The sequence below is a fragment of the Cherax quadricarinatus genome, chromosome 1, assembly GCF_038502225.1.
Source record: "Cherax quadricarinatus isolate ZL_2023a chromosome 1, ASM3850222v1, whole genome shotgun sequence".
NCBI lineage: Eukaryota > Metazoa > Arthropoda > Malacostraca > Decapoda > Parastacidae > Cherax > Cherax quadricarinatus.
In genome coordinates, this window is record NC_091292.1 from 10,395,380 (window position 1) to 10,533,478 (window position 138,099).

Below are 138,099 nucleotides of genomic sequence, written 5' to 3' on the forward strand. Positions count from 1 at the left end.
ACCCAAGGGTAACAGGAGTAATGAAAAAGCCAGGATGAGCCCATGGTTTACCCAAAGGTGCAGGGAGGCAAAAACCAAGTGTGCTAGGGAATGGAAGAAATATAGAAGGCAAAGGACCCAGGAGAATAAGGAGAACAGTCGTAGAGCCAGAAACGAATATGCACAGATAAGAAGGGAGGCCCAAAGACAATATGAAAATGACATAGCAGCGAAAGCCAAATCTGACCCGAAACTGTTGTACAGCCACATCAGGAGGAAAACAACAGTCAAGGACCAGGTAATCAGGCTAAGGAAGGAAGGAGGAGAGACAACAGGAAATGACCGTGAAGTATGTGAAGAACTCAACAAGAGATTCAAAGAAGTGTTCACAGAGGAGACAGAAGGGACTCCAGAAAGACGGAGAGGTGGGGCACACCACCAAGTGCTGGACACAGTGCACACAACCGAGGAAGAAGTGAAGAGGCTTCTGGAGTGAGCTAGATACCTCAAAGGCAATGGGGCCAGATAACATCTCCCCATGGGTATTGAGAGAGGGAGCAGAGGCGCTATGTGTACCCCTAACAACAATATTCAATACATCTATCGAAACAGGGAGATTGCCTGAGGCATGGAAGACAGCAAATGTAGTCCCAATCTTTAAAAAAGGAGACAGACATGAAGCATTAAACTACAGACCAGTGTCACTGACATGTATAGTATGCAAAATCATGGAGAAGATTATCAGGAGAAGAGTGGTGGAACACCTAGAAAGGAATGATCTCATCAACAGCAGCCAGCATGGTTTCAGGGACGGGAAATCCTGTGTCACAAACCTACTGGAGTTCTATGACATGGTGACAGCAGTAAGACAAGAGAGAGAGGGGTGGGTGGATTGCATTTTCTTGGACTGCAAGAAGGCGTTTGACACAGTTCCACACAAGAGATTGGTGCAAAAACTGGAGGACCAAGCAGGGATAACAGGGAAGGCACTACAATGGATCAGGGAATACTTGTCAGGAAGACAGCAGCGAGTCATGGTACGTGGCGAGGTGTCAGAGTGGGCACCTGTGACCAGCGGGGTCCCGCAGGGGTCAGTCCTAGGACCAGTGCTGTTTCTGGTATTTGTGAACGACATGACGGAAGGAATAGACTCTGAGGTGTCCCTGTTTGCAGATGACGTGAAGTTGATGAGAAGAATACACTCGATCGAAGACCAGGCAGAACTACAAAGGGATCTGGACAGGCTGCAGACCTGGTCCAGCAATTGGCTCCTGGAGTTCAATCCCACCAAGTGCAAAGTCATGAAGATTGGGGAAGGGCAAAGAAGGCCGCAGACGGAGTACAGTCTAGGGGGTCAGAGACTACAAACCTCACTCAAGGAAAAAGATCTTGGGGTGAGTATAACACCAGGCACATCTCCTGAAGCGCACATCAACCAAATAACTGCTGCAGCATATGGGCGCCTAGCAAACCTCAGAACAGCATTCCGACATCTTAATAAGGAATCGTTCAGGACCCTGTACACCGTATACGTTAGGCCCATATTGGAGTATGCGGCACCAGTTTGGAACCCACACCTAGCCAAGCACGTAAAGAAACTAGAGAAAGTGCAAAGGTTTGCAACAAGACTAGTCCCAGAGCTAAGAGGTATGTCCTACGAGGAGAGGTTAAGGGAAATCAACCTGACGACACTGGAGGACAGGAGAGATAGGGGGGACATGATAACGACATACAAAATACTGAGAGGAATTGACAAGGTGGACAAAGACAGGATGTTCCAGAGATTGGACACAGTAACAAGGGGACACAGTTGGAAGCTGAAGACACAGATGAATCACAGGGATGTTAGGAAGTATTTCTTCAGCCACAGAGTAGTCAGTAAGTGGAATAGTTTGGGAAGCGATGTAGTGGAGGCAGGATCCATACATAGCTTTAAGCAGAGGTATGATAAAGCTCACGGCTCAGGGAGAGTGACCTAGTAGCGATCAGTGAAGAGGCGGGGCCAGGAGCTCGGAATCGACCCCCGCAACCTCAACTAGGTGAGTACAACTAGGTGAGTACACACACACACACACACACACATATACACAAAACACACATGGAAAAGGCACACAAAAAACACACACATGAAACACACATGAAACACACACACATGAAACACACACACATGAAACACACACACATGAAACACACACACATGAAACACACACACATGAAACACACACGAAACACACACACGCGCGCGCGCACATGCACACAGGCCTAGTGTCTAATCGACATGTGCCTAGGGCAAAATGGTAACTAACACACACACACACACACACACAAAGGCGAGGCCAGGAGCTGTGACTCGACCCCTGCAACCACAACTAGGTGAGTACACACACTAAAATAGATAACGTGTAACAGAGGGATATTAAGATTTATTGAATATAAAGGTTTTCCAGAAATCAACTTTGAAAAAAAGATTGTGAAAAAAAAAAATATGGATAAGTTCCTTTCATATAGAGAAAATTAATGGTCCCAAAGAACGTTTTTTTCGGGGTTATGGTTTTAGGGTTTACCCTTGTTGCCCCCTCGATTATGGCTTTAGGGGTTACCCTAGCCCTTGTTTCCCCCACAAAGGTTAATCCTGGTTTTCTCTTGAATATAACCGCTAGGTATCTCCTGGGCACCTCCTGGGCACGTCCTGGGCACGTCCTGGGCACCTCCTGGGTACCTCATCACCTCCTGGGAATAAAATTCTGGCAGCGGGCCTAAATAAAAGTTTTATTGCAAGTGTAGCCTTGGAACTGGCAGGCAAGGTCCATTTAATTTACACTCTCTTGACTTTAATACATTGTTTTGAATACAATGGAGGTGCTTGTGTGTGTGTGTGTGTGTGTGTGCGTGTGTGTGTGTGTGTGTGTGTGTGTGTGTGTGTGTGTGTGTGTGTGTGTGTGTGTGTGTGTGTGTGTGTGTATGTGTGTGTGTGTGCGTGTATGTGTGATATCAACTTTGAATTGAGATGAAGGTCATTATAGTTGTAGGAAAGTGGGTTAATTTCGGTGCTTAATCTAGCTTCTAAACTTCTCACGATGCAGTTGAACAAAAATCTTCTGAAATCCATTCTACCTGATCGTAAAACTGTGTTTGAAATCTGCCTCTGTTACTTTCTCATCCAGGTCATTCTACTTTCGAATTACCCCGAGACTAACGATGTTCGTTATTACATCTTTGTGGCTCATTTACGTCCTTGATTTTCGTTAATGCAGTTGTTTAAGTTTTCTTCCTTAGACCCTTGAAACAGCTATGGAAATAGATTGGCAGGAAATCTGGACTCTCTAGATCCCGAAAATGACTGACCAAGCGTAGGCTCCATGCTGGTGCTGCGTACTCAGATTTCGGAAAACATCACAGATATGCTTTCAGCTTCGAAACACAGTACTTTCACTTCGGGAGGAAAACATCTCTCAAACTCTCTTTCTCTCTCTCTCTCTCTCTCTCTCTGTGGTATGTTATGGCTTCAAGTCGTCATCTTTACGATACGTGTGGTTTGCATAAAGGTTTCTCATCCTCCCGATGAATGAACTAGTTGTGTTGGTTCAGGGATATCTGTCATTGCTACACAGTGTTAAGTCCACAGTAGGGACCATTCTGACTTGTGTAACACTACCATTTATCAGGTCTCCCTCTAGTGTCTCTTGATCATGCGGTGGTCCGGAACCTCTTCCTTCAAGCAAGAATACAATAACTACCTGAATTTTGAAAATATAATACGAAAAAATGTATTGACCGGAACCTCTTCCTTCAAGCAAGAATACAATAACTACCTGAATTTTGAAAATATAATACGAAAAATGTATTATATAAGAAGGTGCATTACGGGCATAAACCTTCACTCATACACATTACATAATTTAGCAAATTTTTACCAGTTATTCTATAAAATTTTATTTTCTTTCACAAGCTAGTCATCAAAATTATCCTTACTCAGAGGCACATAGGGTGGATTATGCTCACTGAGGGGGATACATCAGCTGGATTATGTTGACTCAAGAGCTCCTTAGGTGAATTAAGCTCCTTGAGTGGCCCAACAGATTGATAACGATTACCCCAGGGATTTTAAAGCTTTCTTGTGAAGTTGTTTGGATAGCAATTAAGCAGGTATTGGCCATCTTAATTACGAAGTCTGGGCATTAGGTAAGACACATATGCAACAACTGTTGCATATGTGTCTTACCTAACAACCTGTCGGTATTGTATACCATTTTGATGTTCAAGTCTGGGCATGTTGTCAATAAGAAAGCCGCCCCCTCAGCATCTCACATAATTTTCCTCAGCACTAGAGGCAAAGCTGCATTACTGTTATTACTCTCTCTGGAGGGGACACGGTAAATAAACCATTTTATTCCGGAGAACTTAGGAATGATCGCAAATGTCACTGTCTGTCTGTTAGATCTTCTTTATAGCAGAAAGATGAGTAAGCAATGGGAAAGGAAAATTAAAATTGTAGATGAGGGGAGGGAGAAATAAATGGAGTGAGAGGTGAGTGATAACAAAGAGAGAATTGAGGGAGTTAAAGAAACTTCAAAGAAAATTAAAGACAAGTGAAGGTAGATAAAGGAAGTGTGTAAGTGAAGCTAATTTTAAATGAACGAACAAGATTTAAGAGTAATTGAGAGATCGCTGTAAGGGATCAATTTGAAACACGTGTTTTGGGGTTCAACGTACACATACGTGGGGTTCAACGCAAACATATATGGGTTCCAGCACACACACACACACACACACACACACACACACACACACACACACACACACACACAGAATCAACACATACACATAATGATCAACGTGATAAAATTCTTAAAGTGAACAAGACTTACTAACATTGTTGCAGTCAAACTCTGCGAAATTTGTCCTTTATAAGTTCTAAGTAAATTACATGTACCCATTAGGTGATGTGTTCCCCGATTTGTCACACTGCTGGAACAACCTCTCTCACAAACACGAAAAAAATGGAATTAAATTATAGTTGGTATAATTAAAGGGAGCCTAGGCTATATACGTGGTCCTTTGATTATACCAAAGCAGCTCAATAATTATTTGTATAATCGCCAGCATAATTCTCATTATCCTCTAATTTTTCTCTGTGAATTATCTTTTTAAAATTATGATTGCCTAAACTGTGGTCTGATTGGTTACCTTAGCTGTCATCCGATTGGTTGTAATGGCTGTATCTGAGTGGTCGTCAAGGTCCTGTGTACACGCCTGTTTGTACTTACGAAATTTGTAGATGCAGGGGTCGAGTCTCAGCTCCTGGCCCCACGTAACTTGTCACATTCACTCCCTCCTAGCTTATTGGCCTATGTATTGAGTCTGCCTCCACCCTTTCTTCACGTGTATAAATGTATGCGTGTGTGTGTGTGTGTGTGTGTGTGTGTGTGTGTGTGTGTGTGTGTGTGTGTGTGTGTGTGTGTGAGTGTGTGAGTATCCTGCTGGAGGGTAAGGAGTGCCAAGTCCTTCTTCACGTCCTTATAGAGCACTTTAAGCCTAATTAACCTCCAGTTAATCCCTCTAATTGAGTTCTGAGCGACAAACAGTACACTTATTGATCTCCACAATAAGAATCAATTACTTTAAATTTAGGGGAAAAAAAACGGCAAAGGATGATAAACCGATTTCTGAGGGGAAAACAATTGTTTCACTAATTACTAAATTATGGAGGAGGAAGTATTGATACGTTTGTATGGAATGATCTGCAATATGAGGAATGAGAATAAAAAATATACCATTAATTTAGGTAGAACTGGCATGATGATTCTGATAAACTGTAGATAAGACAAATATACATTGTTCAAGACATATGACTTGATGAAGACATGTCTTGATAAAGACATGTCTTGATAAAGACATGTCTTGATAAAGACTTGTCTTGATAAAGACATATGTTTGGATCAGTGCATACGTGTGTTTTACACACGATAAATTTGTTCACTAAAATTCATTTCGTTTGTTGATTCGCCTAGAGCCAACGCCCAGCTAGTCTGATCTTGCACTCCCAGGGCTTAGACCCGCCTGGGTTCGTCTGGGTATCTCTCTCTCTCTCTCTCTCTCTCTCTCTCTCTCTCTCTCTCTCTCTCTCTCTCTCTCTCTCTGTCTGTCTGTCTGTCTGTCTGTCTGTCTGTCTGTCTGTCTCTCTCTCTCTCTCTCTCTCTCTCTCTCTCTCTCTCTCTCTCTCTCTCTCTCTCTCTCTCTCTCTCCCTCTCTCTCTCTCTCTCTCTCTCAATCCCAAGAAAGAACTAGAAACCCTTGTATCTCCTTCCCTGTAAGGCGTAAACCAGTCGATTGCTCTCAAACTTATTAACCTCTATCATGAATGGCTGTGCCATAGTTTGCTGGTGGGATTTTCCAGTTTGCCTTGCTTGTCAGCGCCATCTCTGTGTTAGAGACAGGCACGTTCAGTGAGTTTCAAGCCTGTCTCAGGGCAGTTTCTCTTTCTTCTCTGCCTGTTTCTTGTGAAGCTAGGAGAGAGAATCTACTTCACCTCTCGTAGAACGTCCCTCTAGTCCTCGTAAATAACGTTGATTAGATCGTCTTTCTAGCATTCACGGATTTTTGCTTCATGCTCTGAAGGTAGGTTTCAGCATTTACCTCATCTTGGCATACCGTAATTTTCTCCCGTTTGTTGCCCTTTTGATATGGCCTTCATCAGCTTGTTACTTGTTAAGCATATAAACTGTTGTTTCTTTATTGTGTGTGTGTCTGGCCGCAGAGCTTGCTTTTCTAGCAGAATTGCCCTTCTTATTTGTGTATATATATATTGAGACGAGCATTGGACATACAGTTTACACATCTAGTGTCGTTGTAAATGACGTGACTTGCATTAAATGGGGGGGGTAGGCAAAGGTTGGAGCAGCATAACAAAATCACATGTATTTGTGTGTGTTTTTTTTGTGTGTGTGCATGTGTGCGTGTGTGTGTGTGTACTCACCTAACTGTGGTTGCAGGGGCCGAGACTCGGCTCCTGGCTCCGCCTCTTCACTGACCGCTACTGGGTCCTCCTCTTTCTGCTCCATGAGCTTTATCATACCTCGTCTTAAAACTATGTATGGTTCTTGCTTCCACTTTATCACTTGCCAGACTATTCCACTTCCTAACAACTCTGTGGCTGAAGAAATGCTTCATAAGGTCCCTTTGGCTTATCTGAGTTTTCAGCCTCCAATTGTGATCCCTTATTTCTGTGTCCCATCTCTGGAACATCCTGTCTCTGTCATCCTTATCTATTCCACGCAGTATTTTGTATGTTATCATGTCTTCCCTGACCCTCCTGTCCTCCAGTGTCGTCAGACCGATTTTCCTTAACCTTTCTTCGTAGGACATTCCCCTTCGCTCTGGAACCAGCCTTTGCACTTTCTTTAATTTCTTAACATGCTTGACCAGGTGTGGGTTCCAAACTGGTGCAGCGTACTCCAGTATGGGCCTGACGTACACAGTGTGTTTGTTTGTGTGTGTGTGTGTGTGTGTGTGTGTGTGTGTGTGTGTGTGTGTGTGTGGGTTTTATGTGTGCTTTATGTATGTATGTGCTTGCGTGTGTATCTGGGCGCATGCGCGCCCCATGAAATCCGTAGGCGAATAAAAAGTCTAAATATCGGCCTATCTTATTTACATAAACCGCTCTTAACTGCACACTCCTTGCTGCAACACTGCCCAAAAAATCCTCTGGCGTTTCCGCGTAGCTGGACCGAGACAGATAATCTATACAGACTCTGTTAAAGGTCACTTCTTTCATTTCCCCGTTTTATCTGGGTTAATCATTAAAAAAGGGGGGGAAATCACATTAAAAATATATTTATATTTGATAGCGTTCTTTTTGAAGACAATTTTTGAAATGACTTCTGTGATGATAACTTCCAGTTCGCTTATAACATTTTTTCAAAAGTTAAAGGGAAACGTTGAAGGGAAGTTATTTTTTTGTATATTATAGGACATTGCTAATGTAAGTGTTATTACTTCTAAGATTGCTTTAGTTTTTCGTAGTAATAATTAGTTTCTATGCATAGTTACTTTTAAATATTTTTTTTTCAGCTATTATGTAATTAAAATGCATTTTGAATGGGTGGAGGTTATAATCATAACCATAATTTTTAAAAGGGTGGAACGGTAAGCCAGCGAAAGGCTTCGGTCAGGTGACCAAAAGCTCCAGTGGCGGGTCAACACGTGAATAAGATTTTTATGACAAATATTACTTTCAAAAATTAACATTTAATATTAAATGTTTAAAAATGCTTTACTTGACACAAAAATTGCTTTTTAATTGGCAATTTTGCAATAATAATTATTACTACTACTGTTACATTTATTTTTTGTCGAGTATATTCTGCAGTCAGTGCCAGAGCATGACACAGCATGTTTACTCCGAGAGGTGTATTTCTCTCAGAGTATATACGCTAAGAGGTTGCAGAATAACCCCCATTTGGATGTAAATCTTTAGCTTAAGATCTTTCGCACTCTGTACGTCATCAGGAGCTGTGAAGTGTTACAATCCTAGCAAATGATAGCGGGAAAATTTCCCCCTACTGTTGCTAGTCTTCCAACATTGCCTAACTCCTGATGACGCACAGAAAGTACGAAAGATCCTGAGGTAAAGATTTCTATCCCCATGTGGCTTATTCTGCGCTGTTAAAATCGCCTGTTTGCGATTATATTGCATGCTAAGTTTATTTTAAACCCTCTATTTAAGGAATTAAAGTTTCTTGTCTAGTGGTGGAAAGGTTACACGCAGCCTCGATGACCCTCGTGTAGTCGATAGACTTTAAGCCCCATTTACCAAGTAATCGCGGTTTAAAAGGAATTTAGAAGACAGAAGAAATGTGAACCAGCATACAAAATTTTGCCAGGAAGAAGGAGGAGTTTTCAGAGCAAAGTCAGACCACTATCTAATGATTATGCCTGATCAGCCAGGTTGTTATGACTCACGAAATCGTAATGACACGATTGCAAACAAACCATACCACGGGCGGGGATAGAACCCGCGATCAGAGAGCCCCAAAACTCAGGTTGTTATGATGGCTGTGGGCCTGTGAGTGATTATTAGCAACAGCCTGGTTGACCAGGAGTGGAAAAACACACGAAATTTCATATTCAATTTAAGAAAAGGTTAAAACGTGAAAAACTCCGTGGAGTGAAGTATATTGTTTTTTTAATTAAGCTAAAATAATCTTTGCAAATATGTAAATTACTAAATGTCAATTTTCAGAGTTTCATAAGTGAAAATTTTAAATAAAATTCACATACGGAACTATTATTTTTTTTATTTTTATTATTATTATTATTATTATTATTATTATTATTATCATAAATAAGCGCTAAGCTCACAAGCGTCATACAGGAGCATAACACAACTGTTAGTTAAAATAATCCTTCATCAAAATAACCCAAGAAATTAATAGGTTATTGATGATAAGTGTAAAAATCAAGAAGAATCCACGTATCTCGTTCTATTCTGCTGAAAAGGACCTCAGATGGAGGTCTTAATATATAGTTTTATCTCATTTCGTGTTTCTGCCATGACGTGAATTTTAACTTTTATGAATTGTAAATATGAATCAGTGTGGCTAATCGTGTGTGGGATTTTTCTGAGGGTGTTGAGCTACATCTCCTGGGCCTCTCAAGGGTATTGAACTACATTTCCTGGGGCTTTCTCTTAAGGGAGTTAGACATATCCTGAGCAACCTGCAAGTGTTGAACTGCAGTGTCTGTGTTCCTTTTAGGGTATAGTGTTACAGCTGCTGGTCCCTTTTCGCAATTTTTCTATTTATGCTTTTCCTTCGTCTCTATTTATTCACTTTGTTCGTTTTCATTCCCGTCTTTCGTCTCGTTCACTGCCAGGCTAAACTTCTGCACTCGTAATTCCATTTACTCAATAAACCTTTCTTTCCTGTCGCTCTCTTCCCCTCCATCACCCCATCTCTTCCTTCTCTCCCTCTATTCCTCTCTTCTTTTGTTGTTCTTTCCCTTACTCTCCCCTCCTTCCATTTCTCACTCCAGCTTTCAATCTGTTTCTCATTCTGTAAATCGTATCTTTTCTGTTATCATCTTACTGCTAGTCTCCTACTTTCTCCCAGTTATGCTTCCTTCCTCTCTCTAGCTTTCATGCTTCCTTTTTCTACTCCCCTCTGTCATTCACTTCCCTCTTTCCCTCCCTTTTCTTCTCCCCACCCTCCATCTGTTATTCCTCGCTCTCCTTCGGTCTTCTACCTCCTTTCCTCTCTATCTCCCTCTCTCCGGCAAGACTCAACTGATTTTCCCAGAAAGTCTCTGCAGATGCTCTTTTTAAGTGCCACTTCCTCCTCTGGGCACGACTCCAAAAAAAAGTCTAAAAAAAGTTTATTTTGAGTATATTTTGAAGAAGTCCATCTTGGAACGACCTAGAAGAATGAAGCGTTTGAGAGAGAAAGAGAGAGAGAGAGAAGAGGTTTCTTATAGGATGGGTGAAGGTGTTGAGTGCCTGATGTGGCCGCAGCGTCTTTTGAGAGCGAACTGAAAGTCAAGTCTTGTAGGGAAACGATCAGAACCTTCAGACCTCGCATACCATCCACGATGCCAAAGAATCTCTTGGTTCTGTTTTGAGATAAAAAAAAAAAGGTAGCTTTTGGATGAGAGTTCAAGCATCAGATATTCCGTAAAATTGTTATTTTTAACATTATTATTATTATGATAGGGAAGCACTAATCACAAAGGGGTCATAGTAACAGGAAGGTAGCTGCAATTCTTTGAGTCAGAGAGCCCTTCACCAGCAACAAGGTGTCCATTTACTTCTGAACGGTGGACCATCTTCGTCACTTGCAGTTGTTTTGATTAGGACAAATATAGCGTCTTTTTGGTGTAGCCTGGATAAGCATTTCTCGTGTAAACACTGATTGCTCCTTCAAGAACAAGAGCGGCTCTATCATGGTTAAGGGCTGACAAATATGTTACTTAAAGATTAATCTCCAATCTGATTTTTTTATGATTTTTTTTACTTAACGAATCTAAGAGTCCTTTTTTATCTCTCAGCTAATTTAAGTAAATTTAGAGAGAGAGAGAGAGAGAGAGAGAGAGAGAGAGAGAGAGAGAGAGAGAGAGAGAGAGAGAGAGAGAGAGATTAGCAGTATAAAGTATCATCTTCCTCCTTCCCTCTCACTTCCTCCTGCTCGGCTGCGCCGCTATAAGAGCCTGGCTAACTTTTTCCTAGCTGGGCGGAGCTGCGGTAGTGCTCCAGCAAAGCTAATTTCGAACAGGCTGCACCGTCTCTATCTCATCTTGCAACTACACGCGCGCGCGCGCGCGCGCACACACACACACACACACACACACACACACACACACACACACACACACACACACACACACACACACACACACACACAAGGTAACAGAAGTAAGACACGAGAGAGAGGGGTGGGTAGATTGCGTTTTCCTAGACTGCAGGAAGGCCTTTGACACAGTTCCCCACAAGAGATTAGTGCAGAAGCTGGAGGATCAGGCGCATGTAAAAGGGAGGGCACTGCAATGGATAAGGGAATACCTGACAGGGAGGCAGCAACGAGTCATGGTACGTGAAGAGGTATCACAGTGGGCGCCTGTTACGAGCGGGGTCCCACAGGGGTCAGTTCTAGGACCAGTGCTATTTTTGATATATGTGAACGACATGATGGAAGGAATAGACTCTGAAGTGTCCCTGTTCGCAGATGACGTGAAGTTGATGAGAATTAAATCGGACGAGGATGAGGCAGGACTGCAAAGAGACCTGGACAGGCTGGACATGTAGTCCAGTAACTGGCTTCTCGAATTCAGTCCAGCCAAATGCAAAGTCATGAAGATTGGGGAGGGGCAAAGAAGACCGCAGACAGAGTATAGGCTAGGTGGACAAAGACTACAGACCTCACTCAGGGAGAAAGACCTTGGGGTGACCATAACACCGAGCACATCACCGGAGGCACACATCAACCAAATAACTGCTGCAGTATACGGGCGCCTGGCAAACCTGAGAATAGCGTTCCGATACCTTAATAAGGAATCGTTCAAGACACTGTACACTGTGTATGTTAGGCCCATACTGGAGTATGCAGCACCAGTCTGGAACCCACACCTGGTCAAGCACGTCAAGAAGCTAGAGAAAGTACAAAGGTTTGCAACAAGGCTAGTCCCAGAGCTCAAGGGAATGTCGTACGAGGAAAGGTTAAGGGAAATCGGACTGACGACACTGGAGGACAGAAGGGTCAGGGGAGACATGATAACGACATACAAGATACTGCGGGGAATAGACAAGGTGGACAGAGATAGGATGTTCCAGAGAGGGGACACAGGGACAAGGGGTCACAACTGGAAGCTGAAGACTCAGACGAGCCACAGGGACGTTAGGAAGTATTTCTTCAGTCATAGAGTTGTCAGGAAGTGGAATAGCCTAGCAAGTGAAGTAGTGGAGGCAGGAACCATACATAGTTTTAAGAAGAGGTATGACAAAGCTCAGGAAGCAGAGAGAGAGGGAGGACCCAGTGGCGATCGGTGAAGAGGCGGGACCAGGAGCTGAGTCTCGACCCCTGCAACCACAATTAGGTGAGTACACACACACATACATACACACACACACACATACACACACACATACACACACACACACATACACACACACATACACACACACATACACACATACACACATTCACACACATTCACACACATTCACACACATACACACACACACACACACACATACACACACACACACACACACATACACACACACACACACACACATACACACACACATACACACATACACACACACACACATACATACAAGCACTTCAGTAACCGAGTTGTTAGGAAGTGGAACAGTCTGGAGAGCAATGTAGTGATTGCATGATCCACACAGCTTTATGAAAAGGTAGAATAAAGCTCGTGGGGTAGAGAGTGAAAGCAGCGACCAGTGAAGAGGTGGGGCCAGGAGCTATGAATCGACCCCCTGCAACCAGAATTCAGTACAGTTAGGTGAGTACACACAAATCCCGTATTTAGCAGGCGAATCTCAAGACTCCCACCTACCCCACCATAATAACACTACTAGATCTCCCCTCCTCTAAAACTATAACCTCTAGCCCTCCCACTGAAACAACATGCACTTCAACCCCCAGCCTCGCCTCTCCTCTTCTTGCAAATGAGCAACAGAGAACAAAAGAAATTAAACCAAATAAAGTAAAATAAAGAAAACTCAGAGTATGGTACGCAAATGTGGAAGGAATATCAAACAAGACTGACGAACTGAAAGAATGTTAAGAAGAGGTAAATCCAAACATCAGAGGCGAAATAAGCTTCAAATATAATAGATGCAGTATTTTTAGCAGGATATCAAGTAATGATGGAAGAAAAACAGGAGAGGGAGAGGAGTTACTCTGCTGATCAGAAATCAGTGGAGTTTTGAGGAACAATCAATGACTACATAGTGGACACAGACAAGACAAAGAAGACTGAGAAGCCTGATCTTACACTGACCTTTCTTATGCAATTATTCCTCTTCGGGAGGGAAACTCCCTGGTTAAAAGTCATGCAGAAGGGAGACGTTCTGGTCAATAGCCCTGCACGAGAGAGAGACTCTGGTTAAGAGTCTTGTGCAGGAGAGAGACTGGTCAAGAGTCGTTGTGCAGGAGGGAGACTCTCTGGTCGAGAATCCTCGTGCAGGAGGAAGACTTTCTGATCAAGAGTCCTCGTGCAGGAGGGAGACTCCCTGGTCGAGAGTCCTCGTGCAGGAGATAGACCTCCTAGTCAAGAGTCCTTGTGCAGGACTCCCTGAAGACAAGAATCCATCGTTGGCGCTGCGTAAATAAAAGGGGAGAACTCTATTAAGTGAAGACCGATGCACCAGGATTCAATTGCTTGAAAGAATTCTTGGGGGAAGAGTATTGGCCAGCCGGCGTCTGTGCTTGCTGCTTTCATTTGTTTTTTTTTTTACTTGTTTGTGTTAGCTGTCTCTTTTTACTGTTTGTGCTTGTTTGCTTCATGGGTTTTGTGTGCTTCTTCGTTCTCTCTTCCTAAAACGTGTCTGTCTATAAAATTGTCATACACTGTATCTGCTGTTTGAAGACTTGCATTGTCTCTAGCAGCTGTTTCTCTCTATCTCTTTCTCTCTCTCTCTCTCTCTCTTTGTACACATGCAGAAGTAACATTAGCAATACCCGTAGTGTGTTAGACATCACTAAATATAACACTGCAGGTTATCGGTTACCTGACTGCCTTCCAGTAAGTATCCGGGACGGTGACACTGAACAATTCATCTTAATACGAAGACTTATATCAGGTGACTTCTCCTGATGACTTTCTAGCATAGTTTCAGTATTGCTCCCTAAGGATCTGAAACTAGGAATTTTATTTTTTCTGTGAGGTTGAAAGACAGTAAAGGATCCAGTATCGTGGTCAGATGTACTGAAACTTTATTTTCTTCCAGTTTTTATTTTCCTCGGGATAGAATTTTGTTTATTACTCCCTCTTTTGTAATCCGTTCGATGTTTTGATTAAAAATTCCTCAGTGTGTAGTCTGTCACTTCCTGGTCATATATATGAATATGCCTTGGCAAAATCCATGTCACAATAAATGTACGAAATTATGAGATAAATGAAATCAATGAAATCTTCGATAAATTGGCGCAGCTGCTACAACCCCTAGGTTACGTTAGGTGAAATTTGTTTCCATATTAAAAATTCATCAGACAGTATATCATACGAAAGTATGAAATTATTGTTTGCACGTTTCTGGAATTTCTGGAAATTAATTTTCTTAGGGTTTTACTTGTAGTAGTTGGAGTGATAGGGATTAGATATTTACTGAATTAACAGGGATCAGCAGGCCTCCTGGCCCTTGCTAGGCAGGTCCAGGTCAACTACTGGCCCAAACCAGTCAGGTCAGAGTCACATCCACTCAGGAGGAGGGAACACTTCAGCAGTCCCACTGGTCCAAGCTAGTCAGGTCCAATAAGGTTATCAAAGTTTATTAGGTAGCATTGAAAATGGGTTGGGCAAATATTTTTATTAGAGGGTTTGAGGTTGAGAAGAACCTGGCTAGTATAGGCCAATAGGCCTGTTGCAGTGTTCCTTCTTTCTTATATTTTTATTTCACGCAAGTCCTGGTTATATCCATTTAGTTTAAGAATGCATAGTTTTATTTATCTTTTCAGTATAAGTGTCTGTTTTTGCAGCAGTGATCTAGAAATTGCGATAGGCTGCATCAACTCGCTCTAAAGTCATGTTAACTTGAGTTGTTACTTTCAGACCTTTCCATAAAACTGGTAATTTGTTTTCTTATCACCCACTCAAGCACTTTTACGTGTAGGTTAGTGAGTCCGGACTGTAGTTTTCGGCCATCTCCGCCGCCTCTTTCGTAAATTTGGGCTGTCGGTAGTTTTTAAGGAATTTGAAAGTTCGTCCAATTTTCAACTCTTTCGCCAAAGTACACTCAGCTCACGTACTGGGCGTATTCTGCATTTAAAAGAAAAGTCATTTTCAGAAATTCGGCCACAACAATTTCTTTGCGTGATTTGCTTTATGTGGGATTTATTGTCAAGTTCGTTGGGAAACTATCTTGAAAAAATATAAACACAGAAACAGTATAATGTGATCCTTTATTGGCAATGTTTCGCCCATCTTCCCTAAATGACCAAACACCTCAACTATCCCTTTAGAATTTCTTTAATAGTACTCTTTATACCGAAGCTCCGTCTTCTTCCATTTATTTATTACTTATTCTCCATATATTTTCAACACTCGTAGGTCTCCACGGTCTCCAGCCTTCTTCCTCACCGCTTCCCCATGACTACATCACGGAAGATACACCCCCCTAACACTGGGTGCATCACACTGACACCACTGGTACAACATACCCATACACTAGGTGCAACACACCCACGCCCTGGGTGCAACACACCCACGCCCTGGGTGCAACACACCCACGCCCTGGGTGCAACACACCCACGCCCTGAGTGCAACACACCCACTCCCTGAGTGCAATACACCTATATCTCGGGGGTAACATTCCCGCATCCTACCAAAAGTTTGACTCCACAATAATCAAAGGACTTTTTCTTCTTTTGTATCTGTTGACAAACTTCTTTCTTTCCACAAATTACTAAAAACTTCTGTAACACTTTTTATCTATTCAATGATTCACTTCATCTTTCGTAGATTGATAAATAATTGGACACGTGTATGCGAAAATAAATTGCTAGTAGGCACAAGACAGACTTCAAAAAAAATATTTGATAGGCTAAAAAACAATCATTCAAACACATAAATGGAAAAGCTTAAATGCGTCCAATTTCAATAGAATAAAAAATAATATAATTCCAATCGACCGAGCCCCAAAAAACATTTGAGAGAACACCAACTATATTCTGTCGAAATAAATATATTACAGCAAATCCGATATGGGCCATTACCTACAGTTTACGAAATATATGTTCCCACAGTCAAACGTTCAGCGCTTTACTGTGTGTGTGTGTGTGTGTGTGTGTGTGTGTGTGTGTGTGTGTGTGTGTGTGTGTGTGTGTGTGTGTTTGTCATTCACTTATTTGTGGTTACAGGGTCGAGTCTCGGCTCCTGGCCGTACTTCTTAACATGCTCCTTGACAGTTTCACTCCTATCCTCGAGGACCTTGTCATACCAGTTCAAAAAAAGCACGAATGAAGCCTGACTCCACTACTAGGTCGTCGAGGTCATTTTACTTCCTGACTCGTCTGTATTTAACTTCCAACTCTTGTACCTGTTTCCCGCTTCTCGAACCGGCTATCCCAGTCCCCCCGAAATCAAGTCTCTTGAGTATTTTGCATATGGTTATCATGTTTTCCCTGGTCCTTCTATCCTTTAAATATCTTCGGGTTCAGTTTCTTAAGCCCCTCCTTATGGATCCTCCCTCTTAGCTTGCAACTAGCCTCGTTGTATATCTTTACACTTCCACCGTGTTGCGAGTCGTGTTAGCTGCTACTCGATGTTTGTGTACATGTATTTCTCTCTTTTCTTTTTCTCTTTCTTTATCTCTCTCTCTCTCTCTCTCTCTCTCTCTCTCTCTCTCGCATCCTTATCCTCGTATACTGCATCACTTCCGCCCAAGCCTCGTAGTTCATCTTTCCGTCCTGGCCAGGAAGAATTAAGGGTGCATAATATTTCAAACACTGGCTCCTGTATTATGCCAGGTAAACTTAGTTGTTTTACATCTTCAAGTTTTGAGGCCAAGAGTTCTTATCCTCCCTAATCCATTTACCGGCCAGTAGCTGTCCTACCTCAGCTCATTTACAGGCTAAGAGGTCTTATCCTGTCTGAGCTCGTTTATAAGCTAAGAGATATAATCTTATATACATTATTTATATGTACAAGCCAGTAGCTGCTATCCTACCTTAACTGAATCATTTACAGGCCGAGAGCTGTTATCCTGTCTCAGCTCATTTAAAAATTCAACCTCATTTACGCTTATCGATAAAAAACTTCCAAAATATTTGAAATATTTACTCTCACGTAACCGTCATTTTTATGCTTTACTCAGTTTACTGGAATCAATACAAAATAGATCTTTATTATAATAATATTCAAGGGGAGCGCAGAGCCCGTAAGGATCATTCAGCATGATGGAAATGTATGGCAATTAGGAAGGAGATGGTAGCTCCAAATTCTTTGGATCGAGATCCCTTCACAGACATCAAGGTGACCCTCTGGAAGCGTTTCCGAGTCTTGAATAGGAAAACATACGACAGAATCTCCTCCAAACTGTATTTACCTTGAGTATATTTACACGGAGAAATATAGGCCTTTGAGATTGTTTACCTTTGCTCACTGAGAGCTCAGTGGAGCAAGCCTGTAACCTTATTACTGCGCCATTGGATCACTGTTGTTATTGACCAATAGTTCACCCCTCTGGCGGCAGTGTTGCCAGAGCGACACAACCAAAACGGATAGGTAATGTGCCTCCCTCTGGCACCGCTTGTCACTGCCCAGGGTGATCAGTCAACACTCATCTATTAATTTAGCCCAGTGCCGGCACATTGAAGGAGTCGCCTGATGCAGTAAATATTGCAGTAGTAGCAGCAGTGGCACCAGCACCACCAGCACCAGCACCACCACATCGTCTACCACCCTCACCATCACAAGCAGCAGCACCAGCAGCAGCAGAAATAGCAGCAGTGACACCAGCACCTCTGCCACCCCTCAACCCAACCACTCCCCACCATCGCCACCAGCACTTGCAGCAGTAGTGCTAGCAACAGCTCCACTAGTAGCACCAGTAACAGCAATAGTAACAGCACTAAAAACATCTGGAGCAGAAGTATAACCAGCAGTAGAAGCAGAGACATAAGCAGCAACAACAAAATTGTTAGAAGCATTAGTGCTAGTAGCAGCGAGACAGAGGTAGCAGCAACACTAGGAGCAGGAATGGCAGCAACACTAGGAGCAGGAATGGCAGCAACACTAGGAGCAGGAATGGCAGCAACACTAGGAGCAGGAATGGCAGCAACACTAGGAGCAGGAATGGCAGCAACACTAGGAGCAGGAATGACAGCAACACTAGGAGCAGGAATGGCAGCAACACAAGGAGCAGGAATGGCAGCAACACTATGAGCAGAAATGGCAGCAACACTATGAGCAGAAATGGCAGCAACACTAGGAGCAGAAATGGCAGCAACACTAGGAGCAGGAATGGCAGCAACACTAGGAGCAGGAATGGCAGCAACACTAGGAGCAGAAATGGCAGCAACACTAGGAGCAGGAATGGCAGCAACACTAGGAGCAGGAATGGCAACAACACTAAGAGCAGAAATGGCAGCAACACTAGGAGCAGAAATGGCAGCAACACTAGGAGCAGAAATGGCAGCAACACTAGGAGCAGGAATGGCAGCAATACTAGGAGCAGGAATGGCAGCAATACTAGGAGCAGGAATGGCAGCAATACTAGGAGCAGGAATGGCAGCAACACTAGCAGCAGAAATGGCAGCAACACTAGCAGCAAAAATGGCAGCAACGCTAGCAGCAAAAATGGCAGCATAACTAGGATCAGAAATGGCAGCAACGGTAGGATCGGAAATAGCAGAAATACTAGCAGCAGAAATGGCAGCATCACTAGGATCGGAAATGGCAGCAACACTAGCCTCAGAAATGGCAGCAACACTAGCCTTAGAAATGGCAGCAACACTAGGAACGGAAATGGCAGCAACACTAGCAGCAGAAATGGCAGCAATACTAGGATCGGAAATGGCAGCAACACTAGCAGCAGAAATGGCAGCAACACTAGGATCGGAAATGGCAGCAACACTAGCAGCAGAAATGGCAGCAACACTAGGATCGGAAATGGCAGCAACACTAGAAGCAGAAATGGCAGCAACACTAGGATCGGAAATGGCAGCAACACTAGGATCGGAAATGGCAGCAACACTAGGATCGGAAATGGCAGCAACACTAGCCTCAGAAATGGCAGCAACACTAGCCTCGGAAATGGCAGCAACACTAGCCTCAGAAATGGCAGCAACACTAGCCTCAGAAATGGCAGCAACACTAGCCTCAGAAATGGCAGCAACACTAGCCTCAGAAATGGCAGCAACACTAGCCTCAGAAATGGCAGCAACACTAGCCTCAGAAATGGCAGCAACACTAGCCTCAGAAATGGCAGCAACACTAGCCTCAGAAATGGCAGCAACACTAGCCTCAGAAATGGCAGCAACACTAGCCTCAGAAATGGCAGCAACACTAGCCTCAGAAATGGCAGCAACACTAGCCTCAGAAATGGCAGCAACACTAGCCTCAGAAATGGCAGCAACACTAGCCTCAGAAATGGCAGCAACACTAGCCTCAGAAATGGCAGCAACACTAGCCTCAGAAATGGCAGCAACACTAGCCTCAGAAATGGCAGCAACACTAGCCTCAGAAATGGCAGCAACACTAGCCTCAGAAATGGCAGCAACACTAGCCGCAGAAATGGCAGCAACACTAGCAGCAGAAATGGCAGCAACACTAGCAGCAGAAATGGCAGCAACACTAGCAGCAGAAATGGCAGCAACACTAAGCAAGAATGGAAGCTACACTAAGCAAGAATGGAAGCTACACTATGAGCAGAAATGGCAGCAAACACTGGGATCAGAAACAGCAACGAGGTGCTGGAAAACCTCATGCACCAACATGTTAAGGACACTACCAGAGTGAGAGGGGAGGATGAACCAGCAAGATTGGACCTTGTGTTCACCCTGGGCAGCTCAGACATTGAGGACATCAAGTATGAGAGTCCCCTAGGAGCTAGCGACCACGTGGTTCTGTGCTTTGAATACATAGTAGAGCTGCAAGTGGAGAGAATAACAGGAGTTGAATGGGAAAAGCCTGACTATAAGAGAGGGGACTACATAGGGTTGAAGAACTTCCTGCGGGAGGTCCAGTGGGACAGAGAACTGGCAGGAAAGCCAGTAAATGAAATGGAATATGTAACAACAAAATGCAAGGAGGCAGTGGAAAGGTTTATTCCCAAGGGCAACAGTAACAACGGGAAGACCAGAACGAGCCCCTGGTTTACCCGACGGTGTAAGGAGGCAAAAACAAAATGCAATAGAGAAAGGAAAAAGTACAGAAGGCAGAGAACACACGAAAATAGGGAGATCAGTTGCAGAGCCAGGAATGAGTACGCACAGGTAAGGAGGGAGGCCCAACGACAGTATGAAAATGACATAGCATCGAGAATCAAGATTGACCCGAAACTTTTGTATAGCCACATCAGGAGGAAGACAACAGTCAGACCAGGTGATCAGATTAAGGACAGAAGGTGGAGAACTCACAAGAAATGATCAGGAGGTATGTGAGGAGCTGAACAGGAGATTTAAGGAAGTTTTTACAGTAGAGACAGGAAGGGCTGTGGGAAGACAGCACAGAAGGGAACATCAAGAGGGAATATACCAACAAGTGTTGGATGACATACGAACAACTGAGGAGGAGGTGAAGAAGCTCTTAAGTGACCTTGACACCTCAAAGGCGATGGGACCGGACATCTCCCCATGGGTCCTTAGAGAAGGAGCAGAGATGCTGTGCGTGCCTCTAACCACAATCTTCAACACATCCCTTGTAACTGGGCAACTACCTGAGAAATGGAAGACAGCTAATGTAGTCCCCATATTTAAGAAAGGAAACAGAAACGAGGCACTAAACTACAGACGTGTGTCTTTGACATGTATTGTGTGCAAAGTCATGGAGAAGATTATCAGGAGAGTCGTCGAACACCTGGAAAAGAACAAGATTATAAATGAAAACCAGCATGGGTTCATGGAAGGCAAATCTTGTATCACAAACCTCCTGGAGTTTTATGACAAGGTAACAGAAGTAAGACACGAGAGAGAGAGGTGGGTAGATTGCGTTTTCCTAGACTGCAGGAAGGCCTTTGACATAGTTCCCCACAAGAGATTAGTGCATAAGCTGGAAGATCAGGCGCATGTAAAAACGAGGGCACTGCAATGGATAAGGGAATACCTGACAGGGAGGCAGCAACGAGTCATGGTACGTGAAGAGGTATCACAGTGGGCGCCTGTTACGAGCGGGATCCCACAGGGGTCAGTTCTAGGACCAGTGCTATTTTTGATATATGTGAACGACATGATGGAAGGAATAGACTCTGAAGTGTCCCTGTTCGCAGATGACGTGAAATTGATGAGAAGAATTAAATCGGACGAGGATGAGGCAGGACTGCAAAGAGACCTGGACAGGCTGGACATGTGGTCCAGTAACTGGCTTCTCAAATTCAATCCAGCCAAATGCAAAGTCATGAAGATTGGGGAGGGGCAAAGAAGACCGCAGACAGAGTATAGGCTAGGTGGACAAAGACTACAGACCTCACTCAGGGAGAAAGACCTTGGGGTGACCATAACACCGAGCACATCACCGGAGGCACACATCAACCAAATAACTGCTGCAGCATACGGGCGCCTGGCAAACCTGAGAATAGCGTTCCGATACCTTAATAAGGAATCGTTCAAGACACTGTACACTGTGTATGTTAGGCCCATACTGGAGTATGAAGCACCAGTCTGGAACCCACACCTGGTCAAGCACGTCAAGAAGTTAGAGAAAGTACAAAGGTTTGCAACAAGGCTAGTCCCAGAGCTCAGGGGAATGTCGTACGAGGAAAGGTTGAGGGAAATTGGACTGACGACACTGGAGGACAGAAGGGTCAGGGGAGACATGATAACGACATACAAGATACTGCGGGGAATAGACAAGGTGGACAGAGATAGGATGTTCCAGAGAGGGGACACAGGGACAAGGGGTCACAACTGGAAGCTGAAGACTCAGACGAGTCACAGGGACGTTAGGAATTATTTCTTCAGTCATAGAGTTGTCAGTAAGTTGAATAGCCTAGCAAGTGAAGTAGTGGAGGCAGGAACCATACATAGTTTTAAGAAGAGGTATGACAAAGCTCAGGAAGCAGAGAGAGAGAGGACCCAGTAGTGATCAGTGAAGAGGCGGGGCCAGGAGCTGAGTATCGACCCCTGCAACCACAATTAGGTGAGTACAATTAGGTGAGTATACACACACACACACACACACACACACACACACACACACACACACACACACACACACACACACACACACATACACACACACACATCCTGGATGCTCACTCATAACATTAAACCAACTGTCATCAAATTAAAAACGAAATATAGACTCATTACAAAAGTTTCTCCCTACAGAGGAATCTGACGACAGTTGTTTACATAAACTCGCATGAAGATTTTCAGTAACATCAGCCAGTGCCAACACGCTATAATTCCTTAGTGACTAATTTCATTAAGCTACAGTGTTAAGGTTTTTTTTCCTGGTAGTCACGATACACCCAGCTAAACTGTGATAATCCTGGGTGATCCCTAATGACGAGCGCTTGACACGAATGTATACGAGGAGGACTGTTTTTAACCTTTCCGGTTATCGGTTGTAAATGGTATGATGATACCGACAAGCTGTGGGTGGGAGGGGGGAAAGACACTGATGTACAGTGTAGGATATTTATTAAAGGAGACGTTTCGCCACTAGTGGCTGAATTATTAGAACTCGTAAAACCACTCTTGGCGAAACTTTTCCTCTAATAAATGCTGTACAAGAGTGCCTTTTTCATTTTTTTTAGTTTTGTATAGACTGTGTGTGTGTGTGTGTGTGTGTGTGTGTGTGTGTGTGTGTGTGTGTGTGTGTGTGTGTGTGTGTGTGTGTGTGTGTGTGTGTGTGTGCTCATTTGTGGTTGCAGGGGTCGAGACAAAGCTCCTGGCCCCGCCTCTTCGCTAATTGCTACTAGGTCCACTCCTTGCTTCAAGAGCTTTATCGTACCTCTTCTTAAAGCTATTATTGTCAGTTTTAGTAATATATTCAAGGGGAAGTGTGTGTGTGTGTGTGTGTGTGTGTGTGTGTGTGTACTCACCTATTTGTACTCACCTATTTGTGGTTGCAGGGGTCGAGTCTTAGCTCCTGGCCCCGCCTCTTCACCGGTTGCTACTGGGCCCTCTCTCTCCCCGCTCCATGAGCTTTATCAAACCTCGTCTTAAAACTGTGTATGGTTCCTGCCTCCACTACATCATTTTCTAGGCTATTCCACTGCCTTACAACTCTGTGACTGAAGAAATACTTCCTAATATCTCTCTGACTCATTTGTGTCTTCAACTTCCAATTGTGGCCTCTTGTTTCTGTGTCCCCTCCTTGGAACATACTGTCTTTGTCCACCTTGTCTATTCCACGCAGTATTTTATATGTCGTTATCATGTCTCCCCTGACCCTCCTGTCCTCCAGTGTCGTCAGGCCGATTTCCCTTAATCTTTCTTCATAGGGCATTCCCCTTAGCTCTGGAACTAACCTTGTGGTAAACCTTTGTACTTTCTCTAGTTTCTTGACGTGCTTTATCAAGTGCGGGTTCCAAACAGGTGCTGCATACTCCAGTATGGGCCTGACATACACGGTGTACAGTGTCTTGAACGATTCCTTACTGAGGTATCGGAATGCTGTTCTCAGGTTTGCCAGGCGCCCATATGCTGCAGCAGTTATCTGATTGACGTGTGCTTCCGGAGACATGCTCAGTGTTATACTCACCCCAAGATCTTTCTCCTTGAGTGAGGTTTGCAGTCTTTGGCCACCTAGCCTATACTCTGTGGTCTTCTGTGCCCTTCCCCTATCTTCATGACTTTGCATTTGGCAGGATTAAATTCGAGAAGCCATTTGCTGGACCAGGTGTCCAGTCTGTCCAGGTCTCTTTGAAGTCCTGCCTGGTCCTCATCAGATTTAATTCTCCTCATTAACTTCACATCATCTGCAAACAGGGACACTTCTGAGTTTAACCCTTCCATCATGTCGTTCACATATACCAAAAATAGCACTGGTCCTAGGACCGACCCCTGTGGGACCCCGCTCGTCACAGGTGCCTACTGTGATACATCATTACGAACCATGACTTGTTGTTGCCTCCCTGTCAGGTATTCTCTGATCCATTGCAGTGCCCTTCCTGTTATATGCGCCTGATGCTCTAGCTTCTGCACTAATCTCTTGTGAGGAACTGTGTCAAAGGCCTTCTTGCAGTCCAAGAAGATGCAATCAACCCACCCCTCTCTCTCGTGTCTTACTTCTGTTATTTTATCATAAAACTCCAGAAGGTTTGTGACACAGGATTTGCCTTCCGTGAATCCGTGCTGGTTGGCATTTATACTATTGTTCCGTTCCAGGTGCTCCACCACTCTCCTTCTGATAATCTTCTCCATAATTTTGCATACTATACACGTCAATGACACAGGTCTATAGTTTAGTGCCTCTTTTCTGTCTCCTTTTTTAAAAATGGGAACTACATTTGCCGTCTTCCATACCTCACGTAGTTGCCTAGTTTCCAGGGACGTGTTGAAGATTGTGGTAAGTGGCACGCACAACATATCTGCTCCCTCTCTAAGGACCCATGGGGAGATGTCCGGTCCCATTGCCTTTGAGGTATCGATGTCCCTTAGCAGTTTCTTCACCTCCTCATCTGTATGTATGTCGTCCAACACTTGTTGGTGTATTCCTTGCTGGTGTCCCCATCTGGTCTGTCCCCCCAGAGTCCTTCCTGTCTCTACTGTAAATACTTCCTTAAATCTCGTGTTAAGCTCCTCACATACCTCTTGATCGTTTCTTGTGAGTTCTCCACCTTTTTTCCTCAGCCTTATCACCTGGTCCTTGACTGTTGTCTTCCTCCTAATGTGGCTATACAGCAGTTTCGGGTCAGATTTGACTATCGATGCTATGTCGTTTTCATACTGTCGCTGGGCCTCCCTCCTTATCTGTGCATACTCGTTTCTGGCTCTTCTACTAATCTCCTTGTTTTCCTGGGTCCTATGCCTCCTGTACCTCTTCCATTCTCTGTTGCACTTAGTTTTTGCCTCCCTACACCTTCGGGTAAACCAAGGACTCGTTTTGGTCTTCCTATTATTTCTGTTTCCCTTGGGAACAAAACTTTCCTCTGCCTCCTTGCACTTTGTTGCCACATATTCCATCATCTCGTTTACTGATTTTCCTACCATTTCTCTGTCCCACTGAACCTCCTGCAGGAAGTTTCTCATACCTGTGTAGTCCCCCCTGTGTGTGTGTGTGTGTGTGTGTGTGTGTGTGTGTGTGTGTGTGTGTGTGTGTGTGTGTGTGTGTCTGTGTGTGTGTGTGTCTGTGTGTGTGTGTGTCACCTAACAATTAAGAAGGGGATCGAGCTTCAACTCCTGGCCCAGCCTCTTAACTATTGGCAGTTAGCATCACTAGTACCTAGCCTTGTGGATTTTATCATTACCTATTCATAAAGCTGTGTATGAAGTATTTCATAGTTTCTCATCCAGATCATTTCGCTCCCTGACGACTATGAAGCTGAAAAAAAAATATTTCTTTACTTCGCTAAGTCTCGTGTACGTCTTAAGTTCCTTTTTTATCTGCTTATTCCCGTTATTTTCTTTTCGAAGTCTGTCCATCTCTACATTATTAAGCCCTCTATGTATAATGTATGTCGTGTTCGTGTCTCCTCTTGCTGAATTCACTCTTATCAACAGTTTCAGTACGTTTAGTCTGATTTATTGTGGACTCCATGGTGATGCTGAGTACATTTTTATGGACCTGATATTTCATATATAATGTTAGGATTGACTCATTGTTGAAACTCATGAATGCTAATTTTATGTTATCAGTTGCATATATGTTGCAAAACCAAATCTGTTGATGCGCGCCTTAGTACTGGACTCACGCGATGGTCATTTTCCTTAAGTGAGAGATGCAACCTTTGTCTTCCAGTAACTTGTACTCTGGCTTCTTTGCTTCTTCATCTTTCATAAACTTGCACCTTTTACTGGGCAGGCCAATATACTTATTGGCCTGCCTGAGAAGGACAATAAGTATTGCAGCCTGCCTGAGGAGGACAGTAGTATAGTGGCCTGCCTGAGAAGGACAATAAGTATTGCAGCCTGCCCGAGGAGGACAATAGTATAGTGGCCTGCCTGAGAAGGACAATAAGTATTGCAGCCTGCCCGAGGAGGACAGTAGTATAGTGGCCTGCCTGAGAAGGACAATAAGTATTGCAGCCTGCCGGAGGAGGACAGTAGTATAGTGGCCTGCCTGAGAAGGACAATAAGTATTGCAGCCTGCCCGAGGCGGACAATAGTATAGTGGCCTGCCTGAGAAGGACAATAAGTATTGCAGCCTGCCCGAGGCGGACAATAGTATAGTGGCCTGCCTGAGAAGGACAATAAGTATTGCAGCCTGCCCGAGGAGGACAATAGTATAGTGGCCTGCCCAAGGAGGACAATAGTATAGTGGCCTGCCCGAGGAGGACAGTGGCCTGCCAGATAAATGGTTAAAGTTGGGACCATTCCTTAGTTCCTCCAGGTTACTTTGTAGCTCATTTCAATATTTTCCTTTCGTTTTTATCTCATTATTTACATATCATATGTGAACAGGAATATAGAAGAAAATGTATCTTATTGCATATGTTTTTGTATATACCAGAAATTCTGATGAGGAATTAGACACGTGTAACATATGGGTATCTTTAAATTGTAGACGATTTGCCATCCAGTGGCTGTATCAATACAAGGACACAATGTGAAGATTGTAGAAGCCTAATTCATCATCTCGTCGGTATTATATACCATTCATATACACCAGAAAGTTTGCCCGCCCCAGTACTGATCCTAGTTAGACCCTGACTGTTATTCATCTTAGTACTGTCTCCCATATCATCAAGTAGCTTCCTTTACATTAAAAATTCTTTAAACCATTCTATTTCCTTTCGTTCCCTCCTGCTTCTCGGCTGTATATTGTTAAATACATTCTTCTAGAACAGAAGAATGTACACCAGCTACTTTTCCCATTCCCTGATTTATATATTCTGCTGTCATTACTAAATTGTTTCTTGTTACCTGCTCTATCCCTTCCTTGTGAAGTATCTGCTACGGTACTTTAGGTAGTATGCCTTCTAAGGGGATTCCCTAATGCTGGTGAAGGTGCTCTTCCCTTGATCCGACGTGTTTGCGTCCTTTTCAACAGGCGTTGCATGACCCCTTCAAGGTTAGCGCTGCCTTATGAATATAATAATTTAGATAGTGTGAATGTCAAGGATACCGGCTAGTAGGTCAATGCAAGCTACATTCCCCTTTACATGAATATTGTGACTACAATAGAAGTTCATCGTTCTAGCAATTACGCTGTTTTCATTGACTTGCAGATTTTTGCAATTGATTCACACATTGCACCTGTTCCTTCAACACTTTGAGGGAGACTGTCAAGTCCCACTGTTTTTGATGTGTCTAATTCACCCAGTAGTCATCTTCCCCTGTTGTGTGGATGTTTTTTAGCCTCCTTTGTTAAATAACATTGCCATGTGCTGTGGCTCCTTCACCCCCTAACATCTTGCGTTACAATATATTTTGGTGCCCAAAACTGGTGAGTGTTAAGTCCAGCTGCCTGCAAGCCATCCATTTGTGTGTATCCGGTATTCTGCATTTATTTCATTATTGTCTGCTACTTTTTGTGACTTATTACAACCCAGGATTCCAAATGGCCTGTTATCCTGGGTGTAAAGGGAGCAAAATAAACACAGCAGAAAACTTGACTTATATTATCCTTCACCAATTTAGAACAGAAGTATGTACACTATATACACTATGTACAGCGATAGGTATTAGTGCACTCCACAGTAAGCAAGGCAGAATAGAAGCCACTAGAGAGCAGACCGTGCTTCAACCAGCTCTAGAATGGGAATGACAAGGGCAGACAGGAGAGTGGTACCCACATAACCTCTGCGATTGCCAAAACCATCATCTTATTGGCTGGAACCTGGGTACTGGTTGAACGACGGGGCCCCATCGTCAACCCTCAATCACCTGGTTCGCTGGTTGGCGGAGATAGCCTGTAAATAAGGGTGTGTACATGCGCCGAGTAAAGGTTACGTACTCTTTGCATGCCACATGACTGAAGCCACGTCATCAAATTCTCTATCCATTATCCAGTCTACTGTTCCAAGTATGCGTTTCTCTGCTTGATCAGCTCTTTCCTCTTGTCCTCTTCACTTCCTTTCCCTCACTACAAACTGTTCTCGCTCTTTTGTTTATTTAGATGTTTTTGTTATATTTCATATACATAGTTTAAGTTCTGAACTTCTTTTTGCTTGTTATTTACAGCTATAATGCATGACAGCCGATTTTATTATTTCCATGAGGAAGCGAAAAACCTGTTGGTGTCATTTACAAGGTATATGACACCAACAGGTGTTGATCCAAGGAAGTAAAAGGTAGGTTCAATTTCTTGAAGCAAGAGCCCTTCACTGATATCAAGACCCCCACAACACTTGAAGGGACTGAGGGAAACAGGTCGTCATCTCGTCCTGGTCGTCGCTAGTGTCTGTCACTTGTTTCACTTACACAATTCTGTTTCCATTGTAAACATTTCTTTTTATGCTCTATGGGTAACTATTTCCTGAGAGTTCAGCAATTTTTTTTTACCAGTCCACCTTGCTCCCTTCCAGATGGATCCACAACTTCTTATGTTTAATGCTCAAGTAAGTTCCAGTTCTCTTCCGTGTAGTACACTTATTAAGGTAAAGTGAGATACAGTCCTACACTAGATCAAGGATGCCCTCTGGCTGCTGATGCTGCCTATCGCCCTCACTCGTCTTCAATGCCTCGCTGATTATGGCAGTATATAGCACGAATTCCAATTACTAATTCAGGAATAAAGCTATGTACCATTTCCGTCCTTCATCATAAGCTTCACTTATTTGACTAGAAGCGCAATAATCAGCGAAGGAATATTTGCTGTTGATGTATACATGTATAATACAAATATGTATTATACATGTGTGTGTGTGTGTGTGTGTGTGTACTCACCTAATTGTGGTTGCAGGGGTCGAGACTCAGCTCCTGGCCCCGCCTCTTCACTGATCGCTACTAGGTCCTCCCTCTCTGCTTCCTGAGCTGTATCATACCTCTTCTTAAAACTATGTATGGTTCCTGCCTCCACTACTTCACTTGCTAGGCTATTCCACTTCCTGACAACTCTATGACTGAAGAAATACTTCCTAACGTCCCTGTGACTCGTCTGAGTCTTCAGCTTCCAGTTGTGACCCCTTGTCCCTGTGTCCCCTCTCTGGAACATCCTATCTCTGTCCACCTTGTCTATTCCCCGCAGTATCTTGTATGTCGTTATCATGTCTCCCCTGACCCTTCTGTCCTCCAGTGTCGTCAATCCAATTTCCCTCAACCTTTCCTCGTACGACATTCCCCTGAGCTCTGGGACTAGCCTTGTTGCAAACCTTTGTACTTTCTCTAACTTCTTGACGTGCTTGACCAGGTGTGGGTTCCAGACTGGTGCTGCATACTCCAGTATGGGCCTAACATACACAGTGTACAGTGTCTTGAACGATTCCGGTATTTCATACCATTTTAATGTTCAAGGTATCGGAACGCTATTCTCAGGTTTGTCCGGCGCCCGTATGCTGCAGCAGTTATTTGGTTGATGTGTGCCTCCGGTGATGTGCTCGGTGTTATGGTCACCCCAAGGTCTTTCTCCCTGAGTGAGGTCTGTAGTCTTTGTCCACCTAGCCTATACTCTGTCTGCGGTCTTCTTTGCCCCTCCCCAATCTTCATGACTTTTCATTTGGCTGGATTGAATTCGAGAAGCCAGTTACTGGACCACATGTCCAGCCTGTCCAGGTCTCTTTGCAGTCCTGCCTCATCCTCATCCGATTTAATTCTTCTCATCAACTTCACATCATCTGCGAACAGGGACACTTCAGAGTCTATTCCTTCCATTATGTCGTTCACATATATCAAAAATAGCACTGGTCCTAGAACTGACCCCTGTGGGACCCCACTCGTCACAGGCGCCCACTGTGATACCTCTTCACATACCATGACTCGTTGCTGCCTCCCTGTCAGGTATTCCCTGATTCATTGCAGTGCCCTCCCTGTTACGTGCGCCTGATCCTCCAGCTTCTGCACTAATCTCTTGTGGGGAACTGTGTCAAAGGCCTTCCTGCAGTCTAGGAAAACGCAATCTACCCACCCCTCTCTCTCGTGTCTTACTTCTGTTACTTTGTCATAAAACTCCAGGAGGTTTGTGATACAAGATTTGCCTTCCATGAACCCATGCTGGTTTTCATTTATAATCTTGTTCCGTTCCAGGTGTTCGACCACTCTCCTCCTGATAATCTTCTCCATGACTTTGCACACAATACATGTCAGAGACACAGGTCTGTAGTTTAGCGCCTCGTTTCTGTTTCCTTTCTTAAATGTGGGGACTACATTAGCTGTCTTCCATTTCTCAGGTAGTTGCCCAGTTTCAAGGGATGTTGAAGATTGTGGTTAGAGGCACGCACAGCATCTCTGCTCCTTCTCTAAGGACCCATGGGGAGATGTCCGGTCCCATCGCCTTTGAGGTGTCAAGGTCACTTAGAAGCTTCTTCACCTCCTCAGTTGTTCGTATGTCATCCAACACTTGTTGGTATATTCCCTCTTGATGTTCCCTTCTGTGCTGTCTACCCACAGCCCTTCCTGTCTCTACTGCTAAAAACTTCCTTAAATCTCCTGTTCAGCCGCATACCTCCTGATCATTTCTTGTGAGTTCTCCACCTTCTGCCCTTAATCTGATCACCTGGTCTTTGACTGTTGTCTTCCTCCTGATGTGGCTATACAGTAGTTTCGGGTCAGTCTTGATTCTCGATGCTATGTCATTTTCATACTGTCGCTGGGCCTCCCTCCTTACCTGTGCATACTCATTCCTGGCTCTGCGACTGATCTCCCTATTTTCGTGTGTTCTCTGCCTTCTGTACTTTTTCCATTCTCTATTGCACTTTGTTTTTGCCTCCTTACACCGTCGGGTAAACCAGGGGCTCGTTCTGGTCTTCCTGTTGTTACTGTTGCCCTTGGGAATAAACCTTTCCACTGCCTCCTTGCATTTTGTTGTTACATATTCCATCATTTCATTTACTGGCTTTCCTGCCAGTTCTCTGTCCCACTGGACCTCCCGCAGGAAGTTCTTCAACCCTATGTAGTCCCCTCTTTTACAGTCAGGCTTTTCCCATTCAACTCCTGTTATTCTCTCCACTTGCAGCTCTACTATGTATTCAAAGCACAGAACCACGTGGTTTCTAGCTCCTAGGGGACTCTCATACTTGATGTCCTCAATGTCTGAGCTGCCCAGGGTGAACACAAGGTCCAATCTTGCTGGTTCATCCTCCCCTCTCACTCTGGTAGTGTCCTTAACATGTTGGTGCATGAGGTTTTCCAGCACCACGTCCAACATCCTGGCTCTCCATGTTTCGGGACCCCCATGTGGCTCCAGGTTTTCCCAGTCAATCTCCCTGTGGTTGAAATTCCCCATAACCAGCAACTTTGCTCTGCTGGAGTGAGCTCTTGCCACCTCAGCAAGTGTGTCAACCATTGCTCTGTTGCTCTCTTCATATTCCTCTCTTGGCCTCCTGCAGTTCTGTGGTGGATTATACATCACTGCGATGACCACTTTGTGTTCCCCAGACTGAAGTGTACCTACTATGTAGTCTCTTTCTCCCGTCTCATATATGCCTTCCATTTTCTCGAATTTCCATCTGTTTTTAACGAGCAGAGCAACCCCACCTCCTCCCCTGCCCCTTCTATCTTTCCTCATGATCTGGTATCCTGGTGGGAAGATTGCATCTGTTATTATCTCCGTGAGTTTTGTTTCTGTAACTGATATCATGTCTGGGGACTTCCCACTGATTCTTTCTTCCCATTCCTCATGTTTATTCGTTAATCCATCTGCATTTGTGTACCAAACCTTCAACTTCTGTTCTAATACTGTAACTGTGGTGCGGGGGGGGGACAGAGGGATCTGTGTGTGATGGTTGGTTTGGATTGTTCAGTTGCCTTGGGGGTGTCGTGGCTGGAGTCCTTCTGCAGGTGTTTCTGGGGGGTGTGCTTGTCCTTCCATTTGATCCTGGGTTATTCTGCTCTCCTTTTTCATTTCCTCCCATTTCTCCTTTCGTTTTTGAACTCTCTTTCATCGTCTTCCTTTCGTCCTGTGTTCTGTCTCGATCGAGGTACACACTCCGGAACTCCTGCTTGCCTCTCAACCGTGCTTTCTCCTGCAGGATCATGGTTTGGGTTGATTCTGCCTTGAAAATTACTTTGAGAGGCCGATTCCTTTTCTTTGTGAACCACCCAATTCTCCGAAAATTTGCCACCTGGGTCATGTCCCCCTCGCCTATCACCTTCATGATATCTTCAGTCGCTTTTTTCTCCTCCTGCTTTCTTTCATCATAAGTTTCCCCTTTAGCTTCGTCTAGCCCATAGACAAACACGGATCTCTCCCTTTCCACCTCCCACTGTGACTCCCATTGCATCCTCTGATGTGTTTTAGTTCCTTCCCGTGGAGTGTTCCTTCAGTCCCTTCCCTAGTTATGGCCCCTATGCTTCTTGGTTTGTCCTTCCTGCTCACCTGTTCCTGGCCCCCACAGGTATCTGGTATGGTCCCTGCATATGTCCTAGTTCCTTCAATGTCTTCCAACCTCTCATTTTGTCCTAGTGTGCTCCCTGTCTTTGTTTTGGCCCCATGTGGGTTTGACATGACCTCTGCATACAGTTTAGTTTCCATGCTTCCTTCAGACCTGTTGTCTGTGTCTGATGTAGCCATTGCTGATGCTACTTCTGTAATATCTTTGTCTCTGTGCTGTTTCAGATGTCTCAGCTCCTCTTCTAATCTCTCTATCTTGATTTCTGTTGCTGTTGCCTGTTGCTTCCACCTTCTGCATTCTGCTGCTAACCTCTCTTCCATCTTCCTTTCCTGCTCATCTAGTCTCCTTCCCCAGTCTTCCTCCCTTTTTTTTGAGCTCTGCCTCCCATTCCCCCCTCCCAGATTCGTCCTTGGAGCCCCTTGTCCTCATCCTGGTTCTAGGTTTCCCCGTTGCTCCGCAGAAGGGGGACGGGTGGTTAGGGGGAGGGGAATACATGGTTAGGAGGAGAGGGGATGGATGGTTGTGGGGGAGGGGGAGAATGGTTATTGGAGGGGTAGAGATAGTTGGGGGAGGAGGTTAGATGGTTTGGGGGAGGGGTAGGTGGCTAGGGTTAGGTGGTTAGGGAAGGGGGAGAGGTGGTTAGGGGATGGGAGAGTACGTGTTTGAGAGAGAGAGGGAATGGATGGTTATGGGGGAGGGGGAGGATGGTTATTGGAGGGAGGGAGGGAGGTAGTTGGGGGGTTAGATGGTTTGGGGAGGGGTTAGGTGGTTTGGGGAAGGGGTAGGTGGCTAAGGTGAGGTGGTTAGAGAAGGAGGAGAGGTGGTTAGGGGAGGGGGAAACGTGTTTGTGTCAAGTGTTTGTGTCAAGTGGTGGAGGGTGTGTGCGCGTGTGTATGTGCGTGTGTATGTGTGTGTGTTTGTGTGTGTGTCTACCCTTGTGTGTGTGTGCTTGTGTGTGAGGGAGGGATGGTTAGGGGGGGGTAAGTGGTGTGGTTGAAAGATCCGTCGTGTAGGCACAAATTTAGTCTCATTTATCTTTCCCAATTATGCTCTCCACTTGTTGCCCTTTCTGGATTTACGTATTAATTGTTGCTGGTTATTATCATTTTCCTTGTTCACATTGAGAGAGGACTTCCTAGCTTCCTAAGTATTCTTACTGCTAATAACTACCGGTAGTAACAGTGCCATACCCCTGTGTGTGTGTGTGTGTGTGTGTGTGTGTGTGTGTGTGTGTGTGTGTGTGTGTGTGTGCTGAATAGGTAAAACTGGTCAATTAGCAAAAACTCATTTAAAATTAAGTCCTTTGTAAAATTTTCTCTTGTACGTTTAAAATTTTTTTTTTCATCTGTGTTAATGTAAAAATTAATAATTTTGTACCAAAAAAAAATTAGAAAACTTACCTAACTTTATTAAAACAAGCGCAATTTAATTTAGCCTAATCCAACTAAATATATTTTAGATAAGTTCACAATAATTTAATAATAAACACAATGAAATATATTGTTTTCGTTAAGTTCAGAATGATTTTTGTGAGATCGAGACCATGCCTAACCCTTCTAGGGCAGGGTAGGTGCCTGAGCCCGAGCCTTTAGCTCATAAGACTGTCATTCCCATTAGCCCCCTTGGGCCGGGAATGGCAGACCAGAGAGGCCTAGCTTGTGGCTAGGCCTGGGGACAGTTGGTCCCAAAGATGAGGTGCTTGTACCTCCTCCCATGGGAGACTTAGGTCTCAGACACTCCCTAAAGAGGGAGCCAAGGCCGGGCCACCACTTGGACAAGGCCCGGGCCGGGAGAATACTGGCTAATCTTTAACTAACTAAATGATTTTTGCGAAATTTTAGCATACACAAATTTTCGCTTGCCTTATTCAGAAAGATGAGCGGTGCTATTTAAGCCAGAATCGCAAGTTTTACCTATTCGGCATGACATATAAAGTGTGTGTGTGCATTATTACAAGAGCCTATTACATTTTAATAGTTCATAGATAATAAAAGGTGACAAGAGCTTGATTCTTCCTTTATTTGCATCACTAATGCTCTCTGTAGTAATGACAGTTGGGTCACAGTTGGCGGCCTCTACAACTCTCCAGTACTACATGAGGGTGGTGCTGCCTTAGTGATTAGGATGGTGAGATGTCATTGCCAGAATAAATAGCGCTGCCTGTCGGAACACTATTTTATTCTTAATTTATAGGAAACAAACGTCGCCTGGCACTCGACTCTGTCGCTTTCCTGTAGTTTGAGGTTTTCAGCCTTTCTCCATCCTGTCGACCCCAGTGTCTAGTTTATTGTCTGGTTTGTATTAATCATGTGGGCGGTAGTGTCTAATTTACCATGACTCCCTCCCTACCTCCCCCCGTATCCTTAATGTATACGGCAGTATGAATGCAGGTGGATATAGGGAAAAAAATGTGTAACTATTCCCGTGTAAATTTAATTCATCAGTTATCATATATGAGATAAAAAAAATTGCCAGTAATTATTAACAGAAGAAGCTATCCCATATGGTTTTAAAATAGAGAATTTCGCCCCAATATTCATTACCGGAGACAAAATTCTCATTGAATTATCGTTCTTTTACCCAGCCATCGGATTTATGGATAATTATGGAAATAATTATTCGGGACAGGATCGTAAAATATTTACGTAATAAGAACATAATTCTGGATAATTAACAAGAATGTCGCAACCAAAACACCCTGGTTAACGAATTTATTAAAAATCTTTAATTACGTATATAAACTTTCTATAAAAACTTCACCTTTATCTCGTGCACCTAAATGCTTTGTAAAAGATTTTAATGTCAAGAATTTAAACACTGTGAAGTGTGTATTCTGTGTATATACAGAATACACACAATGTATGCACATCGAGAGGTGTTTATATGTCACTGTGCACATATTCCCAGAGATGTGTATCTTAACTCTGGAAATTGTCATGACACGATTGGAGACAAACCATGGTACGGGTAGGGAATGAACTCGCGGATAGCGAGTCGTAAAACTGTTCAATCCCCGCGAGTTCAATCCCCACCCGTACCGTGATTTGCAATGTGTATTTCTCAGTGCATATATAAAAAGAGGTGTGCGTTTGTGTACGAGTATGTATATTGATAGGTATGTATATTCGAGTGTATATTCAGAGCTGTGTTTCAGTGCATATACACTGGTGTGTATTACAGTGTATGTATACCCTGCAATACGTGTGTGCTCTCAGCATGTTAGTGTATATGCACTAATATATATCTTTCAATATCTACACATAGGAAGGTATTCATCTCCCAGAGCATGTATACCAAGTGGTGTGTAACGTTATGTTGAAAATATTTCATACCAATTATTAGAAGCAGAATTAGTAATACAGGATTATTTAGGAAAGTCAGTCATTGGGATCCTATTTAGTCTTCTCACCCCAGAATACAAGGCACAAGAGTCGACTAAGACACAAGAACCTCCTTTCAATATCTACACACAGGAAGGTATTCATCTCCCAGAGCATGTATACCAAGTGGTGTGTAACGTTATGTTGAAAATATTTCATACCAATTATTAGAAGCAGAATTAGTAATACAGGATTATTTAGGAAAGTCAGTCATTGGGATCCTATTTAGTCTTCTCACCCCAGAATACAAGGCACAAGAGTCGACTAAGACACAAGAACCTCCTTATACTGCTCGGTGAACCGGAGCCATGGGTGTTATGAACCATGACCAACTTCTCTGGAAGTCCGCTGCTCGAACCGGGTCCTTAAGTTGTAAGCCGGAGACACTGCCACTCGAGCAACTGGAAGTTGATTTGAACTGCAGTTTAAGGGATTGAATTATTTTGGATATCAGTGTGCATCTGAGTTGCAGCTATAACGACCCACGTGTATTCAATAAACTTTGAGTACAACAAAACAGCTAAATTGTGAAACGTGACATAGTAAACAAAAATGATATGGTATCGCAAAAGAAATTCAATCCTTTATCGTGGTGTTGCCTACCACCAGGAAACTCAGGCTGTATACTTGATAAAGCCCAGGCTTAATCATAACCTTATTTTTTAAAGGGGGTGGACCGGTGAGCCAGTGGAAGGCGTTGGTCAGATGAACTAAAGCTCTTGTTGTCCTGTTTCCTAACGAATCTTACCTAACCTAACCAGTCCTAGATGAAACGTCATAACGAAGTTTTCTCTGCAGTGTTTTTCTCACCCAGGAAAGAGCGAGTAGTGCTGGAGGGTGAAGTGTCTGGTCTTATTTTAATAAACAAGTTACCTCTAAGATAAGTCTTTGGAAAGAAGGATGAAGCTAAATTGTTCGCATCGCTATTGGGCCGTGCGGATGGGCTGCGCAGTAGCTCCCACTTCACCTGGTTTCTGCGCAGTTTTCACTGATCAAACATGGCGGATTACACCGGCAGGAGGATTAACACAGTCTGCATTGAGCTGTTAAGGGGTTCTCTGAGCCCTGCTACGATGAACGTACTTCTTCCTGCAATTATTAGGGATCTATATGGCATCCCTAACGAGTAACTGTATGGTGTGGCCCTTAACGGGATGAAAAGAGTATTTGTGAAGTTTCTGAGGGCCAGTTTCTACAGCAGTGTGGTGGAGGAGTACCAGGAACGCCGAATGTGCCTAAACTCGACGATGGATGTGTGCATGCATGACGTGTCTACTTACTACACGTGGGTACGGGTGAGAAATGTACCCTTTGAGGCGACCAAGTTTGGTATAGAGGACGTTTTCAGCAACTACGGAGTCATTCATGAGGCTAGAGGAGGGGTATGGCGGGATGGACCATATGAGGGCCTCCCGGAAGGTTCATACAACATCAAGATGACATTAAAGAAGCCTATACCTTCGTATGTTATGTTAACAGGCAACAGAACTCAGGTATGTGTCTTATGCGGGACAAAGGAGGACGTGTCGTCTTGCAACTCTTATGAACATATAGCGGCGCAATGTGCACGTAGAGTTGCCCCAAGGGGTGCCTGACCCGGTGGAGGAGGCCCAGCAGACGAGTGTGGTGGCGACGGCGAAAACTGGGACCCCTCTATGGAGTGAGGAGGTGGAAAAGGAAGGAGAACAGTTGGGGACGTGTGTCACACTCCCGGTGGAGGATGGAGATCTTCCTCCAAAGCCTGTGGAGGTGGAGGAAGTGGCGGAGTCGACACAGGAGGTGTCCTTGGAGTCTGTGCTCCAGGAATTCTTGGAGGAGGCTTTCGTAGGAGAGGACATGGATGGACGGCCCAGTGGTAGGCAGCGATTGCAAGGGCTGAGTGAGAAGAAGGGAGGAACAGGGAATGGTGGACAAGATACAGTTGTGGTGGCAGAGGTACACAGGGAGGATGTACCTGAGGAAGAGATGGCTTTGGGAGGCAGCTCTAGGAAGCGGCCAGTAGGGTTGACTGAATTAGACGGCGTTTTAACACCTGGGCAAAGACCAGGTAAGAAGGCATGGGCAGAGGCGGTACGAAAATCCCCTACAGGGGGGGGAGCACAGGGAAAATCGGGGGGGGGGGAGGGACAGGGGGGGTAGGGGGTCTTATTAAAAAGAGTAGTAAGGAAAGTGTGAGCAGCTTGAAGGGAAGTGTGAGGAAGCCACAGCGGCACAGCGGTAAGCCGCCTTTCCTTGACCGTTCAGGTGTGTAACACTAAATGCAATGGCCTCAAGACTGAAGTAAAAAGGGTATGGTTGGAGTGGTTCCTCTAAAGGTATGATGTGGATGTTTGTTTCCTACAGGAACATAACCATAAGTCAGGTAGTGAGTTGCGATTGAGAGGGTATAAGTTGTTTGTAAGCATGGCAAAACTTTTAAAGGGAGGAGTGGCTGTTTTAGTAAAGGAGACAAGTCCGTTGCGAGTCATGGGGTGGGAGGAGGGAGGAGGGGGGAGGGGGGAGGGGGGAGGGTTGGTCGAGTGGAGGGGTGGTGGGGGGAGAGCAGGGTATGTTTTGTGGGAGTTTATATGCCCGCGATTGGTAACGTGAGGATAAAAACAGACTTTGTTCGGGACGTATTGTTATACTATCTTAGGGGTTTACCTGCTATTGCGATAATTGGAGGTGATTGGAATTGTGTGATTAGGCAAGGAGACGTAATACCTAGAGGGCGGGGTGTGTGTTGGGTGTCTTACGGGATGCTTTTCGAGACGTCGGGGTCGTAGATTTGGTCGGAAGGGGGAGGGGGTATCAGGTGGAGCACACCTATGTACAGGGGAGTTATGAGGCAAGGTTGGATAGGATTTATGTGAGGCAGGGGATAGGAGTGGAGAGGGTTAGAACAGTAGACGTGGGTTTGTCTGATCACAGGGCAGTGTTGGCTGACCTGCGGGTGGATGGTATTCCGAGAATATATCAGAGTTACTGGAAATTAAATGTGAGGCTTTTACAGGAGGAAGATCAAGGTTGGTCCTTTCAGGCATGGTGGAAAGGGTTTTGGGAGGCTAGGGATGAGGTGGATTTGCTAGATCGGTGGGAGTTGCAGGCAAAGGTGCAGATTGCAGGATTTTTTAAGAAGAGGGGCAGGGAACGGGCACGCTGGAGGTTTGGATTGCAGAATTATTTAGAGGGCCAGTTGAATTATTGTTATGGGGGGGGGGGGTAGGGAAGGTGTGGGAGGAGTTATGGGGGAACTTAGAAGTCGTTTAGTGGAGATGCATAATGAACGTTTTGATGCACTCAGGGTCAGGGCAGGCTTGGAGGACGTACTAAAAGGTGATAAGCCAACAGGGTTTGTACTACGAAAATTCAAGGACAGACAGTTGAGGAATACCGTGGCACATATTGTCGTGGGGGGAGGGGAGGGTTATGGGCAGGGACAGGGTCTATCGGACACAGATTGTATCAGTAGGTATACCGATTCTTGATTTACGGAGAAATGGAAGAGAAGGGGAGGGGTGTTGGGTTAGAAACATTTAGAGATACAGGGGTTCATCAGATTTTGGGGCAGGGGGATAGGGACATGTTGGAGGGAGGCATTAAGGAGGCAGAGGTGGGGGAGGTGGTGAATGGGTTGAGTCAGGGGAAGGCACCGGGAATAGATGGGTTATCTAATGATTTTTACAGAGCACATTGGGAGGATCTGAGGGAGTGCCTAGTGGCGGTTCTGAATTATATGTTGAAACGTGGTAGGATGGCGCAAACGCAGAAAACTGGGGTTATTGTTATGGTGCCAAAGGGGGGGGAGGAGAAGGGGGGGGGAGATTATCGTCCGTTGTCGTTAATGTGTACAGATTACAAAATTTTTGCGAAGGTATTGGGTAACAGGTTAAAGAAGGTAATTGGGAATAGCATACATGAGGGGCAGTATGGGATACCGGGACGGACTATGAAGAATGGGCACAGTGGGATAAGGGATTTTATAGAGAACTGCCAGGGAGGGGGCGTCCTTGGCTTGGATTGGGCTCAGGCCTATGACTGCGTGAAGAGGGACTTTTTGTGGGGCTGTTTGGAGAAATTGGGTTTTGGAGGGGGGGGGGTAGTGAGGTGGGTGTGCACTCTATATGAGGGGGCTGTCATGAGGGTGCAGGTTAATGGAAAGCTGGGGGGGGCGGTGATGATGGAACAGGGATTAAGGCAGGGTTGCCCGCTGTCGCAGTTGCTCTTTGCATGTGTGCAGCATCCTTTCTTTGAGGCTGTGGAGGAGGAATTGCGGGGGGTAGGGGGGGAAGCATGGGGGGAATAGTAGGTTATGTGGATGATACAACTGTTTTAGTTACGTGTGGGGAGGCTTTAAGAAGGGTGGGAGAGGTGATAAGGAGTTTTGGGAATGTTTCAGGAATGGTAGTTAATTTAGCAAAGTCTAGGTTATTGGAGGTAGGAAATTGGGTTGGGGGAGATTGGGGGAGGAGATGGGATGGACGGTTTGTGACAGAATTAGGGTGTGTGGGATATGGTATATGAAGCAGTTGCAGGAATGTAGGAGGATTAACTCAGAAACAGTCACGAGTAGGGTTATAGGAAAGTTAAAAGGTTTGAGGGTTAGTGAAGTGGCGTTACAGCAGAGGGCGTTGGTAATTAACTCGCTGGTGTATAGTAAGGTCTGGGGTGTGGCGGAGGTGTTCCCTTTGAGGGTGCAGGATATACAGGAAATACAGAGGAGGGTGTTGAGGTTTGTGTGGGGGTTTGGGAGGGCCTGGTTGTCCAAGGAGGTGGTCATGACGGAGGTGAAACGTGGGGGACTAGGTTTGTTGGCCTTAGGGCCTAGGGTAATGGCATTATATATTAAGCAGAGGTATCTAAGGGTGGGGGGTGGGGGCGAGGGGTGTTAGGGTGGATAGGGTGATGAGGGATGCTAGAAACTGGTGGTGTGGCAGGGACTTGAGAAAGTGTGAAGATGTAATAAGATTCTTGTTGACAGTGAGGCAGGTTAAAAGTCTGAAGGTAAACACAGTGATGAGTGTGGTGTGGGGAAGGGGCGTATTGCAGGGGGTCGCAGTATACCCCATGTATAACTGGAGGGTCATATGGGGGGAGTTCAGGAAGCTTAAGATACCAGCAAGAGTCAGGGAGATGGTATACTGTTCTCTCATGGGTGTGGTTGCATCTAAGCAAGTGTTGCATAAAATGGGGTTGGTGAGAGAGGCAACATGTTTATTCTGTGGGGAGGAGGAAACTGCCTATCATGTGGTATATTTTTGTTCATCTTTGGGCGTGGTGAGAGTCTGGATGGCGGGAGTTATTAGGTTGTTGGGGGGGGGGAAGTTGGTCTTTTCTTAGATCTTTGTCGATGGATGTTAGTGGGGTAGCAAGTGAAGTGGGGAGGGCTTTGATGTATGTTATGGCAGATTATTTGCATGTTTCTTGGGGAATGAGGCAGATTAAAGGGCAGTTAAGGATAAAAGCGTTAACAGCAAGGTTCTTTAGGACAAGGTGTAGGAATAGATTAATATATGGGGGGAGATGGGAATCAAGTTTTTCGGTAGGTTATCGTAATCTCACTGTAGCACAACTTCTCAGGGAACAGGGGGGGGGCAAGGGACGGGTCTCCTTTAATGTGAGGGGGGGGTGTAAGGTTGTGCTAGTAGTGTGGAAGGTGATGAGAGAGTGAGCTAGTGAGAGCATACATTCGCGAACTGGTTATGTTCCTGGAGGGTTATTTTATATTTGCGTTCAGTACCATGGTTTCATTCAGTAACAACTAGAACGTCATACATTTGCATATTTTGGTTTGGGTATATTTATTACACTCACTGTCAAGGATAGGTGGCTACGCAGCTGTTATGTGTTTTATGTCATGCAGTACTGAACAGGTACAACAATGATACAGCCAGTGATTTATTGTAATTCTTTTTATTAATATGAGATGTGTAAAAAAATTAAAATAAAACGAGGAAACACTGTAGGTCAGGTGCACGTTAGTATGGGATGATGCTTGTATTTTTGTAGTTTCAAACATGCAGCTGCAAGTACTTTCCTTTAAAGCTGTACTCCAATATAGAAGAAGGATTGTACTACTTTACACACATTCATGTAGTGAATTACTATGTCAAGGATGTATACTTTGTGTTCAGACAGGGAGATTAGGATCTTATGGCCAATCATTAACAAGTTAGATCTTAAGTTAGGATTTAGTTAGTTGTAGGGGTGTACCTGTATAGTCTTAATTGAGGGGGTTTCTTGCCCCGTTCTTGAGTGGGGAGAACCAATTTGACATGATAATGTGATAATTCTAGTTTAGGATTATATTAAATATTTACATAATCTAGTTTTAAAGATGAGGTAGCATGTAATGTTTGCTCTTATATTTTACGTGTAAACTCCATGTTATGTAATGTTGTCATGACAGTTGGAATTTCATGGTTGATGCATTATTATTGATATTACATATTGTGTGTGAATATTCTTCCTCTGATTCAGGTGTGTGTGTAGGAAGGTTATGTCCAAATCTGTTTTCATATGTACTTTTATAGTTTTGTGTTTTGTTTTGTTCTTGCAACACCAACTTATGGTAAATTCCCATTACGGTTTAATGAGGTAAGGGTATAAACCCTAATTGTTAGGTTACTTAAGGATTACTTAGAACTGTCCATGTAAATATTTTTGGCTGCATTGGCATTATTAATTATTGTAAAAGAAGGGGTTCTGTAGGAAATGTTGTGGAATGTGTAACTGGTTGTCATGTGGTTATTGGTTATGGGGTTATTTTAAGTACTGGGATGGTGTGATAGAGGTCATTGTTAATATCCAGTATAGTTCTTCTTTTATTAAACTCTTATGCATTCTTGTATTTGTTGTAAGTTATAAATAAAAATATATAGAAACAAAGGTAAGACAAGAATGTAGTCCAAGTATAAGGATACATGTTTGAGTATATTTCATTTATTTATGTACTAATGTTTAAGGCTTTAATTTTTGTTATAATGTTATACGTATTGTTGTATGCTTTTATATGACATTTCATCATGTATGGTTTAGGGAAATACTAGTTGGCTTAGGTGTAAATATCGGATATGTTCTGCAGCATACTTTATAAGGTGTATTATGTTCATGTATTATGTTTTGTATACCTGTTTAATGAAGGATGGATTTTTATATATTTAATATGTTGTTATATGACGTTTAAAAAAAAAAAAAAAAAAATCTTGCCTAACCTAACCAGTCCTAGATGAAACGTCATAACGAAGTTTTCTCTGAAGTGTTTTTCTCACCCAGGAAAGAGCGAGTAGTGCTGGAGGGTGAAGTGTCTGGTCTTACTTTAATAAACAAGTTACCTCTAGGATAAGTCTTTGGAAAGAAGGATGAAGCTGGAATTTAATGATGCATAGTTGTTCTTAGTTGATGTTGCATATACTTAAATTAACGGTACGTTAATTTAAGTATATGCAATTTATTGTTAATGTTGTGTTATTAAGATAAAGGAAGTCACCCTTTGTCCTGATGATAATGACTACGAGTAAATAACATCCAAAATAACTTCCATCTTTTACATAAAGTTACAGGCACTAAGACACACAACTTCTTCCTAGCGTCCTTTACATTGGGCAGAGGAAAGAAAATGAATTAGCTAATATATATTGTTTCATAAAGTATGCCCTTATTTTGGGTCGGATTCAGATATCATTAAGCAAAAAAACCATACCCCCGGCCGGGATTGAACCCGCGGTCATAGAGTCTCAAAACTCCAGCCCGTCGCGCTAGCCACTAGACCAGCCAGCCACAATAAGATTCATCCAACTAGGTATATTTCTACACCATAGGAAAGTTAGCACAGGCACCTCTGTGACCACAAATGCAAGTTTTTACAGACGAATCTCCAGCTAGCGTGGCCGTGGCGAACTCTAGCTCAAGTCCCTTCACTGCCGTCAACATGACTTAAGAAATCGTAATGACACGATTGCAAATAAACCATACCCCCGGCCGGGATTGAACCCGCGGTCATAGAGTCTCAAAACTCCAGCCCGTCGCGCTAGCCACTAGACCAGCCAGCCACAATAAGATTCATCCAACTAGGTATATTTCTACACCATAGGAAAGTTAGCACAGGCACCTCTGTGACCACAAATGCAAGTTTTTACAGACGAATCTCCAGCTAGCGTGGCCGTGGCGAACTCTAGCTCAAGTCCCTTCACTGCCGTCAACATGACTTAAGAAATCGTAATGACACGATTGCAAATAAACCATACCCCCGGCCGGGATTGAACCCGCGGTCATAGTCTCAAAACTCCAGCCCGTCGCGCTAGCCACTAGACCAGCCAGCCACAATAAGATTCATCCAACTAGGTATATTTCTATGACCGCGGGTTCAATCCCGGCCGGGGGTATGGTTTATTTGCAATCGTGTCATTACGATTTCTTAAGTCATGTTGACGGCAGTGAAGGGACTTGAGCTAGAGTTCGCCACGGCCACGCTAGCTGGAGATTCGTCTGTAAAAACTTGCATTTGTGGTCACAGAGGTGCCTGTGCTAACTTTCCTATGGTGTAGAAATATACCTAGTTGGATGAATCTTATTGTGGCTGGCTGGTCTAGTGGCTAGCGCGACGGGCTGGAGTTTTGAGACTCTATGACCGCGGGTTCAATCCCGGCCGGGGGTATGGTTTATTTGCAATCGTGTCATTACGATTTCTTAAGTCATCATTAAGCAAACAATTTGCCATGAACGTAGCGATCCCACTTACATGAACTATGTAGAGCCAGAATTCACGATACGGACAGGATTCGAACCTGTGACAAGCCAGGGTTGTGTGGTACGAGAAGAGCTAAAACTATTTACAATAGTTACAAAATATAAGTAATGGTGAAAGAATAAAAACAATACACATGTCCACGATAGTGAGAGGGCAAATAACTGCCGACACACTGAGAGAAATTAACGCAAATACACTCACTTACGACACCGTTATTGAAAACATATTAGTTCATGGACTTTGATCGCTTCAAATGCGTAGTGACTTCAGACACATAATTCTGTCCCCGGATAATTCAAATACATGAAGTGATTAAGGCTCAAGGGATGAAAAGTTTTCAACACAGGTGTCCTAAGTAAATGGATTGCTGTTCATATCCCTCGTGCCCACGTTGGCTGGTGGGTAGAAAAGAGGAGCTACACGCAAAGTCATAAAAAGAACATGAAAGAATAGATAAAAAAAAAAGAGAAGGAATTTTAAAAATATTTGTTAAGTAAATTAATGACGGGACACACGAGTATAGCTCTGCTCATGTAGCTACAAATAGGTAATTACAAAAAAGTAATTACACACACATACACACGCACACGCATGCACGCACGCGCAAACACACACACACACACACACACACACACACACACACACACACACACACACACACACACACACACACGACCTCCCTGGCACTCCGGTCACTGCAGTATTGACCAACGTTGGCCCCATCATCCCAACCCTCTTCTCTGAATGTTCCCATTAGTGCACTGCAACCCACCTCCTCCCTCCACATTTACTCACCCCCTAACCTATTGCTCTGTCTCTCTCTGTCTCTCTCTCTCTCTCTCCCCTCCACTCCCCCCCTCTTTGGTCTCTTGATCCAATGATCAAACTTGATGTCCTCTCATACGCTGGAAGAGCAGTGCACTTTACCCCGAATAAATAATAATATAATCGTCATGGGGATACTCTATCATTTCCATCACTCATCCTTTCTATACTTCCATTATTCCCTTCCCTTCTCTGTCATACTTTCTACACTAATTGGCGTTTTTCCGAAATCTGTTTCTCCTATGCTCTACTGCCCTTTTACGTTCCCATGTTTACTCGCACCTCGCCCATCAATCCCTGCCACCACCACTGCTCTAGTGGAAGGTGGAGTTTGCAGGAAAAAATGAGGAAAAATCTACTATAAGCCATATGATGATACACTCGATGGAGCTATTGGCCAATCTGACCGATGATTTCCGCTGGCTTACACGTCCACCCATTGAAAAAAATAAGTAAATGCCTCATAAGTTTTCACTTAACTTCAGACTACTCGTCCCTTTCCATCAGCTCCACATATCTTTACGTCAACGTGAATTACATTCTCTGTAACACTAGTCAGTACTACCTCTTCATCATATACCCAAATGAAGTTTCTCCTGTAATTATAGATATACTTTATATCGTAATTTCTATGAATAACGTTTACTTCTAAGAATGCATGAACACACAAGAACGACTTAGTTTGCTGGAAAATGTCCGGTAAAGCTTTACCCCCGTGCTACATAAAGTATTGTAATAATCACCACACTCGTAACTGTAATCACAACATATACCCAAAGAGGTGGTAATTGTTTTTAACGTCGTACAGCTGTATACAATATCCTCATCATGTAACCAGGAAAGTGGCTATAGATTTCAATGATATACAGCTATACTCTAGCAGTATAAGCTGCACAAGAGTAGACATAAGGACAAAGTCTTCATTACCTTGCCTGCACGATTGTAAACATAGGAACAAAGCGTTCACTGGCTGCACCAGAGTAGACATAGGGACAAAGCCTTCACCAGCTGCACGAGAGTAGATATAGGGACAAAGCCTTCACCAGCTGCAAGAGAGTAGACATAGGGACAAAGCCTTCACCAGCTGCACGATAGTAGACATAAGGACAAAGCCTTCATTTTGCATCGTAAACCCAGAACTCTGTTTAGCTTTCGGAGTACAATTTATGTATGAAAACTGACACTAATATGCGTACAGAGAACAGGTTTCTGACACGGAACGAGACAACCCACCAACCAGTATTTATTTATTTTTTTTTTAGAAATTTTTTTAGGGGATGAAAGACACCCCATAGGTATAAGTTCTTATAGACAACGTTTCCCTCTTGACGAACGGTATGAAGAACGATCGAAACGTCAGATTAATTTAAACATTTATGTATAAAAAACTGTGCAATGTGAGTTCAGAGTTCGATCATTTGGCCACTTATGACTAGAATGACATGACACTGTACCCGTATTCGACTGTACCCTCACACGTGTTATAAATGGGCGTGAGGTGGACTTAGCTGGAGCCAGTAGGCTTGCTACAGTGCTCTTTCTTTGTTTTTATAGTTGACCATAGAGCTGGTAATGATGGGAAGAAAGAGGAAAGGAACAGGATAAAATCGTGAACTGCGTTGAGGGTATATAGGAAGAGGTAAAAGAAGATAGGGAGAGATAGGATAGTAGCATAATGTTACGAAGGGAGAGAATGAGGGTATATGATACCCTCCTCCCTCATGATAGGGTGGGAAGTCGAAGGGTGATGCTGTAGATTGCTTCTGTCTCCTGCGGCTGTGCCAACGTGGCAGCGAAGCTGTAATTAATTGTCGGTAGATCAGAACACGTCTCAGCTCTGGGGTGGCTAGCGGTCTAATGAACTGAATAATATCAGTGATCAGTGATATTATTGATTAGTGATATCAGTGATCAGTGACTGGGGACAACAAGCTGACAAGAGGATACAAAAACTATTACAAATTCTTCCTTTATTTTTGACGGCGCTTCACTCGAAACAAGCTTATCAAGTCTGACTAGATAAAGCTCAGTCCTGAGCGAAACGAAGTCTTGCTCTGCTTTACGTGTCTTTAAAAATAAACCTTTATTTACGATAGTCTCTAAAAACTTGCCTTAGCGTAGTCTTTAGAGACTATCGTAAATAAAGGAATAATTGATAATTTTATAGCAGTTACTGTGTACCATATCTTTCTGTATGATTATTGCTGTTACGAATTCGTGTACCCTCTTTGTTTTCTCCTCTACAGTAATTTTCCGTGCATATTCCAGTCCTCCTTTGAGGGCAGTTCCTCGTAAGTCTCCAAACACGTACAAAAACGGACCTGTCAATATTTACACAGTGAGTTATGAAGCAAGGTTGCGTAGTAGAAGACCAAGAGAAAACTTCAATTAGAAATGATGATGGATTTTTCTGTGGTTCAATGCTACTAGGTGTACGTGAATGAAAATGCCAGACATTTAACGCAAGCACAAACGTCCACATGGACACATATAGACACATTGGAAAGTGAATAAGACACATGTACAGCGTTTAGTTTCGCCTGATGTCTTCGTAAGAAATAAGATACCCGGAGTGTTGTCTTATTCACCTGAGAGACACATACGCACTCATCCATATACGTGCACGCATATGCTTGTATGTGTGCTTATGGTGAGAGCGTGAGTTCGGTGGTCGTATGTGCGTGTGAGTACTCAGTTGTAGTTGCAGGGGTCGAGCCACAGCTCGACCTGTGTGTGTGTGTACTCACCTATTTGTACTCACCTATTTGTGGTTGCAGGGATCGAGTCATAGCTCCTGGCCCCGCCTCTTCGCTGATTGCTACTAGGTCCTCTCTCGCACTGCCCCATGAGCTTTATCATACCTCGCCTTAAAACTATGTATGGTTCCCGCCTCCACTACGTCACTTTCTAGGCTGTTCCACGGCCTGACTACTCTATGACTGAAAAAATACTTCCTAACATCCCTTTGATTCATCTGAGTCTTCAACTTCCAATTGTGACCTCTCGTGTCTGTGTCCCATCTCTGGAACATCCCGTCTTTGTCCACCTTGTCTATTCCGTGCAGTATTTTATACGTCGTTATCATGTCTCCCCTGACCCTAATGTCCTTCAGTGTCGTCAGGCCGATTTCCCTCAACCTTTCTTCGTAGGACAATCCCCGTAGCTCTGGGACTAGTCTTGTTGCAAACCTTTGCACTTTCTCTAGTTTCTTGACGTGCTTGACCAGGTGTGGATTCCAAACTGGTGCTGCATACTCCAGTATGGGCCTGACGTAAATGGTATACAGAGTCTTGAACGAATCCTTACTGAGGTATCGGAACGCTATCCGTAGGTTTGCCAGGCGCCCGTATGCTGCAGCAGTTATCTGATTGATGTGCGCCTGAGGAGATATGCTAGGTGTTATACTAACCCCCAGATCTTTTTCCTTGAGTGAGGTTTGCAGTCTTTGGCCATCTAAACTATATTGCGCCTGCGGTCTTCTTTGCCCTTCCCCAATCTTCATGACTTTTCATTTGGCAGGGTTAAACTCAAGGAGCCAGTTGCTGGACCAGGCTTGTAGCCTGTCCAGGTCTCTTTGTAGTCCTGCCTGATCCTCGTCCGATTTGATTCTTCTCATTAACTTCACATCATCTGCAAACAAGGACACTTCTGAGTCTATCCCTTCCGTTATGTCATTAACATATACCAAGAACAGCACAGGTCCTAGGACTGACCCCTGTGGAACCCCGCTTGTCACAGGCGCCCACTCTGACACCTCGTCGCTTACCATGACTCGTTGTTGCCTCCCTGTCAGGTATTCTCTGATCCATTGCAGTGCCTTTCCTGTTATGTGTGCCTGATCCTCTAGCTTTTGCAGTAACCTCTTGTGAGGAACTGTGTCGAAGGCCTTCTTGCAGTCCAAAAAAATGCAGTCGATCCACCCCTCTCTCTCTTGTCTTACTTCTGTCACCTTGTCATAAAACTCCAGTAGGTTTGTGAGACAGGATTTTCCCTCCCTGAAACTGTGCTGGTTGTCAATTATACACTTGTTTCTTTCCAGGTGCTCCACCACTCTCCTCCTGATGATCTTCTCCATGACTTTGCATACTATACACGTTAGTGATACAGGTCTGAAGTTTAGTGCCTCATGTCTGTCTCCCTTTTTAAAAATTGGGACTACATTTGCCATCTTCCATACCTCAGGGAGTTGCCCAGTTTCAATTGATGTGTTGAAGATCTTTGTTAATGGCACACACAGTATCTCTGCTCCCTCTTTAAGGACCCACGGAGAGATGTCTGGTCCCACCGCCTTTGAGGTGTCAAGTTCGCATAGCAGCTTCTTCACCTCCTCCTTGGTTATATGTACCTCATCCAGCACTTGCTGGTGTACCCCCCTGTTCTGATTTCCTGGAGTCCTACTGGTTTCCACTGTAAATACTTCTTTAAATCTCGTGTTGAGCTCCTGACATACCTCTCGGTCGTTTCTTGTGAACTCCCCATCACCCTTCCTCGGTCTGATTACCTGGTCCTTGACTGTTGTTTTCCTCCTGATGTGGCTATACAACAGCTTCGGGTCAGACTTGTGTGTGTGTGTGTGTGTGTGTGTTTGTGTGTGTGTGTGTGTGTGTGTGTGTGTGTCTGTGTGTATAAAAACCCGTGTTTTCCTAGCTGTCTGCACTACACTCCCCCTTCACATTAACCTTGTCTAAAAAAACTGCCTCCATGTCCATTGTGCTGGCGACACCGCCCTCCATCACAGCCGCCCGTCGGAACTCCTCGCGCGAGACTGATCTATCGCCTCATTATATCTCTATTATCTCGTCTACAGCCATTATCTCAAAATAGACACGCTTCCTCGCTCGCCCACGTCGTGTTGGATGCTGAGAGAGAGAGAGAGAGAGAGAGAGAGAGAGAGAGAGAGAGAGAGAGAGAGAGAGAGCGAGAGAGAGAGAGAGAGAGATTACCTATCTTCTAAACAGGAAGCTTATGTCAGGTTAAAAATCCCATGGCCAACACCGGTTGCCACTTTGATTGCTTGGCTCACTGCTGCTTGGCAGCTGGTGCAGCGATCCAGCTGATACCAGAGTCCATCTGTGGACCCACAGAAGGTATACCATATGCGTAAAACACCAAGAACAAGACAAACCAAAGGAGAAACAACGTTTGCAAAATAAAACCTCCTCTTTTCTCCTCCTCCTCTTCCCCGTCTTTCCTTATCTCTGACTCACGAAATCGTAATGACACGATTGCAAACAAACCATACCACGGATGGGGTTAGAACCCGCGGGTTCTACCCCCACCCGTGGTATGGTTTCCTTATCTCTGTTCATATCTGTTTTTTCTGCCTGTCTCGAACATGAATGCAAAAATGTTTGGTAAATGTTTGGTAAAAACAGTAACAAGAGAAGGAAAGTACCTTGGAATAATCATAAACAATGACTTGAAAAGTACCAAACAATGTCTGTCTGGTTTCTCCATTAATACTAGCATTTATGACTACGGACTTCGAGTACAAAACACCATGTATAATAATGGCTCTTTATTATTTAACTGTTTGATCGCATCTTGAATATGCAATCCAGTTTTGTCTTCCAAACTGTATGAAAGACAATGAAATACTGAAGAGGATACAAGTTGTAACCACCAAGCTCGTAACATTCTGAAATAACCAGTATGAATAACTCTCTCACTCTCTCTTTTTCTCTCTTTTTCTATAGTTCTTTCTTTTTCTTTCGCTTTTCTCTCTCTCTCTCTCTCCGCTAGTGCAGAATGTTCGTAGAGAAAAATAACAAATTATAACAGCTTATATTCCCATTTTTATAATTACATTTACTGGAAGCTCTAAATCCGTAAGGATAATTCGGCTTCTGAGTCATGGGAGCAATCAGATTTCATCCGAGAACGAGTTCGGGAACTGCAGTTTTTTGAATCAGCTTTTCTCTGGTATCAAGGAATCCAACTCTGCTTTGAAGGGTTCACTGTTCCCAAACATGAATCGTATAACATTCGTAACGTAAAGAATCCATCAGTACTGGTAAAATTCTTCTCGGTATCTGATATTGGCAATCACTAACAGTCTGACGAGGGATCGAACCTCATTCACGTCTCTCTTGTAGAATGTCTCACACTGGTTTACATTATTATTATTACAATTGTCACATGCAAAGTGGACTCAAAAAGCCAAAATGAGCTCTTCTGAAACTTATATTTGAACAGTAGTGCACCACAGGTGACAGACAAATGATAAAGTTGGCCTGAGGTTGAATGTTCACCATGCAGAGTGTTGCTGTAGACACAGGTGGAGTCATTAACAAGTGCCAAATAAATAGTTATTCACCGTTTGTTGTGTGGGAGCCACCCAAGGCACCTGGGTGTATGAGGGTGCCATGCGAGGCCCTTGCGTGAGTGAGGGGTGCCACCACGGGCATCTGTGTATCTAAGGGTGCCGCACCACAGACACCTAGGTGCGTAAGGGATGTCACCCTAAAGAAAAACGTAATAAAACTAATTTGTCTCGCATGTACACAGTTTTCTTTAAAATTCTTTATTTATAATTTTTATATTTAAATACTATTAAAATATGATCCGTAAAAGAAAGAAAGTGTTTACAAAAAGATTGTAAAAACTTTCGTACAGTTGGTGCTAGACTCGTGAGGGAGTCAACGCTCGCTGCTGTACGTGCCTTGCCTCTCTTACTGAAGAGGAAAGCAGCATAATTAAGTCCTTCAATAATTATTTCCCGAACATTTAGAAAGAGTTAGTGTGACAGTTGCTCTCATCGGAAAGCGTTTTAGTGGCTCTTCTGTGAAATATTGAAGAGGATGTCACCATTAACGCGCTCCCTTTTTGCGACTTTTCACCCGAAGTTGCTTCGTGTGTTCTTGTGCCGCCTCGCCAGATTTATCAAAACTGCCAACAGGGAGCACAATTAAATTCGTTTGACCTTGACGTTCTTCCTAGTCAAAGCAAGATTGGCGAACGGTGGCGAACGTAAACCTGTCAGCCGTTTCCGTTTTTGTCTCTTCAGTAGAAATTAACATAGAGTTTACTAGTGAATATATCTTTGTGTTTACCATGCTGGTGTGGGGTACACAGCTCTCCTGGTTCATGGGCTATAAACACCAGTAGTGGAAGAGGTGTTGCTGCTGCTTGCGCTGGGTCCAGGGTCCCCTGATGGTTCTTTGGACTTGTGCGTTATGAAGGATGGTTACATGGAGAACATTCTTAATTTATTGCTTGATGTAAATAATAATAATAATAATTTATTAATATTATTATTATTCTGTATGACCTTTGTGGGTTAAGCGCTTTGTTTTGGTTATATTATTATTATTGAATAAGACACACGTGATAGCACTTGGGTATTTTTATTGTGGACGTATCACTAACCAGGGACTTTATCAAAGGGTATTGGGTTGATAAAGCCACTTGTTGGAGAAAAGTCTACACAATAAAAATTCCCAAGTGTTTTATTCATCCGCTTCTCTGTTTTGTAGATCATTAATCCATTATTATTATTATTATTATTATTATAAAAAGGATTTGTTATTTAGATAAACGTCAATGTTAAAAATATTTTGCGTGCAAGGTAACTCTGATCCATGTTAATTCAAGTACAGTGTAAAATGTGTGGATGGAATCGTAAAATAAGTATTTTATGCTAATGGAATTACAAGAATGAATAATCTCGTTCATTTGAAATTCATGTTTCTAATGATGATGACGAAGCATTGTATATTGTGTGTGCTAGTATAGGGATTTCTACATTGTAATATGATGACAAGTTCATTTCATTGCCTGAAATTAGCATATGTGAATGTACGTTCGTGTGCGTAAGTATACGTGTGTGTTGATGTGCTGGCGCACCTTTGCATGTGTGCAAATGAGACTTTCGCAAGTGTGTGTGTATGTGTGTGTGTGTGTATGTGTGTGTGTGTGTGTGTGTATGTGTGTGTGTGTATGTGTGTGTGTGTGTTTGCGTGGGTATGTGTGTATTGATATGCAACAGGATGCTTGTGCTGGCCAGCAGTCTTCCAGGAAGGTGCGTCTTCTCTGATATAGAGCGCCGAGGAACGTACCTTGCTCCTCCAACATTGTTTTTGGTAACAATTTTACACCGTGGGCAGCCTGGAGGAGATGGAATTCCCAGTTTCAAAGAGCTCTTAGGAACAACATAAAACGAGTACTTTTATTATTGTTTTCGCCGGTATACACGGCACGAACGGGGAAGAAAACTTTTCTCTTCTTTCAGAGGTGTGGGGCTAGGGTAGGGAAAAAAGGGCAAAATGGTGATTTCAGAAAAGGCAGCTAGTAACAGATGGTGGGAAAGAAATACGGTTGTTAGAGAGGAAAAATATGCTGTCAGGCAGTATATACACAAGTGTTAAGAGCATGAATAAGAAATTGCTCATCTCTGAGTGATTTCCTTCGTTGCTAAAACTCACCTGTGTTTCTGGGTACTGAGCTCCAGCTCTTGAAACCAGCCTCTTACTCACTCACAGACAGGTGTTTATCGACAGTTTTACCAGTATATAGACCTTGCCGCTGTTACGAGACGGAACAACTCCGCATTTAAACGACCCCCTTACAAGTTAAGCGCCACATAAAAACACAACAATCATTAATCGTTTAATGTGGTGTCTCGCCAAGCTCGTATGCATCATTAATTTACAATGTAATTCAAATGTGGAGCTCTTTACTTTTGCTCTCCAGTTGTGTATTCCACTCGCCATTCTCAGAACCTCTTTGGCTCGTTTGGTTATTGCATATTAATATGTATACTGATTCCATAAAACGTTGTGTGTAAGAAAAAAACTGTCAATACCTTCGAGTGTCTTGCATGTTTGATTATGTCTTCTTCGGGTCCTCTTTTCCCGAGGGATGAGAGTAATGCGTTTTTTTTTTCGGTCTGTGCTTGATAACTGAGACTTGTGCAACATTCAGTGCAGAGAAACAGAGGAAGATAAGGAGTTTGAGGTGATCAGTCTCTTATAAACTTGTCTGTTTTCTAAACTATTTATTTAAAATCACTGTGCTTATAACTCAAGGTATTTAGTAAATGATACTATGCTTCAGCGGATAGCCTTTTTTAACTTGGCAACGTTTTGCTCACACAGTAAGGAAAACGTTGTGCCACTGACTCTACCCGGTGAGCATTCATATAATATTCCGGCTCCACATCTTTGTCTCAGGAATTAGCCTGGAGAAACTTTCTGAAGCTTCTTAAGGCTTTTTAAGTGTTTTATGAGTTCCTAAAACCTCCGTGCTCTCTCCTTCCTCTTCCATTTTCCCTGCCCCTCTATCCCTACAAGAGCTCCCTTCGTCTTTCTCCCTTTTCTTCTCCACTTCCACTACTTCCTTCCTGCATCTCATCCACTCCATTCCCCTCTCCTCTCACTAATTTCTAATTTCCTTATATTGCTGTCTCCCCTACCTACCTCGCCCACTTTCTCCTTCATCCTACTTTACTTCATTTTCACTCTCCTTCCTCCTGCTTTAAAAACTTTCTTCCCTCTTGCATCTGTAGCTCTCTTCTCTCTTTCACTGTCATCTTCCCTCATCACCCCCCTCCGTTTCCTCTTTTTCCCCGATTCTCGTACTCCCTTTCCTCCTTCCTTCTTACCTCCCTCCCTTCAACCAGCTAACCCTCCCTCAAATCCTCCTCCTCCTTCCTTCCTATCCTTCAACCAGCTAACCCTCCCTCCACCCTCCTTCCTCCATCCTCCATTCCTCTCCAGCCACAGCTCACTGGCCTGGGAAGCAGTGTGACAACTCCCTCCCACCTTCGAACAAGAAACAATTTGTGGCACGCGGTGTTTACAACGTCATTAAAACAAATTTGCGTAGATGGAAGTTTCTGGTGAGTGTTTGGCCCGGGACAGCCCGGAAATATGTATGCCAAAAATGTTCTCCGGCATCTCATTACAGACTCCATAACAAAAAAATTTTGACGGGACTGTGATAATTTTTTTTAAAAGAAATGTATTTTGTGTGTTAGTTACCATTTGGTCCTAGGCACATGTCGATGAGACACTAGGCCTGTTGTATGTGCATGCATGTGTATGTGTGTGTACATTATTTATATATATATATATATATATATATATATATATATATATATATATGTGGTGTGTGTGTGTGTGTGTGTGTTACCATTTGGTCCTAGGCACATGTCGATGAGACACTAGGCCTGTTGTATGTGCATGCATGTGTATGTGTACTCACCTAGTTGTACTCACCTAGTTGAGGTTGCGGGGGTCGAGTCCGAGCTCCTGGCCCCGCCTCTTCACTGATCGCTACTAGGTCACTCTCCCTGAACCGTGAGCTTTATCATACCTCTGCTTAAAGCTATGTATGGATCCTGTCTCCACTACATCTGTGTGTCTGTGTCTGTGTGTGTAGGATTAAACAAATAGAAACAAAAGTTGCTGAAGACTTTTTTTTTTTTTTTGAGTTCATAACGGAAGCCAGTTAGAGATTTTCACTCTGACAAATTTGAGACAGCAAGTCAGTCTCTGTTTTTTATGTAACGCATCCTTCTCAATCTCCTTGGAAACTAACTAACAATCTTGGAATATATTGGAACCTGGGAGCCGACAAGTGGAACGTGGGAGCCGACAAGTGGAACCTGGGAGCCGACAAGTGGAACCTGGGAGCCGACAAGTGGAACCTGGGAGCCGACAAGTGGAACCTGGGAGCCGACAAGTGGAACCTGGGAGTGGACAAGTGGTACCTGGAAGCCGACAAGTGGAACCTGGAAACCGACAAGTGGAACCTGGAAACCGACAAGTGGAACCTGAAAGCCGACAAGTGGAACCTGGAAGCCGACAAGTGGAACCTGGAAGCCGACAAGTGGAACCTGGAAGCCGACAAGTGGAACCTGGAAGCCGACAAGTGGAACCTGGAAACCGACAAGTGGAACCTGGAAACCGACAAGTGGAACCTGGAAACCGACAAGTGGAACCTGGAAGCCGACAAGTGGAACCTGGAAGCCGACAAGTGGAACCTGGAAACCGACAAGTGGAACCTGGAAACCGACAAGTGGAACCTGGGAGCCGACAAGTGGAACCTGGGAGCCGACAAGTGGAACCTGGGAGCCGACAAGTGGAACCTGGGAGCCGACAAGTGGAACCTGGGAGCCGACAAGTGGAACCTGGGAGCCGACAAGTGGAACCTGGGAGCCGACAAGTGGAACCTGGGAGCCGACAAGTGGAACCTGGGAGCCGACAAGTGGAACCTGGGAGCCGACAAGTGGAACCTGGGAGCCGACAAGTGGAACCTGGAAGCCGACAAGTGGAACCTGGAAGCCGACAAGTGGAACCTGGAAGCCGACAAGTGGAACCTGGAAGCCGACAAGTGGAACCTGAAAACCGACAAGTGGAACCTGGAAGCCGACAAGTGGTACAAAAAAAAAGACACTTAACAAAATGGAGACCATTTATTCTTGGAAATTTTCACCTATAAGAATTGTTATCACTAAATAAACCTCACGTAGGCGAAACGTTTTAATAACGAAAAGTCTGTTTTGGGTCTACCAGTCTGTAATAACTTGGGTTAGAAACTTGTCTCAGTTGGTGTATGCTGTATAATCCTACGGGTTTAGCGTTCCCACATGATTATATAAATCAGCTGGTGTATGTATAAATGAATGTGATGAATGGTTTGAAAAACCGACAAGTTGAAGATTGAGACACTTATGCAGCATATGGGAATCTTTATTCAGGAAACGTTTCGCCACACAGTGGCTTCATCAGTCTGATGAAGCCACTGTGTGGCGAAACGTTTCCTGAATAAAGATTCCCATATGCTGCATAAGTGTCTCAATCTTCATAAATGAATGTAACCATAGTGGAGGAATGAGGAGTTAGGTAAGGTTTGTCAGGAAACAAGACAAATGTTTCCTAACGCACGCGGGTCTTAGTCACATGATGACCCGGAACTGGAGCTTTTACTTATCTCACAGAGGCCTTCCGCTGGCTTACCGGTCCCCCCCCCCTCCCCCCGAGGAGTCTGGAATTGGATTGGTATATGAATATCCACGAAATGGAGTGAACGATACTGATGCTGTTTACCTGGAGAGGGTTTCGGAGGTCAGCGCCCCCGCGGGCCGGTCTGTGACCAAGCCTCGCTGTGGATCAGGGCCTGATCAACCAGGCTGTTGCTGCTGGCGGCAAGCAAACTGACGTACGAACCACAGCCCGGCTGGTCAGGTACTGACTTTAGGTGCCTGTCCAGCGCCTTTTTGAAGACAGCCAGGGGTCTATTGGTAATCCCCTTTATGTATGCTGAGAGGCAGTTGAACAGTCTTGGGCCCCTGACACTTATTGTGTTATCTCTTAGTGTGCTCGTGGCACCCCTGCTTTTCACTGGGGAGATGTTTCTCCCCCTGCCGAGGGGGTGGCTCGTAACGTCGCCAATAAGGAAGTCCACCGAATCTAAACGTCATTTATACCAACAGTGAAAACTGAACTTAGGTTTCTTAAATGCTTGTTGATACGGCACATATGTACATCTGTAACAAACCTGTGATGGTTCTCGCGAATTCTCTGACTCTCGAAGTCCAAGGTAGAGCCAATATTTACTACGGAACCGACGTTTTCGTGTGAGTGTGAAACATGGGCTTTGAGAGTTGCGGCGTCCCTTGATTTCTCAAGGGTTGAGTAGCCGTGACGTTTGATCTGCTAGAAATAAAACAGACGTCCCCAATGACGCTCTGACTTTCTTGGAGCAGTGAATGTTTAGCGTCTGTGGTCGACGTTTGATGTGATTGTAAGGCACACAAAAGTAATTAAAATAAAAACGTGTGCTGTATCGAAAATAATTCCAAGAGACAGATCAGTCATGTTGAAAGGATGGATCAAGATAGGATATTTTAAATAGTGCATAAAGTATGACGTAAGGTGAGATGCAGCGGACATCAAGGAAATATAAGGCGAATGTGAGTGAGGAACTTGTACTTCGAGTAGACACGTGTGTTAGTTATTTCTGAGTGACAATTTTTATAACAGATGTGACACTAATCAATACATTTGTAATTTTAAGAATTTATAAAGCAACACACACACACACACACACACACACACACACACACACACACACACACACACACACACACACACACACACACACACTCATACACTCATACACAAATAAGTCAGAGTATACGTTAGTGCCACGCAGTATTGGCACCGTGCCAACACCTTTTGAGCACAGATATGGACCTTCCTTCAACTATTATCATTATTTTCTTGTCCCTGTGCCTCCATTTTCCTAAAAAAAAATCTTTCTCTCCCTTTCTCATCTTATTATGTTCTCATTTCTCATTCCCACGTTAACTTTTTTCACTGCTTGGCATCAGCCCAGTGTTTTTTTAATACAAGTTAATCGGTTTAGCACTTTTCCATTAAAATATCAATAATGTACAAATCCAGAAAGTTCTGTATGACGGGCAGAAATTATCACCTGTGCAATATAACTTGATTTATAATATTTATGAATATTGTATTTATTATTATTACTGCATATTTGAGGGTACAAGGGATTATTTTGGACTATCTCAGCACACTGTTGGTATAGGGTAGGGGGGGAGAGAGTGTACATGTATGCATGTTCAACTGTTCTTACCCTACGCTAACATACAGATCTCCCTTTCTTCTTAAAACTCGTATCTACAACACCCTCTCTCCTTTCCTGCTCAAGGTCAGTTAAGCAACAAGAGTTTTTGACACTTGCGACCCACAGATGACAGCGTTCTGGCTTCGCACTGAAGGCGACAAAGGCTCCACAGCCCCACATTCTTACCTCCGTGTGGATGTGTGTGGCTCTCTCTCTCTCTCTCTCTCTCTCTCTCTCTCTCTCTCTCTCTCTCTTCACTGCACATCTTAAAAATTTCCTGCAATTTGTCTTTTCTATTGCCTCCTTCAGCTACATTACTCTCTGATCTCCATCTCAGCAGTAGGCGAACATCCGAAAGATATTACCTGCACCCAAGCGAATCCTCCTTTCTCAAGCCATTAACCGAATGTCTCAAAGATAGACTTTACTTTCCACTAGGAGATATCAACTGGCCACACAGAGACATTTCTCTCCCAAAGGCATTAAAAGTCTGGCCGATTATGATGTTCATATATATATGCATATATATATATATATATATATATATATATATATATATATATATATATATATATATATATATTCTATGGGAACATTTATTAATAGACAGAAAACATTTGCAGAAAACACAAACATGTATATGTATATATATGTATATGTATGTATATATTTCAACAAACCGGCCGTATCCCACCGAAGCAGGGTGACCCAAAAAGATAAAGAAAAATTTCTCTTTTTAACTTTAATGTATACATGAGAAGGGGTTACTAGCCCCTTGCTCACGGCATTTTAGTCTCCTCTTACGACATGCATGGCTTACGGAGGAAGAATTCTGCTACACTTCCCCATGGAAATTAAGAGGAAATAAACAAGAACAAGAACTAGTAAGAAAATAGAAGAAAACCCAGAGGACTGTGTATATATATATATGCTTGCACATGTATGTGTAGTGTGACCTAAGTGTAAGTAGAAGTAGCAAGACATAAAGGAAATCTTGCATTTTTATGAGACAGAAAAAAAAAACGCCAGCAATCCTACCATCATGTAAAACATTTACAGGTTTCAGTTTTACACTTACTTGGCAGGACGGTAGTACCTCCCTGGGCGGTTGCTGTCTACCAACCTACTAGGTAGTATTTGTGTATTGTTCCAGTCACGGTATTGTGCCTTTTTAGTTCTTTTTCGTACTAAATCCATTATGCTCAAAAATCATCACTACTCTCTAAGAATTTTAAAAGAAATCTTTCAGGTAATGTGAGGCCTGAGTTAAATGGCTGAGTTTGGATATCGGGGCTTAATATCGTTGTGTAAAGAACGGTGCTGAAGGCTGAATTTAAATCTCAGGGCTAAATATCGTATTTCAAACCTTGGAAAGGATAAAGTTAATGGCTGGTATTAGCAGTTTGAAGTGCAAGGTAAACACGTTAGGAAGGTTAGGGTATTGGGATATTCTGGGGAATAGGAGGCAATTAGGTTTGATCCAAGGAGAGAGAAGGCAGCTATAATTCCATCATAAGCCTTTCATTAGTAACAAGGTTACCCTCTTAGCTCGATTATGATTATTATTGGGAAGCTCTAAACCCGTAAAGGCCAGACACTGCTTGTATCAGCAAAAATTGCTGATACAAAAATCGAAAAGAGTGTAGCATCCTGACCAAATTGTTCGAGTATCCAGAATGATCTGGAGAGGTTGATGCTGTGATGGTATAAGTGGAAGATGAGTCTCATCGTTGATAAGCTCAGAATGCATTTTGATTTCAGCGGTCTCCAACATAACAAAATGTTTGGGAGCAAACTAACCGAAACAAGGGAAGAAAAAGACCTTGGGACAATCATAAGAAATACCAACAATGTCTGGGAGCAGTAAGGTTAACAGAATACTAGGATTCATAATTGCGAACTTCGAGTACAGAACACCAGTTACTGTAACGACCCACTATAAATGACTTGTTAAGACCTCATATTGAATATGCTGTCCAGTTTTGGTCTCCAAATTATGTAGAGACGATACATACTGGAGAAGATACAGAGAAGAGTTACCAAATTCTTTCCATCACTTAGAAACAAACCGAATGAAGAATGACTCAAAAGACCTTTCCCTTAGGAAACGGGAATTATGGACTGAGATTTAATACAGACCGTTAAGATATTGAATGGTTTTGACACACTCAGGCTTGAAGATCTATTGGAAGTGCTGAATTAATTCAAAATTCAAAACAGTGGAATGAAAATAAGAGACGAAAAAAAATACGAACGTATGCAAAGGTTTCAAACAGAATTATAGTACAATGGAATAAACCGCCACTAAATCTATAATCGCGAAGACAATACAATCATTCAAGAACCTACTATACTTTGCGAGTACAGGATTCAAGCAGATACTACGCCATGACAATCCGAAATTAATAGTTTCCTGATATTTGGTTACTAACTGCGTTAGAACAATCCGTTGACAGCTAAGCAACCGAGTTAAAAATATTAATTGTGGTAGAGGTAGGTGGTTGGGTTATAGCAGAAGTGATGGCAAGCAAATGTAGAATCACTGTTGATAAATGGTTTAGAAATCTATCGGTATGCGTGGCAGAAGAGTAACAAGAGAAGTTATGATAGAAACTGTGTTAATTAATTAATAGTTGTAGTCCTTGTCTTCAATCCTCTTTCATTTCTCTTGTAAATTTCATGATTTTTTCTCCAGTAAAGTAAGGTACGTCTTTCCCCCAACCCCCGATTTTCCTGCCGGTAGTGGTTTAGATAATATACGTTAACCCTTAATCTAGACAGAAGATTGTTCTTTTCAGCAGATAATCTGGGTGTGGAGTCCTTAATCTTCTGCTATCTGTCTTTAACATGTACACTCTCACTCTCTCTCTCTCTCTCTCTCTCTCTCTCTCTCTCTCTCTCTCTCTCTCTCTCTCTCTCTCTCTCTCTCTCTCTCTCTCTCTCTCTCTCTCTCTCTCTCTACCAGCCTTGTATTAAAATTTTCAACGCAGCTCAGTTTGCACTTTGTGAAAGGAAAATATTCCAATTATGGATTTTTTCCGTATACTTTACAAGTTCCGTGTAGAGAGAGACTGGTATAGGCAGAGAGAGAGAGAGAGAGAGAGAGAGAGAGAGAGAGAGAGAGAGAGAGAGAGAGAGAGAGAGAGAGAGAGAGAGAGCGAGAGAGACAGAAACACACACACACACACACACACACACACACACACACACACACACACACACACACACACACACACACACACACACACACACACACACATCTATTATACCTCAAGACGGGCAGCGTTTCATAAACGAGCATTCCTCGAATGACATATAAATGACATAATAACTGTAAAAATAAAACCAATTCAAGAAATGAACACTCAAGTCTATAGGTAATCATAAATTTCTTAGTTTCTCCTATATTTTAACTCTGTTAAGACTCGGCTGAAATCCAAAAATCGGTGTTATCTTATACAACGAATTCACGAAAATTTAAACGTTAATCGCTGGACATAAAGACGGTGTCAGAATCAGGAAGAAGGGAAAAAATCGACAGTAATTGTAGAAAGACATTGACAATAAAGAGACGATAAAGAAAACGAACCAATCAAGAGAGTAAGGCAATAAAACTGATGTGAAGATTTGAAATCGACGAAAGGAAATGGAAATCCCTGAGGAAGGTGGCAGAAGAAGGTAACAGGAAGTTTGATCCAAGATGTCTTCAACACCTTGGATCAAAAAATAAAACTTTAATGATATCAATGATCCCCTCTTCAGGGGGAATGAAATAAATAGAATTTTCCTAACGCATTTGACAGTTTAAAAGAAAAATGATGGTGATTATAAATCAGGTGACACTTTCAATATCCCGTGACCCAGGATAAGTGAAAGAAGTGCTCGAAACATCACAACTGAGAGTGCGTAAAGTCTCCTGGTTGCAGATGACAGTGTTCTCCATTATCTCAAAATGGGCAGAGGCGGTTTAGAAAATTTATCGTTTGCAATAGACGGAGGAGAAGGGGTAATATCCGACGTAATATACGAGTGGTGTGAAATTCGAGAAGGGAACGAGGAGAGAGTGAGAGAGAGAGAGAGAGAGAGAGAGAGAGAGAGAGAGAGAGAGAGAGAGAGAGAGAGAGAGAGCTGATGTAGGTAACAGCCCTTAGCTTATAAACAAAGTTAGGAGCCTTACCCTAACCTTGTAAAACTCTATTAAAAAGAGAGAGAAAGATAGAAAGAAAGATAGGTAGATGGAGAAAGAGAGAGAGAGAGAGAGCACCAATTACCCACATGAGATCTCTTGCTCACAGTTCCGGCTGTAACTTAGGGTAAGATAACTTTTAATTATTAATGTACAGGGTAGAAGCTTTCATTATTAATTCTGCAGATCCTTTAAGTGTTAATTAATGTGCACTGAAGGAAACATATAAGACACTTTCTCTAATGTTACTTATCTTCGAGGATGCACTTCCTCCATTACTTTTCCAGTGGTGCTGCTTATGTGTGTGTATATATATATATATATATTTTTTTTTTTTTTTTTTTTATCACACCGGCCGATTCCCACCAAGGCAGGGTGGCCCGAAAAAGAAAAACTTTCACCATCATTCACTCCATCACTGTCTTGCCAGAAGGGTGCTTTACACTACAGTTTTTAAACTGCAACATTAACACCCCTCCTTCAGAGTGCAGGCACTGTACTTCCCATCTCCAGGACTCAAGTCCGGCCTGCCGGTTTCCCTGAATCCCTTCATAAATGTTACTTTGCTCACACTCCAACAGCACGTCAAGTATTAAAAACCATTTGTCTCCATTCACTCCTATCAAACACGCTCACGCATGCCTGCTGGAAGTCCAAGCCCCTCGCACACAAAACCTCCTTTACCCCCTCCCTCCAACCCTTCCTTGGCCGACCCCTACCCCGCCTTCCTTCCACTACAGACTGATACACTCTTGAAGTCATTCTGTTTCGCTCCATTCTCTCTACATGTCCGAACCACCTCAACAACCCTTCCTCAGCCCTCTGGACAACAGTTTTGGTAATCCCGCACCTCCTCCTAACTTCCAAACTACGAATTCTCTGCATTATATTCACACCACACATTGCCCTCAGACATGACATCTCCACTGCCTCCAGCCTTCTCCTCGCTGCAACATTCATCACCCACGCTTCACACCCATATAAGAGCGTTGGTAAAACTATACTCTCATACATTCCCCTCTTTGCCTCCAAGGACAAAGTTCTTTGTCTCCACAGACTCCTAAGTGCACCACTCACTCTTTTTCCCTCATCAATTCTATGATTCACCTCATCTTTCATAGACCCATCCGCTGACACGTCCACTCCCAAATATCTGAATACGTTCACCTCCTCCATACTCTCTCCCTCCAATCTGATATTCAATCTTTCATCACCTAATCTTTTTGTTATCCTCATAACCTTACTCTTTCCTGTATTCACCTTTAATTTTCTTCTTTTGCACACCCTACCAAATTCATCCACCAATCTCTGCAACTTCTCTTCAGAATCTCCCAAGAGCACAGTGTCATCAGCAAAGAGCAGCTGTGACAACTCCCACTTTGTGTGTGATTCTTTATCTTTTAACTCCACGCCTCTTGCCAAGACCCTCGCATTTACTTCTCTTACAACCCCATCTATAAATATATTAAACAACCACGGTGACATCACACATCCTTGTCTAAGGCCTACTTTTACTGGGAAAAATTTTTCCCTCTTTCCTACATACTCTAACTTGAGCCTCACTATCCTCGTAAAAACTCTTCACTGCTTTCAGTAACCTACCTCCTACACCATACACTTGCAACATCTGCCACATTGCCCCCCTATCCACCCTGTCATACGCCTTTTCCAAATCCATAAATGCCACAAAGACCTCTTTAGCCTTATCTAAATACTGTTCACTTATATGTTTCACTGTAAACACCTGGTCCACACACCCCCTACCTTTCCTAAAGCCTCCTTGTTCATCTGCTATCCTATTCTCCGTCTTACTCTTAATTCTTTCAATTATAACTCTACCATACACTTTACCAGGTACACTCAACAGACTTATCCCCCTATAATTTTTGCACTCTCTTTTATCCCCTTTGCCTTTATACAAAGGAACTATGCATGCTCTCTGCCAATCCCTAGGTACCTTACCCTCTTCCATACATTTATTAAATAATTGCACCAACCACTCCAAAACTATATCCCCACCTGCTTTTAACATTTCTATCTTTATCCCATCAATCCCGGCTGCCTTACCCCCTTTCATTTTACCTACTGCCTCACGAACTTCCCCCACACTCACAACTGGCTCTTCCTCACTCCTACAAGATGTTATTCCTCCTTGCCCTATACACGAAATCACAGCTTCCCTATCTTCATCAACATTTAACAATTCCTCAAAATATTCCTTCCATCTTCCCAATACCTCTAACTCTCCATTTAATAACTCTCCTCTCCTATTTTTAACTGACAAATCCATTTGTTCTCTAGGCTTTCTTAACTTGTTAATCTCACTCCAAAACTTTTTCTTATTTTCAACAAAATTTGTTGATAACATCTCACCCACTCTCTCATTTGCTCTCTTTTTACATTGCTTCACCACTCTCTTAACTTCTCTCTTTTTCTCCATATACTCTTCCCTCCTTGCATCATATATATATATATATATATATATATATATATATATATATATATATATATATATATATATACACATGTGCCGAATTGGCAGAACTTGCGATCTTGGCTTAAATAGCAACGCTCATCTTGCCATATAGGACAAGAGAAAATTTGTGTATGCAATAATTTCGCCAAAATCATTCTGAACCTAACAGAAAAAATAAAGTTCACTGTGTTTGTTTAGTATTAAATTATTGTAAACAAATCTAAAATATATTTAGTTGGGTTAGGCTAAAATAAATTGTTCTTGTTATAATAAGGTTAGGTAAGTTTTCTAAGATTCTTTTGGAGCAAAATTAAAAATTTTTACACTAACATTAATGAAAAAAATATATCTTTAAACATATGAGAGAAAATTTTAGAAAGGACTTAATTTTAAATGAGTTCTTGCCAATTGACCAGTTTTACATATTCGGCACGACATATATATATATATATATATATATATATATATATATATATATATATATATATGAAAATAGGTATACACTTGAACACAAAACACACACACACAGGTATGTTAAAGCGCATGGAGCAGGAAGAGTGACCCAGGAGCGACCAGTGAAAAGGCGGGGCCAGGAGCTATGAATCGACCCCTGCAACCACAACTAGTTGAGTACATACACACGACAAATGTAGTCCCAGTGTCACTGGAGGAGAGGAGGGATAGGGGGACATGATAACGACATATAAAATACTGCGAGAAATGGACAAGGTGGACAAAGACAGAAGTTCTAGAGATGAGACACGGCAACAAGGGGTCACTGTTGGAAGTTTAAGATTCAGATAAATCACAGGGATGTTAGGAAGTATTTCTTCAGCCACACAGTTGTCAGGAAGTGGAATAGACTGGGAAGTGATGTAGTGAAGGCAGGATCCATACATAGCTTTAAGAAGAGGTATGATAAAGCTCATTCAGCAGGAAGAGTGACCTAGTAGCTACCAGTGAAAAGGTGGGGCCAGGAGCTGTGACTTGACCCCCTGCAACCACAGCTAGGTGAGTAAGTACAACTAGGTGAGTACACGCGCGCGAGCGAGCGCGCGCGCGCACACACACACACACACACACACACACACACACACACACACACAAAATCCTGACCGATTATGGCAGCCAAATTTATCATGAGATTTTAATGTTTCTAAAGTAAATTTTCTGTCATAACTCGAAAATAAATAAAGCAAAACAATTTTGTTTTTACAGAAAAATGCCGCTCCACATATAACGAATAAAAATATATTTTATTTATAAGAAATATTTATTCCACATGAGGTACATTTCTTCAATATATATACATATATATATATATATATATATATATATATATATATATATATATAAATATATATATATATATATATATATATATATATATATATATATATATATATATATATATGCAATAAGATCACAGTAAACAGGTGATATCTGAATATGCAAAATAACCACTCTGAAAGAATAGAGAAATTCCAAGCGCTTTCGTGACTACTCACATTATCAAGGATAATGTGATAATGTGAGTAGTCACGAAAGCGCTTGGAATTTCTCTATTCTTTCAGAGTGGTTGTTTTGCATATTCACATATCACCTGTTTACTGTGATCTTATTGCATATATAATATATATATATATATATATATATATATATATATATATATATATATATATATATATATATATATATATATATACATATGTATCGTGCCGAATATGTAAAACTGGTCAATTAGCAAGAACTCATTTAAAATTAAGTCCTTTCTGAAATTTTCTCTTATACGTTTAAAGATATATATTTTTCATTAATGTTAAGGTAAAAAATTTTAATTTTGCACCAAAAGGATCGTAGAAAACTTACATAACCTAATTATAACAAGAGCAATTTATTTTAGCCTAACCCAACTAAATATATTTTAAATACGTTTACAATAATTTAGTACTGAATAAACACAATCAAATATATTTTTTTCGTTAGGTTCAGAATGATTTTGGCGAAATTATTGTATATACAAATTTTCACTTGTCCTATATGGCAAGATAAGCGTTGCTATTTAAGCCAAGATCGCAAGTTCTGCCTATTCGGCAACACATATATATATATACACATATATATATATATATATATATATATATATATATATATATATATATAATGTATATATATATATGTGTTGCCGAATAGGCAGAACTTGCGATCTTGGCTTAAATAGCAACGCTTATCTTGCCATATAGGACAAGTGAAAATTTGTATATACAATAATTTCGCCAAAATCATTCTGAACCTAACGAAAAAAATATATTTGATTGTGTTTATTCAGTACTAAATTATTGTAAACGTATTTAAAATATATTTAGTTGGGTTAGGCTAAAATAAATTGCTCTTGTTATAATTAGGTTATGTAAGTTTTCTACGATCCTTTTGGTGCAAAATTAAAATTTTTTACCTTAACATTAATGAAAAATATATATCTTTAAACGTATAAGAGAAAATTTCAGAAAGGACTTAATTTTAAATGAGTTCTTGCTAATTGACCAGTTTTACATATTCGGCACGATACATATGTATATATATATATATATATATATATATATATATATATATATATATATATATATATATATATATATATATTATATATATATATATATATATTATTTTTATCACACTGGCCGATTCCCACCAAGGCAGGGTGGCCCGAAAAAGAAAAACTTTCACCATCATTCACTCCATCACTGTCTTGCCGGAAGGGTGCTTTACACTACAGTTTTTAAACTGCAACATTAACACCCCTCCTTCAGAGCGCAGGCACTGTACTTCCCATCTCCAGGACTCAAGTCCGGCCTGCCGGTTTCCCTGAACCCCTTCATAAATGTTACTTTGCTCACACTCCAACAGCACGTCAAGTATTAAAAACCATTTGTCTCCATTCACTCCTATCAAACACGCTCACGCATGCCTGCTGGAAGTCCAAGCCCCTCGCACACAAAACATCCTTTACCCCTTCCCTCCAACCTTTCCTAGGCCGACCCCTACCCCGCCTTCCTTCCACTACAGACTGATACACTCTTGAAGTCACTTTGTTTCTCTCCATTCTCTCTACATGTCCGAACCACCTCAGCAACCCTTCCTCAGCCCTCTGGACAACCGTTTTGGTAATCCCGCACCTCCTCCTAACTTCCAAACTACGAATTCTCTGCATTATATTCACACCACACATTGCCCTCAGACATGACATCTCCACTGCCTCCAGCCTTCTCCTCTCTGCAACATTCATCACCAATACTTCACACCCATATAAGAGCGTTGGTAAAACTAATCTCTCATACATTCCCCTCTTTGACTCCAAGGACAAAGTTCTTTGTTTCTACAGACTCCTAAGTGCACCACTCACCCTTTTCCCCTCATCAATTCTATGATTCACCTCATCTTTCATAGACCCATCCGCTGACACGTCCACTCCCAAATATCTGAATACATTCACCTCCTCCATACTCTCTCCCTCCAATCTGATATCCAATCTTTCATCACCTAATCTTTTTGTTATCCTCATAACCTTATTCTTTCCTGTATTCACTTTTAATTTTCTTCTTTTGCACACCCTACCAAATTCATCCACCAATCTCAGCAACTTCTCTTCAGAATCTTCCAAGAGCACGGTGTCATCAGCAAAGAGCAACTGTGACAACTCCCACTTTGTGTGATTCTTTATCTTTTAACTCCACGCCTCTTGCCAAGACCCCTCGCATTTACTACTCTTACAACCCCATCTATAAATATATTAAACAACCACGGTGACATCACACATCCTTGTCTAAGGCCTACTTTTACTGGGAAATAATTTCCCTCTTTCCTACATACTCTAACTTGAGCCTCACTATCCTCGTAAAAACTCTTCACTGCTTTCAGTAACCTACCTCCTACACCATACACCTGCAACATCTGCCACATTGCCCCCCTATCCACCCTGTCATACGCCTTTTCCAAATCCATAAATGACACAAAGACCTCTTTAGCCTTATCTAAATACTGTTCAGTATTTAAATTCAGTACATATATATATATATATATATATATATATATATATATATATATATATATATATATATATATATATATACATTATATATATATATATATATAAACACTGATCTCTGGCTGACGGAGACTCAAACCTACGAACCTTGGAACAAGGTACGCAGTGCTATACCATTCTCACCACACTGGACCAATACCTTGACGTCCAGCTTGCGCTAGACTTTGATCCAAGGCAGCCAGCTTTCAGGGAGAAGGGGATGAGATGAAAAGCTGTAAGTCTTCTCCCTGAAAGCTGGCTGCTTTGGATCAAAGTCTAGCGCAAGCTGGACGCCAAGGTATTAGTCCAGTGTGGTGAGAATGGTATAGCACTGCGTACCTTGTTCCAAGGTTCGTAGGTTCGAGTTTCCTTCAGCCAGAGATCAGTGTTTGTGTATATTTAGCCTGCTCTTGCGACTTGTTGAATATATATATATATATATATATATATATATATATATATATATATATATATATATATATATATATATATATATATATATATATATATATATATTTGTATCTTTGTGAATGTTTTGTCATTGTATCTTGTCTTTAAATAAAATATATATTAAATATAGGGGGTGGTAGGAGAAAATTCTCAAACAGCTTCAGGGACAACCTCGAATTTTCCCTTAAGCAAGTTTATTCTTTTCTCTGAGGATAAGGGTCCCTAGGACAGTTCTAGAGGTGGTACCTTCTAATTATATATTATTGAACAACTGACTTGGGACCCACAACCTCAGAGAAGAGAATGAACGTACTTCAGTAAACTGTTTTCCAGGAAGAGTCTAAAGACCCCAGAGTCCACCTGAGTACTAAGGCGTATTTCGTACCTGCTCGTCTGCAGAAGCTGCTAAACTCTGCTCAAGACACAAGTCCGCTCAAACCTTGATTATGAACGGCCGTCTGGGTGGATCTCTTAGTTTATCAGAGCCTTCAACACTGGAGAGATGTGGGTGGCCTTTCTGTTATGTACTAGGGGGAGGGAATGTTATAAAGGTGCCACACTTACCACACAGGATGGGCAGCAAACAGCAACTGAATTCCGGCTGTTCCTTTCTTAAGAACGATCATTCTGCTATCATTCTTTTCTAGAGTGACTTGAATTTGGAACATGCTTCCACAGCATATAAACATTAATGGAAGAAATTCACTTGACCAAGTGAAATCGTTGGCTCACAAATAACTCCAACTTTCTCCTGGTCCCATTTAATATTTCATAGATATAAAGATTCCATAAAGATAATGATAGTGGGTTTAGCGCTTGGTTTTGATAATAATAATAATAATAATAATAATAATAATAACTGGGAAAGTTGATGTCAATAACAACTCTTAGCTTGTAAATAAAGGTCGGAATTCTCAGCCCAACCCTTTAAAAAACTCCTTCTGGATTTAAAAAAAATACTCAGAGACGGAGAGAATTGTGCGTGCATCGTACAACTTTGGAAAAGAAATTTCGTTCATGGGAGAAAATATGAAGTATTTTTCATATATTGGAGATCATTTAGGGACGCTAGTCACATGTTCTCTTCATTTTTGCATTTCTTTTCAAAATAATATATATATATATATATATATATATATATATATATATATATATATATATATATATATATATATATATATATATATATATATATATATATATTTGGGGGTAAACTACTACTGATATTAGTGAACTTAACGAGTGATTTGCAGACTTAAATATTATTTACCATGATAATAATGTTAAATATAAGTCTGCAAATCACTCGTTAAGTTCACTAATATCAGTAGTAGTTTACCCCCCAAAATACGAATTAACAACAATACGCACATACTGAGATTAACATAATTCTTTGTATGCAATAAGATCACAGTAAACAGGTGATTTCAGAATATGCAAAACAACCACTGTGAAAGAATAGTGAAATTCCAAGCGCTTTCGTGACTTCTCACTTTATCAATGAACTATAATACATCAAAGGTCTAGTTGGCTCTAGTTGGGCCAACGGGCCTGCTGCAGTGTTCCTCCTTTCTTATGAGTCAGGTGTCGTCGCGCATCAGGTGTTGCTTTGTTGTGGGATGTGATGGTGAGGTGTGGTCTAGGCCATTTATATGCCTTCCTTTAATGTATTACTTTTGTAGTTCCTTGATAATGTGAGAAGTCACGAAAGCGCTTGGAATTTCACTATTCTTTCACAGTGGTTGTTTGCACATTTCTTTGTATATACACTGAGATATACATACATCATGGTGTACATGCACTGAGATATACCACATGGTGTACATGCACTGAGATATACATACCTGTTGGTGTACATGTACTAAAAGTTGCTCCCTCTTGGATCAAGAGCTATTCACCAGCATCACTATAGGTTACAGAGGTTCACATCTCCGGCCCGCGTCTCAACCCTCATCTAACCGCATTTACCTGGAATTATCGTATCTCTACTTCCAGCTGCGTATTATTTCAGTTAATCTTACGATGCTTTCTTATCTGATTCGCTTTTTTTTCGATGTTGTTGAGTTTCCTCAAGTCTTCGAGTCGTATATATGTATGTGTGCAGTTTACAGTTTCTGGTTCCTCTCTTGCTGAGAAGTTGTGTGTATTTATCTACGTTTTTTTCTGAATATGTCACCACTGACATTAGTACCCCCACTAACACCACAATATCCCCTTAGCCACGTAAGTTTATTCAGGTACAGATACACATAGATAGTTACATAAGGATAACCTAAAGACGTCAGATAAAGTGACTTATTTCCTCTGGGGATCTTGTACACTGCAGCAATAAAAATCCAGACACGAGTTGAAAAACAAGTTTTTATTTTGACAACATATAAACTATTTCATGATTCAGTTAATCTCTATAGTGAGCGAAACGTCTCGATGAAAGCCTCTTCAAGAAGTTGCATCTTTATCTTGGTACTTGCCGGCAAAACGCCATTTCAGCCGCTACCATCATCACCCCCAAGAAAATTACCACCATCTCTGACACCACTATTTGCGCATCATTCCTTGCATTATCAATGCTCACTATCCGCCATTCTCACCCGAGTAAATGAAAGCTTTTAGACACCACACATGCATAAAATCCATGATTTAACTTCCGCTTAAGGCAGATAGGAAACCATCTCGGTGAAATATATAATGTTTTCTCATACATCTTCACTGCCATTAAGATAAAAGATTGATGGGAAATTGATTCATAGTTTGACGTTTTCTAATTTATTACCATTACGTAAGATGCTGCTGATGATTATTATAACAATTATCTTATTATTGTTATAAAAATGTGAATATTATTACTACTGTTGTTTTTATAATTATTATTGGTGGTGGTGATAGTAATAATAGTAGTATAATTATATATTTTTACTGTTCTTATTCCGTTAGTTATTATATTATTTTATTATATGAATAAAAATATTATTATCATTATTATTATTATTATTATTATTATTATTATTAACACTGCCGTTGTTATCGTTAACTGTTACGCAGATAGTAACTGTTATAACAATATTTAACAATTATGATTTGAAAAAGCGATTGTTATAATGGCGTTTGTAGGTGACGAAACGAGCGCAAAAATATGGGAAAAAATTATTCTACATTCTTTTTATAATTACAAATTACAGTAGTGCCGTCTGCAAGAGTAATTACTAATAATTAAAATATAGGAATGCAATCGACTAGCAGTTTCGAGTCGTCAGTTTTAAAAGTGATAATCCAGATCGATCTCGCGTCTCTATTAGCTCTCACGCCCTGTTGAATCCTGGGACATTAAAGAGACGGAATGGGGAATATCCAAGAGATTACTTAATGGACCCGACACATATTTTGGAAGTGTAGGGTTATGGAGGGAAGGAGTGGGATAGGAGTAGAAGGGGGAGGAGGAGAGTAAGGAGAGCTGGAGGGAGGGAGAGAGAGTGAAGAGGATAAGGATGAGTGGAGAAAGAGATGGTGTGAGGTTTACAAAGGAGAAAGAGTTATAAGGAAGGAGAGAGGAAAAGATGGTGGGAGGGAGAGAATAAAGAGGGGGGGGAGCAGTCGTAAGACACTGATGAGATGCACAGTCGGGCACATATGACACACGCACGCACGCACACACACACACACACACACACACACACACACACACACACACACACACACACACACACACACACACACACACACATACACTAACACACACGTCAGAAGAGATTGAAAAACACTTGACTTGGTTCTTAGTCATACGGTGAGCCACTCAATGGAGTTTATGGTCACTTGACAGAGGACTTCCTCTGGCCTACCGACCCATCTCATAAAAAACCCATGTCGTATCATTTGCCATTATGCAAATAATAACCACATGGAGACAGAAACGCAGAAGATTAACTGGTTCGTATATTTCGGCCGCCTTATGGGATCCTCTTCAGCAAAAGAGAATCCCAGAAGGGGGGTCGAAATATACAGATCAATTACCCTTTGTTTATTCATTAACTATTATATTGAATTTCTTCCACACCAATAAATAAAGAGCACTATTACGTGTCTAATGAATAGGTTTATTGCAATACTATTCGATAATATATAATTAGTTGCTTCAAAGGTATCTGAGTGCAATCATCAATGAGCTAATACCTTGCTCATGGATGTAGAAAGTGGAGTCTCAGCTTTTACTGCACATGATTGGAATATCAGCAGGATGTTTACAGTTATATAGATCTAATCATATTCCCTGTTAACCTCTCAGCCCATTTAAGTCATTCGGTGCAAGCAGTAGTGTAGGCTCGACCCTCCCTCCATCCATCCATCCGCTGACAGGATTTAAATTTTTTACCTGTGCCATTTTTTTTACCATGCACCGTTCTATTCTCGCCTAATTACTCAAACTCATGAAGATAAAGAAGCAAGTTGACGAACAACCTTTTCTTGACAACGTTTCGCTCTGTGTAGAGATTTATCAAGTCTCCGGCAGTGCGCAGTTTTTTCTCCTAATCACACTAATATTTTGTAATAAATTGCATTCCATAAAATAGAATGCAAACTAATGAATAATAAATGCCCATAAAGGGATATACACAAGTGGCAGTGTAATTACCATATATCAGTATTAATGAACCAAAACTCGCTAAAAATGCTTGGCGTCTGAAAAAGGAGCTGTGAATTGTAGCCTTCGTGGAAGACAGTAAATTTAGGAAGCAAAATATATTGATACAAGAACATGGCTGAAAGAGAGTGCGAGTGTTAATAAGGTAGTTAACAATACTGTGCACTCTTAACGAGGTAGATGGCAATATTGTGGAGTCTTAACAAGGCAGTTAGCAATACTGTGCCGTCTTAGAAAGGAAGTTAGTACTGTGGCCTCAAAAGTTAACAGAATTGTGCACTCTTCAAGAGGACGTTAACAATATTGTTCAGTTTTAATGAGGGAGTTCTTAGTACTGTTCACTCAGAGAAATAGCAGCAGTGTGTATTCTTAAAGAGTTGGTAACCCATGTCACAGAGTGGCATGGGCTGCCACTGATACCTGACATGCCTCGGAGAATTTCCCCTCCTACCTGTTGCTGTCTTGCAACATTGCATAGCTCCTGAAGACGGACGAGAGTGCGAAAGATCTTGAGCTAAACATTTCTTTCCCCACGTGGCTTGTTCTGCATTGTTAAAATAGCCTGTCTGCAATTTCATCACACACACACACACACACACACACACACACACACACAGTTGACCCTTGAACAGTGCAAAGGTTAGGGGCACCGACGACCCCCCCCCCCTCCCCCTCCACCGCGTAGTCGAAAATCCTCATGTAACTTCTTGACTTCTCGAAAACTTAGCTACTAATTGCCTGCTGTTGACCGGAAGCCTTACAAATAACATAGTCTATTAATACATATTTTGTATATGTATTATATATTGTATTGTTACACTAAAGTAAGCTAGAGAAAAAATGTTATTACGAAAATATTAAGGAAGAGAAAATACTTTTAGGGACTTGAGTCCTGGAGGGATAATGATAAGTTGCAACTTTATAACTGCAGTGTAGGCACACCTCTGGCAAGACAGTGATGGAGTGAATGATGATGCAAGCTTTTCTTCTTTTCTTGGCCACCCTGCCTTGGTGGGAAACGGCTGATGTGTAAATAAAAAAAAATAAAAATTTACATTACTGTATTGTATTTGTCGATACTATAAGTTTACGTCGTTTGTTTACAAGATGAATCGTCTGTCTGTCGGTACCTACATCAGTATTGTCTTACGTGATACAAAATATTGTAGGTGTTATACGCAGTAATGACACTAGACATCAAAAATGATAAAGATAATGAAAAAGATAATCATAAATTCATATTTATGATTTAATATTATATCATTACGTATGCTTACGTAACATATATATATATATATATATATATATATATATATATATATATATATATATATATATATATATATATATATGAGGGAGTCCACCTCTGGTGTAAATCGTGGGACCCATAGCCTCGGAGAAGTGGATAAAAAGGCTTCATGGAAGAATATTTGGATTTCTTCCTGAAGCCGTTTGAATATTCCACTTCCCCTACCACCCCATCTTTTCGTATTTTTTTTTACCAATAGGAATATTTTATTACATAATATGGTACAGAAGAGTTAAGAGATACATTGTTGATATAAAGGTAGCATATACGGTACATGTTACGTGTGTATCACCGATTATAAGGCGAAAATCTCATCCAGCTCCTCAGAGCTGGGGCGTGTGCCCAAAATACAGCATGCATTACCCCTTTGAACAGCCGCAATGAGCCGCTGGAACAGAAAACTAGCTGCCCTGGGATCCCTAATTACCCTGATGAGTCTTTTTCCCAGCTCCTTATGGAACTTAGATGCACTCTTTCCCCATGAGCCAAGGGTCTCTGAGCCTATGGGAACAAACATATAATGATGGGCAAGTTCTCCATATTTTCTAGACTTTTGGGACTCCCTGAAGCTAGCAGCTGCCCCTCCTTCCTCCGTGGTGTATTGGAGATAGGTATCAGCCAAGGTAGATGCACATGTATAGCCCCACACCACCTGCTTCCCGTCTGGCCAGGCTTGAAGTGTGATACCATCTGGACGCTTCTGGCTGCCATCAGATCTGCATAGCTGGGGTGGCTCCCTTATTTCTGGGCATCCGGCTGTTGTGAGGCTCCTCTTGATAATGTTATTAACCTCCTCATGTCTTCAATCTCAATGGGTTTATCATCCTGTCAGGAGGAATGCTCGACGTACTCCATTAAACGGAACCTCTTCAGCTCCTTCAGGCAGAACCTCAATACCTTATATCTAGGTACAACCTCTCCAGCTTCTCTATGTACAAATTATTTAGCCCCTCCATGTAGAACCTCTCCAGATGCATGCTGAACCTCTCCAGTTCCTCTATGTGAACCTCTCTTTTCCATGTTCACCCTCTCCCCTGCTCCTTCATACAGAACCTTAACTTCTTATAATAATAATAATAATAATAATAATAATAATAATAATAATAATCAATGTCTACAAGTACATGTACAAGGTATACAGGCCTAGCTGACATCAGTGACATACTACTATATAGGAAGGCCCTTGTTATGCAGAGCATTTCTGGCAAATTAGGTCAATTTTGTCCCAGGATGCGACCCACACCAGTCGACTAACACCCAGGTACCTATTTTACTGCTAGGTGAACAGGGTTAGCAGGTGTCTTAGGAAAACACATCCTAATGTCTCCACCTGTATCGGGGATCGAACCACGAACCTCTCCAGTTCCCCCTTGCAGAGCTTCTCCACCGCCTCCATGCTGTTTGGCTGAGGCTGGTGTACTGTTCTTATCAGCTCGTAAAATACATTTTCTCCTTGAATGCGGGTCTGAGGATTACAAGACCTGGTCCATAACGTTGATATTGTGCTCTGTCGGCCATTCGGTCATCGACCGGGACTCGTGTGCTTTAAGTCGTTATTGCCAGGAGAACTCCATTTGCAACCATGTCTGCCACTTCTGACAAAGGGTGTCAGTTTTTTAAAATATCCTGTTGTATATTCGAATAGCACCGTCCATCAGTTTTAACAAGGGGACCAAGACCAACGTTTGAACCATAAAAATGATCCCTAAGCTTCACAGCAGGAACAGAATTTTTTTTTTCGTCTTAAGCCTCTATATTTTTTTTGTTCCGGATATACCACCCAGTTCGCCTAACCAAACAGTTCAATTTTGTGATGTAAATGGCTTAGAAAACCGACAAATTGAATAATGGGACATTTATGCAACGTTTGGAAATTTTAGTGATGAAACGTTTCGCCAGCCAGTGGCTTCTTCAGTTCAATACATGGAAGAACGGTGGAAGATGAGGTAATCAGTCCCTTAGCCTGGAGTCGATGTGTTCCGTCCAGCATCCTTGAGAAAAGTACTTTTCTCAAGACTGATGGACTGAACACATCCAGGCTCAGGGACTGATTACCTCACACTCCTCATCTTCCACAGCTCTTCTCTGTATTGGACTGAAGAAGCCACTGGCTGGCGAAACGTTTCCTCAATAAAAATTCTCAAATGTCGCACAAGTGTCTCACCCTTCAGTTAAACTTTCTGTTTATTCGCCCACCTGCTATGTCCAAATCAACTCTGGTCATTCCAGTTTGTTGTGTCGCTGTCAGATGCGTCGCTCCAGCAACCTATCTGATGGATGTTTAATGAGTCTTGCCGCTCTACAGACTATTTATTGCTATTTTTACGTGAAGCGTTGACCCATGTGGGTTATTCAGCGGAAGACGAGGTGGAGGCTTGATCCTCCGTCCGCTTAGCGCATGACACGCTCTCCTAGTTGTTACCGATATTGAGATACTCACAACAGTGATATCTCTTACTCTCGGACTAATACGTTTTAACAGTGTTCAAATACTGAACAGCAATATATCTGATGGATATTGAAATGCGCTTTCTTTTTTCTTTTTGCTGCTAGGACACTGACACCAGCTATACATCTGTCAGTCGTTTTGCCTCCCTGTAAACATTGGCAATATATGTAAAGGTAAGGTCAGCTTTAAGTTTCACGTCATGATAGCTATGAACAAAATTGAAGGTAACTGTATATCCATAAAAGTTATTTTACTACGAAAAAAATGTATGCATTTCTGCCAAACATTTTTCAGCGAAGTGTACTGGTTGTTGTTTGAGCAAAGTTAATTGTTGCTACCGAACCGAAACGTCAATCGGGAAAAGGAATTTAACTGATGGAACATTACAGTTTTCTGTTGATACTTTGCCTGGCTGATTTTCTCTCTCTCTTATTGCAGTATTTTGTTTCGTTTTATTTATTTAGTGTTGTATATGTTTCACTGATGCAAACGCAAGTTAACCCTTTTTTATATATCACAGAGAGACAGACTGGCAGACATATTTGCTTATAGAAGAAAAGGCAAACTGCTATAATGATGTGCAGTTAGACGTGGACTGAAAGAAAACTGAGAAAGAGAAAGACTACGAATTATATTTTGCTTCCTAATGGATAACTTAGGTAACCTCAGAAGGGGGTACCTTACAATAGTTGGCTTATTATTTTTCCTTCCCAAAATTTTCGTTTATAACCTGAGAACATTCATTCAGTGGGATTCAAATTTCCAATGCAGTTGTACTGTAACTAGGGAAAGATTCGTACAATTATTACCATGTTCGGGTAACCCTCTAGTTTTCGATTCTTATGACGAGAGTCTTTGGTAAGATGGGTAAGGAAGAAGGATGGGTAAGGATAGAAATATTGGAAAAGGGTGGGAGGGGGGAGTGAGGTAGGATATAAAAGGTAAGTGACACAACCACTTTGGTGCAATTTAAAAAGTGTATGTGGAATAATAGAAAATTCTTGAAGGGGTATAATACTAACCCATCAGAGTCACATAGATATAACAGATATATAGGTACATGACTCTGAATTGGTAGTATATATACAAGTTACATTTTTTTTTTTTTTTTTTTTTTTTACGATTGCATAACGAATATTTAAACAAGACAAGGCGGTAATCTGGACAGTTCGTAAAGAATTACTTGACACTTTAGCTTCAAGGTGGTGTCCCGCCATAGTAAATGTAGCATATTTATAACAGATATCTCCCTAATTAGGGGCTATAATTTCCTTAGTAGACATAGACGGGTGCTGGTGTTACCCAATCATCTTCATCTGCAGGAAGGTTGCTCAAGATCATTGGTCGATGGTAATCGTCTTTGTGGATGAAGCGACGCAGCCTCTGTGGGAGAGTCATTCTTTGGGTCCTGTGAGGAGGAGTATTAATGATATAGTCAGTGGTATTTTCAACTTGGAGAGGATGTTCTCTATCAGGTATGTAGAGTTCTTGCATTGCATAGAGTTGTCTCTTCTTCAGCGTATCAAGGCGTACATTTAAGGCAGTAATATCCTGTTGTGTGTGTAAATCTGAATTTTGACTGTCTCTCCTCCTGGTACCCGTAATAAAGCGGAGATCTCTATTCTGGACCCGTTGCAACTTTAGCATGTTGGTCTTTGTTGTTAACGACATTGGGACACATGGGTATTCGAGTATTGGTCTTATCATTTTATACAGATGTTTTTTGACATGTGGTGGGGCTTGATTAAATCTAAAGAGGCTGCTAAGACCGGCTTTGGCTATGTTGATCTTTTTATTGACGTGAGATGTTGAGTGGAGCAGCCTGTCTATTTCATATCCCAAGATCTTGTTAGGATTTCTAATGGTTACAGGTGTTCCTCTGATGGAGATACCCCCCTTATCTTCGATGGTTGATGCAAAACATCCTATCGTGCTAACCAGGACTTTGTCAGGATTAGTCGTAATTCTCCATTTCTTTTCCCAATTGGTTGTTCGACGAAGTTCAATATTCATTTTTTCTATGACCCTTTCATATTTGTATTTTCCTGTTACAGGAGTTGACGAGACGACATGGATAAATTTATCTGCAAATTGCCTTATAATTGTATCATTAAACTCTGGCTGAGGAAGATCATTCACATAAATATTGAATAGAATTGGATTAAGACAAGAACCTTGTGGGACACCAGCTGTCGATATAAAAGGCTCTGTTGACTTGCCATGAAAGGTAGGAATGATTTTTCTTTGAGTTAAGAAGTTATATATAAATCTGAGAAATGTCCAGTTATGGTCAGTTAGGTCAATAAGTTTGTATATAAGACCATCATGCCATAAGCTATCAAAAGCTTATGAACATCTCTGGTGGCAATTAGGGCAAGATTGCCCTGATATTTCAGACTCGCTACAGTATCAAAAATAATATTTATTGCATGATGGGTACCTCTATGTGGCCTAAAGCCAAAGTGTTTTTCAGTAAAAAGGTGATTAAACTCCATATAGTAGTTCAGTCTGTTGGAAATGATCTTTTCAAGAACTTTCCCAGTGACTTCAAGTAAGGATATAGGTCTATATTTCCTGGTTGATGGATGTTTTTATTGGGTTTAGCAAGAAAGATCATCCTAGCAGTTTAAAAACCACTGGAAAATGTCCGGAGGCCAAGATGGCATTAAGGATATTAACCAAAGACTGTTTACAATTTCTGGGTAGGAACTTTATTTGCTTCATTGTTATTCCAGAGAGACCAGGGGCTCTATTTCGCATTCTTTCAATAACCTGACTCATCTCTAGTAATGTAATAGGTCTAGTAAGCGGGTGGGTATCTTCAAGAGTTGATGTATCGATGGAAGGTAGTGGTTGTAGATCAGCTAAGTTCTCATCTCTCCATTCATTGACCAACTGATAGTGATTATTATTAAATCGACCACTGTGATTGTGGGAGAGAATTTTCTCCTATACATCACCCATCAAATTAGCCTGGTCCTGCGGATCATCAAGTTTAATCTCAACCTCTTTATCAACTTCATCAGTGAAGGTATGAATTAGGTAGGTAGGAGTCTTGTGTTTTGCACCTAAAAGTTGCCGAATCTTACTCCAAAATTTTTCAGGCTCTCGTTTATAATGATTAGCTTTTAGAACTAGCAGTTTCCATAAGTCACGTTTGTGATGACTAATCATGTTAATTAATTCTTGCCTCAATCTATACAATATAGCTACTGGTGGTTGCCGCGTTTGAAGATGCCTTTGGCATTCTGTTTGATAATTTCTCATACCGTCTCTAATTTCCCTCGTAGGTTTGTTGTTGGTAGATCTTTGTGGAAGCTAATTGGCAAGTTGCATTAGTAGCATCAATTATTCGATTGTGAAGGGACCTGATCGCGTCGTCAATTGCAGTGGAAGGTACATTTTCCAATGACACAATTTCATCTTCACCCAGAAATGCCCTGAAGGGGTCAAATCCTAGGGTGTTGAGGTTGGGTTTAGGAGGTACAGGTATTCTAAATGGAGAAGTTTGTAGTTTTATTATGACAGGGATATGGTCAGATCCTACGTTTCCACCAGGAGATATACGACAGTGAAAGATGTCACAGTCTCTGTTTGTCAGGACTATATCTGGTGTTCCTGGATGAGGACCAATATACGATTTAAAGAATGGGCCTTGAAATGACAAGTTTCCGGCTGTCATGATATTAAATAGTTGTTTTCCTTTCAAGTCGCCCAGTGGATTACCAACTCCACAGTTAAAGAGGGCAGGGTGATGAGCATTACAATCTTCCGCTAAAATTGTTGGAATATTTCTGCTTAATATCCTATGTAGAGGAATTGACTATACATGGTTGTCTCGGGGGGAAATATCCAGTTCCTATTAATAGTTGGCCATGAGACGTCGTCAGTTCGATTGCAAGAATGTTATCTTCATCAACATGAATATTTCTAAATGCATAGCCTAATTTAACTAAGATGGCTACACCACTATAGAGTCCTCTCGATTTCTCCACAGTAGAGTAACCACGTAATTTAATATGTTGATCAACTCTTGCAGCTGTCTCGTTCAAGAGTATAACATCAGGATTGTAATTATATAGTTCAACCTCAAGGAGGTAACGGTTATTGAAGAAATGTTGAACATTAAGTTGGAAAATTGTAATCCCCATTATTTCTTGCACTTCGCACGTGTACTGCAGTCTGAACGTCTGCAAGTAAATTCATGTTTGGTATACACACTATCCCTGCTGGACTCATCAAGGGGAGGAGGGAAATTCTGAGTAGTTGCTTGTGTACTAAGAGTGTCACCATCCTCACTAGAGTTGGTAATATTAACAGAATTATTAGAGTCATTAGAGTCATCATCAGAAAACTGAGGTGTGATAGTCCCAATTTCAGGAAGCAGAGGCTCGTGAGAGTTAATGGGAGACTGTGGAGGCTCCAAGGGAAAATTTGGTAGGCCAGGTGAATTACCCTGGGAAAGTTCCTGTTCAATAGGATCAGCTGCAATAGCGGAAGAGCAAGCACCAATCTCTGGGGCATGGTTAGGGTCAGGTATTGACTCATCGGGCTGAGGGGAGTTGACAACCTGGGTATGCGAGGCGGGTGATCCCTGAGCAAGGGATGAATTAGTCGTATTTGTTCATGTTACGAAGACTAGTCCAATGTCAGTGTTGTTGCCAAATCTTGAGAAAGTCTCCTCTGTATCATATTCCTACACTGGTGAATCCTATTTAGAATACTGGATTGTATGAGGCGTCAATTTGCAAATTATTTTTAAGATTTTATTTTGCTTCTCATTTGAACGACTTCAGTCGTTTATAGCTGATGTAACATAGGGGAGGCCGACACCCGGTACATTTTGGTTGTGTAGGTGCAAATTTTCCTATATATTGATTTAACATAGTTAAAAAAATGACTCGCTGGGCTCCGTGCAATAAATGGAGAATGCCTCATCTAATCGGCTTCAAACTCTTGCACTGGTGATGCTGATCGAAAGGTTCGTATTATTATTCAGAAGCGTAAGTCTATTTTTTCCAATTATTAACATACGTATTGATAAATTGATTTTCATTCAATAGCTGGAGAATGCTCCTTTTTTTGGGTTCAAACCTACCGACTCTCATAGAGAATAGAATACCATCCGTCTCATAAGTTTAGGATGAATTCCTGAGACACTCAGATTCATTATTTACTTGTATGTGAGAAAGAGAGAGAGAGAGAGAGAGAGAGAGAGAGAGAGAGAGAGAGAGAGAGCGAAAGAGACGTAAACATTATCTGTTTACGTCATATTTACGATCACCTTCGCTAATTGGTCCTGACCTCAAGGTCCAAAAAAGTCTTGACCCATATAGTGCAGAAGGTCGAAAATCCATTGTCTTTCAGACAGGGCGAAGGACCTTGATTGCTTGGTGTTAAGACCCTTGGGGGTCGCTAAATGTTTTCGGAACGAAGGCTTCCGAGCGATAGTAATGAGGCAATTCAATCTCTCTGTTTTTCTTCCGACTCTTATCTGGGATTTTACGTTTGCAAGTTTGGAAGGGTGTTTCAGTCCTCTTCATTGTGACTGTACATGTTTTGTGTGTGTGTGTGTGTGTGTGTGCGCGCGCGCGCGCGCGCGTGTGTGTGTGTGTGTGTGTGTGTGTGTGTGTGTGTGTGTGTGTGTGTGTGTGTGTGTGTGTGTGTGTGTGTGTGTGTGTGTGTGTGTGTGCGCGTGTGCGCGTGTATGTGTGTGTGTGTGTATTTCTGTTGCTGTAATTTGTATACCTTCTCCCAGTAATGTGTTCCAACATTAATTATACTATGAGTAAGTAGAGTTAAAATCTTGGAGGATTTTATTTAACACTTCGTCTTGCTCAGTTGATTTCCTTGAGTTTTTAAACTCAAGATATTTTAGTGTCGTTAATGCCGCTTCGTTTTCCTTGTAAGAACTTGTGGACCAACACTCAAGACGAACTCTATTACCTCTGCCTAGGGTAGTACCTCCCAACACCCTCCTCATTCCTCTACCTTCAAGGGAAGGTGATGCCTCGGCTATCGAGAATGATTCTTGAATATTACCTGCTTGCCTCATATTTCCTAGGCACTGTATGACCCCTACGGATGTAGCACTTTCCCTTGAATATTATTGTCTTCGTCACTTGAAAGTACTTGTGTTACAACATATAATATTGAAATTGAAAGCGAAGCTGATTCTTACGGCGTCTGGAAGCAGTAAGAGCAGCCTCTTTTGTTCTTATGGAGCTGCTCTTATTGAATTTGAATTTTGATAAATTATACCTAGTTGTGAAAAGTTTTCTTTCCGGACAGAATATCCATTTCTCTTGTTTGCTATAAAAGAATTTTTCCCGCGTTGCGGTGATATATATTTTAGGACAGAAGTTTATCTTTTGTCACAACATGAGCGTTATGATTAGAACCGTCTATTGTATAGTCTCCAAGTTTGGTAACTTTCTCTACTCAATAAATTCGATTTGATATCTTACTAGCTAGATTTTTCTCTATATATTTCATTCATTCAACCTTAAGCAAAACCTGTACACATCAGAAGGGAACTAGAGCGACCTGATGATGCTTTTGGGCTGAATTCAGCGAAATTCTCCTTCAAGGCTTTCGCAATACCAGCAACGCAAACACATATTCATTTCCAGTAGTAACATTAATCACATTTAGAGAAGCTGGCTGTTAATTCTGGCCTGGCTGATAGATATATGGTGGAATACATTTGCTGGGAACATGACACGCATACCAGTGAAACTCAATGTAGTCATTGAGCGCCGCTGAATATCATTGCTCAGAGGCAAACGTACTTAAATATCTTTTAATAATTTTGCGATAACGTTAAAACAGATGTGAAATTGTTATTGTAGTGATTAATTTACTCATAAGGAAGTACTATACCTGTAAGGGCTAAGTAGTGCCCGGGGAATAAAGGTTAATCAGCTTTAAAAGCAAAGGGAAGACCCAGTTCCCTGGACCAAAAGCTCATCATCGTCAATAAGGCACCTCCGCTCCATGAGAATAAATCAAAGATGACACAGAAAATAAAAACCAGGACCTGGTATCACAGCGTCACTTAACATGGCTGAAGAAACCCTGATTCTTTTTATACTTTTTCCTTTTATCCTTCTATGTTCTTATAATTATGTAATTATTATGTCTTCTCTTTTTCTCTTATCAAACAACCAGAGCATTTTTAGTGTCGTCAGTTAAGTTGTGCGAGCCTTTCATAGTATTTTCTCTTTTTTTACATTTTTCTTCTTTATTTACTTCTTGGGGGATTGAACATGGCACATACTATTACTATAAATTATATATATATATATATATATATATATATATATATATATATATATATATATATATATATATATATATATATATATATATATATATATATATATATATATATATATATATATATATATATATATATATATATATATATATATATATATAATATATATATATATATATATATATATATATATATATATATATATATATATATATATATATATATATATATATATATATATATATATATATATATATATATATATATATATATATATATATATATATATATATATATATATATATATATATATATATATATATATATATATATATATATATATATGTCGTGCCGAATATGTAAAACTTGTCAATTAGCAAGAACTCAGTTAAAATTAAGTCCTTTCTGAAATTTTCTCTTATACGTTTAAAGATATATTTTTTTCATTAATGTTCATGTAAAAAAAATTTAATTTTGCACCAAAAGAATCTTATAAAACTTGCCTAACCTTATTATAACAAGAACAATTTATTTTAACATAACCCAACTAAATATATTTTAAATACGTTTACAATAATTTAATACTAAACAAACACAATCAAATGTATTTTTTTTCGTTAGGTTCAGAATGATTTTGGCGAAATTATTGCATACACAAATTTTCACTTGTCCTATATGGCAAGATGAGCGTTGCTATTTAAGCCAAGATCGCAAGTTCTGCCTATTCGGCACGACATATATATATATATATATATATATATATATATATATATATATATATATATATATATATATAACGTAAACATTAATAATTTTGTACCAAGAGCCTTAGTATACCTGACCTTATTATAACAAGCGCAATTTAATTTAGCCTCATCCAACTGAATATATTTTAGATAAGTTTACAATAATTTAATAATAAACAAACGCAATAAAATATATTTTTTTCGTTAGGTTCAGAATGATTTTTGCGAAATTATTGCATACACAAATTTTCGCTTGCCTTATGCAGCAAGAAGAATATTGCTATTTAAGCCAAAATCGCAAGTTTTACCTATTCGGCACGACATATATACTGCAGTTTCGCGGTATAAGAACATAAAGAAGGAACACTGCAACAGGTCTACTGGCCCATGCGAGGCAGGTCCAATTCTCCCACTGGCTTAAGCCAATGCCTTAACCTAGTTAGATCAGTGACATTCGGCATCTGACCTAGTAGCACAAGCTAGTCAGGTCCAACTCTCACCCACTCACAGTGTATACTATGATCAGCTCTTTTTTATATAGTATATCCGAAATCCATTTTAAAGATTATCAGTTTATCAGACTAGATTTTCTCTCCGTCATTGACGTTATCTTCCACCTTAATCCTAATCTGTCAACACAAAATTACCGGTGTATAAAAAAAAAAGGTGTGAGGAAACCTGACGCACGAGAGCACAAAACATTATTAACTATATTGTAAGTCCAGTTCTTACCAAATTAATGATATCTTACTGGCACAAAACATTAAAGACAATTAATCTTCTCTTCAAGGCAGTGAAAATTTTTGAAGCTATTTTTAACCGTCAAACTTCGTACATATATTATGCTGTGCATCAGTGAATGGACTTCCTAAACTATAATAGACCAAGTCCGTATATGTTGATTTTTTTTTCGCGATTTGATGGATGTATATGAGAATGACAAATAACAGAAAGTGTCAAGGTCTGAGGAAAACTAGTCGAGTCATTAGTTATAGCTGCAACTTTTGACTAGACAGTTTAGGTCAGGATAGTATAACAGGTTTATTTTCCTACCTATACTTCCTAAGGTCAGACTGCTAACTCGTTGCGAAATGTAAATTAAAAGTTAATAAACAGCAGTATTTATTACATGCTTTCAAAGCTAGTATTTCCACAACGGAAACTAATATCACTAGAGCAGCCACACTTCCTACTATTTTTTACCTCTGTCACTATTGTTTCCCTGCTACTACTGCTTCTACTATCGTTATCAAACCTTCCGCTACATCTACTATCAATACTTACCCTCTTTTATTTAGGGTGAGTACTCAGAGTTACTTAGTACATATTTAAATATTTTGACTCGAGTAATGTTTGAACAACTTAACTCTGCGACCAAGGAACTCTCAGTTTCCTAAGGAGACACAAGACGTTTTTTTCCGAGCCACAAGGCTGTTAGAGTGAAAAATATAATTATTTATCATAATTAAGCAGAAAGTCATAATAGGATAACTGGTCTCTCTCTCTCTCTCTCTCTCTCTCTCTCTCTCTCTCTCTCTCTCTCTCTCTCTCTCTCTCTCTCTCTCTCTCTCTCTCTCTCTCTTTTCTGCCTTGCCACATTAAACACACAGAAGCATTTTTAAGTGTTTTGTTTTACTGATTCTGAGAGGAGTTCGAGTTGCAGTCGAACATTTCCCTTTCTCCAACACTACTTTCATAGTTGAGCAGGAAGTGTAAAGAAAAGCAGCAAATTTATCTATGAGCAAAATTTAGGAGCAAAATAAATTAGGAAAATGATATGATAGTAAATGTTCTCTGTAAGAAAACCAAAGAAAGTCTTGAGTCAGAAAAGACAATGAACAACAGGAACAAAATCATGATTGTGACTTAAAACAGTCCCATAGATCGCAGTAGGAAATGAGAAAAATATGCGAGAATTTGAAGAAACTAGCAGAAGGGGAGATGTGTTTAGTGAAATTGGACTCTATATGAGAATGTATATAAGAGACCACAAGGAAACTGGTAATGATAAGACGATGTGGAAGAAAACAAACAGGAAGAAAGAGAAACGTCAGTAATTATCTGCAAGAAGCATCTGAAGTACCAGTAAACAGAACACAGTCTTTTAAAAATCCTCCCTTCTATTACAATCCCAGTCTAGACCTCAGCAGGCTTCCCTCAAGGTCTATTCTCCCGTCTCGTGCAAGAGATACAACTCAATAACAGCAATCCTCCCATTCCCCTACCCAAATCAACACTTTCGATCCCTCATCCTCCTCCTCCTCCTCCTCAACCCTAGTGCACCAACCCGTGTCAACCCCACGCAAGCATCACCTCCCTAACCCCAATAGCCAGCAATACATCAGTGTCACGAACCAGAACAAGAAAACTCCATAACCCTAGTCCAGACCAACTAAGTTTTGAGGATTTTTTGAAGATTTTTCTATAAGCACTGACTTATTTATTTCTTACTGTCCAAATCCTATTAACATGCTTCGAAGTTCGTTAAATATTTGTTAAATAAAAAAAATGTAAAATAAAAATTATGATTAACAAAACCAAGGAAAATTAAGTTATTAAAATTCAAACTATGAAGTTCAGACAAAAGCAAGACAGATACTGCAGTTAATAAGAGAATATTTATTTATGCAAGAATAATAGCCTTGTAATACTCTATTATTACAAAATGAACGGTGGCGCAAAATTTAAGGTAATTTAGGCCAAAGATTGAACAGAGGTGGCTAGGCATAACCACTAAGCAGGTTAATATACCCCTTGTGGATATGTGAATCAATCAGTAATTAGCGCTCCAGCATAGCGTGGAAAAAATACTGCATCGGCCATTTTCAATTAAGAAAAAATACGGAAATGGCAGGGTAATGAGAGCAATGTTTATATGGAAGGAAGGAGAGGGTATAAGATACTGATATAAATGGTGAGAGGTTCGAGTTTGCGTTTTGCGGTCAGAAAGTTGACACGATACTCACCGAGCCGACACTGGTTGGAATATTAAGCATGTAAAATTGTCGTTACAGTAGGGAGGGTAAAGGAGGAGGTAAGAGATGCTGATAAGAGGTATGAGACACTCATTGTATTGTATTTCATGATGAGCTAAACTTAACGTTGGTTCAGCACAAGGAGTGGAGGAGGCTCGATCCTCCGTCATCTCTTCGTGACCTGAATTCTGATCAGTCAGTAGACAAATGGTTCAAAGAACCGACAAGTTGATAAATTAGCACATGTGTATAATATATCAGTCTGATCAATCAGGTTGTCGGTATAAAGAAAAGCGATTGCTGGGAAGAAAGGCAAATATCACACTGGGGGACAGAGCTATAACTTACCTAATCTGGACTCCATAATAACACTGCTACAACCCTCCTCAGACCGCTGAGAAAGATTAAGAACATTGTTTACATAGATGCTGCCATCTATAATGGTTTTATACATTAATTTAATAATCTAATTATGGTATCCATTCATCTCGTTCCGCTAATTAAAGGAGGAACTCGGTAATGTATAGAGGCAGTCAGGGAAGGTAACAGGACCCAGACTTCCTCCTGGTCCTGTTGGGTGTATTAAAGACGTGTGTCTTGAAAGAAATTATTTACCAATATATATGTTATGAATTTAAACACTCTGAACCATATATGGGTCATATGCATAAATGAATATACATTACGTAGCTTATACATCCTGAAGAATATGTATAATGTATATTATACATGCTATAGATGAGACAAAAACATTCACAAGAAAAGACCTCGCGAGGTCATTTATAATTTCGTGGGGACGGGATATAATCGGGTTCGGCCCTACGAAATGGAGAATTCATCCAGTTCCTTGGATCAAGGATTCACTCGCCCGCATTAAAACACCCTCCTCTTAAAGGGTCACTAGGTCAAGACCAAATGTTTCATGAAACTGACGAATCAGCTTGGAAGAAATTACATGAATAACAGGCGAGTCAAGGAAAAAAATTCCATGCATCGGGTGAGAGAATACGGTACTGTACCACCACCACGAATGGGACAGTACTGTAGAAGGTCAGTTTATCCGAGTTGTTAAATAACGGCACACCGTGTGACAGATAGGTGCAATACTTTGGTATATTCTTTAATTCCCGAAGAGTATCGCTTACACAGTAGGCTGCTTCAGTCGAAGGCATTCAACTGAAGAAGCTTACTGTGTAAGCGAAACCTTTCGGAAATAAAGATCCCAGAGTGTTGCACTCGTGTCTTATTCTACAACTTGTCGATATTGTAAACAGATATTATAATTATAGTTCATAATATGCTTATATTCACCCCCCCCCAACAACAAAAAAATAGGATTCAATTCTCAATGTTTATACAATGAGATACATAACTCTCAATCTGTCCATCCCCTTAAATTGAGAAGCAAGTTGATTGGGAAGACCAGTGAGGAGGTGAGAAAAATGGAAGTATGAGAGGGAAATGAATGTAGAAGAGAAGACATTGTAGGAAGGGAGGGAATAAACTTATGTCTATGTCCATAAGCGTCTCCGGCCACTGAATCATGCGCAGGTTCGACTTTAACAAGTCGAATTTGTGTTTTATTGGATAATCATAAGCAGGCAAACCTCATTTGGGAAGAATATTGATTCCGCTGCGGCCTTCGTCAGCGGGTAAAAAACATACCTTTCAAACGGTCTCCTTTGTGCAATCGACAGCAACATGATAGAGATGGAACAGAATTGGAGTATTTGATCAAATTTGTCTTTTTTTATCAAGCCAGATACTTTGACTTTTGGTGGCTAGGATCTTTGATATTCACTAAAACAGGGGAACCATATATATATAGTGTCGTATCACAGGTTATTACAATAGCAGATTATAATAACATTATTATTATTATAATCATTAGTATTATTATTATTGAAAAGACATTGCAGTGTCTTACCATGTTGTCGGCACTTGGTTATTATGCTGGAATAACGATTATTACTTTTGTTATCATTATGTTCATAGGAAGCAAGGAACCAGTAACGGTCGTCCAGCGCCTCGGTACTGGGAGGTAATTATTAAGGCTCCATTAAAAGAAGAGAAGGATAGCTTCAATCCTAGGTTAAAGAGCCCTTCACCAGCATCAAGACAATCCCTTCATCCCCATCCTATGAGGGGGTTTGCAACTGCATTGCAGTCGTAGGAGAATATTAATTTAGATCGGCTGTTGCAGTTGATCAGTCACATTGTTGGAGTTTATCAGTCACATTGGCTGTACGAGAGACACGGCTTGCAGGCACCAGGAGTCCCACTCAGTGTGCAGTGGTGATGCTCTCGAATTGACTGGACTCGGTCAGGCGTGTTGGGGTCGACAACACGGGCGACGACACGGGCGACAACACGGGCCACGACACGGTCGAGCAGGAAGGATCAAAGTGAGCTTCCTTGTGATCCCACGGCTAGTGGGTCAAGTATCAGGACCCGAAGAGCCGGCCAGTGAGCCAGCCATGTAGCAAGGCTTGCAGCAAGCCAGCTAACCAGCTAGGAAACCAGCTAGCCAGTTAACCAGAGAGCCATCTAGCCAGCCAGCCGATCAACCATCAACCTGCAACATTTGTAATGTTCTCAAGGGGTAGATCCAGTTCCTGGAAGTGGATCTACCAGCATCAGCTGGGGATCAAACCAGTGGCAGAGTCAAGAGGCACACGCTTGAAGACTCGGGAATTTCTCTAATTAAAACTAAAAAAATAACAAGAAAAGCAAGCAGTTACCAGGGGTGAGAGACCTGATGAGTGAAGAGGCTCAACCTACAAAGATTTTGGAGTCACATGACTAAATTTAGATGAGTTACACTTGTCATCCATACTGGAAGTGACCCTCGAGAAGCTGAATTTATAAACAATGAGATAAACTCATTTCCTTACATAATGAGCAATACCTCTTCCAACACAGGAAAGAATGAATGTGAAGTTCAGACATTCCATATCTCCCACTTTATAATAATAATAATAATAATTTTATTTCTACAAGTACATGTACAAGGTATACAGTCCTAGCTGACATCAATGACATACAACTATATAGAAAGCCGCTTGTTATGCAAAGCATTTCGGGCAAATTAGGTCAGTTTTGTCGCAGCATCCGACCCACACCAGTCGACTAACACCTAGGTACCCATTTTACTGATGAGGAACATTGACAACCAGTGTAAGGAAACACGCCCAGTGTTTCTACCCTCGCCGGGAATCGAAGCCGTATGAGTTGCCCCGTGGCCTGGTGGCCACGGGGCAACTCATGACCATCTATGGTCGGAACACAGATGACCGTGACGTCACTTGAAAAACCTGATCATCCAGATCCTGAAATACTGGAGAACAAAACGTGTATTCTGTGACTACTCTGTGACTCACGAAATCGTAATGACACGATTGCAAACAAATCATACCATGGGCGGGGATAGAAACCGCCCGTCAGCGGGTAAATATAAGTATTTCTACAAAGGAAGCCATTAAAAGTCAAATACAAATTGATGTAAGCTTTTCATGACTCATAAACAAGCTCAGAGACAGGTGCGGGTTGAGGCGCAGGTGTGGGTACAGGCACGGGTACACAAGCAGGTGCAGGCACCCCAATACCCACAAGACAACAGATACGATCTTTCCAATCATACAAATGGTTGTATAAGCGCACAAATGCACATTATTCGCTGGGTAGGTGGTGTTGGCGAGCAATCATCAGGAAATGGCATTATTGCTTCATGACTCAACAACAGCAACATCTGCGCCACACTTCCGCTACGCTCAACTGCTGAAGGAAAACTGCAACGAGAAATATAAGAATTTTCTGTTAATCCCAGAATATATCTATCTATCTATCTATCTATATATGAGGCCGGTGACACACCCGCACTGCGCTACTCAGGAGACTAGCTCCGTGGCAAAGTACTGGTTACTCTGATACAGACTTTGCAGGTTCGAGTCCTGCTGTGGAAATAGAGACAATGTTTGTAAATAATTTCGCCTGTTTGCGAATTGTTAAGCAAATATATATATATATATATATATATATATATATATATATATATATATATATATATATATATATATATATATATATATATATATATATATATATATATATATATATATATATATATATTATATATATAATATATATATATATATATATATATATATATAATATATATATATAATATATATATATAATATATATATATAATATATATATATAATATATATATATATATTATATATATAATATATATATATATTATATATATAATATATATATATATATATATATATATATATATATATATATATATATATATATATATATGTCGTGCCGAATAGGCAGAACTTGCAATCTTGGCTTAAATAGCAACGCTCATCTTGCCATATAGGACAAGTGAAAATTTGTGTATGCAATAATTTCTCCAAAATCATTCTGAACCTAGCGAAAAAAATATATTTCACTGTGTTTGTTTAGTATTAAATTACTGTAAACTAATCTAAAATATATTTAGTTGGGTTAGGCTAAAATAAATTGCGCTTGTCATAATAAGGTTAGGTAAGTTTTCTAAGTTCCTTTTGGTGTAAAATTATAATTTTTTACATGAACATTAATGAAAAAAATATATCTTTAAACGTATAATAGAAAATTTTGGAAAGGACTTAATTTTAAGTGAGTTCTTGCTAATTGACCAGTTTTACATGGGATTAAATCTGGAGTATCTGAGAGAGTTAGAGCAAAGGAAGGGGTAGCAGTAATGTTAAATGATCAGTTATGGAAGGAGAAAAGATAATATGAATGTGTAAATTCAAGAATTATGTGGATTAAAGTAAAGGTTGGATGCGAGAAGTGGGTCATAATAAGCGTGTATGCACCTGGAGAAGAGAGGAATGCAGAGGAGAGAGAGAGATTTTGGGAGATGTTAAGTGAATGTATAGGAGCCTTTGAACCAAGTGAGAGAGTAATTGTGGTAGGGGACTTGAATGCTAAAGTAGGAGAAACTTTTAGAGAGGGTGTGGTAGGTAAGTTTGGGGTGCCAGGTGTAAATGATAATGGGAGCCCTTTGATTGAACTTTGTATAGAAAGGGGTTTAGTTATAGGTAATACATATTTTAAGAAAAAGAGGATAAATAAGTATACACGATATGATGTAGGGCGAAATGACAGTAGTTTGTTGGATTATGTATTGGTAGATAAAAGACTGTTGAGTAGACTTCAGGATGTACATGTTTATAGAGGGGCCACAGATATATCAGATCACTTTCTAGTTGTAGCTACACTGAGAGTAAAAGGTAGATGGGATACAAGGAGAATAGAAGCATCAGGGAAGAGAGAGGTGAAGGTTTATAAACTAAAAGAGGAGGCAGTTAGGGTAAGATATAAACAGCTATTGGAGGATAGATGGGCTAATGAGAGCATAGGCAATGGGGTCGAAGAGGTATGGGGTAGGTTTAAAAATGTAGTGTTAGAGTGTTCAGCAGAAGTTTGTGGTTACAGGAAAGTGGGTGCAGGAGGGAAGAGGAGCGATTGGTGGAATGATGATGTAAAGAGAGTAGTAAGGGAGAAAAAGTTAGCATATGAGAAGTTTTTACAAAGTAGAAGTGATGCAAGGAGGGAAGAGTATATGGAGAAAAAGAGAGAAGTTAAGAGAGTGGTGAAGCAATGTAAAAAGAGAGCAAATGAGAGAGTGGGTGAGATGTTATCAACAAATTTTGTTGAAAATAAGAAAAAGTTTTGGAGTGAGATTAACAAGTTAAGAAAGCCTAGAGAACAAATGGATTTGTCAGTTAAAAATAGGAGAGGAGAGTTATTAAATGGAGAGTTAGAGGTATTGGGAAGATGGAAGGAATATTTTGAGGAATTGTTAAATGTTGATGAAGATAGGGAAGCTGTGATTTCGTGTATAGGGCAAGGAGGAATAACATCTTGTAGGAGTGAGGAAGAGCCAGTTGTGAGTGTGGGGGAAGTTCGTGAGGCAGTAGGTAAAATGAAAGGGGGTAAGGCAGCCGGGATTGATGGGATAAAGATAGAAATGTTAAAAGCAGGTGGGGATATAGTTTTGGAGTGGTTGGTGCAATTATTTAATAAATGTATGGAAGAGGGTAAGGTACCTAGGGATTGGCAGAGAGCATGCATAGTTCCTTTGTATAAAGGCAAAGGGGATAAAAGAGAGTGCAAAAATTATAGGGGGATAAGTCTGTTGAGTGTACCTGGTAAAGTGTATGGTAGAGTTATAATTGAAAGAATTAAGAGTAAGACGGAGAATAGGATAGCAGATGAACAAGGAGGCTTTAGGAAAGGTAGGGGGTGTGTGGACCAGGTGTTTACAGTGAAACATATAAGTGAACAGTATTTAGATAAGGCTAAAGAGGTCTTTGTGGCATTTATGGATTTGGAAAAGGCGTATGACAGGGTGGATAGGGGGGCAATGTGGCAGATGTTGCAAGTGTATGGTGTAGGAGGTAGGTTACTGAAAGCAGTGAAGAGTTTTTACGAGGATAGTGAGGCTCAAGTTAGAGTATGTAGGAAAGAGGGAAATTTTTTCCCAGTAAAAGTAGGCCTTAGACAAGGATGTGTGATGTCACCGTGGTTGTTTAATATATTTATAGATGGGGTTGTAAGAGAAGTAAATGCGAGGGTCTTGGCAAGAGGCGTGGAGTTAAAAGATAAAGAATCACACACAAAGTGGGAGTTGTCACAGCTGCTCTTTGCTGATGACACTGTGCTCTTGGGAGATTCTGAAGAGAAGTTGCAGAGATTGGTGGATGAATTTGGTAGGGTGTGCAAAAGAAGAAAATTAAAGGTGAATACAGGAAAGAGTAAGGTTATGAGGATAACAAAAAGATTAGGTGATGAAAGATTGAATATCAGATTGGAGGGAGAGAGTATGGAGGAGGTGAACGTATTCAGATATTTGGGAGTGGACGTGTCAGCGGATGGGTCTATGAAAGATGAGGTGAATCATAGAATTGATGAGGGAAAAAGAGTGAGTGGTGCACTTAGGAGTCTGTGGAGACAAAGAACTTTGTCCTTGGAGGCAAAGAGGGGAATGTATGAGAGTATAGTTTTACCAACGCTCTTATATGGGTGTGAAGCATGGGTGATGAATGTTGCAGCGAGGAGAAGGCTGGAGGCAGTGGAGATGTCATGTCTGAGGGCAATGTGTGGTGTGAATATAATGCAGAGAATTCGTAGTTTGGAAGTTAGGAGGAGGTGCGGGATTACCAAAACTGTTGTCCAGAGGGCTGAGGAAGGGTTGTTGAGGTGGTTCGGACATGTAGAGAGAATGGAGCGAAACAGAATGACTTCAAGAGTGTATCAGTCTGTAGTGGAAGGAAGGCGGGGTAGGGGTCGGCCTAGGAAGGGTTGGAGGGAGGGGGTAAAGGAGGTTTTGTGTGCGAGGGGCTTGGACTTCCAGCAGGCATGCGTGAGCGTGTTTGATAGGAGTGAATGGAGACAAATGGTTTTTAATACTTGACGTGCTGTTGGAGTGTGAGCAAAGTAACATTTATGAAGGGATTCAGGGAAACCGGCAGGCCGGACTTGAGTCCTGGAGATGGGAAGTACAGTGCCTGCACTCTGAAGGAGGGGTGTTAATGTTGCAGTTTAAAAACTGTAGTGTAAAGCACCCTTCTGGCAAGACAGTGATGGAGTGAATGATGGTGAAAGTTTTTCTTTTTCGGGCCACCCTGCCTTGGTGGGAATCGGCCTGTGTGATAATAAATAATAAAAATATATAATATAAATATATATATATATAATATAAATATATATATATATATAATATAAATATATATATATATATAATATAAATATATATATATATATGGAGGTACCACCTCTATAGCTGGAATGGGGACCCTCATCCTCAGAGAAGACAATAAACGTACCTCAGGGAAAACTCAAGGTTCTCCCCGGAGCTGTTTGAATATTTTCTTCTCCTACCAGCCCCTATATATTTTATATTCTATGTGAACATTTATTGATATACAGAATACATGTGCAGAAAAACACAAACATGGATACAATGGTACAATGTATTAAAGATCATGAATTTCCTCCAGCTCCCTCCGAAGCCGGACGCGAAGCAAGTATGCAGCAAGCATTTCCCCTCTGGATGGCTACGCTGAGGCGTTGGAATATGAAAGTGGCTGCCTTGGGTCCCTGGTGGTATCGATGAGTCTGGAACCCAATTCTTTGAGGAAACGTGTGGCATTTTTTCCCCATGATCCCAAGGTCTCTGATCCCACTGGGACAAATTGATATTGTTGGCTTATGTCCCTGTACTTGCTGATCTTGTACTCCTCCCTGTGGTCAGCAGCTCCTCCCTGTCGCCCAACACTGTGATGGATGTAGGTGTCAGCCAGTGTGGACACACAGGTATAGTCCCATGCTAAGAGCTTGCCATTCTTCCAAGGATAGATGGTGATCCCGTCGGGGCGGTTTGCTGGGTTGTAGGCATTGTTGGCTGCTAGTGATCGAGGCTCCCTCTCGTTGTGTACATAACGTAGAAATTATGTACACATGAGACGAAGGATCCCACGACGTGAGAGAAACACGATATATACATGTCTTTGACCTCCGACTAAGACGACCTTCAGAACATACCTACGTATACATACGATTGGTATGTATAACAATGTGTTCCACTCGGAAGTAACCACTGGAGATATAGATGTATTGACATCGCTAAATATGTTAATACCGCTAATAATAATTACTGTAATCCTAGAAAATATTTATAGATGTCATTATTTTACCATTTATGATGTTATGTGCAGTATGTGGGTATTGTTAATAGGGTGGTCATCATATTTTCTTCAGCATTATACAGAGATTATAGCCAGTCGGAGATATGGCTATAAAATTAATAAAACAATTATGAATAATAACAGAAATAACAATAACCAAAACAACAACGATAATCACAACAATAAGTATACATAAATAACACGTACGTAGGAGAACGACACTTATGAAGACGTTTCTGTCCGACCTGGACAATTAACTAGTCACACACACTGACTAGTTAATGGTCCAAGTGGGACCGAAACGTCGCCATCAGTTTCTTTCTCCTATGTGCAGGTTATTTGTGTATTGTTAGCGTCATGCTATTGTGTCATTTTATTCTTCATAAAAAATATAATGATCATTCTTGCATATTCGTGCACGGTTTTCATTCTGCCAGTTCGTCGTTGCATGTTTGGAAACACCGTCGTGTCATCAGATTGTATTTTCTCTCTCTGATATATCTATGTCACCACACATTTCTCTATATATATATATCAATATCTGTTATGAACGGCCTCACGAACATCCCCGGCACATTCCCTCAACAAATGTAATTACGCATCTGAGTAAATCCAGGACGTTCTGGACGACCCAATCACATGCCCCACTTGTCCAGGAAATACACCCGTGCAGAGAAAAAAAAGATCTGAAAAATCTAAAAAATGCGAGGCAGCAAGAGTCCATGGCTGATTTTTTGAGACGGAGTGTACGGGACCCAAGACTGTTCAACAGCCTCCCACCAACCATAAGGGAAATAACCAATAGACCCCTGGCTCCCTTCGAGAGGGAGCTGGACAGATACCTTAAGTCAGTACCTGATTAGCTGGGCTGTGGTTCGTACGGTGGACTACGTACGGCAAGCAGGCAGTAACGGTCTGGTTGATTAGGCCCTGATCCACCGGAAGGCCTGATCAAGGACTGGGCAGCGGGGGCGTTGACCCCCGGAAGACCCTCTATGTAGAAAAAAGAGCGATTTGTGGGAAGAAAGCAAAGTTTTTGTGTATATTAATGTTCTTGCTATTTGACGGATGGATGGGAATGATGTAGTCCTGAGGGTCATTAGAAATGTGATATGTGCTCACTTCTAACACGCCAGATTTTAAATGAGAGATGAATGTGTTTTCTGCGTGACCCCTGCCTTGGTGAGCATATGGTTAAAATTAAACAGTTCTAATATAAAATTACGTATCATATTTCTATTGTTAAAATGAACATATAATATTAGGTTAGGTAAGATTCGTTAGGGAACAGGACAAGTGTTTCCTGACGCGGGTCTGAGTTATACGATGGCCCGTCACTGGAACTTTTGGTCATCTCACTAAGGCCTTCCACTATAGTGTAGGTATGACTCTGACAAACAGTGACGAAGTGATGATGATTATATATATATATATATATATATATATATATATATATATATATATATATATATATATATATATATATATATATATATATATGTCGTGCCGAATAGGCAGAACTTGCTATCTTGGCTGAAATAGCAACACTCATCTTGCCATATAGGACAAGTGAAAATTTGTGTTTGCAATAATTTAGCCAAAATCATTCTGAACCTAACGAAAAAAATATATTTCACTAAGTTTGTTTAGTATTAAATTATTGTAAACAAATCTAAAATATATTTAGCTGGGTTAGGCCAAAATAAATTGTTCTTGTTATAATAAGGTTAGGTAAGTTTTCTAAGATTCTTTTGGTGCAAAATTAAAAATTTTACGTTAAAAAATATATCTTTAAACGTATAAGAGAAAATTTCAGAAAGGACTTAATTTTAAATAAGTTCTTGCTAATTGACCAGTTTTACATATTCGGCACGATATATATACGTATATATATATATTATTTTTTTATTATCACACTGGCCGATTCCCACCAAGGCAGGGTGACCCGAAAAAGAAAAACTTTCATCATCATTCACTCCATCACTGTCTTGCCAGAAGGGTGCTTTACACTACAGTTTTTAAACTGCAACATTAACACCCCTCCTTCAGAGTGCAGGCACTGTACTTCCCATCTCCAGGACTCAAGTCCGGCCTGCCGGTTTCCCTGAACCCCTTCATAAATGTTACTTTGCTCACAATCCAACAGCACGTCAAGTATTAAAAACCATTTGTCTCCATTCACTCCTATCAAACACGCTCACGCATGCCTGCTGGAAGTCCAAGCCCCTCGCACACAAAACCTCCTTTACCACCCAGGGAAGTACTACCGTCCTGCCAGATGACTGTGAAACAGAAACCTGTAACTGGTTTGCATGATGGTAGGATTGCTGGTTTCTTTTTCTGTCTCATAAACACGCTAGATAACAGGGATATCTTGCTACTCCTACTTACACTTTGGTCACACTTCACAGACACGCACATGCATATATATATACATACATCTAGTTTTTTCTCCTTTTTCTAAATAGCTCTTGTTCCTCTTTATTTCTTCTATTGTCCATGGGGAAGTGGAAAAGAATCTTCCCTCCGTAAGCCATGCGTGTCGTATGAGGCGACTAAAATGCCGGGAGCAATGGGCTAGTAACCCCTTCTCCTGTAGACATTTACTAAAAAAGAGAAGAAGAAAAACTTTATAAAACGTATATATATATATATATATATATATATATATATATATATATATATATATATATATATATATATATATATATATATATATTATATGATAAATGAGAAACTCGTGTAACATTTGGGACTCTTTGTTGTGGAAACGTTTCGCCATGCAGTGGCTTCTTCAACCCAATACAGAGTAAGAGGAACGATGAGGAGGAGTTTGATGTAATCAATCCCTCAGCCTAGAGTTGATGTTTTGAGTCCATCAGTCTTGACAAAAGTACAGCATATTCGCAAAGATGACTGATGACAGACGAGATGGAGCAGTGATAAGTGGAGTCACCAGCGGAGACCACTAGTGGAAGCAGTCAGTGTCTGTAGTTCAGACAAGTTTGGAGGAATTCTTTCATCAAAATCCCAAGATGTTGATGTGTCTGACAGGATGTGTATAATAAAGGGAAATACCACCTCTAAGGCTGACTAAGGACTGACTATATTATTATTATTGTCATTATTATTATTATTATTTTCCGCATGAATAAAGAATAATAGTCCCTTTATCCACTGAAACACTTACCTTTTACCCTTGATAATTTGCAGGTTTGTTTACCAAACTCTGTCGGGACACCGAGTCTGTGGCACACAAGCTGCACAAGCTGCCTAGTAATTTGTGAAATCAAAACCCGCCTCTGTTTGTTGCTTGTTCTAAACCTACACACCTGTGGCGTGTAGGTAATGCGGGATGTATGCACCTGTCTGCTTGTAGGCTGTGCAGGTTGTGTGCACCTGTGTGTGTGTGAGCATTGTGTTATCTGATCGGAGCAATCACCCTTCTGATGCCTGGGCAGGAACTATACTCAGTACTGAAGACCTTCCATTATGTAGCCACGATCAACTTACTGGCTGGCTGGCTGGGCGGGTGGCTGATAGGCTTTCAGGCTTATTACCTGGCTAGCCGATTAACCGTCTGGCTGGCTGATGGTTCGACTGGCTTGTTGACTAGCTGTCTGACTGATAGGCTAGCTTTCTAGTTAACTAGCTGATTGGCTCGATGACTGGCTGATTGATTGGCCGGATGACTGGCTTATTGACTGGCCAACTGGCTGTACTCAACAATATTTACTTTAAATCGAATATTCCCTTTGGTAACAAACGAAGCATAACTGCCACAGCATTGTTACATCCTATGAAGAACGAACGCTATACACTTTACACAAATAACCCGCACATAGAAGAGAGAAGCTTACGACAACGTTTCGGTCCGACTTTGATCGTTTACAAAGTCCTATTTATGTATTGTTCTAGCCACTGCATTGTGCCTTACTGTTTTTGACTTTGATTCAAAGCATAACATCCTTTTATTTTAAATTGTGTTGATAATTAACTTACTACATAAGGATGTCACCAAAAAAAAAGCTTCTGTAAATAATGGAACTATTAAAGAATAATAAGATAAACGGAGAGAATTTATACAACATCCTACCATAACAGTTTCAGAGAAGGGCAGAATATAAAGCCTCCAGGGGCCTGGATTAAACCCATGACAGGAAAATGGGAATGAGAATTATCTCTGTTTCTTGTTACTTGTTAACTGTCGCTTGGGAGGCTCTTCCCAGGACTGCATTCAGTACTGCATCGTAATCCTTGATACTTCCACTACCAGCATTATCTTTACTACTATTTCCCTACTTCTTTCTTTATTCCTATCTCTGTTCCGTTCCTGTCCTCCCTTTCCAAGATATACTGGCTCCCTCGCTTTCGTGTGTTATTGTGACTTGTAAATGGTCCAAGTCGAACCGAAATGTCTAATAATTTCCTCTCTCCTATATGTGGGTTATCTGTGTATTGTTCCAGTCACCGTATTGTGCCTCTTTTATTCTTGAGTATTACACTATTATATTCATGGGGAAGCGCTTGCCCTGAAAGGAATCATATAATTCCTGGGAGAATTGGGAAGTAATCCGGTAAGATCCGAGGAACGGGATCACTAGCATCTACGCAGCCACCTTCCGCTCTTCTCGGAACAGCTTTCCGTTGTGCTTCGAATGCCTTGAGGATTCTCCAGGTTGATAATGCATTCTTATTGCTGGAAATAACAAGTCGGGGAGCTTAGTTTAAAAACAATGTTCCAATAAATACTCCACAACACGTAGCAACGTAGAGATAATGCAAGAGTTTTTCTTTATAGTTTTTTCATTGGTTTCATAAAATAGTGGGCCGTTGGTGGCGGTGTCGCTATACACATATTGCGAGGGATTTCCCTGCCTGCCCTGTTATTTGTGCAATGGCCAGGCTGGGAGAGGCTTTAGTTTTTACTATCGGACATTAATAAAATTCCCAATCTAAATTAATTACCCTGGCACTCGGAAAATGGCTCGCAATTACTAAGTCCCTCACTGTAATTTAAACATAGGGCAGCGGAGAATAAAGTCTTTATATATAAGCTTCTATTCTATTTCGATCTCATATATATATATATATATATATATATATATATATATATATATATATTATATATATATTATATATAATCTAAACGTATACGGAAAAATTTTAGAAAGGACTTAATTTTAAATGAGTTCTTGTTAATTGACCAATTTTACATATTCGGCACGACACACACACACACACACACACACACACACACACACACACACACACACATATATATATATATATATATATATATATATATATATATATATGCAATAAGATCACAATAAACAGGTGATTTCAAAATATGCAAACCAACCACTCTGAAAGAATAGAGAAATTCCAAGCGCTTTCGTGACTACTCACATTATCAAGGAACTATGATGCTTCACTTTCATAGTTCCTTGATAATGTGAGTAGTCACGAAAGCGCTTGGAATTTCTCTATTCTTTCAGAGTGGTTGTTTTGCATATATATATATATATATATATATATATATATATATATATATATATATATATATATATATATATATATATATATATATGACATTCATTGATCTAACCACTAGCAGGTGTTACATGACCTGGATTGGTTTGAATCTGAGTAGTTTGACTTTAGTTTTCAAAACCTCTTAAATATCCGTTGTCATGTCTTTTGTTGCGATGTATATTGACTTGTGCGTGAGTTATAGGGCTGAAATTATATTGTTCATCAGATGAGTTAGTTTGGATTTACTGTGATAAGATTTCATTCAGTCTTACATCCTGTCATATATATTTGTCAGGTTCGGATACCAGTTCGCAGTTGTTGATATCTGTGATATTACAATTGTTTTTATCACGAAACACAGCACTTCTAGTTTCACCTGTTCTAATACCTCTCTCTCTATCTCTCTCTTTTTCTCTCTCTCTTTTTTTGCTTTCATATGCACTCTTGCTCAGAACACCTACCAATTTCTCTCGCTTATACCTCATCTGGACACTACTGGTCTCAGACCGGGCCGCGGGGGCGTTGACCCCCGAAATCCTCTCCAGGTAAACTCTCCAGGTATACTCACCAGGTAAACTCTCCAGGTATACTCACCAGGTATACTCTCCAGACATACTCTCCAGGCATACTTGCAAGGAACCCAACACATGTCCTTGTCAGAGTTATCATTTGACTTACTTTTATTAATAGTGATTGACGAAATCGTAATAACATAATTGCAAACAAACCATGGTACGGGTGGGGTTAGAACCCATGGCTTACGCACTGGCCTGGAGTTTTACGACCCGCCATGGGCTCTAACCCCACCCGTACCGTGCTTTTTTAATTAACAGTGTTATTGTATTTGTATGCTACATTAATGCCAACCGGATGATACAGGTTTTCCCCTTTTTCACAATTTTATTTAACAGTAGTACTAAACCATCAGTAAAATTTATGGAGATAAGATTTACAACTTAAAAAAAAAATCTTGCAGTAGAATGAGGCGGCGAGATAAACCACTGTGGGTAATGTAGATCCTTGAAAATGTGTATATTAATATATTTTTTTATATGTTATCATCGATGTAACGTGGATGATACACACGATAAGATATTTAGAACCTCGACGAAATTACCGACCTCTTAACTTGTTGGTCAGAGAGAGAGAGAGAGAGAGAGAGAGAGAGAGAGAGAGAGAGAGAGAGAGAGAGAGAGAGAGAATTGCCGAAGAATTTACATTATTTGTTCTTGCATGCGAAGGTGACATTAACAGGTAAGGCAATATGGCATCATGACTAACTTTTATCTGCCACGGCAGGACTGGTGACTGCCACAGCAGGAGCTGGTGACCGTAACGGCAGGACTGGTGACTGCCACAGCAGGAGCTGGTGACCGTAACGGCAGGACTGGTGACTGCCACAGCAGGAGCTGGTGACCGTAACGGCAGGACTGGTGACTGTCACGGCACATCACTACTAGACAAACAAACCAGCAGAGGCTAAGATGAAGATAGACTGATGAGGTACGATTTCAGGTGACTATGGAGTGTCTGACACTGTGACTGTGGAGTGTCTGACACTGTGTGATTGTGGAGTGTCTGACACTGTGTGATTGTGGAGTGTCTGACACTGTGTGACTGTGGAGTGTCTGACACTGTGTGATTGTGGAGTGTCTGACACTGTGTGATTGTGCAGTGTCTGACACTGTGTGATTGTGCAGTGTCTGACACTGTGTGATTGTGGAGTGTCTGACACTGTGTGATTGTGGAGTGTCTGACACTGTGTGATTGTGGAGTGTCTGACACTGTGTGACTGTGGAGTGTCTGACACTGTGTAATTGTGCAGTGTCTGACACTGTGTGACTGTGGAGTGTCTGACACTGTGTGATTGTGCAGTGTCTGACACTGTGTGACTGTGGAGTGTCTGACACTGTGTGATTGTGGAGTGTCTGACACTGTGTGATTGTGCAGTGTCTGACACTGTGTGATTGTGGAGTGTCTGACACTGTGTGACTGTGGAGTGTCTGACACTGTGTGATTGTGGAGTGTCTGACACTTTGTGATTGTGGAGTGTCTGACACTGTGTGATTGTGGAGTGTCTGACACTGTGTGATTGTGGAGTGTCTGACACTGTGTGATTGTGGAGTGTCTGACACTGTGTGATTGTGGAGTGTCTGACACTGTGTGATTGTGGAGTGTCTGACACTGTGTGATTGTGGAGTGTCTGACACTGTGTGATTGTGGAGTGTCTGACACTGTGTGACTGTGGAGTGTCTGACACTGTGTAATTGTGCAGTGTCTGACACTGTGTGACTGTGGAGTGTCTGACACTGTGTGATTGTGCAGTGTCTGACACTGTGTGATTGTGCAGTGTCTGACACTGTGTGACTGTGGAGTGTCTGACACTGTGTGACTGTGGAGTGTCTGACACTGTGTGATTGTGCAGTGTCTGACACTGTGTGATTGTGCAGTGTCTGACACTGTGTGATTGTGCAGTGTCTGACACTGTGTGATTGTTCAGTGTCTGACACTGTGTGACTGTGGAGTGTCTGACACTGTGTGATTGTGCAGTGTCTGACACTGTGTGATTGTGCAGTGTCTGACACTGTGTGATTGTGCAGTGTCTGACACTGTGACTGTGGAGTGTCTGACACTGTGTGATTGTGAAGTGTCTGACACTGTGTGACTGTGGAGTGTCTGACACTGTGTGATTGTGAAGTGTCTGAGAATGTGCGACTGTGGTCTTACACTGTGTGATTGTGCAGCGTCTGACACTGTGTGATTGTGCAGTGTCTGACACTGTGTGATTGTGCAGTGTCTGACACTGTGTGATTGTGCAGTGTCTGACACTGTGTGATTGTGCAGTGTCTGACACTGTGTGACTGTGGAGTGTCTGACACTGTGTGATTGTGCAGTGTCTGACACTGTGTGATTGTGCAGTGTCTGACACTGTGACTGTGGAGTGTCTGACACTGTGTGATTGTGAAGTGTCTGACACTGTGTGACTGTGGAGTGTCTGACACTGTGTGATTGTGAAGTGTCTGAGAATGTGCGACTGTGGTCTTACACTGTGTGATTGTGCAGCGTCTGACACTGTGTGATTGTGCAGTGTCTGACACTGTGTGATTGTGCAGTGTCTGACACTGTGATTGTGGAGTGTCTGACACTGTGTGATTGTGCAGTGTCTGACACTGTGTGATTGTGGAGTGTCTGACACTGTGTGATTGTGGAGTGTCTGACACTGTGTGATTGTGGAGTGTCTGACACTGTGTGATTGTGGAGTGTCTGACACTGTGTGATTGTGGAGTGTCTGACACTGTGTGATTGTGGAGTGTCTGACACTGTGTGACTGTGGAGTGTCTGACACTGTGTGACTGTGGAGTGTCTGACACTGTGTGATTGTGGAGTGACTGACATTGTATGACTGTGGAGTGACTGACACTGTGTGATTGTGGAGTGACTGACATTGTGTGATTGTGGAGTGACTGACACTGTGTGACTGTGGAGTGTCTGACACTGTGTGATTGTGGAGTGACTGACATTGTATGACTGTGGAGTGACTGACACTGTGTGATTGTGGAGTGACTGACATTGTGTGATTGTGGAGTGACTGACACTGTGTGACTGTGGAGTGACTAACACTGTTGGATTATAGTGACTGACACTGACTGTGTAGTGACTGACACTGTATGATTGTGGAATGACTGACGCAACTTTTCATGGCCTTGCTATGTACTAAACCAATTTTAAACAAGCCGAAGATAAGTACAATGGGATGGTATAATATTATTATTATTATACTCCGTATGGGTTATACAGAGCCTGTTAAAATGAGATTTAATCAGATTTGATCCAAGGAGGGAATAGTGCAGGAGTGTCGAAAATTTGAATCCTGTCGGATGAGGAGTTGTCAAGGTATAAACGCAGACTTTACAAGACGAGAAAATAAGAACAGGCACCTACTGTCAGGTATCCCTTCGGGAATACCTGATTAGAACGCCACTGTGCTGCTGAAATTAAACGTAGTAACAGTAGTATCTAGGAACGACACTTCACAGCCTAACCTTGTTTACCTACCAAGACATGCATCAAGTATGTCTGCCGAGTATAACGAAACTAGTTTATAGTTCCTGCTCACGCTATATGAAGCTTAAGGATTTTCATTTCCTTAAACTGAGCGTGAGAATTCCCATTTTTTTTTAAAGTAAATTCATGTGTGTGTGTGTGTGTGTGTGTGTGTGTGTGTACTCAGTACATAGGGAGGAATTTTCCGTTCACGTGAAGGAGTATTTTGGAAAGGCAAATAGAGCTATGTAGCATTATAAGTGAAAAGGGTTGGGTCTAATTAATACCAGAGGTATTGAAAAAAAATTTGAGTGGCTTTGAGGGTTGGACAAATTCGTGGGTGGGAATGGTTGATTTGGTAAGGACATGCCTTGTATGGACCATTAGGCCTGCTGCAGTGTTCCTCCATTTTAATATTATAATGTTCACCGATACTATCTCCAGAACACTAACTATGCTCCGTCTACCTCTAATTATATCTATAAAGATGAAGTAAGAATAAAATAGCGCAAGGCTCTCTCCCGACTCTTTCCCTGTCTCCGGCTGCGGGCTATAGAAGTGAGTTAAAAATTAACCAAGCTGCACCAGTAAACAAGCATAGGAACCTAGTATAAAAGTGGTACAAATCATTTTAAACTCGACTACCACCACCACTACAAAGACAGATACCACTATAAATACTGCTGCTACTACTATGCTTGCTCCATTATGAATCAGTGATCTCAAAGTACTTCCTGAACCATCGCAAGGCTCCAGCGACTACTGTTACCCACAACACTGCCTCTAATCAACCACCCTCTTCAAGGGGGGCTCCTTGGCGTGGTGAAGAGGCTCTTGGTCTGAGGAATTAGCCCTGTCGGTCTTCTTCCTCAGACCGAACCTAATTACCCCCCATTCTCCCCTCCCCTATCCCATCCTCCCCATCCTCCCCTTTTTCCATTCCTCCTCCTCCTCCTCACCCCTCCCTTTTGCCCTTCCTCTTTTTAGCCTTCGTGATTTCTCCCACAGGCGTGCTAGTTCCTAGGTAGGGGAAAGGACACCGGGGTCGATCCCATTCCGTTGAGGTTTCTTGGCGGTGGCGTAGTTTGCCGTGGAATCTGGATTGCCTAGGGATGTCCCGATCCCTCTCCGGTATCCCGGAGTAGCTTTGGGTGTCTTTTGGGCGACGGGTGTATCTCTGGAAGCCACCTTTCGGATTCCGGGGGTGGTGGCTGAAGGAGGTATGCTTTGTGGCGGATATCCGGCCGCCCTCTCTTTTGTCCACCGAGGTAGCTCGGCAGATGTGAGGTTGCTATCCCGGATTGCTGGTTTACTGGCATGAAGGGTAGGGTATGGCACGGGTTCCATGCTGCATCTGCGCTACTAGCGGTGTCGAGTCCTCTTGGGCGCGGAGGGAGATTTCCGGCCCTTTCATTCCTCCTGGGAACTATTCCTCCCCGCTCCCCCCTTTTTTTATTCTTTTTTTTGTTTTTATTTTCTTTTCTTCTTTCTTTTTTTTTCTTAAAAACAAAAAGCAAAGGAGTAACCTAACCATGGCAGCCCTAGTCCATGAAACCACTACCCCCGGGCCCCTTCTTGATACCGCACCCCATTCTGACCCTGCCTTGTGTTTAGACCACTCTTCGGACACTCCTGATGCCCCTGTACCTCTTGCTGGTGCTGTTTCCTCACCCGCTTCAGGTACCGGGGCTTCGACTGACTCCTTCGATTTGTCTGAACTCCGCTCTCCTTTGACTATGCTTCCGGCTTCTCCCTCTACGGTACGGCAATTTTCGAATCGCCCACCCATTTCATGCCGGACCAACTCCGGTCCTACTCCTAAACGCCAACGTCAATCTCCTGATGATGCTCCGTCGTTACCTTCCCATTCTACTCGGAAACGACCGACACGTCAAGCACTCCCTCTCCACGCTCAGTTTCGGACCACACAATGGACTAAATTCTTTACTTTAAGACCAACTTCTTCTTCTGCCTACCTTTCTGACCATAGTATTGCCAAAGCGCTCCTGCGTCATGTTGGCAGAGATATTTCATTTCACGCTCTCAAGAGCGGTACGCGCATCGTCACTGTCCAGAATGCTACCCAAGCTCATGATCTTTCTCTCCTTTCGAATATCGATACTACTCCTATCACTATTGAAAAACATCTTTCTCTCAATTCTTGTAGTGGTACTGTCATTCTGCCCCATACCATAGTCCAACAGAATTTCCAGTCATGTGGCAATGACATTTTTGAACAGCTGGAACTCCAGGATCTCCCAATCCTCAAAGTAGACACTTATGTCCTTCCTGCCCGGGGGCGGAGACGTTACCCTTGCAATGTGGCTCGTTTAACTTTTGACAGCCGAGAACTCCCGTCCTCTGTATATGTCGCGGGACATCGGTTACAAGTTCGAAAGGTGATACCTACACCGCAACAATGTAGAAATTGCTGGCGTTTTGGTCACCCAGCGAAATATTGCAGATCTATGGCCGAATGCCCAGTCTGTGGTGCCGACAACCATTCTAATACATCTTGCAGTCAACCTCCATCTTGCCTTAATTGTAATGAAGCTCACCCTTCGTACTCCCGCCGTTGCCAGGTCTACTTAAATGAACGTGAAATCCGTTGCCTCAAAGAGGCAGAAGGTCTCCCTTATGCTATGGCAGTTACTCATCTCCGCCTCCAAGGGAGACTACCCCGTGTTTCTTATTCTCGTGTTTCCAAACATCCCCCCACTTCTGGGGTCCCATCTTCTGCAGCCTCCTCTGTTGTTACCCCTCCCATAGCCATTACGGCATCTAATCCTTTTGCTGTCCTTGGCTCTGACGTCCCGACTACAACTCAGTCTGTTCTCACATCTTCGCGTCCTTCCTCACAAGCCCCAGTATCGACAAGACCTCGTACGACACCTAATACCAATCGCCCCTCTACTCAGAAGTCCAAAAAATCCACATTGCTCAAATCTTCTTTGCCCCTTCCTTCCCTTCTTCCACCTCCACACGTTACCTTTCCAGTCTCTGTACCTAGTTCTTCCCCTCTCTCTGGCTCTATTACAAGTGTGGAGATTCACCCTCCTCCTCGTACTATGCCTTCCACCCCCGTCCCCTCCCAAGTTTCTCCCTCTTCTGTCACCTCCCAGGTTTCTACCTCTTCTGTCCCCCCCCACACTTCATCTCCAGTCCCTTACACTTTTCCCTCCCCCTCTACTTTGGTACAGTCCATTACTGTCCCAATCTTTACTCACCCTCCTCCTCCTATCTCCAATATGGTTTCCCATACATCTTTGAATTCAGAAACACTTGAAGCCATTTCAGAATATATTGCAGAGACTAAACCTTCAATGGACACTGATTCACTTCCTGTTCCTTCTCTTCCCTCTCCTCCATCTTCACAACCCCATTCTTCGCAACGCTCCGTTCCTTCGCTACTTGAACATCTTCCAATGCCACCACACGTTGACTTTTCTAACCCCTCTAGTCCGTAGGTGCCTTTACCTACAGATTCCTGATATTTTCTTCATCGCCAATCATGGCCTATTTACAGTGGAATATCCGCGGCCTCAGGGGTAATCGGGGTGAGCTTCAGATGTTGCTTTCCAGGTTTTCCCCTGTTGGTGCTTGCTTACAAGAACCAAAATTACACTCGGCTGTTTTCCAACCTATCTCAGGCTATAATTTATTGTATTCTTCGGATCCTTTCTCAGATGGGACCTTTAATGAAAGTGCCCTTCTTCTACGCAATGATATTCCGTACTGTCAACTATTTGTCCATACCTCGCTGCATTACACTGCAGCCCGTATCCACTTGAATAAGTGGTTTACAATATGTTCTTTATATCTCTCTCCTTCTCGAGCATTTTCTATCCCAGACTTTGCCTTTCTTGTTTCATCCTTACCACCACCACTTCTGTTACTTGGTGATTTTAATGCCCACCATTTCCTCTGGGGGGGGTCTCATTGTGACTCACGTGGCATTCAGTTGGAGGCTTTTCTTGCCTCTCACCCCCTCCATGTTTTAAATACGGGTACTCCCACCCATTTTGATCCTCGTACTCATACTCTCTCTTGCATCGATCTATCAGTCTGCTCTTCCTCCACAGCACTAGACTTCACCTGGTCTGTTCTACCAGACTTACATGACAGCGATCATTTTCCGATCATTCTTACTTCTCCTTCCTATTCACCACCTTCCCGTAGCCCTCGCTGGCAATTTGATCGGGCAAATTGGGATCTTTACTCACACCTCACTGCTTTTAGTGAGGTTCCTTCTTCATCCTCCATTGATGAGCTCCTACACATCTTCTCGACATCAGTTTATACCGCAGCTTCTCATTCTATACCCCACACCTCAGGCAGGCATTCTCAGAAGTGCGTGCCTTGGTGGTCTCCTGCTTGTGCTCGTGCAGTACGTTTGAAACGTGCTGCATGGGGCAGGTACCGGTACAATAGAACCGCTGAGAGACTTGTTGATTTTAAGCAGAAGCGTGCGATCGCTCGCCGTGTCATCCGTGAAGCTAAACGCACTTGTTGGCGAGACTATGTTTCCACCATCACCTCTGCTTCTTCTATGAGTGCAGTCTGGAAAAAAGTGAGGAAATTGAGTGGTAAATACTCTCCTGACCCGGCTCCTGTTCTACGGGTCACTGGTGTTGATATAGCAAACCCTCTCGACGTTGCCATTGAACTTGGCACACATCTGGTCCGTATTTCCCGAGGGCTCCATCTATGCCCCTCGTTTCTTTCCTCAAAGTCTGCCAGAGAGTTAGTACCCTTGGACTTTTCTTCTCTCGGAGAAGAACAGTATAATGTGCCTTTTACACTTCAAGAACTGGAGGCAACGCTCTCAGCTTGCCGATCATCGGCAGCTGGGCCTGATGACATTCATATTCGTATGTTACAACATTTACATCGGTCAGCCCTTGTAGTCCTCTTACACCTCTTCAATCTTATTTGGGCACAAGGAGTTCTTCCCCAGCTGTGGAAATCTGCCATTGTTCTCCCTTTCCGCAAACCGGGTACTACAGGACATGATGCCTCCCACTATCGCCCCATCGCTCTTACAAGTGCAGTTTGCAAAGTGATGGAACGCCTCGTAAATCGACGTTTAATGTGGTATTTAGAGACTCACAACAGTCTCTCCGCTAGTCAATATGGCTTTCGTAAGGGTCGTTCTACCATAGACCCCTTACTACGCTTGGATACGTATGTTCGTAATGCCTTTGCGAATAATCACTCAGTTATTGCCATATTTTTTGACCTTGAGAAGGCATATGACACAACTTGGAGGTATAATATTTTGGCCCAGGCCCATTCCTTAGGCCTCCGAGGCAATCTACCATCCTTCCTTAAGAACTTTTTAACTGACAGACATTTCCGTGTTCGAGTCAATAATGTTCTTTCCCCGGACTTCGTCCAAGCTGAAGGTGTCCCTCAGGGATGTGTTCTAAGCACAACACTTTTTCTCCTTGCTATAAATGATTTGGCCTCTGTTCTTCCACCCAATATTTGGTCATCACTCTATGTTGATGACTTCGCTATTGCTTGTGCAGGCGCTGACTGTCACCTTATTGCAGTTTCTCTCCAGCATGCGGTCGACCGTGTTTCCACTTGGGCCACCACACATGGGTTTAAATTTTCAAGTACCAAAACTCGCCAAATTACTTTCACTAGACGCTCTGTTATCTCCGATCATCCTTTGTATCTCTATGGCTCCCGTATCCCCGAACGTGATACAGTCAGGTTTCTAGGCCTTCTCTTTGACCGTCGGTTAACCTGGAAACCTCACATTACCTCTCTGAAGGCAACTTGTCACAGCCGGCTAAACCTTCTTAAAACCCTTGCTCATCTTTCCTGGGGAGCTGATCGTCGAACTCTGCTTCGCCTACATTCAGCCCTCGTTTTATCGAAACTCGATTATGGTGACCAGATTTATTCCGCGGCCTCTCCTGCTACTCTCTCTAGCCTTAACTCTATCCATCACCAAGGCTTACGTTTGTGCCTTGGTGCTTTTCGATCTTCCCCTGTTGAGAGCCTCTATACAGAAGCAAATGTTCCATCCTTGTCTGATCGCCGTGATGCCCATTGCCTTCGTTACTATGTACGCTCTCACGATCTACACAATCCTTCCATTTATAGAATGGTCACCGATATTAGTAGACATTCTTTATTCGTTCGCCGCCCCTGTTTGCTCCGTCCCTTTTCTCTTCGCCTACTTTCACTCTTGTCTTCCCTTCAGTTACCACCTTTATATGTTCATGTAGCATCTCACTTTTCCCTACCCCCCTGGGAAGTTCCAGCTGTTCGGGTCTGTTCTTTCTCACTCCCTTGCTCGAAAGCTCAACTGCCTACGGTGGCTTCCCGCTCTCTTTTTCTTGATCACTTCCACTCTCATTCTCATGCCACCGCTGTGTACACAGATGGCTCTAAGTCTTCAGACGGCGTCGGATTCGCAGCAGTGTTTCCGGACAGCGTCGTACGAGGGCATTTACTATCTTCAGCTAGCATTTTTACTGCTGAACTGTATGCCATTCTTGCAGCACTTATTCGTATTGCATCTATGCCTGTGTCATCATTTGTAGTAGTCTCAGACTCCCTTAGTGCTCTACAGGCTATACGAAAATTTGATACATCTCATCCCCTAGTTCTCCGTATCCAACTTTGGCTACGCCGTATCTCTACCAAACATAAAGATATTGTTTTTTGTTGGGTCCCTGGTCATGTCGACGTACAGGGCAATGAACAGGCAGACACTGCTGCGCGGTCAGCAGTATATGACCTACCAATTTCCTATCGAGGTGTTCCATTTCTAGACTATTTTGCTGCAATAGCTACCCACCTTCGCACCCGTTGGCAACAACGTTGGTCAACTCTGCTCGGTAACAAACTTCATTCTATTAAACCGAGCATAGGTTACTGGCCGTCTTCTTGTCATCAGTGCCGAGGTTGGGAGACCACTCTCTCCCGCCTTCGCATTGGCCACACTCGTCTTACTCATGGGTATCTCATGGAGAGGCACCCTGTTCCTCTCTGTGAGCAGTGTCAAGTTCCAGTATCGATTAGCCACATTCTGTTAGACTGCCCTCTCTATCAACGAGCACGCAGAATTTACCTCCAACGTCGTCTTCGTTCTCCTACTCTCTCTTTACCTTCCCTTCTTGCTGATGGACCCTCCTTTAATCCTGACTCTCTCATTGACTTCTTGACAACGACTGATTTACTCCACAAACTCTGATGATACTTTTCACACTCCCCTCAGCCCTTTCTGGTTCAGTCTCTTGCTGCCCTTTACCCTTTCACCATCCACTGCCCCGCTGTTATCCGTAACCTGTTGCTCATCCATCTCCCTTTTGCCACCTGATGCCCTCGCTTCCTTCCTGCCCTGCAGCGCTGTATAGTCCTTGTGGCTTAGCGCTTCTTTTTGATTATAATAATAATAATAATCTAATCAACCACCATTTTGTTTCCAGTTGAACCATTTATTTGACAGATATTTATCTAACTAGTTCATGAAAGAATGAATGGATTTATCGCCTTCGATTTCAGAGTTAAGTCTGTGTATGTGTGGACAATGTGAAAAACCTTTATCTTGCACCACTTGCCTCGGCGTTTCACGAGGCTCATTTGCGTTATCGCATAGCTTTGCGATAACGCAAATGCCAATCGCTTTAGCATAAATGTCTGAATAAGATCTTTCAATCGTCATTTTTCTAAATGAAGCACAGATTAAGGGCTTCAAATCTTTTTCCTCGGGATTTACTAATTAAAACACGAGTCTTATTGTAATAATATTGGTAGAATTACCCACGATATGTTAGGTAAAAGGACAAATGAGCAACTGATGCGACATTTTTATTATGGCAACGTTTCGCTTTCCAGGAGCTTTGTCAAACCGGCTTAGCAAAGCTCCTGAAGAGCAAAACGTTGCCACAATTAAAATGCCAGATTAGTTGCACATGTGTCCTTTTGTTACACGATATATACAGATGGCGTACTGCAGACAATAGCAAAGAAAAACGCACACGTCGTTCTGTATAGAGCTTTATCAAGTCAGCTTCATAAAGTTCTTGAGAGCTGGCAACACTCTATTAACTCTTCAACATGAGTCATTCATTCACACAAATTTGCAACACTACGCTACACACGCTCTAGTTTATTTTCAACTTGCAAATAATTTGGGAACAAAACTAGAAGGAAGATCCAAGCAGTGGTTTCATTCCATGTGTTTTGTGGGTGTCATTCCTCTAGTAGTCTCTTTCACCTTCGCTACGCGAGGTTAAATATTGTTCGGGATTTTTTTTTTGTTCGGTCGTTACTAATTACTATCTCAAGGTCCCCTTTTGTATTTTGCCTCAATTTTGAGGGTTTTCGTGCATTTTATGCGCATATTTTACATGGTTATATTCGAAATACATTGAAACTCACCTTCCAACACTCTGACAAGTGCCAATTATTATTATTAGTAGTAATTATTATTATTACTATTATTATTATTATTATTATTATTATTATATCCAGCTGGCCCAGTAGCTTACGTTCTGACTTGGAGTTTTACAACTTGCCGTAAGTTCTATCCCCACCCGTACCGTGGTTTATTATCGTTATTATTATTATTATAGTTATAGTTATGAGTGAGCATTAAACCCGCGATGGAAAGGAAAATAATAAAGTTTTACCGAAAAAGAACGGCAGTTCCAGTTCCTTGGAACAAGAGCCCATCACCATGGATCAAGAAAGCACCCTGAAGGGTCTCAGATACGGCTCGTTGCGTTTTTTCTGTATAGTCCGCCAATATTGAACCCTCGAATTTAGTGGTGCCGTTTCTGTATGCAAAACTATTTTTATCTATTAAATGTATTTTTTGTTAATATTTTTGGGTGTCTGGAATGGTTTAATTGGATTTACATTATTTTCTATGGGAAATATTAACAAAACTTACATTTTATAGATAAAAAATAGTTTTGCATACAGAAAAGGCACGACTAAATTCGAGGGTCCACTGTATATATATATATATACTATATATATCTAATATATATATATATATATATATATATATATATATATATATATATATATATATATATATATATATATATACTATAAGTTAGTCTCATTTCTAGATCAATTATGTCCACCTCGAGTGGGGTTGGGCTGAGGGACTGATCTCCCAGGAACTCCACGGTCCTCCTCTTCGACACTTTCTCCCAGTCTAAAACTGTTCATTGTCTGAACGAAACTCTGCACTGAAGACCAAGATACAGCGTTTATTCGCGTAGTTTTACCATCAACAAAACTGTACGTAAGCGTTGCTCCATATATCCATATATCATTATCTTATGTCATCAGCTGTTGGTGAGGCAGGCGCTGATCCAGGCGTGAAGTTTATCCCCCTTGCGGCGACCGTCGATAAAAAAAAAAAACACCCAAGTGACACACATAGGACCGACACTCAAGTGTTTTACACATAGGAATCTCCATTACCAACCAGTCGGTACTTTATGCCATCAATAACATGACAAGAGTTAATTCTTACACACGACATCGACTTTTCCCACGGGCACACTAGAGCAAAACACGCACACATACACGCTCTCTCTCTCTCTCTCTCTCTCTCTCTCTCTCTCTCTCTCTCTCTCCAGCGAGTACCTTCATGACCGAGGCGAATGGTCATGTGACTACACAATTTCTTAAGTTACAAATGATGTACTTGTGTTATACTCTACGCAAGCACTTGTGGTCTCAGAAGTCACTCGTCTCGGCCTCTCTGACGTCAAGTGTGGCCCTAATTTGCTAGTGCCATGCAGTAATGTTCATTGGCTGTCATCCCTGGCTGGCTGGCTCTGTCTCCGCTGATCATTCTCCGAGAAAGAGAAAGAAAAAGATATCTTTATGTAACTCGATTGTACTGTTTAGTCTACTAAGAACAATAATAATAAAGATTATTTCATGAATAGTTAATATAATAATAATAATTATTATTATTGTTATGATTATTATTATTATTATTATTTTCATTATTTTTATTTTCTATTATAATTATTTGCTTAATTTATATTTTCTTTCCTTTTTTTTCCTTCTATCATTCGCCTGCTTTCTTTTCTATCTTTCGTCTCTCACTTTTTCTTCCATCCATCTTTTCGAAGTATATCTCTTTTCTTCCTGTCTGTCCGTCTAGCTCTCTCTCTCTCTCTCTCTCTCTCTCTCTCTCTCTCTCTCTCTCTCTCCACTGTACACACTATCCAATTTAACTTTGTCGTAAAATAATTAATGAAAATTACTTAATATAAATTATACATGAACTTTTCTGCCTCACCTCAGGTTAATGACCCAGTGACCTGAAACTTTGACCTTGTGAAAGTTCAAGGTACCTTGATCTTTTGACCTTGCAAAACCCCGACTATTTTCCCCCTGACTTCGGTTGTTCCACAGCGAATCATTCCCATTAGAGGGTAATTTCTGATACAATAGAATTTCAAACTTAATAAATAATTATAATATATTAACTACTGTCAGTGTATGGAACAGTTGTCCCATTATTATTGTTCCAATATAACAATAAGAAATGTGATTTCTTCCAGTAATTTAATACTACAGATTTCCTATTAATTTTATATTTACTCATGATTTATTTCAAGGTTATTTCAGATGATTTAATTGATTTATTCCACGCTGATTCGTTCCAGTGGGATTTGTTCCAAGTGTAGTTTCTCCAAAGAGACTTATGTCTGTTTGATTTATTCCAGGGTGATTTATTCAAAGTAGATTTGTTTTTACTGTAATTTTTTCCAGGGTGATTTATTCTAGACTGATTTATTCCAAGGAGATTTCTTCCTGGATGATTTATTGCGGTGTTGTATTCCAATGGCCAGTGTGAGGTTGCAATACAGCGTGTGAGCACCCTGGCAGCCAACGTTCCATGCATAATACAAGCAAAGGCTGTCTTGACATGATTCCCAAAGGTGCCACACGTCGGCTCTGGTCCGGCTGGCCGGCCCAGCCAGCATTACTACAACTTCTGGACTCTTGTGCATCGTGATCACCATAATTAATGGTGAACCGTACCGGCAAGTTGATGAATTAGACATGTGTACATCACCTCATCTGTCAATGTCCTCAATAATTAATCTCTACGTTGAAACTTAAAAAGGTCACCGTGATTTCGTGACATACGTATATTTTTTTTTCGTTGATTTGTAGCTTATGCGGTATTTTTATAGTATCATCATAATACTTAAATTTCTTTAACAATCTCTTCAGCTGCCTTCTCACAGTATACGTAGCCGAAAATTGTCTTCAGATCGGCAACAAATTAAAAATGAATTTTCTTGAAGCTCAAGTTACATTTGAAGCTTCTGGGACTTGTAAATGATAAATCGATTGTAAGTCATTTGTGTCTGATATACGCGTTAGACTGTAAAGAAAAGTGGCCAGAAGATGATGGTTGGTATGGAAGTTTTCTGAGGCCACCAGATTGTCTATTGCTCTTTTAATCAAAATGAAAACACATATGGTAGACATTTTGATGGTGAATGACGCATCACGAGAGAAATATAAACACAAATGCATAATGTGATCCTTTATCGACAACGTTTCGCCCACACAGTGTGCTTCATCATTGATAAAGCCCACTGTGTGAGCGAAACTTTGTCAATAAAGTATCATATTATACTGCTGTTGTGTTTATATTTCCATTGTGTCAGTATTTTATAACATTTATTTCCACATATCACAAGAGTTATGTAGTCCTGGTTATTAACATTTATGTGAAGCTAATGAACTTTTCTGTTGTTTTCATCCATACACATTTCTTGACATGTGGCACTTCGGATCGCGCGATACTAGAGCCCTTACCTACCTTCTTCGCCCTTTCCTAGCTGGATTGTGTTCTTATGGACACCTACGTGGGCTCTACTGAATTTTCAAAATCCATTTCCTTCACTGCATTGCTCCTGAAGAAGCGTTTACCTTTACAGTGAGAAAGGCCAAGAGCATCATCATTCCCCTCCCCCTAAAATCCATGTTAGAAAGTGACCTCAGTCATTGTTCCCTTGACGAATGGATGCAAGCCTCATTTACAGTCAGCCCAATTAGATTAGGTACACTTACAGCATTCCAAAATGCCTTGCAAGCTTCATTATTTTCCTCCACTGCATCAAATGATTTACTGAATCAGTCGATCAGACTACTTGGGTAATTTAGCGGGAGTGCGTGACCCCAGCTTACCAGACCCATCACTACTGGCAGACTCGCTGCTTCAACACCAAAAATGCGTACTAACAGCGCACAACCTTGTCCACCTTGGACAGCCACATTGAAAGCTGAATAAAGATATGGAGGTGAATAAAATATGAAGTTATTAAGAAAGCGAAATGAAAATAAAATCGTAAAAAATAGAAGAAAAGTATTTTGGGGTAACACTATTGTGATATATTAACTGTGTGTTGTTGGCAGGGAGGTGGCGCAGCAATCAAGAACTTACAAACATCAGACGTGACCTGACTTCAACCTCGCTCAAAGAAAACTTCCTCACTCCACTTTTGGGAATAGTTACTGATCTTTATGTCCTGGAGATGACCTTCTCCTTCGACTGCTCCTCTGCTCTCTGCCGCTTTATCATTTCCTTCCTAATCTCATCTTCCTCAGAGTATTTCTGTGAAGCAGTTCTCTCTCTCTCTCTCTCTCTCTCTCTCTCTCTCTCTCTCTGTGCTTCTCTCCCAACTTCCATCTTTAATGATGGTAGGAACTGGCAATGGTAAATCATAATTAACGAGTTCTTCAGATAAGAAACTTAATAAATCATCAACAGGAACTTTCGTGATTATGTTAATTATGATTTACCATTGCCAGTTCCTACTATCATTAAACTTATTAAACTTTGCATTGTTGATGCAAAATTTGTATATAATGATAAGTTTTACACTCAGAAATTTGGTATGGCAATGGGAAATCCTCTTTCACATGTTCTTAGTAATCTATACATGGAATTTTTTTAAACAAGATTGCTTAACACAATCCTCCCTAATAGAGCAAAATGGTTCAGATATGTTGATATTTTATGTCTTATGCCCAAGAATGTAGATATACATCATTTCCTTGGCAAATTAAATAGCTTAGCCCATTCTATAAACTTTACTGTTGAGTTTGAGGAAAACTTATTGCCTTTTCTAGATGTTTTAATTATTAAGAGTAATAATGAATTCAAATTTAAAATTTACAGAAAACCTACAAATAACTGTTCCTATGTACACTATTATTCTTCCCATCAAGATAGTTAAACTGTCTGTTTTCTCATCAGTGTTTTTGAGAGCTTTACGTATTTGTAGTCCAGAGTTGATAAATGAAGAAATATCCAAAATTTATGAAATAGCCATTGATCTGAAATACCCAAGAAATGTAATTGATAAATCATTTAAAATTGCTAGAAATACTTTTTACAACCCAAAAAGGGACAACCAACCTTATTCAACTAAAAATATGTTGGTTCTCCCTTACCATGAAAACTTGGTTGATATGCCTTCTCTTCTTAAGACTTTTAATATTAAAGTTGTATTTAAAAATCTTGATACAGTAAAAAAACTTTTGATAAAGAATTCCCCCTAAAATGCTGACGGATGTGTCTATAAGATTCCTTGTAAAATTTGCGATAAAGTTTATTACGGTCAAACTGGTAAAAATCTCGAACTTAGATTAAAACAACATAAATATAGCATTAGAACTGGACAAGATTCCAATGCTCTATTTATTCATGTGAGAGATTTTAACCATCCAACTGATTTTCAAAAAGTTGAGAAAGTTGTATCAAGCAAGTCCATGGTCGACAGAAATATAATTCAATCTTGTTTCATAAAAAGCAGTTTTGAAAATAATATGAATATTTCCTTAGGTTTATATAAATTAGACTCATTTATAATTAATAAAATTTGGTTAGAGTTTAATAATACATTTGACAAATAATAAACCTTATTTCTTGGGTAGAATATTTTGTTAGTGGGAAGTGAGGACCTGTCTAGTTGGACCAGCGGACCTACTGCAGTGTTCCTCTTTTCTTATCAGTCCGGTATTGTCGCGCGTCAGGTGTTTCTTTGTTGTGGGGATTGACTGTGAGGTGTAGTCTAAGCCCTTTAATTGCCTTCCTTTGATGTATTACTTTCATAGTTCCTTAACAATGTGAGTAGTCACGAAACACTTGGATATTTTAAAATCACCTGTTTACTGTGATCTTATTGCATATATATATATATATATATATATATATATATATATATATATATATATATATACAAATATTAACACAGAGCTTAGAGCTTACTGGGATCCACAGAGGCCCATATTAAAGATTAAAGTATCCTTGACTGGTGGTATACCAGTTACATCCAGCTTAAATAACCCTTTGTGTAGTGAGAGGCTTTAAACACAATTAACCAACATAAAAGCACTGTACAGGCAGGCGCATTGCTTTGTGTATTTTCTACATCTATTTTACCAGAGATAATTATATTTTATTCCTTTCTAGACTGCATCTTCCTACCATGTCCAACACACTTCCCATCCATCTTCACTTAACACAGTATACTCATAAGGACTCTTTAGAAAGGCCTGATATTATGTTACATGTATAACTTGGGTGCCAACCCATAATACTGAGCAGTGAATGACTGCTTTAAACCCGAACATGCACAAGATCTGGAAACATACTGGAACAGCCAGTCTCTAAGAAGGACCAAATTACAGACAGATTTACACCTTCATCCAATAACAGGAATGAATGCTAAGAAATCGTAATTTTAAAGAGCTAAAACACCCTCAATTTTCACTCACATATCAAAACAGCAATCAGAGGAGGTAAAGTATGCCTTCGGAGTACACATAATACAGACAATTTACACTCATATATCAAAACTAGACTCAGAACACGCATACTTACGATTCAAAAAATCTGATAAAACTCAGCTTTTACTCTTGTATCAAGATACGACCAACAAATGAACGGATATTTTCCTGGTGACTGGCGTGATTCAATTAGTATTTAATCTTTCAGTGTCTGTTAAGGGGAGCCAGGTATTACAGTCACACACACACTACTTACTCTTCCCCTGAATTTCTTTAATTCTGTCAGCACACAGATAGTGGACTGACACAACCCAGGCGCAACACGTAATGACGTGAAACAGTTTAAAACTTCTTGCATTAAGACCATTATTATTATTATTATTATTATTATTATTATTATTTATTTATTTGTTATTAGTAGTAGTAGTATATTATTATTACTATTATTAATATTATTATTGCTGTTAAAAATATTATTAGTCGTAGTATTTTCATCAACATCACATTTTCTTGGGTCATCGAACCCCTGAAAATACTTACATTGTTTCACGAACATGTACTTACACCTACATTATTCCCGGAGCTTCTTCCAGACTCGTTTACGTAGGAAAATACTAAAATAATCTGAATATCTAAAATGAATACCTAAAAAAAATTAATTCATTAGAAGCTCCAGTTAGAAATTCTCGTTACAAATTCCACATTATAAATTATGACTGGGAGGTGCCTGTGCTTATCGTTATACGAGCAAGGTCATCATATTTATTTTTGTCCCCCTAATTTGCATTCCCATTCCTCACCAATGAAGAGCAAAGAAAAGTCTCACGTTGCGGAACAAGCTTTTATTTGCATAACTTTTAGTTCTGTATAGAGCTTTAGAGCTTCATAAAGACGTACACAGAGTGATATCGTATTATAGTAAAATAACTTTTTACAAAGTCACAGACTTTGTGAAAAAAGACTTTGTAAATGTGACTCTGTAAATGATCCAAATCGTAAACTTCTGCTACTAGAATTTAATGGTACATTAGACAAGTAAAAAATCTTAATGATTGGGTAGAGTGTCAGTTGTCTCTCACAGAGTCGGGTGTTGTCACGCGACTGTGAGGTGTAGTCTTGCCCTTATATGCCTTCCTGTTGATTTGTTTTTATAGTTCCTTGATAATGTGAGAAGTCACGAAAGTGCTTGGAATTTCGCTTTTCTTTCACAGTGGTAGTTCTGCATATATATATATATATATATATATATATATATATATATATATATATATATAACAGGGCCCACCTCTGATGCAATATATGGAGTCCCATATATACATATTTATATATTAATATATTAATTTTGATCTCACCTGCTAGGCCGCGTCCTCAAAATATCTGATGGCAACTCTTTAGTCTATGTAAATTTATCCTGATCGCAGATTTTTTTTATTCCACCAATTTCTGAAAAAAAAAATGTGAGAGAATATCGCCTGCCTCTCAGTGGCAGCGATGGCGCAAAGCGTGATATTATTTTTTGACTGCAGTTTAATTTTACGGTAATATTTTGAGATCTATTTTTTTTTAGATAATCAAGGATTCTAAATTGAGTTTATAAGAGAAAGGGCAGGGAGAGGGGAAGGGGTTGGGGAGGGGAGGAAATGAGGGGAGGAGAAGAAGAAAAAGGGCAAATATAAATTGATAAGCACGGATAGAGAGATCTATTATTCTTGTTGTTGATGGGGAAGAGGAATGGGAGAGTAAAGAGGAATGAATGGAACACAAGATTCTCTCTCTCTCTCTCTCTCTCTCTCTCTCTCTCTCTCTCTCTCTCTCTCTCTCTCTTTGATTCTAGCCAAAAATGATTTGTGTATTATAGCGAAAAAATCAACAATTAATATGAAAATTAATAGGTTTTGCCCCTGGCTAGGGCAGCCTGTCATTGGTTAGTGTGGGGTGAGTCGGTGGGTCAGTGTGGGGTGGGTCAGTGTGGAGTGGGTCATGGACACACACACACACACACACACACACACACACACAACAGTTTGGAACCCATACCTTGCAAAGGTTTGCAACAAGACTAGTCCCGGAGCAAAGGGGCATGTCCTACGAGGAGAAGTTAAGGGAAATCGACCTGATGATGCTGAAGGACAGAAGAGATTGGGGGGATATGATAACATGTAAAATACTGAGAGAAACTGACAAGGTGGACAGAGACAGGATGTTCCAGAGATGGGACACAGCAACAAGGGGTCACAATTGGAAGTTGAAGACTCAGATGAATCACAGGGATGTTAGGAAGCATTTCTTAAGTCACAGAGTTGCCAGGAAGTGAAATAGTCTGGGAAGTGATGTAGTGGAAGCAGGATCCATACATAACTTAAAGAAGAGATATGAAAAATCTCATTGAGCAGGAAGAGTGACTTAGTAGCGACCAGTGAAGAGGCGGGGCCAGGAGCTGCGACTGCCCCTGCAGCCACAACTAGGTGAATACAACTAGGTGAGTACACACACACACACACACACAGATACACATACAACAGGCCTAGTGTCTAATAGACATGTGCCTAGGACAAAATGGTAACTAACACACACACACGCGCGCATTATCAGCATTATAGAAGTACACTCACACTACCCTCCGTGTAAGTCACCGACATGTGCACATACTTCACTCTCACACGTACACACATGGCTGCTTCTCCCGCTGGTGTCAACATTAATGTCATTTAAGGCATGTATTTATGGGTCCTGGGTGAGGAGGTATATCACCCAGAATAGAACTTGCACTAACTATGGCTTTGGTAGGGTTACTCACTTTCACTCTCTCTCATTCTCTCTCTCTCTCTCTCTCTCTCTCTCTCTCTCTCTCGTTAGTCTATAAACTCACAAACATCACAGTCTTCACCAATGCAAGAAAAAGCTATGCCCAGAATACCTTCCTCTCTCGATTTTTTTTATAAAACCCTTACAAAGGTATAAAGAAAAAAACACGGAAATTCTATTGAATTTGCTTGTATGTGTGTGGGTGAATAATGAATGACGCAGCATCCACCCTGGTCCACACCCGGGAGAGAAGAGGCCCTTAAATCTGCACATTCGCTGTAACATCGATCTCGCTCGCGGAGGATGCTGCACCTGTCATCTCCAAGCCACCTGCAGCATCTGTACATTTATCAGAATATATATATATATATATATATATATATATATATATATATATATATATATATATATATATATAGTGTCGAATAGGTAAAACTTGCGATTTTGGCTTAAATAGCAACGCTCTTCTTGCCTAATAAGGCAGGCGAAAATTTGTGTGCGCAGTGATTTCACTAGGTTCATTCTTAACCTAACGAAAAAATTATATTTCATTGTATCTGTTTATTAAATTATTATAAACTTATCTAAAATATATTTAGTTGGATCAAACTAAATTAAATTGCGCTTGCTATAATAAGGTTAGGTAAGTTTTCTAAGATACTTTTGGTACAAAATTATTAATTTTTACATTAACATAAATGAAAAAAGTATATCTTTAAAACGTATAAGAGAAATTTTTAGAAAGAACTTAATTTTAAAAGAGTTCTTGCTAACTGACCAGTTTTACCTATTTGGCACATTATATATATTATATATATATATATATATATATATATATATATATATATATATATATATATATATATTATATATATATATATATATATATATATATATATATATATATATATATATATATAACACTGCAGTGTTCTCTTTCTTACGAGTCGCGCATCAGGTGTTGCTTTGTTGTGGGATGTGATGGTAAAGGTGTGGTCTAGACCCTTCATATGCCTTCCTTTTATGCATTACTTTTGTTCCTTGATAATATGAGTAGTCACGAAAGCGCTTGGAATTTTATGATTCTTTCACAGTGGTTGATATATATATATATATATATATATATATATATATATATATATATATATATATATATATATATATATGATTTTAACTTAATAAACAGAAAAACTGATGTGGGACTGAAGCGTGGTCCTGTTACTGGCAGGTCCAGAGCGATGCTGCGATCCGTTTCTGTCGCCATTTGGATTATATAACCCCCTTGGATTATAAACTCCCGTCTCTTTGACCACCTGGTTCGCTGCTTGTTGTGCTGATCATACACTGTACCGTGTTTGACACCCCCTGGCTCGTTGGTTAAGGCTGCACGAGGATCATTAAGGCTACACGGTAACCTGATCACCACCAGACAAGAATACTTTAATGCCTAAAATAAGGTTAAAAGCCCACTCTCAGCATATACACGCTAAGAAATACGGCTCTAAAAATATATATATCCTGTGTGGTTCGTTAATGGTCGTGTGGCCTAATGGATATTGCGTCGGAACTCAAATCCGAGAAACGCAGGTTTGAATTCTATCTATTTGCTGGTTCGTTGCTTGATGTTTCACTCGTATAGTGTACTGTGTCTCTGATCTCCTTGCTTATTTGATTAATGTTTTGATCACATATTTATTCTGAAAATGTAATAAATATTTGTCCCAGCTGGGCACAGTAGCAGTTATGGCAAGTAATGAAATTTATGATCTCAGCAACGTAAAAATTATGGAGAGACGAACTTACACGACCTAACTTTAGAGACCAATAATTTTCATTCGCTTTTGAGGGCGAGTGAAAATTAGTGACAATTAAAAATTGTAGTATTAACGAAGGAAATATTTTATGTATTTCAGATCGTCTGGGCACGTTCCTCTGAGATCTATTGAAATTTATATTAGATGTTTCTCGCTAGTTTACAAATTTAAGATGAATTTCTTGCTTTTCAAATTTCTTTTGGACGCTTTCAGTTTATAATTTCGGAAGATGAAAACCAGCTATTTGAAAATCGCTATTTGAAACCCAATCTAAACAAATGCTAAACATCAGATTATTGAAAGTTAAAGAATAGAGAGAAAAAAGAATAAAAAACCTAGAAAATAAAAACTTGCTGTTGTCAGGTGTAGGGTAAATTGGATGGACTGGACATCACAGTAAATTTACGTAGACTTGAACAGATGCCAGCAGTAGCCTGTCTCAACACTATTAGAGAAAGACTTCCCTGTGTAGGAATGAACTCTCATCAGAGTTACTTTGTTTACTTATGATTCTAACAGTAAGAAAATAAGAAGGAACACAGCAGCAGGCCTACTGGTCCATGCGAGGCAGGTCCAATTCCCCCACCGGCTTAAGACAATGTCTTGATCTAGTCAGGTCAGTAGATTTTCTCTGGTTATGTGTGATGGAGTTAACTCTCTTGAATAAATGTTTTAAGTAGCGGTGTTGGTTTTCATCTTCTTTATAAGACTCTGTTGCACATAAGCATCTTTATCATCAACTCGTGCAAGCTTACCTGCGTAAGTACATTATGATAACTGTAGCATCCGTGACGCGACAATTATTAGCCTGTCTTGTAGCGTCGAATAAATTGTCCTCGCGTGTCTCATCGTTATCAATGTTATCTTCCCTATTTCTATTTTGTTTTTATTGCCCCGGTCGCCTATTATCATCTCATTCGTTTAATGAGAGGTCGGCACCCTCGATGAAACAATAATACGAGTGGCAAAAAAACACAAAAAAAATCCATAGGCGATAGATATCAACAACGAGTGAGAAAAGTAATTTTTACAGAGAAACCTTGTTGAAGAGTTAGACACTTGTGCAACATCTGTGTATCTTTATCTTTAGACGTTTCGCCATTCTGTACAAGGACATAATGTCCTTGTGTTGATAAATCACTGAAGGGTGAAACGTCTACAAATAAAGATACCCAAATGTTGCACAGTTGTTGCACAGATATTGCACAGATGTTGCACATGGGTCTAATTCTTCATTATATCGGTATTATATACCACTGACGGTATAAACAGAACTGAGCTTAATCAAGCGTGTGATGTTTGATAAAGTTCAGTTCTTATCTCATCCAGGAGTGAACTTTATTAAGTAACTCACGCCTGATAAAGTGCACTTCAGGAGAGTAAGACGTAATAAATTTTTCTGTGCAAACATGATATCTCTCTATCGGATGAAGAGGACCTCAGGTGGAAGCTGAAGTATACAGACGATCTCTCATTCGTGTTTCTGCCTCGGCAAGTCTTCATTCCATTTTCCTACATTATCATCCGATTCATAGTCGTCGTTACCGAGTCTGGCAGCTCCTTTCTTACTCCATCTCAACATCATTTTCTCACTACATCACCCTTACGGGTTTAGAGCTTTCCCCTCCACTATGATTACGAGATTCACGATCATTAATTTATTTCTCTTTATCATTCTCTTTAACAGTGATTATAATAATCTTTGTCGTCTTCACCTGTTTTTTCACCATTATTGATTTCCTCGCTTAGACTTGATTGATCCACTGTCTATTTGGGTTGCATATCTACAGTATTCATTCTGCAAGGGAGGAGGAATGCCTTGATGTCTGGTGAAGAGCTCTTGAGCTAAGGAGTTGGAGCTAGCCTCCCCCTCCCCCATGTTCGGATCAAAACTGAGTGTCTCCCATTTCCAAAGGTGCTGGGTAGCCATTACATGTTTATTTATTACTACTAGTACTATTACATTTGATTCTGTTTCCACTACCATTACTGTTATTACTATTACTGCTACTAATTACTACTGTTGTTGCTATTACTGCTACTACTGCTGCTATTATTACTGCTGCTACTATTACTGCTGCTATTATTATTATTACTACTGCTGCTGCTACTATTACTACTGCTACATTTGCTACTTCTACTACTACTACTACCCATAATAATAATAATAATAATAATAATCAAGATTCCTCCATAGACATAATCATCATTGTTATGTACTTGTTCCATTCTCGACAAATATTCCATCACCCAATGTTAAAAATAAATTTTAGGTTATATTTCGGTCCTTTCTGGACTATTATCAAGTCGACTGCTTCTGAAGGAGGCTCTCCGAAGTGCGTAGGTCATTCGGAAATTTGATTTGTATGTTTGTATATTGTTCCAGTTACGGTATTGTACCTTTATGATCTTTGACTTGTTGTTCTTTCGCTAACCGGAGCCTCCATCTGCATAAATATAAATAGTTTAAGATACTTATTTTATTAAAACAAAAGAGGAATATGTATCGAGCGTACCTTTCATGGTGCATAATAAATTTTCAAACTACACCATGAACCCTGATACTTACACTACCACTAAGAACCCTGATGCTCATGTTACTTTGAACCCTGGTGCTCATGCTACTATGAACTCTGGTGCTCATGCTATGAACCCTGGTGCTCATGCTACTTTGAACCCTGGAGCTCATGCTACTTTGAACCCTGGTGCTCATGCTACTTTGAACCCTGGTGCTCATGCTACTATGAACCCTGGTGTTCATGCTATTATGAACCCTGGTGCTAATGAACCCTGGTGCTCACTATGAACCCTGGTGCTCATGCTATGAACCCTGGTGCTCATGCTACTATGAACCCTGATGCTCATGCTACTATGAACCCTGGTGTTCATGCTACTATGAACCCTGGTGCTCATGCTACTAAGAACCCTGGTGCTCATGCTACTATGAACCCTGATGCTCATGCTACTATGAACCCTGGTGCTCATGCTACTATGAACCCTGATGCTCATGCCACTATGAACCCTGGTGCTCATGCTACACATGCTACTTTCAACCCTGGTGCTCAAGCTACTTTGAACCCTGGTGCTCATGCTACTATGAACCCTGGTGCTCGTGCTACTTTGAACCCTGGTGCTCATGCTACTATGAACCCTAGTGCTCATGCTATGAATCCTGGTGCTCATGCTACTATGAACCCTGGTGCTCATGCTATGAACCCTGGTGCTCATGCTATGAACCCTGGTGCTCATGCTACTATGAGCACTGGTGCTCATGCTATGAACCCTGGTGCTCATGCTACTATGAACCCCGGTGCCCATGCTATGAACACTGGTGCTCATGCTACTATGAACCCTTCTCATGCTACTATGAACCCCGGTGCTCATGCTACTATGAACCCCGGTGCTCATGCTACTATGAACCCTGGTGTTCATGCTACTATGAACCCTGGTGCTCAAGCTACTATGAACCCTGGTGCTCTAGCTACTATGAACCCTGGTGTTCATGCTATTATGAACCCCGGTGCTCATGCTACTATGAACCCTGTTTATGCTATGAACCCTGGTGCTCATGCTACTATGAATCTTGTTGCTCATGCTACTATGAACCCTGGTGCTCATGCTATGAACCCTGGTGCTCATGCTACTTTGAACCCTGGTGCTCATGCTACTTTGAACCCTGGTGCTCATGCTACTATGAACCCTGGTGCTCATGCTATGAACCCTGGTGCTCATGCTACTATGAACCCTGGTGCTCATGCTACTATGAACCCTGGTGCTCATGCTACTATGAACCCTGGTGCTCATGCTACTATGAACCCTGGTGCTCATGCTACTTTGAACCCTGGTGCTCATGCTACTATGAACCCTGGTGCTCATGCTACTGTGAACACTGGTGCTCATGCTATGAACCCTGGTGCTCAAGCTACTATGAACCCTGGTGCTCAAGCTACTATGAACCCTGGTGCTCATGCTACTATGAACCCTGGTACTCATGCTATGAACCCTGGTGCTCATGGTACTATGAACCCTGGTGCTCATGCTACTATGAACCCTGGTGCTCATGCTACTATGAACCCTGGTGCTCATGCTACTGTGAACACTGGTGCTCATGCTACTATGAACCCTGGTGCTCATGCTATGAACCCTGGTGCTCATGCTACTATGAACCCTGGTGCTCATGCTACTATGAACCCTGGTGCTCATGCTATGAACCCTGGTGCTCATGCTAATGAACCCTGGTGCTCATGCTATGAACCCTGGTGCTCATGCTACTATGAACCCTGGTGCTCATGGTACTATGAACCCTGGTGCTCATGCTACTATGAACCCTGGTGCTCATGCTACTATGAACCCTGGTGCTCATGGTACTATGAACACTGGTGCTCACTCTGTCACCAAGAACCGTGGTGGTCATGGTACCACCATGAATCCTGAAGCTCACGCTACTATGAACACTGGTGCTCACGCTACCACCATGAACCCTGGTGCTCACACTATGAACCCTGGTGCTCACGCTACTATGAACACTGGTGCTCAAGCCACTTTGAACACTGGTGCTCACGCTACCACCATGAACCCTGGTGCTCACGCTACTATGAACACTGGTGCTCACGCTACTTTGAACACTGGTGCTCACGCTACCACCATGAACCCTGATGCTCACGCTGTAAACTTCATTGCCAACCACACTGTTGTCAAACCAAACCTACTGACAGTGTCTCTGCCCATAACTACCCCTCAGTCTTTACTGGTACATACACACAGCATTGTAACTGTCCTCTTGTAAACACTGCTTTAACCCTCTCAGCTCGACGATATCCACCACTGAGCAATATTTGAACTCTGTACACCCTTCAAGGAGGAAAATAAAGGGGCCCTTGATTATCCTAAGGGGGTCTTGATCTAAGAAAATTGTAATTCATTACGACCTATCATGGGTTCATGGGCTTAATGGACTAGGGGGGTATGAGAATACTTGTACCACGAAGTGTTCTTGGGGCTGAGAGATGAGTGAGAATGGTCATAGTTGACGATGCTGATACAAAATCAAGTCACAGTTGTGTTCGTTGTAAAATCGTCCTATTGTAAGCTCAGTGGCTAGTGGTTCAAACGATGGGCCTGGTATGCACAAGGACCAAGGATCGAATCCCTTTATTTAGGGTAGGAGTCGTTTGGGTAAGGTAAGAGTCGTTAAGGTTGGAGTCCCCCTGTGTGGATTTTATTGGCTAAGGTTAGCATAGTTAAAGTGCAATTATTGTATAACTTGACAAAAATTGCTATTTACTTGGCATCTGATACCTAGTTTATGGCTTCATATTAAGTATATTCTTATTCTGTTGGTTCTTTTATGTTGCCTCTACTTTTCTTATTTCCTCTCCTTCTGTTGTGTCCTCCACTTCTATTGCTTTTGTACCTTCTGCTGCTTTCTAATTTCATTGCTGCTACTCTACTTCTGTTGCTTCTTCTTCTCCTTTCTTTGCCTCTTTTGTGTATAATCTTCAGCTACTTTTTCTAAGTATTTTACCTTCGACTGTTTCTTCCACCGCAACTGCTGCTTCTTGTACCTCTGCTGTTTCATATAATACTTCCGCTTCTTGTATTCCGACTTATACTTCTGCTTCATTTTCATCTTCGTTTTCCGTGCAATTCTCCTCTCTTCCCTTCTTCCCCTCTTCCTCTCCTTCCACTGCCTGAAGCTTAAACAGTTCAGTGTATCGTGTGACCTGTTAGCCAGAACGCCAGAAATTTTTTTAAATGTGCGTAAAATGTGTTTCCCTTCGTAACTTGAAAAAGTGGAATGTCCAATGATGGGCGACCTTCGCCCTATTAGCAAGCCGTCAGGGCTTGGTTCTTTAGTTACTAGGGGAGAAAAACCAGTCTGTTTTGTTTACACCGCTGTGTGGTAAGAGATCTTTGCTCCGTGTTTATTCTCCGTTCAATACTTCATCTGTAACCATAATTGTTCCTGTACCTGAACTTGTAGCTGTGTACTCAGCTATTTGTGGTTGCAGGATCGAGTCTTAGTTCCTGTGTATGTGTGTAACTGCATTTGTACCCTTATATACTTTTCATCCTGTAGCTGAATTGTTCTCAACACATAAATGTGCAATAGGATCAGAGTAAACAGGTGATATCACAGTATGCAGAATCACTCTGAAAAAATAGTGAACTTCCAAACGCTTTCGTGATTTCTCACATGATCAAGGAACAGTTCCTTGATAATATGAGGAATCAAGAAATCGCTTATAAGTTCACTATTTTTTCACAATGGTTGTTCTACAAATATAATTGTGCGAGTGTTTGCATATTCCCAACACCTACATTGGATTATGTAACTGTATGTTGTATGCTGTATCAGTACATGCTTATGCATTTCTGCATCTGTTCCTGTGTTTGTTTCTGTTCTGTGCCTTAGTTTTTACTCTTCTTACATTTATTTGTGTAACTGTACCTGTGGAAATAACCAAGACGAAGTAGAGAGAGAGAGAGACAAAAGCTACCGCCAACAGCCGTGGTCAGGAAGCCTGCATGGAAGCACTAATGAGGTTCCCACAGACCTGAAGACCTCACCCGTTTGGCCACATTCTCTCTTCTCTCTCTCTCTCTCTCACTCATTTCTTTTAAATTGGGTCTCCATGTCTTTTCTCGTAAGTTAAAGTTTGTTGTGGATTGAGCCAACGCTGACGCTGGCTCAGTCCAGACATATTTGTTTGTGGTATTTCTTTCCTTCCAATTTACAGTATGGTTGTGACTTTTTATGTACTGTAAGAGCACTGAACTTTCCCATAAATATATACCTCGTTGACCTCTTGTGTTCCGATATTCTTTTTTTTTTTAATCCAGACTGCGACCTTTGTGGCCTATGCTTACAAAGTCACAGTAAGACACAATAAGCGGTTTAGGGCATTTTACTGAAGAGATATTTTATCCATCAGGGACTTTATTACCTGTCAGGAGGAATGATAAAGTCCCTGATAAGCGTGACGTCTTCTCCAGAAAAGAATATCAACATTGTGTTTTAACATAATTATCGGTGTAATCTGCTATTGATAAACAGAGTAACAACTGTAGGAGAAACTCTTATAAATATCTTGTGCTTCAATTGTCAATATTTTATGTTTTTTTTTCCTGTTTTTGACAGTGCTGTTTCCTGGTTTCTTGGATAGTAGTAGTATACTGTTACTGTGATTTTCCTGAGTATATTTTGTGTTATCCTTGACGAAATATATTACTGAGAAGTGGTATGATGATTTGGACAAGATAAGGAAAAGACTTGTATGGTTCAAGACATTTATCACAGTATTTCGCCACGAGTGGCTTCTTCAGGACTGAAGCAGCCACTCGTGGGCGAAACGTGGTCTCTAATAAATGTCCTAAACTGTAGATAAATGTCTTTTTCCAAAAAAGGTATTAATAACACCGTGTCACAGTTTTTTTAACTGATTGTATATCATAAAAAAACAATCGTTTACAAAATATATCGAACACGACAGCTCTATTACTGTCGAGAAAGAGCCGAAACGTCGTTTAAAGCTTCTCTCCTCAAAGAGGGTTATTTGTAAACAAGGGAAACTTAGCTTCCCGTGTTGACTTAATCCATGTGAGGGAAAAGTTCAATAGATAGGAGTAGCGAGGGAGTATATATTAACAATAGTTTCATTGCCGGCTACTTGTTAAGGTAGGGTAAGTCAAGCTCCCGCTATTCCCGCCTTTTTTCCCCCTCCCCGAAAGTGATAGTTTCATTGCTGGCTACTTGTTAAGGTAGGGTAAATCAAGCTCCCGCTATTCCCGCCTTTTTTCCCCCACCCCGAAAGTGATAGTTTGACTGCCGGCTGCTTGTTAAGGTAGGGTCAGTCTAGTTCCCACTATCCCTTCCCCCCCCCCCCCCCCGAAAGGTGACGTGTGGGGCTCCGGTCCAAACAGTAATCACTAGACTCACAGCTCCCAGCACTACTCTTGGATGACAGAGAGGGTCACCTGCCAATCAACGAGCAGAACTGATGGAGATGGACTAACGTCCTGAGACTTCCCCTTTTTGGATTTAATTACCTGTGCACCTGTATGAAATTGGAGGACGTAACCCCTCATCATTGCAGCGGTAAAGGACCTGTTTTCCTGTCATCGGGATAGAATACTCAAGGCTATACTGTGAAGAACGAACCGGTGGGTTGTAATCAACACCTGCGACCCCCCCCTATCATCAGCAACTGCTACAATTTCAACAACACTCAGTGTCACCAACACCAGACACCCCTATATATATTAGCGTTGAATTCAGTTATCATTTATATTTTTCATTTTTCATTTTCTTTAATGTAGGATTAATATTTCATATTTAAGTGTTTTATATTTTCTATATAATAAAGTGTTTATGTTTGTCTGTTTTTATTTCTTTTTCTATTCACTAATTTTCCTGAGGAGGAACCAGCCTTGGTAATACTGTCTGAAGTTGTTACAGGGCTGAGTAAGCCTTCACAAGTGGCGACCTTGCCAGGATCAACTCGACTGAATCAAGATTCAACTCCATCTCGAATCTACCATTGGACCTTCAACGCCGCATACCACAGACGGTTACCACCAGCCATAAGTAATCATTCTCTATGGTAGGACTACAGTACAGGTATTTAAAAGATTTGGTGATTGTTAGTCTCAATTTATTGTAAGTCAAGTCAAGGCAGGAATACTAGTTAATTCTGCCATCTATTTTTGTGTGAGCTTGAAACACTTTGGAGGATTAGACTCTAGGGACCCGAGATTTTCCAGTGACAATTTGTTTCATTGAGCTCTTTATTATATCAAGGGAACTGTCATAGGGCACTCTTGATTTGTTGGTGAGAAGATTGGATGGTCAAGTGACCCCATTCTACTTACTGTTTGCTCGGAGCTGGCATAGAACCCTTCGTTTTAATTAATACATATTGTTTAATTGAAGCAGGGATCGAGCTCTCTGGTTTATTTACAGTTTGAGCGGAGCAGGAATTGAGCCCTCTGTTTTCTTTAATACCCGTTTCATTTCCCCTGATAGTTTAAGTTATTCTTGCAAGCATGGAGGAATACCAGTTTTGGATGAATGCTGGAAGTAAGTTAGGAATAACAGGGAAAAATTTAGAATCTTTCATTAGTGCTAAGATCCAGGAAAGACTTGAAAGAGAGAGAATTGAAAGAGAAGAAAGTTAGAAAGGGAAAGAGAAGAAGAAAAGGAGAGAGAATCGAAAGAGAAGAGAAAAAGGAGAGAGAGAGAATTGAGAGAGAAATCCAAGAAAGACAGAAAGAGAGAGAGAAGACAAAAAGGAGCGTGATAGACTTGATCGTGAGGAGAGAGCTAGAGTACGTGAAGAACAAGTTAAATTAAGAGAACTTGAGGAAAGAGCAAAGGATAGGGAACGTGAGGAACAAGCTAAAATACGCGAGGAACAAGCTAAAATACGTGAGGAACAGGTTAAATTAAGAGAACTTGAGGAAAGAGCAAAGGATAGAGAAGTTGAGGAAAAAGCTAAAGAACATGAGTTAATAGAGAGAGAAAAGGATCGCGAGCTCGAAAAATCTCGCCTTGAATTAGAGAATAAAAAGTTAACTTTTACACAACAACAATTAGAGGAAGGAGTAATGGAACAACGTGCAGTCAGTGCACATATTCCAACACCTAATTTACCTCCCTTCACAGAGGGGGAAGACATAACTTCATACATTATCAGGTTTGAAAATACCGCTATCCTCTGTGAATGGCCTGCTGACACCTGGGCTACCAGGTTAGGAATGTTATTTTCTGGTACAGCCTTGAATATCTATGCAACTTTGTCGCAGGATAATATATGTAATTATAACCTACTGAAGAAGGCAATCCTTAAAGTATACCAAAAAACCACTAATTCTTACAGGAAAGATTTCAGGTATACCACCTTACAGCCTGGCCAGAACTTTCAGCAGTTACAGGTAACACTCGTTTGTTCGACTTTTGGATAGAGAGTTCAGGAATTGATCACAGTTATGAATCTCTTAGAGACTTCATGGTTGCTGACCAGTTCCTGACAGCTCTTCCTCACCAGATACGAACATTCATTAAAGAACGTAACCTGATTAAAGCTGAGGAAGTTGCTGAGGCTGCTGACCTGTATGCTGAGGCTCACAATTCCTATAAAGACCTAAAGGGATCGAACCCTAAGGGCAAGGGTTCATCAGACCTTAAGAAATCAAAGCCTCTAGTGGAAAGTAAAATGACTTCTTTTATTCCTGTTTGTCATTTG

General features: G+C 41.3%; 1 long non-coding RNA gene across 2 annotated transcripts; it reads left to right on the forward strand.

Moving 5' to 3' along the window:
* The first annotated feature begins 6,460 nt into the window (after window positions 1-6,460).
* Window positions 6,461-105,879, forward strand: LOC138852856 (uncharacterized). 2 transcript variants are annotated; one of them, XR_011392134.1, is made up of 3 exons: window positions 6,461-6,597; window positions 81,145-81,317; window positions 105,681-105,879. It is a non-coding gene; the product is annotated as an uncharacterized lncRNA (long non-coding RNA). The 2 variants fall into 2 exon arrangements; XR_011392133.1 differs by lacking the exon at window positions 105,681-105,879 and adding an exon at window positions 102,057-102,769.
* The last annotated feature ends 32,220 nt before the right edge of the window (window positions 105,880-138,099 follow it).